Raw genomic sequence first — 121,896 nt, forward strand, 5'->3', positions numbered from 1 at the left:
AGGCATGATTTTTCCTGCGCTTTTTCTCACATGTAGGGCATTTCTTTATCAGGGACTCATATTGCAATCCAAAATACCTGACTCAGCCTTGGCTGTATGCTTCCTGTCCTGCCTTGAATCTATGCTCTACTGCAAGCATTTCATTATATTGGTAATCTAGCATTTATAGCACTGGTCTGGACAATTCTGCAGTTCTACATGGTGAAATACTCTTAATTCTATCATGTATTAATGATTCACTCAGGCTAGACTCTCAAATTCCACAAATGGTTTGATCTCTGATAAGCAAGTCCTTGACGCCTGCAGCAACACACACAAGATGTTGGAGAAACTCAGCAGGTCAAGCAGATCTATGGAGAAGGATAAACAGTCGATGTTCTGGACCGAGATCCTTCATCAGTACTGGACCGGATGAAGCACTGACTGTTCATTCCTCTCCATAGATGCTGCTTGACCGGCTGAATTCCTCCAGCATTTTGTGTGTCTTGCTGCAGATTTCCAGCATCTTGAGTTCTTACCATCAGCAATTAAGTGTAAATAAATTTCCTGCACATAAAAAAAACCTTAACATTTCCAGGCATTGAGGTTAAAGTGATTCTATTACATTCTCCATGGTCTATTTTAAAGGCTCCAGAGTAAGATACAATTTCTTTCCTTTAAGACCAATGAAATACAATAATAATTTCTGTCTGTTCTGGTTTATTTGCTATAGCCAGTTTAATATAGAGTACAATCTTTACTCTTCATTATCCCTATTCTTTAGACAGATTATTTGCTTTGGATTGTAGCAGTTCAGGTTTATATGCTCCATTGTATTTAGCATCAATTGAATCACACAGCTCGCTTATTCGGCACAGAAACATGTGTTATCTCAAGTGGAAGGATCATGCTTGACATTCAGTATTCAAATTCAGTGGTTGGAAAATAATCAGTTACGTTCCCCAGTGGGGAGATCCATCACTACAGCATTCATAATTTGCGAGACTAGACAGAAGAGCACGAGAAAACCCACAAAAGTGTGTGGCAAGAAAATAATGAGTTGCTCTTAAAAGTGAAGCATTAATAAAGTATCAATTTTGAAAATTACTACTTAACTTTGTTACAACAAATCAAATCCTGGCAGAAGATTAAAACATCAAATAATGCTCATAAAAAAGACAAGGAATGGAACAAAAGGTTCTGAACTTAAAGAGGGGTAACTTTGAAGGTATGAGTCGTGAATTAGCTAAGATAGTCTGGCAAATGACACTTAAAGGGTTGACGGTGGATATGCAATGGCAAGCATTTAAAGATTGCATGGATGAACTACAACAATTGTTCATCCCAGTTCGGCAAAAGAATAAATCAAGGAAGGTAGTGCACCCGTGGCTGACAAGAGAAATTAGGGATAGTATCAATTCCAAAGAAGAAGCATACAAATTAGCCAGAAAAAGTGGCTCACCTAAGGACTGGGAGAAATTCAGAGTTCAGCAGAGGAGGACAAAGGGCTTAATTAGGAAGGGGAAAAAAGATTATGAGAGAAAACTGGCAGGGAACATAAAAACTGACTGTAAAAGCTTTTATAGATATGTAAAAAGGAAAAGACTGGTAAAGACAAATGTAGGTCCCCTACAGACAGAAACAGGTGAATTGATTATGGGGAGCAAGGACATGGCTGACCAATTGAGTAATTACTTTGGTTCTGTCTTCACTAAGGAGGACATAAATAATCTTCCAGAAATAGTAGGGGACAGAGGGTCCAGTGAGATGGAGGAACTGAGCGAAATACATGTTAGTAGGGAAGTGGTGTTAGGTAAATTGAAGGGATTAAAGGCAGATAAATCCCCAGGGCCAGATGGTCTGCATCTCAGAGTGCTTAAGGAAGTAGCCCAAGAAATAGTGGATGCATTAGTGATAATTTTTCAAAACTTGTTAGATTCTGGACTAGTTCCTGAGGATTAGAGGGTGGCTAATGTAACCCCACTCTTTAAAAAAGGAGGGAGAGAGAAACCGGGGAATTATAGACCGGTTAGCCTGACGTCGGTGGTGGGGAAACTGCTGGAGTCAGTTATCAAAGATGTGAAATCATCGGACAAAGTCAGCATGGATCTGTGAAAGGAAAATCATGTCTGACGAATCTCATAGAATTTTTTGAGGATGTAACTAGTAGAGTGGATAGGGGAGAACCAGTGGATGTGGTATATTTGGATTTTCAAAAGGCTTTTGACAAGGTCCCACACAGGAGATTAGTGTGCAAACTTAAAGCACATGGTATTGGGGATAAGGTATTGATGTGGATAGAGAATTGGTTAGCAGACAGGAAGCAAAGAGTGGGAATAAACGGGACCTTTTCAGAATGGCAGGCAGTGACTAGTGGGGTACCGCAAGGCTCAGTGCTGGGACCCCAGTTGTTTACAATATATATTAATGACTTGGATGAGGGAATTAAATGCAGCATCTCCAAGTCTGCTGATGACACGAAGCTGGGTGGCAGTGTTAGCTGTGAGGAGGATGCTAAGAGGATGCAGGGTGACTTGGATAGGTTGGGTGAGTGGGCAAATTCATGGCAGATGCTAATGTGGATAAATGTGAAGTTATCCACTTTGGTGGCAAAAATAGGAAAACAGATTATTATCTGAATGGTGGCCGATTAGGAAAAGGGGAGGTGCAACGAGACCTGGGTGTAATTATACACCAGTCATTGAAAGTGGGCATGCAGGTACAGCAGGCGGTGAAAAAGGCGAATGGTATGCTGGCATTTATAGCGAGAGGATTCGAGTACAGGAGCAGTGAGGTACTACTGCAGTTGTACAAGGCCTTGGTGAGACGACACCTGGAGTATTGTGTGCAGTTTTGGTCCCCTAATCTGAGGAAAGACATCCTTGCCATAGAGGGAGTACAAAGAAGGTTCACCAGATTGATTCCTGGGATGGCAGGACTTTCATATGAAGAAAGACTGGATGAACTGGGCTTGTACTCGTTGGAATTTAGAAGGTTGAGGGGGGATCTGATTGAAACGTATAAAATCCTAAAGGGATTGGACAGGCTAGATGCAGGAAGATTGTTCCCGATGTTGGGGAAATCCAGAACGAGGGGTCACAGTTTGAAGATAAGGGGGAAGCCTTTTAGGACTGAGATTAGGAAAAACTTCTTCACACAGAGAGTGGTGAATCTGTGGAATTCTCTGCCACAGGAAACAGTTGAGGCCGGTTCATTGGCTATATTTAAGAGGGAGTTAGATATGGCCCTTGTGGCTACGGGGATCAGGGGGTATGGAGGGAAGGCTGGTGCAGGGTTCTGAGTTGGATGATCAGCCATGATCATAATAAATGGCAGTGTAGGCTCGAAGGGCCGAATGGCCTACTCCTGCACCTATTTTCTATGTTTCTGTGTTTCTATGAAAAGTATTGAACACATGGAAAGCAAACTGTAAAGGGCAGTGATAATAACAGAAGACTTGCATTTTGCTAAATGTATTCATGTCATAAATCAAAAGGGTGAGAAGACAAACATTAACAACAGGTCTTTTGTTCTATTGTTAAAATTGCTGCTATTGCTAATATTCATTAATCCAAGACCATATACACTTGAAGACCAGAACTGTTTCGAATTATGTAAAATATCAGTTAAAAAGTTAGAAACCAATGAAACATATACCTTACAATTTCCTGGATGTATAATGTATATACTTCATAATGTTTCTACATTTGTTTGACTTAGAGAGGAAGGAGTAGAGATTTAGGAAGAGAATTCCAGAGGGTGTAGCAGTGGAAAAATATCGGATTGTTCATTCCTCCCAGAAACCTGGCAACAGACCCTCCACCATTATTTTGATCAACTGATTTGTAACCAGGTTACACCAGGTTGGGAGTGATAACAGTGTTAAATTGACTGGAACATTTGATCTGAAACAACAGATGGCTCCTTGCACTCATCAATTCCACTGCATCACTTTCTTCTCCACAGCTCCTACTCCCAAGGGTATTCTCAGCCATGAAAGCATCACTCCATACCAAAGAATCTGAAACAATTATCCTTCTCTTGGGTGATTTACCTGGTATGCCAATCAAGTCAAAGTAGCTTTCCCGCTTTCAATTGGTTTTCCTAGGATTTACATCTGTTCACCCCACAGATGGTATACATTACTGTGGTCGGAGGTGGCACTGGGCTCCCTGGCATAGAGGTTTCCCTGGGCTATCTCTATCAATCTGCCACACAGGAAAACACAAAATCATTTTGTTTTACACAATAACCTTTCTGTATTGAAGGTGGGCTGCCTTCAAGAGAGTGAATGCGTGGAAAGCATCCGGTCTGGTCAGAGTATCTGGCCAAGTACTGAAGAACTGTGCTGGCGGACTAGCTGGTGAATTCACAGATATCTTCAACCCCTTGCTCCAGCAGTGTGTGTGTTTCAAGCAGGCTTCAATCGTATCAGTGCCCAAGAAGAGCATGGTAACTTGTGGAAATGACTATCGCCCAGTGGCACTTACATCTACAGTGATGAAGTGTTTTGAGAAGTTGGTGATGGAAGCACATCAGCTCTTGTCTGAATTGCAACTTAGGTCCGCTCCAATTCGCCTACTGAAGCAACAGGTCTGCAATCTCCTTGATTCTTCACACAACCCTGGAACACCTGGACAGCAAAGGTGCATACACCAGGATGCTCTTTATTGATTACAGCTTGGCATTTAACACCATTATCCCCTCAAAACTAATCAGTAAACTCCAAGACCTGGGCCTCAATACCACCTTGTGAAACTGGATCCTCACTTGTAGACCCCAGTCGGTTCAGATTGGCAGAAGCATCTCCTCCACAATCTCCATCAGCACAGGTGCACCACAGGGATGTGTGCTTAGCCCCCTGCTCTACTCACTTTACACCTACGACTGTGTGGCTAAGTACAGCTCCAACACCACATACAAATTTGCTTATATGATGAATCAGCATACAGGAAGGAGATTGAAAACTTGTCTGAGTGGTGTAATAACAACAACCATTTGCACAATATCAATAAGACCAAGGAACTGATTGTCAACTTCAAGAGAGGGAAACCAAGGGTCCTTGAGCCAGTTATCATTGGTCAGAGGTGGAGAGGGTCAGAAACTTTAAATTCCTGGATGTCACGAGAAATATTATTGCGAAGAAAGCATGACAGTGCCTCTATTTCCTCAGGAGTCTGCAGAGGTTCAGCACTTCATCGAAAGCCTTGGCATATTTCTATAGACGTGTGGTGGAAAGCGTGCTGATTTGCTGCATTGCAGCCTGGTAAGGGAACACCAATGCCTTTGAGCAGAAATTCCTACAAAAGGTAGTGGATTTGGCCTAGTACATCATGGGTAAAACCCTCCCAACTATTGAGCTCATCTACACGAAACGTTATTTTAGAAAAGCAGCATCCATCATCAAATATCCTCACCACCCAACCATGCCCTTTTCTTGCTGTTGCCATCAGGTCGAAGGTACAGGGTGGCTCAGGGCTCACACCACCAGGTTCCAGAACGGTTACTACCATCAGGCTCTTGAACAAAAGGGGATAGCTACACTTATTTCATGACTCTGTCCTTAGTTCGCCTTCGGAGTTTCGGGATTTCATGGCTCCGGAGGCAGGCAGACCGAAGGTCAGTGTCCCGCCAGGAGATCGGCGTGTTGTGGGAGTCAGAAGATCTCTGGTTGTGTGCCCAGAGACCTGAGGTCTTTGGGCACAGAGCTCGGAAAAGCGACGCAAAGGACTTTTAACATCATAAACCAGCGGGTTGTTTGTTATGCAAACAACAGGAATTCTGCAGATGCTGGAAATTCAAGCAACACACATCAAAGTTGCTGGTGAACGCAGCAGGCCAGGCAGCACCTCTAGGAAGAGGTACAGTCGACGTTTCAGGCCGAGACCCTTCGCCAGGTCCTGACGAAGGGTCTCGGCCTGAAACGTCGACTGTACCTCTTCCTAGAGATGCTGCCTGGCCTGCTGCGTTCACCAGCAATTTTGATGTGTGTGGGTTGTTTGTTATGTCTCCCCTCTGGCTGTGAAATGGAGACACCCCTTTCTCCCTTGTTAGGGAGAGAGAGAGCCTGTGGTATGTCAGATACCGGGTAAACAAGTAGTCTTTGGGGTACTGCAAGTCTGTGTCTTTTCTGATGCTTTGCTGCACACTTGAGTGCTCTGTGGTGGAAGGTGATTTTTTTTGCTGGTGAGGGAGGGGGGATTGTGCTTGCTGCCACTTACGCATGGTAGGGAGGGGAGCGGGGGGTACTTTGGGGTTCTAACATTTAACTGTCATTCATTCTTTGGGACACTCCTCTGTTTTCATGGATGGTTGCGAAGAAAAAGCATTTCAGGATGTATATTGTATACATTTCTCTGATGTCAAACGTAGCTTTGAAACCTTTGAAATCTTTGTTATATTTGTTATTTCATGCTCATTATTTATGGCTATCTGCATTTGCACAGTTTATTTACAGTTACAGTTTAAAGGTTTGCTAAGTATGATTGCAGAAAAAGAATCTCAGGGTTGTATGTGGTGACATGTATGTACTCTGATAATAAATTTTAGTTTGAACTTTGATTACTTTCAGAATCGAAATTCAGTGATACGTAGGAATCCGTGCAGATGCACCTAAGTTTCAATTGTCCCTCCCATAGCCACTATTTAGGCTAGCCACTGTCTGACAGTGAACATGATGACAGCCTCAACGAGTCTACATTAGATTCCCACCAAACCTTTAAAACTATCTATCCTAGTCCTTCAGCTAGTATAATGCTTTGCTTCAAAATCTTGATGGTCCTATTTCAAACCTTACTATCAACAGGCAATTCCATGTGCATATGTATTAGGACTCAGTGCAAATAGCAACAATCTATTTCTTTCCCTTTCTTCAGATCCAGTCAGTAGTGCCACCTACTCAATCTCTAGAAAGTGGCCGATAGAATATGCCTTCATTTCTTACTTTGGCAGAGTTGTTAATTCAATTGTGTTGAATGGGGGTACAGCCTCATAACTGAACACATCCTGAGCTCCCTCAGGTGCACAGAATGAAAATCAATTACTGAAGGCAGCAAAACTTGAGAAAGATTCTCCAAAGTCTATCCAAGTGACAGAATTGAAGGTTTTTAGTTAGATAAATGCCACACGTGGTGGTTGATGATGCTCCCTACGTTTTTTTCTGTGGTTATCTTGAAAGTGTTCTTTGTACCTCCAGACATATGAAATCAGAAACAAGTTAACCAATAAAAAGAGGCACTTGAGGACCCTTATTCTGACTTTCCAGATCAGAGGGATCCCAATCAGATAATTCTTTTCTTTTCTCTTCTCTTTCTCTCTCCTTGAAGATAATGATGAAGTTCCCTGATGAGTGAATTTGTGTCAAAAGTCTGTTTTAGAAAATGGATACCATGTGCTTCAGAAGCTTTGCTTTTCAGATGACATTTGACTTTTTCCGACATCAGTATACAGCAACTGCAAGGCTGCATCATGTAGTATGTTGCAGAACAGAACTAAGGACATTTCTGTCAAGGACATCATCTCAAAGTTCTTTGAAATGCTCCTACTGGAGTACTGACGACCTCGCTGTCCCTGATAAGCATTCTCTGTTCTTGGCTCTTACCTGGATGGCCTTGCAATCATTGAAATGTCCATGCATGTTGTGCTTATCAACTAGTTGCTGAAGCATTTACAGCTTTGTGAAGTCTGTAATTAAGTGTTATTGAAAAATCTGTCCCATTTAACTCTTCTGAATGAAGGGACAAAGGGCAGGAAAGTGGAAAAAATAGTAAGGCAAGAATAGAACGGTCAAATAACTCTGAGATCAGCAGCACTGACTAGCAAATTAACAAAAATATCTACAGTACATATGCATTGTTAATTACATGCCTATCCTCTGGAAGGGCATGACAATGAATCCATGTGCATAGCTCCCTACTTTCAGCCCAAAATGTTGTACATACTTTCTTCCATAGATGCTGCCTGGCCTGCTGAGTTCCTCCAGCATTTTGTGCGTGTTACTTGGATTTCCAGCATCTGCAGATTTTCTCATGTTTGCGATTCCTCGTTATATTTTCTCTTTCTTGCTTTCTTTTCCTACTATTTATTTAATTTATTTTTAAGATATATTTCTTATTGTAATTTATAATTTTTATATTATTGTCTATTGCACTATACTGCTGCTGTAAAACAATGCATTTCACAGCTTATGCCAGTGAAATTAAACCAGATTCTGTTTCTCATAAATGTATTTCCCTCTTTGTGCAAAACACTCAGGTATAAACCAATCTGGGAATACATTCCTTTTATTGCAGAAAATGTACGAATTGTGACGATTTGTGTCTTTATGAGTTGATAATAAGTTACCCACCCCAACTGCACCTTCCAGTACTAAGGTCATAGCCTGTAGTCATGGCTCTAAAGGTACATATCTAACCAGTCCTAAGTGATCCAACCATTGTAGTTTAAGTAGAAGGTGAGCTGTGTTGCTTGGATTGCTGCTGTGATGCCCAAAACCCCATTGGCTGATGTACTTTTGCTTTTCGATTCCATGAACTGAGAACAAGCAGATTCTGACACAGGCCAGAGGTTAAAACATAGATTCTTGTCTTTCTGCACTTCCATGCAGATAGTTAGCTGCTGTGCTCTTTGCCTTTGGTCACCAGGATCCAGGGGACTGAGTCTGAGGTAGTCATCAAATGGAGCAGCATTCATTCTGCAGAATTTCCTTAGATAGCAAACAAGGAAGTACAAAGTATAACTTTTACTCAGTTTAATGGTGTTAAACCTAAAGATGTACAAAAGTCTGTTGAAACCTAATATTTTAAACATTTTTAAAAAGCAAGCAAATTTGCAGTAATTCTGACTTAGAATTAATCTTTTTTGTTGACACTTAGTACAAAAAAGCACAAAGTTTATGTTATATTGGAGAAAGCAATTGGCAATCGCCTCTGATCTGGGCTGACATTTACATGCCGGGTGGCACTTAATTAATTAGCATGTTTATTTCGACTTTTTTCTTAAAGATGTGCTGTGTGCCTCCCAGCTACCGCTGTACCCCTGCATGCTTCGCGGATCGGTATCGGTTCGCTGCCCGGAGGGTGGGGACCACTGCACCACCCCAGCCTCCGACAACTCAGTCTAACGCACCAGCATCAGTGTGCTCGGCGCTGACTTCCCAATTCCCGTAAGTGATACTACACTGTACATACACTTTTTGTACTTTATATAGGCTGTGTATTTTTGCGTGTTATTTGGTACGATTTGGCAGCTTCATAACTTATAGTTTACTGGAGAGAGTGTTTTTGCCAACAGCGCTTGCGCTGTGTTTCTGCCGAGAGCGCTTGCGTGAGATTTTCGTTACGGTGGACAGTGCAGGCAATGATTGTGGAAAAGTATTTCTACTTTATATAAGCTGTGTATTTATCATATCATTCCTGCTTTTACAATATGTTACTGTTATTTTAGGTTTTATGTGTTATTTGGCATGATTTGGTAGGTTATTTTTGGGTCTGCAAACGCTCACAAAATTTTCCCATATAAATAAACGGTAATTGCTTCTTCGCTTTACGACATTCCAGCTTATGAACCATTTCATAGGAACGCTCTACCTTCGGATGGCGGGGGAAACCTGTAGTTCTGAATCACTGAACTAGAATGCCACAGATCTAGCCCTCAGCAGACTGCGAATCCTCTAGTTCATCCACTGATTTTGGTTTGGGTATGCCCGGGATGTTCTCAAAGGCACTCTCTCTTCCACACAGGTCTTGATGAAGTCGACGGCAACTGCAGCTTATTCATTCAGATTTGAAGATGAATATCGTCCAGTCCGCTGACTCAAGGCAGTACTGTCAGCACTCCTCCACCTCCCTCGACTGTTCTTTCTTAGTCTTCAGTCTCTACCTGTACGCTGAGAGCAGAAGGACAGCCAGGTGATCGGGTTTTCCAAAGCATGCATGTAGGATGACACGGTAGGCACTCTTGGTGGTGGTATAACAGTGGTCCAGTGTGTTGACTCCTCTGGTTCCGCAGGAGATATATAGATGGTAGTTGTTCAGAGCCATCAACAAGCTGGCCTGGTTGAAATCCACCCCCCCCCAGTGATAGGACAGGCATTGGGATGTGCAATTTGGTGTCAGCTGATCACGGTGATAAGCTCTTCCAGTGCCTGCTTAGCCGGGGTGGAATGTACACCGCTACCAGGATGACGTCAGAAACTCCCTCGGCAGATAAAATGGAAGATATTTGACTGTTGATGTTCCAGGTTGGGTGAGCAGCATTGAGACAGAACTGCCACGTCTGTGCACCACAATGAGTGAATTATAAAGCATACTCCACCTCTTCTACCTTTAGAAGACTCAAAAGTACCTGTCTTTTCAGTGGGTGGTGAAGCCTTCAGGCTGTGGTGCTGCATCTGAAAGTTCTTTACATTCATGTCAAATAATTGTTTTCACCTCTATGATCTTGAATGCAACTTTTAAGGTGTAGGGAGACAATGAACTAACTATGCAACAGAAATTACAGAAAGCAATGTAGTGGTGGTTGCAACTATATGTTTGGAAGAAGGCTGAAGGCATAAACCCACACCTTGCACTTCCCATTTTTACCTCCTACCCAAGATCCACAAACCTGCCTGTCCTGGCAGACCTATTGTCTCAGCTTGCTCCTGCCCCACCGAACTTGTTTCTGCATACCTCGACACGGTTTGATCCCCCTCGTTCAATCCCTTCCCTCCTATGACACTTCTCACGCTCTTAAACTTTTCGATGATTTTAAGTTCCCTGGCCCCCACCGCTTTATTTTCACCATGGATGTCCAGTCCTTATATACTTCCATCCCCCATCAGGAAGGTCTCAAAGCTCTACACTTCTTTTTGGATTCCAGACCTAATCAGTTCCCCTCTACCACCACTCTGCTCCGTCTAGCGGAATTCGTCCTTACTCTTAATAATATCTCCTTTGGCTCCTCCCACTTCCTCCAAACTAAAGGTGTAGCTATGGGCACCCGTATGGGTCCTAGCTATGCCTGCCTTTTTGTTGGCTTTGTGGAACAATCTATGTTCCGTGCCTATTCTGGTATCTGTCCCCCACTTTTCCTTCGCTACATCGACGACTGCATTGGCGCTGCTTCCTGCACGCATGCAGAACTCGTTGACTTTATTAACTTTGCCTCCAACTTTCACCCTGCCCTCAAGTTTACCTGGTCCATTTCCGACACCTCCCTCCCCTTTCTAGATCTTTCTGTCTCTGTCTCTGGAGACAGCTTATCCACTGATGTCTACTATAAGCCTACTGACTCTCACAGCTATCTGGACTATTCCTCTTCTCACCCTGTCTCTTGCAAAAACGCCATCCCCTCCTCGCAATTCCTCCGTCTCCGCCGCATCTGCTCTCAGGATGAGGCTTTTCATTCTAGGACGAGGGAGATGTCTTCCTTTTTTAAAGAAAGGGGCTTCCCTTCCTCCACTATCAACTCTGCTCTTAAACACATCTCCCCCATTTCACGTACATCTGCTCTCACTCCATCCTCCCGCCACCCCACTAGGAATAGGGTTCCCCTGGTCCTCACCTACCACCCCACCAGCCTCCGGGTCCAACATATTATTCTCCGTAACTTCCGCCACCTCCAACGGGATCCCACCACTAAGCACATCTTTCCCTCCCCCCCTCTCTCTGCATTCCGCAGGGATCGCTCCCTACGCAACTCCCTTGTCCATTCATCCCCCCCCATCCCTCCCCACTGATCTCCCTCCTGGCACTTATCCGTGTAAGCGGAACAAGTGCTACACATGCCCTTACACTTCCTCCCTTACCACCATTCAGGGCCCCAAACAGTCCTTCCAGGTGAGGCAGCACTTCACCTGTGAGTCGACTGGGGTGATATACTGCGTCCGGTGCTCCTGATGTGGCCTTTTATATATTGGTGAGACCCGACGCAGACTGGGAGACCGCTTTGCTGAACATCTACGCTCTGTCCACCAGAGAAAGCAGGATCTCCCAGTGGCCACACATTTTAATTCCACATCCCATTCCCATTCTGAAATGTCTATCCATGGCCTCCTCTACTGTAAAGATGAAGCCACACTCAGGTTGGAGGAACAACACTTTATATTCTGTCTGGGTAGCCTCCAACCTGATGGCATGAACATCGACTTCTCTAACTTCCGCTAAGGCCCCACCTCCCCCTCGTACCCCATCTGTTACTTATTTTTATGCACACATTCTTTCTCTCACTCTCCTTTTTCTCCCTCTGTCCCTCTGAATATACCTCTTGCCCATCCTCTGGGTCCCCCCCCCCCTTGTCTTTCTTCCTAGACCTCCTGTCCCATGATCCTCTCATATCCCCTTTTGCCTATCACCTGTCCAGCTCTTGGCTCTATCCCTCCCCCTCCTGTCTTCTTCTATCATTTTGGATCTCCCCCTCCCCCTCCCACTTTCAAATCCCTTACTCACTCTTCCTTCAGTTAGTTCTGACGAAGGGTCTCGGCCTGAAACGTCGACTGCACCTCTTCCTACAGATGCTGCCTGGCCTGCTGCGTTCACCAGCAACTTTGATGTGTGTTGCTTGAATTTCCAGCATCTGCAGAATTCCTGTTGAAGGCATAAGCTGTTGTTTCATTGATCAGAGCATTCAAAATTCAGGATTGTTTGTCATTCGTCAGCACACAAGTATAAAGGAGAATGGAATAATTGTTACTTAGATCCAATGTAGCATAAAAAGCACAAAGAACACATTAAAAACGCAATAAATATAAATACACAAGATTGGCTGACATACATAGACTGATAGTTTGTACATAAAGCGATGCTAGGTACGGGAGTATCTGTATGTAACGTGTCTTTGAAAGGAAATGATGAAGCATTGTGGTAGGGAGTGAGGTGGGGTGGGTAACGGATGGAGATGTTGATGGCTTGGGATTGGGGGAGTACCTGTTTTTGAGCCTGCTGGTCCTGGCACTTCTCTGTTTGTGGGACAAACAGTCTGGGGTGAGTGAGATCCTTCAGAATATTTTTACAGCATCTTACTCTATAAACGTACACCCTTGAGGGTGGAGCCAGGGATGTGTTGGCAGGTTTGACTACCCATTGCTGAGCCTTCCTGTCCAACACAGTGTTGTTTTCTGTGCCACACAGTGATGCAGCTTGTTAGCATGCTCTCAACTGTGCATCTGTAGAAGGTTGTGAGTATGGATGTGCACGGTCCAGCTCTCTTCAGCCTCCTCGTAGAGGAGCTTTCTTGATGTGGAGGATGTGTTCTGGGACCATGAGAGATTGTTCAAGATATGTGCTCCCAGGAGTTTAAAACTGTTCACGGTTTCCACTGCTGTGCCACTGATATAAAGATGGTGTGAGTGGCGGGGATTTTTTGAAGTCGACAACCATCTCCTTTGTCTTGTTGACATTGAGGAAGAGGTTATTTGCCCGGCACCAGGCCTCGAGCTCTTCTACCTCCTCTCTGTAGGCCGTCTCACTGCTGTTGGTGATGAGCCCCACCTCTGACACGTAATTGACGAACTGAACAATGTGATTTTTTGCGGTTGTGTGTGAGCAGAGTGTGTAGCAGTGGGCTCAAGGCACAGCCCTCGGGGGCATCCATGTTGAGGAGGATCGGGAGGGGGGAGTAGCTGTGCATCTTGACTATCTGAGGTCAGTTGGTTAGAAAGTCACAGTGATGTATTTGGACTGAGGAGTTCATCAGGGTTTGTGGGATGGTACTGTTGCTTGCTGAACTGAAATCCAGAAACAGCACTCTGACATAAGTGTCCTCACTTTCTTGGTGTGTCAGGGCGAGTGCATGACAGACGCCATGGCATATGCTGTAAGGTGGTTCTGTCAGTAAGCATATTGGTGAGTGTGCAGTGTGGCAGGAATGGAGTTTGTGATCAGTGCCATTGTTTAGTAGAGTCCTTTGATACAGGGATGATGGTGGCTGATTTGAAGCAAGTGGGGATGGCAGCCAGATGTGAACAGTCTCTGAGTATTCAGCCTGGGATGTCGCCTGTGTCAGCTGCCTTCTGGGGTTTGACTCTCTGCAGAGTGCGCATGTCTGCTGCTGTTACAGACAGCGGCTCACTTGGTAGGGGGGTGGGGTAGCTTTAGTGGTGGCATTGTGTCGCGCGTCTCGGAGCCTGCACAGCAGTTGTTTCGAGTATCGGGGCGCTCTAAGCACCATACACCAATGTTACACCTCTGCACCCACCCCCTCCTCCTGCAAATTATCAGAAAAGTCAGACTTTTCTTTTGTGTGCCTAGTCTGTGCAGTTCCACCTAATTTTCCAGGGCATAGTAAATTATATCTGTCTGATGGCAGTGGATACGGAAAATGCTGTGGAACTGAGCGATGTACCGAGCTGTGGCATTGAAAACCTGTGCTTGGGAACAAGCTACAAGTAGAGCAATATACCTGCAACAGTGGGGTCGATACAACACTGTGGACAAGTGACTGACCACGTCCAGTTTACGAGAAGCGGGGCAAGTCGAACATATTTATGTATCACTTTGCTCTCAATCACTAGGTGAGTGTTGATAGGACCTTCAAGTGGCACTAACTCACCATTAGCCTGAGTGCCAGAGTGGGTGTGAATAAGTCTCCGGATCACATCACAGCCCTTGACTAAACACGGATCAGAGTTGAATTGCAGGGAAGATGTGGGAGTGCCTTCCTTTAACATTAAGGCAGCAACTAAACTAGTGTGGCATTGAGCCCTGATAAAACAGTCAATAGGTATTAAGGAGAAAGACCTCTCATGGCTGGATATCAACTCCCAACCATGATGGTTGCAGTTCTTGGTGTTTCATCACCCATTCCCTGAGAGTTCACTATAGGAGTTCCTCAGAGCAACTTCTTGCTTCGTTAATGTCATTCCCTCCATCATAAGGTCCCTAAGGGGATGCCTGTTTATGACTGCAGTTCTATTTAACACTTTTAGCAAATGAACCAGACTATGAGTGTGTGCTGCAATGCCAAGACAGCATTCAGGCATGGGCTGGTAAGTGACAAGTAACATTTGTGCCACAAAAGTACCAATCAATGACCGTTATCAACTACTAGAGCAAGTCTAGCTACCAGTTCGGAATAATCAAGAGATTTACCATCACTCATTCTCTGTCATCAATATTCTTGGGGTCACCAGTAGCCAAAAACTCAGGCTACTGACGTAATTGAGAGGCTGGGTATCTTGCGGCAAGAGACGTCCTGTTACCCACGGCTTCTCTGTCACCTTTAAAGGCACAAGTCAACAGCAGGATAGAAATCTTGACACTTGCATTGATGTGTGGCATTCCAGTCACACCATCCAGAACAAAGCAGCTTGTGTGACTGGCACCACACCCACTACTAGCACAACAGCGGACAGATGGACCATGTAAGCAAATGCACATGGTTATTCTTACTGGATTCTCTGCTGATCTTTATCAATAACGGAACCAGGTTGGCGATGTATTTTTAACTAATTGCCTGTTGTGCTACTGTTGACTTGACCATTTCAAAACACAAATTTTCTTCTTTTTAAGCCATTCTGTCGTTGATTTATTTTTGTCTTTCGGATCATGGTCTTGTTGCATTATCCAACTTCTATTAAGCTGATGGACTGCTACCCTGACATTCTCCTGTAAAGTATCTTGATACAATCTGAGTTCATTGTTCCCTCAACGATTCCAAGCTGTCCAGGCCCTGAGGCAGCAAAACAGCCCCAAACCAAGAAATCAGCATTGTACGTTGTGTTCTTGGCGTGATCTTTGCAGGATGCCCACTCCCAGGGAGAGTAGCAACAGTACTGAGTTTCCTCCATTTGTAGACAATTTCTCTTCCTGTGGGCTGATGAACACTCAGGTCTTTAGAAATGCTTTGGTAGCCTTTTCCAGCTGCATGCATCTCTACAATTCTTCCAAGGTCCTCTGAAAGATGCTTGGGTTGAGGCATGGTGCACATAAACAGATCTTTCTTGAGAAAAGCAGGCCCTGTCATTAACCTGACTTTGTGTGTCTTCCTTGTAGGGCAGGGCACCTATGCAACCCACAGCACCAATCTCATCTCATAGATAGGAACACCCGACTCCAAATAGTTTTTGTAGAAGGCACTACCCCAGAGGTTCACATACTTTTTCCAACAAGTACATGCAGTAATGGATCATTTTTCTCAATAAATAAATGAACAAGTATAATGTTTTTGTGTTACTTAATTGGGTTCTCTTTATCTAGTTTTAGGACCTACATGAAGATCTGATCACATTTTTAGTTATAGTTATGCAGAAATAAAGAAAATCTATAGGGTTCACAAACTTTCTAGCACCACTGTAGAAACCCTTGAGAGTGTGTTTCACCTTGCTCCCAGAGCAAACTCCTGTCCACCTTTGGCCTTCCTGATTTCTTTCTTAAGTGTTCTCTTGGATTTGTTCTACTCCTCAAACACTTCATATATCTTAATTGCATATGCTGGATATGTGCCTCCTTTTTCATTACCAGGGCCTCAACATCTCTTGATAACCAAGGTTCCCTAAATCTGTTAGCCTTGTCTTTTATGCAGATATCCAGTACTCTCAGTGCACCTCAACAGCCCATCTCAGTCCATGTCTGCCAGATCCCTCCTGATGCCATCAAAATTGGCCTTTCTCCTATTGAGAATCTCAATCTGAGAATTAGTCCTATCCTTCTCTATAATTATCTTGAAATACTAGATCCAGTGTTCCCCCACACACACTTCTGTCAACTGCTCTGTCTTGTTCCCTAAGAGGAGATTCAGTATTTCTGTCTACTTTCCCCACAACCACTTCACTGGCTGTCCTGCTATTTTGGTTCCCATCCCCCTATAACTCTAGTTTAAAACCCCTCCGAGCAGCACTAGCAAACCTGCCAGCAGGGTTATTGACTCCCCCCTCCTGCTTAAGTGCAAACTTCCATTTCTACCGGTCCCACCTACCCTGCAAGAGAGCCTAATGATCCAAAACTCTAAAGCCCTCCCTTATGTGCCCTCTGCTTCGCCACATGTTAGACTGCACTATCTTCCTAGTTCTTGTCTCACTAGTACATGGCACAGGTAGCAATCCTGAGATCACCACCATGGAGGTCCTGTCTTTTAACTTAGCACCTAACTCCCTGAACTCACTTTGCAAGACCTCAACACTTTCCCTATGTCATTGGTACTGATGTTGACCATGACCTCTGATTGCACACCCTCCCCCTTAAGAATGCTGTGGACTCAAACTAAAATTTCTCTCATCCTGGCACCTGGGAGTCTTGTTCTCATCCATAGAACCTCCTGTCTGTTTCCCTAACCAATTAATGTTCCATCACTACCGCTTGCCTCTTGTCCACCCCAAATCTCAGTCATAGAATCAGAGAACTGACCACTGTGGCTTTCCTCTGTTATGTCCATAAGCCCATAACATATAGGAGCAGAAGTAGGCCAATCAGCCCATCAAGTCTGCTCCGGCATTCAATCATGGGCTGATCCAATTCTTACAGTCATCCCCACTCCCCTGCCTTTTCCCCATACCCTTTGATGCCCTGGCTCATCAAGAACCTATCTATCTCTGCTTTAAATGCACCCAATGTCTTGGCCTCCACAGCCACTCATGGCAACAAATTCCACAGATTTACCACCCTCTGAATAAAGTAATTTCTCCTTATCTCAGTTCTAAATGGATGTTCTTCAATCCTGAAGCTGTGACCTCTTGTCCTAAACTCCCCTACCACGGGAAATGACTTTGCCGTATCTAAACTGTTTAGGCCTTTTAACATTCAGAATGTTTCTATGAGATCCCCTCTCATTCTCCTGAACTCTAGGGAATCCAAGAGCTGTCAGACGTTCCTCATACAGTAGCCCTTTCATTCCTGGAATCATTCTCGTGAATCTTCTCTGAACCCTCTCCAATGTCAGTAAATCCTTTCTAAAATAAGGAGCCCAAAACTGCACACAATACTCCAAGTGTGGCCTCATGAGTGCCTTATAGAGCCTCAATATCACATCCCTGCTCTTATAGTCTATACCTCTAGAAATGAATGCCAACATTGCATTTGCCTTCTTCACCATCGGCTCATCCTGGAGGTTAACCTTTAGGGTATCCTGCACAAAAACTCCCAAGTCCCTTTGCGTCTCTGCATTTTGAATTCTCTCCCGATCTAAGTAATAGTCTGCCCATTTATTTCTTCCACCAAAGTGCATGACCGTACACTTGCCAACATTGCATCTCATTTGCCACTTTGCCCATTTCCCTAAACTATCCAAGTCTCTCTGCAGGCTCTCTGTTTCCTCAACACTATCTGCTCCTCCACCTATCATTGTTTCATTGGCAAATTTAGCCATAAATCCATTAATCCCAGTCCAAATCATTTACATACATCATAAAAAGCAGCAGTCCCAACACCGAGCCCTGTGGAAGTCCACTGGTAACCGGCAGCCAGCCAAAATAGGATCCCTTTATTCCCACTCTCTGTTTTCTGCCGATCAGCTAATGCTCCACCTATGCTGGTAACTTCCCTCTAATTCATGGGCTCTTATCTTGCTAAGCAGCCTCATGTGTGACAACTTGTCAAAAGCCTTCTGAAAATCCAAGTACACCACATCTACTGCATCCCCTTTGTCTACCCTGCTTGTATTTTCCTCAAAAAATTGCAGTAAGTTTGTCAGGCAGGATTTTTCTTTCAGGAAACCATGCTGGCTTTGACCTATCTTGTCATGTGCCTCCAGGTTCTCTGTAATCTCATCCCTAACAATCGATTCCAACAACTTCCCAGCTACTGGTGTTAGGTTAACAGGCCTATAGTTTCCTTTCTGCTGCCTCCCACCCTTCTTAAATAGTGGAGTAACATTTGCAATTTTTCCAGTCATCTGGTACAATGCCAGAATCTATTGATTCTTGAAAGATCAATGTTAATGCCTTCGCAATCTCTCCAGCTACTTCAGAACCCAAGGGTGCATTCCACCAGGTCCAGGAGAATTATCCACTCTCAGACCATTAAGCTTCCTGAGCACCTTTTCAGTTGTAATTATCACTGCACATACTTCTTCCCTGACACTGCTGATGTCTTCCACTGTGAGGACTGCAGCAAAATACACATTCAGTTGCTCTGCCATCTCTGCATCTCTCATACAATTTCCTATTGGTTCTAAATCTACCCTCGACTTTCTTTTACCCTTAAAAAAGCTTTTAGTATCTTCTTTGATATTAGTCACTGGCTTCCTTTTATAATTCATCTTTGCCTTCCTAATGACCTTTTTAGCTTACTTCTGCAAGTTTTTAAAAGCTTCCCAATCCTCTATCTTCCCACAACCTTTGGCTTCCTTGTATGCCCTCTCTTTTGCTTTTACTTTAGCTCTCACTTCACTTGTCAGCCACAGTAATGTTCTTCTTCCATTCGAAAATTTTTCTTATTTGGAATATATCTGTCTTGCACTTCCTCATTTTTCGCAGAAACTCCAGCCATTGCTGCTCAGCTGTCCTTCCTGCTAGCGCCCCTTTCCAATCAACTTTGGCCATTTCCTCTCTTATGCCATTGTAATTTCCTTTATTCCACTGAAATACCGACACATTGGGGTTTAGTTTCTCCTTCTCAAATTTCAAAGTGAACTCGATCATATTGTGATCACTGTTCCCTAACCTTAACCTTAAGCTCTCATCACCTCTGGATCATTGCACAACACCCAATCCAGCACAGCCGATCCCCTAGTGGGTTCAACAACAAGCTGTATGAAACAACCATCCCTTAGACATTCTACAAATTCTCTCTCTTGAGGTCCAGTACTGACCTGGTTTTTCCCAATCCACTTTCATGTTAAAATCCCCAAAGACTATCATGACATTGCCCTTCTGGCATGCTTTTTCTATTTCCTCCTTTAATTTGTAATCCACATCCTGGCTACTGTTTGGAGGCCTGTATAACAACTGTATACAAGGTCCTTTTATCCTTGCTATTTCTTAACTGAACCACAGAAACTCTACACCTTTTGATCCTATATCATCCCTTTCTAATAATATTATTTCTTATACACATGGCCACACCAACCCCTCTGCCTGCTAACCTTTCTGATACATCGTATATCCTTGGATGTTCAGCTCCCAATAGCAGGTATTCTTTAGCCAAATTTCAGAGATGGTCGCAACGCCATACTTGCCAAGCTGTAGCTGAATTTCAGGATCATCCATTTTATTTCTTATGCTGCATGTATTCAAATATAACACTATCAGTCCAGTATTTGTTGCTTTCTGTTTTAACAGCAACATACCTTTATTGCCACTGGCTGTGATTATGCCTCATCTCCTCTTTGGTGACATACCAAATCTCCTCAAATCCCTAATGAAATATAGTCGCTGTCTTGCCTTCTTGGTAGCTGCATCGATATGTTGGGCCCAGGATAGATCCTCAGAGATAATGACACCATTCTTTCCACTTCTGATCCCTCTGTGAGGACTGGTGTGTGTTCCCTTGTTTTACCCTTCATCCCCAAACCAGTAGCCCAAGTCTGCTTGGAGAAATCAGTGGGTTTGTGAGTGTTAACTTTTGCAGTATGAAAGAATCAGGAAAAATTAACCTGCTTGGGTATCTTGCGGTGCTTAAGAGTTGCTGACTAGTTGCACATGAGTGCAATCCTTTCCTATTTATGAATACGTCTTGCTGTTCTGGCCAGTTTTGATTGCTATAACGAATGGAGTCTAGCATCTCCTGCTCTGTGGGAATGCAGCCAGTACTGTAAATCCAGCTGTCACTGGTGTCTGATTACATAGCAACTTTTGTAAATAAGGCATCAGTTATCTGCCTTATGTTTGTATGCAGCCATGTGCAAATCTTCACTTTATTTCTGAGAGATTCCTGGAGTAATCCAGCAGCGCAGAAGCTACTCTGCAGCTGCAGGAAGTGGGGCTTACTTAAGGAGGCCACACAGACCTAATTATTAGCAGCATGCTGCTCATGATCATAAGTCAGTGTACATCCTCCTTTCTCCTCTAGCTCTCATTATATTGCTGCATGAATAAGTTTTGGTGAAGGCAGTGGGCAAGTATAAAAATGAAAACATTAGACAACTTGGTATTGATGGTTAAATTTATTGAGGAATCAATTGTCAGCTTTTAAGGCGTCATCAAATGTTCTTCTGCTAACACCAGGATTTCTGTACAGCTTGGGAAATCATGTGTTCTGAACGAAGTACAAAAATTACATTCAAACAACTGACGTATTTAAATTACCAAGCCTGCTTCTCTAGAGCTATCAAGGCCTGATCACAAACAGTCAACATAGTTTTGTCCGTCAGAGGTCTTACCTGATGAATCTTTTGGAGTTTTTTTTTTGAAGAGTTAACTGAGGGGATAGATGAAGGTCAGGCAGTGGATGTTGTCCATATGGACTTTGACAAGATTTGCATGATAAGCTGGTCTGGAAGGTTAGGTTGCATGTAATTCAACAGAAGCTCACAAGGTTAGTTGACTTGATGATAAGAAACAGTGTGATGTTTGAAGGTCAATTCTCAAACTGGAGATCTGTGACTGGTAGGGTGCCCCAGGTGGTTAGGGTTGGGATCTGTTGTTCATTACTTCTGTACTGATTTGGATATGAATGTACATGGCATGATTAGCAAGTTTGTTGATAATACTAAATTAGAGGGTCTTGTTGATAGTGAAGCAGGTTGCAATAAATTGTAAGGAGATATTGATCAGTTAGTGAGATAGGCTGAGTAAAGATTAACAAATTTCAACTTAGATAAATGTGAGGTGATGCATTTTAGGCAAACTGGAGAAATACTTACACAGTGAATGTGATAACTTATACACAGTTCCTGAAAGAAGGTCAGTAAGTAGACAGGATGGTGAAGGTGACATCTGGCATGCTGGTCTTTAATCAATCAGGGTATTGAGTTTAAGAGAGGGACATTATGTTGCAGTTATACAATTCATGGGTGAGGCTGCACTTGGGAGTATTGTGTACAGTTTCAGTCACTCTGTTATAGGAAAGATATTGTCAAGCTGGAGAGGATGCAGTAGAGATTTACAAGGATGTTACCTGGGCTAGAGGGCCTGAGTTATAGGGAGAGGCTGGCCACACTGGATCATTATACTCTGGAGCACAGGAGAATGAGCAGTGGCCTCATAGAAGCTTATACAATCATGAGGGGTATGGAAAAGGTGGACTGTAATGGACTTTTGGTCTTTTCCCCACGGATTAAGGAATTCAAAACTAGAAGGTTCAGATACAAGATAAAGGGGGAGAGATTTAGAAGTCCTGAGAGGTAACTTCTTTACCCTAAGCTGACAGAGGAAGTGGTTGAGGCAAGTCCAACTGCAACATTTAACAGGCATTCAGCCAGGTACATAAAGTGGAGTGTTTTGTAAGGTTATGGGCCAAATGCAGGCAACTGGGACTAGCAGGGAGTACGCTCTAGTTGGCATGCACCAGTTGGACTGAAGGGCCTGTTTCTGCACTGTGTTATTCTATGAATTCTAAAGGCATTTCCCAATTAAACCTTGAAGTTGTCAGGTTTCCATCACATTTCTGATATACTGTTAACACAGAAGTTAAGATTGTTGCAAATCTAATTTTCCTAAAGTATTTAAATCTGCACCAACATTTTCTTTTTGCTCTTTCAACATTTGATTCATTAACTATATGCTAATAGACATGCTTCAGTTTATACAGTTCATTCTGCTCCATTTGCTTAAAGTGATTTAGAGCATAAGATTCTTGTGCTACATTCTTCAATCCTACCGACCATGTATACCTTTATTTATGCTTGGATTCAATGTACAAGTGACCATTTATGTGGAAATGGCTTTTAGATCACAGAAATGAAATCTAGGAAGTGTATTTCAGTCTTAAGCAACCAATATGCTTTTTAAAAATTTCTTTGCTTTAACTTCCGTAGTACTAAGAAGTTATTTTGCATTTACTGCATAGTATTGCTTTCAGGCTTGTCAGAAATACACCTGCAAATGAATAAATTTGATAGTGAGAGATAATTTTTATTTTCATTTTATATCACAGTTGGTGAAGAGGGGCGACCTTTCCTTTGGAGTTAAGAATTGATGGAACTATTTATTTAGATGTAAAACATTAAAAGCAACATAATCATGGTAAACAGTGGATTGTTAAAAATACTAAAACTAATACCTCTGGTGTAATACAATCTTCTGTAAAAATTACAGCAAAGACAACATATTCAATCTGCTTGAAATTAGCTTTAAAACCTTGTGTAGGAAAATATAAAGTAACTACAATTAAATAAACAATAAATTCTGTTTTTTAAATTAACCATGTTTCAGTCCTCATTAAATTCTGACCATCACACATTATCATAAAAAGTCTTTGCCATTGCCTGTGCCACCTTCAAAGTCTTTTTCTCTTTGGCATTTTGGCCCATATTATCCTTGGCAAGCTTAATCCAGTAAGTCTCCGTGCGTGACAAATATTCTGAATAAGATTCCTGTGGCTGCACCGCAGGATGGTCATCTTCTGATAAAGAAAAACAAAAGGTTAATGACTTCTTGTAATCTCAAACACAAAGCCTTTTACATTCTTAAAATGTTCCTGGCCATTTTCTTAAAATACTACTGGACATTCCTATATATATATATATATATATGTTCCAATAGCATTAAGCATTGGTGTACAAAAGCATCCTGAGGTGCTGATTCATGAAAGGCAGAAGCTAGCAATTATAGAGGTATATCATTTATTGATTATAATACAAAGAATTGTACTGCAAAATAATTAATGTATCTGGCCAGAAAAGTGCCCAATTTAGGTTCTCATACATAAAAGCCGTCTTTTCATTGCAACCTAGATTCAATCAATGAATCTTGGATTGAGAGGAGAAACAAGAGACTGAAGAGCTTCTTGAAAAGGTAAATGTTCACTCCCCCCAATCAATACTGTTTGATCTGCTGAGTTCTTCCAGCTCTGTGTTGCCCTGGAATGATGGGCTAAACCTATGAATGATTCAGTAAGACTCATGCACTCACTGGAGTTTAGAGAACTGAAAGGTAATTTCATTCTCACAGAATTATGCCAAGAGGTTGCTTCTTACAGATGGGACATTGCATTTAGTCATAGGTTGACATTTAGAACTGAAACAGAGAGAAGCATATTGATGGTGAGGATAGTAGGCAACTGGAATTCTTTATCTGTTGATGTTTGAGTATCAGTAACTGAGATTGAGAGAATTTTGGATACAGGTGGAAAATTGAAGAATATAGGATTAAGGCAAGAAACCAAACATGAGCTAAAAGATCAACCATGATCTTACTGAATTATGCAGCAAACACTATGGTTTCCTCCTGTTTCTGCTTATGAACTATTGGAAATATTTTTAATGAAAATTAATGCCATTTGGAAATGTTCTCTTCCTAACATTTACTATGTTGTGGACTCGTAGGTCAATTGTAAGTATTAAAGAAAGGATCTTTGTGCTGCTCTGCTTTTAGTAACATCATGACCGATCTTTACCTCTGCAATAATTTCCTGCAGTAATTCCATGACCCCAATTTCAAGGAAATCTAGAAGTCTATATATAATAAAGATTGATGTTCAGTGAATCACAGGTTTTGGGCAAAAACTTCAAAGATTCACCTCCCACAATTTGAAGAAATTTCTCATTTCAATAGTGAATAGCCAACCCCCAAGCTTGAGAATGTGGCATTGCACCTTCCCCTTCTCCCACCCCCCTGCCACACAGAGACCATTTAGATACTCCATCCAGGGAAAACAAACTCCACAGCCAACCTATCAAACGCTGTAGAATTTTGTACATATAGATTACTTCTCATTCTGGGATCAGGTCTGCTTAACCTCTCCTTACAGCTGACTAGAAGTTCACAACAAGAATGTCAAACACACTGTCCTAAACAATCAACAATCAGTCTGGTGAACTCCCTCTATTGAATCCCGGTGAGGGGGAAGGTAGGTAGGTGGGGGGGGGGGAGGGAAGGAGTGTGAAAAGCTAGGAGGTGATAGATGGAAGAGGTAAAGGATTGAAGGAAAAATCTGATAGGTGATGGCAGAAGACCATGAAATAAAGGGGAGGAAGTGGGTAATCAAAATGAGGTGATGAGCAGGTCACAAGGGTGGGACAGGGGAAGAGAAGGGGTAAGAATACTACCTGAATGAGGGAAAACCCAAGTTGGGGGTGGGGTGGGGAAGAGAAACAGAAGGAAGTAGTTACCAAAAATTACAGACTTTGATGTTCATGCCATTAGATTGAAGTTTACCAAGACAGAATCTAAGTTGTTGCTTCTCCAACTTGCATTTGACTTTATCGTGTCAGTGGAGGAGGCCGTGGAAAGACATGTTAGTATGAAATTGAGAAATGGAAATGAAATAGAAGGCCACCGGAAGATCTGTTTAAGTAACTGATTTACTTCCTTCAAAGTCAGCAAAGATTAAATATGATCTGTATATGTGGAAGATCCATTCTAGAGGATAGTAAAGACAAAACAAAATTATGTGCATGTTGGTGTCTGAAATAAAATACAAAGGCTGGTATTATTCTGGTTAAGCCCTGTGGAGAGGATAATAAAGTAAATTTTCAGCTTAATGTACAATTAGCAGACCTAGAAAAAGTCAGATGTAACAGACAAGAGAAAATCTGCAGATGGTGGAAATCAAAGTAATACACACAAAATGCTGAAGGAACTCAGCAGGCCCGGCAGCATCTATGGAGAAGAGTAAACACTCAACGTTTCGAACCGAGACCTTTAATCATGACTGATGAAGTTCTGATGAAGGGTTTCAGCCCCAAACATCAACTGTTTACTCTTTTCATAGAAAATGAGTTTCTCCAACATTTTAGATGTAACAGATTAAGCAAGCAAAGGGACAGGAAAAGGGGTGCAGAGACAAAAGAACAAAAAAGGCCCATGATGGTTTGGAGGACAGAAAAAATAAATAATAAGGGAATGAATGAAAGGATAAATTAAGAAACAAAAAATTGTTCAAAATGTGGTGGGAGTGGAAATAGCAGAATCGTTACCAACTTCTATAAATAAGAGTAACAGTAAATATGATTCCAACTTAAGTGCTTGATTCAAAAACCTCAAGTACATAACTGAAAAATGAAGTGTTTTGCTCAGGAAGGTCCTGTGGGCAGGTGATGTGGAGATTACAAAACAGAGCACAGAAGGTAAGAGGCCTTGGAATCTGAAATGGTGCGAGATGTTGGTATTACACTGGAAATGAAGAAAATGGCTCCAAATAAAAAAAGAGCTACTTTCAGAAAATGTATGAGTTTTTTTATGGCTGCATTTTTTTTTTTAAGGACATTTGTTTCGGTCCAATGCTGATCCAGATTGCTTTTTGACCCTTTTCTGTGACTGCATTAGGCCATGTTCCCAACCAAAATCCAATTTCCGCCAGTCAATTCATCACTCTATGGCATTTCTGCCACATCCAATTTGATGCTATTACTAAGTATCTTTTTTTTCCTTTGAGCTTTCTGAAAGGATTATAGTTCTACAACACTGGTGTATCCTCAGCTTATTCACTGCAAGCAAAAAAACTGCCACACTTCTCTTATTTCTGCCCATTCATGACATAAACACTCATTTTAGATGAAACAGCACCTTAAGGCAATAACAAGATTTTATCTCCTTATAAATGCTATGCAATCTCTTGAGCATTTCCCCAGTTTTTTTTTCACAAATGTACATAAGGAACAGGAGTAGGCCACAAAGGTCCCTTGTATTTGCCTCATCATTTAATATTTTAGCTCTTGCAATCCATTTCCTTGATAATTCCCCACATCTCTGAACTCTTTAAAAAACAAAATTGTGAATATATTGCAGTCTGATGTCAGGGGTCAAGAATTCCATAAATTTATCCAACACAGAGGGAAAAAAATTCTCCTCACATCAGTAACAGAGCAATCTCTTGTTCTGAAATTATGCCCTCTGTACCTGCACAAAGGAAAATATCCAATTTATCAAGCCACCTCAATCTTAATTCTTTTGATAAAATCATCTCTCATTTTTCTACGGATATCAGCTCCAACTGTTTAAGCTTCTCTAACAAGACAACCTATTCATTCCAGGAATCAACCAGGTACATGTTTTCTGAACTGCAACTAACACAAGTACAAACGTTGTATATCATCCTGGCTAAAACAGAACACAGTACTCCAGGTGTGATCTTCATTGTGGTACTGAGTGTTACTACTTTTATACTCCATCTCTAAGTTGATGTTTCTTGTGGAGGACAAATATCTAGACCAAAATTCCTACAGTGAAAACAAATACCATATGGCAGTTTTACTTTATGAAGAATAACACCCAAGGCCACACCTTTGGAAAATACTGAAAACACTCAGCAGATCAGGAAGCATCAGTGGAAAGAAAAGCAGAGTTAATGTTTCAGGTGAAAGACTTTTTCTGAGAAAGGAAAGGAGAGAAAACAAGTTTAGTATCAATATTCAACTTCCTTCTTGCATTTTAAGCCTATGACATTAAATAAACCGTACAGAGAGCCTTTCAATTCAGCCAATTAGGTAAAATACACATTAACTATAATGCAGATTTATGAAAAATAATTGCCTTCTTCACTGCTGTCATCATCCTCTTCCTCATCTTCTTCATCTTCCCCTCCTGCAGCTCCTTCACACTCTTCCTCATCCTCTGACTCTTCTTCATCCAGCCATTCCTGAGTCTCTACAGAAGTGTGAAGGCATAGGAAACAAAAAGACATAATTTAAAAAATCTAAGTCAATAATGATGTATTTTAGATCAAAGAAGTTTGTTTAGTGCTCTCACAATGAGATACAGACTGTGCCTTCTGACTTTATTTGTAACACTAGTCCAGACATTATCCTAACATGCGGTTTCTGCATTGTTGATGGCTGCTTGTCCATTATTTTAATATTTTTTAAACAAATGCTATTCTTGGACAATGGCAGGTATTCTAGGCCACTGGTGCTTTTTAGCTGCACCCAAAATAAAAGGAACTTGCAATCCAAGACCTGACTGAATGTCCCAAAACACAAGTTCTAAGACCAGACTTAAGTTTGCAAGGAATTTCTTTCAGCAAGGGATAAGATATTACAGTGGATTTGGTTAACTGGAACCACATTGGGACCAGTACATTTTGGCCCTATTAAGCAGCTGCCCCAATTAGCCGAACTTTCAAGGGAATAGTTAAAAAGGTATATAAAAAAAGACACACTACTGTTTAAATTAGTAACAAATTAAGTATTTAAATTAAAACAGAACAAATTAGAACTCTACCAATGTTACAATACTAGAAACTGTATATTAGTTGCTAATAGTTATCAATGAAGGAACTCATCCAGCATACGCTGCTGTGTATGGGATGTCCAGGGAGGGGTGGCACCTCTGGTGAAGGGGTTTATCGTGTCCACTCTGGGGCAGCTCACTGACCGTTGGTCCCCACTGGACCCTCAGCTCTCACCTGTGGCTCCAAGCAAATATTTGGATGCGACAGCAGTCATAACCTGGTACACCGCTTTGACAGGTGGGTTAAACCAGGTGAGGGTAGCCGGTGGGCCTCATACCCCAGTGAAATAGGGACATGCCTATTTCAGCTCTGGCAGACAGTGAGATCCAATGGCTAAGAAGGCAGTTCTGAAATACTCCATGGATAGCGGAGAGCATGATAAACCACAGAAATAGTCATGATTATCCACTGCAACCAAGGAAGACCACAGTGCAACAACTTTTCCACTTTAAAAATTCTCCCACACAGGTTTCACTGTCATCATCGGATATGATAGACAACCAACACGTTGTCTATTTTCTTTTGATTGACTGTAAATAAAACAAAATAAGCACAGACACCTAGTGCGGATAATAGACTGCCTTCATACTATGTTTTCGATGATTGCATCCATCAAATCTTCATTTTCATTCCAACATTCGAGATGATGTCAATATCCTCAAATCCTCTGTAGTTCCTAACTTCTTGAAATAGTTGAATTTGTTTGCATAGTAAGAACAGTAGGGGTGCCAGGTAAGATAGCTGAGTGTTCTTGTGGGATGTGGGAAGGAAGAGAGACCTCCAGTATCCCTGACAACTTCACCCGCAATAAGTGCATCCATTTGCAGCTTCTAACACTCTGCGTTAAAGGGTTGGAGCTGCAGCTGAAACTGGATGAACTCCAGATCATTCAGGAGACTGAAGGGGTGATAGGACACTTAAAGATAGTTATACCCAAGGTGTAGGACACAGGAGACTGGGTGACTGTCAGGAAGAGGAAAGGGGTTAAAGAGCCAGTGCAGAGAACCCCTGTCAGGGGTTTTAAACTAGAATTGCAGGAGGATGGGAACCAGAGTGCCAGAACAGATAGTGGAGAAGTTGTGGAGACATGCTGTTAAGACCTCAAAGTTAGGAATCAAAAGATTGAGCATGTTGTGATTAATGTCTTGAGCTGTGTATATTATATTTCAATGCAAGAAGCATCGTATGAAAGGCAGTTGAGCTCAGGGCATGGATCAACACATGGAATTATTATATTTTAGCCATTAGTGAGACTTGGTTGCAGGAGCGGCAGGACTGGCAGCTCAATATTCCAGGGTTCTGCTGTTTTAGATGCAACAGATTGGGAGTGTTTAAAGGGGGATGGGTGGCATTAATAAAAGGTAAAGATAACAGGTTTAGGGAACCTTGGCTTTCCAGAGATATTGAGGCCCTGGTTAAGAAAAAAGCAAAGAAGCTGCATAGCAGGTTTAGGCAGGTAGGAACAAATGACATACTTGTGGAGTATAAGAAATGCAAGAGAACACTTAAGAAAGAAATCTTGAGGGCTAAAAGAAGGCATGAATTTTTCCCAGCAGATAAGGGACGGAGAATCCAAAGGAATTCTACACTTATGTTAAGAGCAAAGGAATTGCAAGGGACAAAACTGGTCCTCTGGAGATCAGAATGGTAATCTATGTGTGGAGCCAAAAGAGATTGGAGGGGTGTGGGGAGATCTTAAATGTATTTTTGGCATCTGTATTTACTTGGAAGACGGAGTCAGTCTATAGAATGAGGCAAAGCGGCAGTGAGTTCATGAACTCCATACAGATTACAGAGAAGAAGGTGTTTGCTGTCTTGAGGCAAATTAAGGTGGATAAATCCCCAGGGCCCGACAAAGAGTTCTCTTGGACCATGAAGAAGAAAAGTACAGAAATTGCAGAGGCCCAAGTAGAGATACTTAAATCACCTTTGTGACAGGTGAGGTACTGGAGGATTGGAGGAGAGCCAATGTTGTTCTGCTGTTTAAGAACAGTTTTAAAAATAAACCAGGAAATTATAGGCCTCTGAGCCTGAAATCAGTAGTATGAAAGTTATTGGAAGGTATTCTAAAGGATCAGATATATGAGTATTTGGATAGACATGGACTGATTAGGGATAGTCAGCATGGCTCTATGCGTAGAAGGTCGTGTATAACTAATCTTATAGTTTTTCGAGGAAATTACCAGGAAAGTTGATGAAGGCAAGGCAGTGGACTTTAGTAAGGCATGTGACATGGTCAAAAAGGTTCAGTTGCTCAGAATTCAAGATGAAGTAACAAACTGGTTTAGACAGGGGCTTTGTGGGAGAAGCTAGAGAGTGGTAGGAGATGGTTGCCTCTCTGACTGGAGGCCTGTGACTAGTGGAATGTCGCAGAGATCAGTGCTGGGTTGTTTGTCATCTATATCAATAATCTGGATGATAATATGGTTAACTGGATCAGCAAATTTGCAAATGACACCAAAATTGGGGGTGTAGGACAATTATCAGAGATTGCAGCAGGATCTGGTCAAGCTGGAAAGATGGGCTGTAAAATGGCAGCTGGAATTTAATGCAGACAAGTGCAAGGTGTTGCACTTTGGTAGGACCAATCCTGACCAATCGGGATAGGTCTTACACAGTGATTATTAGGGTACTGAGAACTGCGGTAGAACAAAGGTATCTGGGAAGACAGTCCATAATTCATTGAAAGTGGCATCACAGGTAGATAGGGTTATAAAGACAGAATTAGCAGAATAGCTTTCAAAAATCAAAGTGCTGAGTACAGGAGATGGGATGTTATGTTGAAGTTGTATAAGGTGTTGGTGAGGCCTAATTTGGAGAATTTTCCACAGTTTTGGTTACCTACCTACATGAAAGATGTAAATAATGAAAGAGTACAGAGAAAATTTACAAAGATATTGCCAGAACTACAGGACCTCAGTTAAAAGAGAGGATTGATTAGATTCCTTGGAATAGAGAAGATTGAGGGGTGATTTGATAGAGGTATACAAAATTATGACGAGCATAGATAGGGTAAATGCAAGCAGACTTTTTCAACTAAGGTTAGGTGGGACTACAATTAGAGGTCATGAGTTAAGGCTAAAAGGTACAAACTTTAAGGGGAACACGAGGGGAAACTTCTTCACTCAGAGGGTCGTGAGAGTGTGGAACGAGCTGCCAGTGCAAGTGATGCGTGCAAGCTTGATTTCAATGTTTAAGAGAAGTTTGGATAGGGACATGGATGGTGGAGGTTTGTAGGGCTATGGCCCCGACACAGGTCAATAGAGTAAGCAGTTTAAATGGTTCGGCATAGACTAGATGGGCCAAAGGGCCTGTTTCTATGCTGTGTTTTTCTATGACTAGTGAAATCATTTCATTTTCACTCTCGGCCGTTTCTGACATTTCCTCGTCTGAATGCTTGAAACTGCAGTGAACAATTCTAAATTGTCTTATTGCTTACTTCTTGACAACTATCAGTGACAAAAATCACTGCTTTTTAAAGACACGCACACAACTGAGGCTATTTAAAAACTGTTTGCTCTAAGCAGAGTATATCTAATGGCCACAGAAGTTCACATGACTGCTACTATTCAGAAACTACTCAGCAAGTCTCCTGACCCAAATAAGCATCTGCTCCAATTAAATGACGGATTAAATAACCAGAATCTTTTGTATTTTCCATACTATTTCTAAATGTGCACGTACTGTGGACGTATAACCACTTTCAGTACCTAGAGTAACACTGAATATACTGGGGAAAAGATCTAGTATAACGAATTTTCAGCACCTTCCCCTCTTCAGTGTCCAAAGTATTACTTGGTCATGAAGTAAATAAAAACAGAACTTAATATGAAATTTAAATCCCTAAAAGTATACTATACTCACTCTATAAAATCAAAGCATTATTCCTTGGAATAACATTCTTCCTTTCAGAAACAATATTTATTTATTTATTACGACATTATTATTTTCAACATCATCTTTCATGAAAAACAGATGGCAGATAATGATGCCTGACAGTGTTGACATTATGAACACCTGAAAACTTAAGCAGATGGATGTATCTGCTAGTATCTATTAAAATCCACATAGATTTAAAAATTACTGATATTATAAGTTTATTTACTAATTTCAAAAATATCTTCAGTCATTAAAAAAAAACTTTTGCTTTGAAAATCTGATTTATTCAAGATCAACAAAATTGAATTTCAAAATCGGGGGACTGTGACTTAGTTCATGAAGCTTAGAACATATTTCTATTCAAATACTTTCATTTTCCTTGAAGCATTCAACATTATCTGCAATTAAATCACCCCCAAAAATACTGGAGCTTAATTCATCTTAACCTGCAATACATAGAAGTCCCTCTGAATTGCTGTCTCATGCATAAAAATCACTTAGCTTGCATTTCAGGACAGCCAGATGATTAAACATGTACAATAATGTACCTAAATTTAGTTTTTATTACCCTAAAAATTTGTTACATGAATGTTTTTAGAATTTAGATATGTCTATAGTTATGCAGTATCTAAATACGATTTTGTGTGTGTTTCATTTGTGTTTTTGATGGGATGGTGCTCAGTAGTTGTGTTGCTCTTCAGGTTAATAGTGATTGAGAATGTGGCTCCAGAGTCACATTATTGAGTACAAGTGGGCCCTGCTTTTCAAACGTTCGCTTTACAAAACCTCACTGTTACGAAAGACCTAAATTAGTACCCTATTTTCGCTTTCAGAAGGTGTTTTCACTGTTACAGAAAAAAAATTCAGTGCGCGATAAAAAATTCAGCGCGCGGTAAAAGGCAGCACACCCCGAGCAGCCGCTGTCCTCCGGATTCTCGCTGGCATTGCTTAAACACAAGCCTGTAAGCAGCCATTTGCAAGATGAGTTCTATGGTATCGGGAAAAGCCTGAAAGAGCTCGTAAGGGTGTTACACTTATGGTAAAACTAGACATAGTTAAGCGTTTTGATCGTGGGGAATGAAATAAGGACAACGTGAGTTTGGCTTGTGGAAGCTGACGAAGATGATGTTGAAGAGGTTTAGCATCCCATCACCAAGAACTGACAGATGAAGAGCTGATGCAATTGGAAGAAAAAAGGATAACAATCAAAACCGAATGAGTAGTGATAAAGTACGACTTTAATTTTGAAAGGGTACGTCGGTTTAGGGGATATTTGCAGGATGGTTTGAGTCCTTATTAAAGAACTGTGTGATAGAAAAATACGCGAGGCTCAGCAGTCAAGCAAGCCTTTCACATCAGCCACAGCAGACGACGAACCTCGACCTTTGACATCGAGGCAGACAGAGATAGAAGAAGATGAGCTGTCTGCTCTAATGGAAACAGGCGACGAGATGACACCCCAGTGTCCCACCACCCCAACCCCCAGGCCACGGACAGATACCCGATTCGCGGAGAATGCAAAGGTAGCCGGGAGGCACACAGAACATCTTTAAGAAAAAAAGCCGAAATAAACATGCTAATTAATTAGGTGCCGCTGACACGTAATTGTCGGCCCAGATCAGAGACGACGCAATCGGAAATCGGCACTGATCTGGGCCGACAATTACGGGCGGCACCTAATTAATTAGCATGTTTGTTTCGGCTTTTTTCTTAAAGCTGTGCTGTGTACCTCTCGGCTACCGCTGGACTCCTGTGTTCCTTGCGGCAGTGTATCGCTCAGCGGTCTGGAGGGTGGGGGGGCCACTGCACCACCCAAACTCCGACGACTCAGTCTAACACACCATCATCAGTGTGCTCGGCGCTGTCCCGATTCCCGTAAGTGATACTACACTGTACGTACATTATTTCTACTTTATATCGGCTGTGTATTTTTACGTGTTATTTGGTACGATTCGGCAGCTTCATAGCTTAAAGGTTACAGGACAGCGCTTGTGCGTGTTTTTGCCAACAGCGCTTGTGTGAGATTTTCTGCCGACGGCGTTTGCATGAGATTTTCGCTCCGGAGATCTGTGCCGGCAATGATTGTGGAAAAGTAGTTCTACTTTATACAGGCTGTGTATTTATCATATCATTCCTGCTTTTACTATATGTTATTGTTATTTTAGGTTTTATGTGTTATTTGGCATGATTTGGTAGGTTATTTTTGGGTCTGTGAACGCTCACAAAATTTTCCCATATAAATAAATGGTAATTGTTTCTTTGCTTTACGACATTTCGGCTTACGGACCGTTACATAGGAACGCTCTACCTTCGGACGTCGGGGGAAACCTGTATACTAAACAATCCACTTTTATCTAGTGTCTAAAACTCTAATGTAAAACAGATTGTGAACAGAAAAGGAATGAAATAAAGTAGGAAATGCTGGGAGTTCTCAATCAACATCAATGGAGAAAAAAAAACTGTTCCAGATTAATGATCTTTCATTAAAATAAACAATTATTCTTCTGCTCTTATGATAGTGCCTACGAGAATCTCTTAGAACATACTGGATTTATGAAGAAGAAAATCAGTCATTAGGTAGCAGCACCTTAAGAGGTAGAAGTGAAAGATAGAGCAGTAGACATCCTGAATTTCTTTACAAGTGCCTGAGTAACCAGTGTTCTGAACTGTACCTCACAAATATATTTTAACTGGTGTTTATTTACTCCTCCCTTGGAGGGTCAGTCACCCTGAGCCGGTAGGCTGGTCCTGGACTTATTTCATAATTTACCGGCATAATTTACATACTATTTAACTATTTATGGTTCTATTAATATTATTTATGGTGCAACTGTAACGAAAACCAATTTCCCCCGGGATCAATAAAGTATGACTATGACTATTTTCCATTTGTATGAAATGCTTTATAATTTTAGTACTTGCTTCTGTGGTTTCCCTACGGTAGTTCTATAAAAATAGTGATAAATCAAAGCATAAACACGAGATTCTGCAGATGCTGGCAATCTTAAGCTACGCACACAAAATGTGGGAGGAACTCAGCAAGTCAGGGAGCATCAATGGAAGGGAATAAGTAATTGACATTTCCAGCTGAGGCCTTTCATTAGGACAGGAAAGGAAGGGGGCAGAAGTCAGAATGAGATGGGGGAGGAGGGGATTACAAGCTGATAAGTGATAGGTGAGACCAGGTGAGGGTGAAGGTGGGTGGAAGGGGAAAGGGGTTGAAGTGAGAAGCTGGAGTTGATAACTGGAAGGGGTAAAGGGCTAAAGAAGGAGGAATCTAATTGGACAGGACAACAGACCATGGAAGAAAGGGAAGATGGAGAGGAACCAGAGGGAGATGATGAGCAGGTGAGAATAAGAGAAGGGATAAAAGTAATCTTTCAATGAATCTGTATATTTTTACTGCTTTAAAGCAGTCCTATTCTTTATAAATAATTTGAGCATCAATAGAACTCTATCTGCTGTGAATCCTGTACTAATGGTCCTGAAAAATATTCTGAATATGTGGTCTTATTTGACATGTTATTATTTATATAATAAGGCTATCACTTATTAGCCACCTCCAACTGAAGGGAAAGATAGGGAAAAGAGAGTTGGAGGAATAAAAAGAGAAGTTAGAAATACCTGCCCAGCATCTCTGAAAGAGTTAAGGTAGTTAAGGTGCTGACTTTCATCACAAGCTGAAACACAAGCTGGTTATTCCTTTTCCATAGAAGCTACCTCACCAGCTAAGTATTTGTTACATTCTCTCTTTCCATTTTCAGATTTTCAACACCCACAGTTTCTTTTTGGTTGACATTTAATTTAATAGAACATGTTAATGATTCATTTAGACAGAGTAAAAATATGAGAAGTTGTTCACATTTCTGGATTGTTATATATCAAGATTATAGATTTCAAATTTTGGTCAAAAATACAAGGGAGATTAGAGGAAAACCACTTTAAAAAAGGGCTGTCAGTAGTTATGATCTGGAACTCACTGTCTTCATGATGGTGAGACTGTAGAAAGGAACTACTTGTAGAAAAGCAATTTTCAGGATGACGGAGAAAAGGCACGGTAACAGGATTGGCAGAACTTCCCTTATAGAAGCTAGTGAGGTCTGACCAAAGCCAATGGACGCTTTCTGTGATATTACAATTGTAGGGAAGCACAGTAGCAATTAATACTGTGAGGGTGGTGTCAGGAGCAGACTACCAGCTCCAGAGACCCATGTTTAATTCTGGGCTTTGCTGCTGTTTGTGTTGACTTTCTACCTTTTCTCCACAACTGTGCAGATCTCCCAGGTGTTCTGGTTTCATCAAAGATGTACTGGTTGGTAGATTAAGTGGCTACTGTATATTACTCCTACCATAGTGGGAAACAGGTTGCAGAGAAATAACAGGGAGAATGGGATTGCTTGGAGAGGTGGACTGATCGCCCTCCTGTGCTGCATGGCAACACATAACATTGTGTTTCAAATAATTGTTCAAATGAAAATAATACTTTTGCCTTAAACAAGCTAAGATCAAACTTACTTGGATCAGTTTCTACCAAAACTTTCCATTCATCCATCTTGTGTAGATCAATGGAGTAAAGGTCATTTAAAGTAAACTGTCTGTCTCCTACTTCAAACATTCCACCGTAGATATACAATACACCGTGTTTAATAGCTGCCATGGCACTGGATCGAGGACATGGTTCATTGAATGGACTTGTTTCAGAATCTTTGTCCTCTTCCTCCTCCTCCTCTTCCAGGTCACTTTCTGTGACTGGTTTGCTATTAGAGTTGTTTATCACCTGTTTTATAGTCATGACAGTACCATCTTCAGTTACAACTTCCTTCACAATTTCTGTTGAACTCCTGGACTCGGGACTTTCACTTTTCACTTTGACACCTTCTTCCTCTTTTGTTCCACGCCTTCGTTTTCTTTTCTCTCCTTTGCGTTCCTTTAACTTCCCAGCAAACCAGCGATTCTTTACCATATCATATAAATAAATGTCATTAAAAAACTCTCCTTGAATGTCTTCTTCCTCCTCTTCATCATGCACGCCACCAAAAAGAACAATGCGATTGTTTGGGGCAACAACCACAGAGGATCCTGATCGTAGTGAAGGCTTCACACCTGTTGGGTTCAAGCGAACCCAGGTCCATTTCTCTGAAGGAAAAGGGATAAAAACATTGAGCTTTCAAAATCTGCAGAACAATTTCACATGAAACTTTACTGTATGAGTTATAATGGATAATTCTTTTTTATCCAAACCAAAACTTATTTCAATGGAACAAAGGTCTTCCATCTGAAAATTCTAATGAAGCAATGCAGAGTTTCAATTGGCATTTGTTTAAATCTCCACTATCCTGCCATTGCCCTTTATCTCTTGAAGGCTGGATTATACTGTTCCGGAACAACAGTTCCTAAAACTTACAGGCACTTTTACCCTCATTGTTATTCTTTACAAATTTCTCTTAAGAGGAAACGTGTAGTAATGCCATTATGGTTGTCTTAATTTCCACAAGGGGTTGGGATTAGGGTTAGTAGAGCACTGAGAACTTTAAATCTCAATATTATACTCTTGAGGAAGCCCAGCAAAAGTGGCAGAAAATATGTACCACCTTGCACCAGCTCTATCAGACACTTTCTACCACAGCTGTAGTAAAGCCTGCGGATCGCACATTCATCTCAGAGCCCACAGAACTGGAATAAAGACTAGTCAGCCTCTTTCCTGAGGCTCTGCCGAAGGGAGAAAAGTGTTGCTGACATGGATTATTCTTTTTCATTACTCTTTTTCAAAATCCGAATAAACTTTAAGGATTGGCATACAATTAGTAAACATTTAAATAAAAGATAAAACATTTATGTAAACACACTATGGTGAATGAATGTCTCATTGGAGCAAATGAACGGAGTGATCATGGGTATGAGTGTACAAGATATAAGTAATAGCATATATTAACATAAAAGATGGGAACAGGAGTAGAACAGCTAGCTTGTCAAGCCGTCTCTGCTTCAATAAGATCATGGCTGATATGGCTGTGGACTCAGCTCCACCTACTTGCCTTTTCCCCATAACCCTCAATTCCCCTGCTATTAAAAAATCTATCTAAATGTGTCTTAAATATATTTTATGAGGTATCATTACTAAAAAATTATTAGCATTTGGAAAATCAAGTACTGTAAGATTCCATTGGCAAAAATACGTAGAACTGAAAAGCAGAACAAATGACGTGAACTAGGCTCACTGAGTTCCATCTTCAAGTTTCAGTAATATTCTGAGATTGTGGTAAGTCCATGAGAATATAACAGAAGTACATATTAGCAGAATTAGAAGGAAGATGATGGAAGGAAGTCCAATGAAACATAAACATCGAGGTGGGTGGTTACATGGCTCATTCTTGTGCTTTAAATCCTTTGTATTCCTGATCCTAGAATAAGACTACATTGTACATACTAATCCACATGTACATACCTTCACCTTCTTTCCCCTCATTCTTCAGGAGAAACATATCGGTATAAACAATGCCTTTTTCTACATCTTTCTTCACCCGCTACAGGAAAAGAAAATATGAAATATACATCATTTACAAAGTTGAAAAAACTGCAAAAAGCATTTCAATAAAAACTAAGTATTTATTGATTTGTGAAGGAACAAATACCCTAATGCAAAAGGAGGATAAAACTGCTCTTACTAGTCAGCTAGTAGCTTGACAACGATACTTCAAACTATCTTATTAAACACTTGTGTATGTAATTGTGTATACATCCTCTAATATAACACAACTTACTGTGAAATCAGCATGGAATTGAATCAGGGTTCTGAGTGGGCTGATTTCAAGATGCTAAAGGAGGTAACAGGTAGATTACGATTACTTCTTGTATAACTCACTTACACGCTTCTGCTGACTTCAATTCCATTCACAACTTCTTGGAAAATAGAAATAAAAAATTCTGCAGACGTTGGAAATTTGAAATAGCAAAATAAACTGATGAGGATACATAAGTCAGGCAATATTTGTGGAAGCAAAACATGAAACAGTTTGAAGACTCTTCATCAGATCTGTCTCCTTAACCTGAAACATTACTTTCTTTTCATTTCTATATATGCTGCTTATCTGTTGAGTATTTACTGCTTTCCTCAAAAAGTGAATTAGCCCACACATGCAGACAGCAAAGTCAGTCAACATTCAGACAACAGTAGACAGCATTCAAACCCCACAATTATCAATGAACAACCATATCAGCCAAGATAGTTATCAACCTACCTTTAACATTCAAAGACATTGCCATGATGAAGTTTCATAATATCATCATACTGAGGATCAACTTTGACAAGAAACCCAACTGAACCAGTAGAATAAACACAGTGATTATAAAACTAAGTCAGATGCTCGGTGTTCACACTCATCTCCAAACTCCCCAAATCCTTTCTAGCCATTGACTTGGAAGTCTGGATATATTTACCACCTGCCTGGATTGCTACAATTTTCACAACCATATCATCACCATCCAGTTCAAGGCAACCTGCTTAACTGGCATCCCATCCACTTTCGTAAGTAAGTAAAGTCAGTCAGTCTCTCTCTCTCTCTCTCTCTCTCTTCTCCCCCCCCCGCCCAACATTGCAAGTGTGCTTTGTAATTATTCACCAAGCCTACTCCAAAGGCATCTCCTAACCCATGACTTTCAACTGGATGGGGATACTTGGAAGTATGATGGCCTACTGTTAACCTCCAATACAAAAATAACCTTGACATGGAAATATATTGGCTTTCCTTCATTTAGCATGCATTTTTTTCAATCAATCTATATCTGGGAACTTCCCACTCAACAGTACCTAGGAACACTTTAACCACAAACACTCCCAATTCAAAATAGCAACTCAACTTTTTCTCAAAAATAATTAGAGTTGTGCAATGAACACTGGTCTTGTTAGCAAAGCACACATTCTGTAAATTATTATACTGTCTTATAAATGGCACATCAACCACTAATAATCCTTAAGTTGCTAAATTCACAAATTAACTTCTTCACGATTTATTTTAAGACTGCCTTCATTCACTGTATTTTTTGCTGGCACCAACATAAAACATTCTAGAAATGAAATTAACAATGATTAAAAAAAGCACTGAATTGTCCAATCAGCTGGACATTTACTAGAATAGTTGTAAATTCATTACTCGTCGTGCTAGAATTTTATATCAAGGAATATTCAGATTCCACAGAACGTGTCCATTTCAATTCCATGTTTTGTCCTTTCCTTAGGCACTTATCCCAGCTCACAGTACTGACTGTAATCACAGAATCTTGTATAACTACTGTGCTATTATTATACAAGGATCCTCATGGAAATTCAGTTTTCTATTTAATTGATGGAGCTGTTAAAATTCTGTTTTCATTTTAATACATGTTCTTGTGGTATTCTCAATTAATTTCTCACCAAACATTAAATTAAAAATGCCAGACACGTTGCTTTTTTGTGACTAACATGTGATTTTTCCAACCACTCGCTGAATACTAATGAAAGTAACACAGCTTAGCTATAACGGACAGCTTTTTTTTCCAATTCTGGCCTATCACAATGCCTCAAAAATTACTATCAGGTTTATTGATATAATTTAGAGCATATCCCTATTTAATTTTAAAAAATAATTACAGATGAACATGAACACTATTTCTTATCTGTAATGGAGAAGTGCAAACGTTATCTCCTCCGCAGTTTAAGTCATTGTTAAAGAGTTCCTGAAGGTCAAGACTGATTTATTCCACTCTGGTTTTATTGGTATGAAGTATTTCATGAGACTATTGTGTGAGGTGCTGATTCGTCCATAGATGCAGTAGAAAGCATGTGATACAACAATTTATGCTGAGATGCTGTGTGCTCCCAACACAAGATCTTAAGGTTCTCACTACCTGAAATGCTACATCTCTACCTTGAGTGGATATAGGCCACGGAAAGCCCGGAGTCAGCAGGGAGATTTTCAAGGAAGTTTTCAGAATATTCTTCTATTTTTTTCCTTCAGTCTACCTGGTATTCTTTTCATTTGACAGAAGTCAGAATAGTGTGCTTCTTTCTAGAATCTGTTTGGGGCACGCAAGCACTTTAACCTGGCCTATTAAATGTAACTTGAGCCTCAATGCTGGGGAAATTGGCCTTAGAGGGGATACTGACATTCCAGTGATTAAATATACCTGGAAATCGATTGTAGGAAACAGATGAAGGAAGTAGGAATTAGAAAGGAGATTAATAGAAAGTGTGAGGAAGTAGAAAGCAAAACATGAGAATCTTACACATATGTACTAGCATGGGCAGGCACCAAAAGGTAGATGGCCCAAAATTCAATGTAAATACAGCCAACTGGGAACCTGCACTCTGTGATTTATTTCCTTTCCCCTCAGAATTTATCAAGGTCTCGCTCAAAATGCCTCTGAGACTGACAATTGATCACCCATGTAAGTAGCTCTAGGCATAACACAAGGGATTATGCAGATGCTGGAAAAAACATAGAAAATAGGTGCAGGAGTAGGCCATTCGGCCCTTCGAGCCTGCACCGCCATTTATTATGATCATGGCTGATCATCCAACTCAGAACCCTGCACCAGCCTTCCCTCCATACCCCCTGATCCCCGTAGCCACAAGGGCCATATCTAACTCCCTCTTAAATATAGCCAATGAACCAGCCTCAACTGTTTCCCGCGGCAGAGAATTCCACAGATTCACCACTCTCTGTGTGAAGAAGTTTTTCCTAATCTCAGTCCTAAAAGGCTTCCCCCTTATCCTCAAACTGTGACCCCTCGTTCTGGACTTCCCCAACATCGGGAACAATCTTCCTGCATCTAGCCTGTCCAATCCCTTTAGGATTTTATATGTTTCAATCAGATCCCCCCTCAATCTTCTAAATTCCAACGAGTACAAGCCCAGTTCATCCAGTCTTTCTTCATATGAAAGTCCTGCCATCCCAGGAATCAATCTGGTGAACCTTCTTTGTACTCCCTCTATGGCAAGGAAGTCTTTCCTCAGATTAGGGGACCAAAACTGCACACAATACTCCAGGTGTGGTCTCACCAAGGCCTTGTACAACTGCAGTAGTACCTCCCTGCTCCTGTACTCGAATCCTCTCGCTATAAATGCCAGCATACCATTCGCCTTTTTCACCGCCTGCTGTACCTGCATGCCCACTTTCAATGACTGGTGTATAATGACACCCAGGTCTCGTTGCACCTCCCCTTTTCCTAATCGGCCACCATTCAGATAATAATCTGTTTTCCTATTTTTGCCACCAAAGTGGATAACTTCACATTTATCCACATTAAATTGCATCTGCCATGAATTTGCCCACTCACCCAACCTATCCAAGTCACCCTGCATCCTCTTAGCATCCTCCTCACAGCTAACACTGCCGCCCAGCTTTGTGTCATCCGCAAACTTGGAGATGCTGCATTTAATTCCCTCATCCAAGTCATTAATATATATTGTAAACAACTGGGGTCCCAGCACTGAGCCTTGCGGTACCCCACTAGTCACTGCCTGCCATTCTGAAAAGGTCCCGTTTATTCCCACTCTTTGCTTCCCGTCTGCTAACCAATTCTCTATCCACATCAATACCTTACCTCCAATACCGTGTGCTTTAAGTTTGCACACTAATCTCCTGTGTGGGACCTTGTCAAAAGCCTTTTGAAAATCCAAATACACCACATCCACTGGTTCTCCCCTATCCACTCTACTAGTTACATCCTCAAAAAATTCTATGAGATGCGTCAGACATGATTTTCCTTTCACAAATCCATGCTGACTTTGTCCGATGATTTCACTGCTTTCCAAATGTGCTGTTATCACGTCTTTGATAACTGACTCCAGCAGTTTCCCCACTACCGACGTCAGGCTAACCGGTCTATAATTCCCCGGTTTCTCTCTCCCTCCTTTTTTAAAAAGTGGGGTTACATTAGCCACCCTCCAATCCTCAGGAACTAGTCCAGAATCTAACGAGTTTTGAAAAATTATCACTAATGCATCCACTATTTCTTGGGCTATTTCCTTAAGCACTCTGGGGTGCAGACCATCTGGCCCTGGGGATTTATCTGCCTTTAATCCCTTCAATTTACCTAACACCACTTCCCTACTAACATGTATTTCGCTCAGTTCCTCCAGTTCACTGGACCCTCTGTCCCCTACTATTTCTGGAAGATTATTTATGTCCTCCTTCCTACTATTTCTGGAAGATTATTTATGTCCTCCTTAATCTAGTGTAACACACACAAAACGCTAGACAAACTCAGCAAGTCAGGCAGCCTCTATGGAGGGGAATAAACATTCAACTTTTCAATCTTGACGAAGAGTCTCAGCTTGAAACATCGACTATTTATTCCCTTCTGTAATGCTACCTGACTTACTGACTTCCTCCAGTATTTTATCCGAGTGTAGCTCTTGGGACACCACCAATTTTAATACCTAGTTACACAAACTTTTCAAGTACCCAATGTTTCAATGAGGAGAAGCTTTGATAAAAATGCATGACAGAGACTAAAATCTGCAGCTTTAATGAGGAGCTTGAGATCTCCTGCACTTATAGCTTCACATACAGTGTGAGCAAATTAAAAATATTTTTATTTTTGTTCATTGAAAGCCTTAAGAATTTCCTTATACACAACCAACTTAGTTGATCTTCCAGACATTGTACAAAACAATAGGGAACTAAATTCACAATGGACCTGAGGAAATGTTACCTCCTATAGTATTTGTAATGGGCCTCAAAGTCATTTTCACAGACATCTTGTAGGTTATGTGCCTTGAAAGATCATTTAGATCATTGGCACTGTTTCTCTGGGAGGACACATGCAATGTTATGCATTGTTGAAAGTATCTGGTTTAGAGAAGACAACATACACTATAAATTTTATGAGCCCTTTCAGGAGATTCTCAGAGCTGTGGAAAAATGACATTAGAATAGATTGTCAATAGATCGAACCAAGTGGCAAAAAGAATCAGGTGAACCACGTTGAACTGATATAAACTTTCCAAGAGAAAAGTTGTAGCATTGTCTATAAATAGCAGCCCATAAACAGATGACAAACTATGAGATTTTAAGTCATTAAAGCATCACATGAATAATTATGCAGCATATTGTTCTTAGAATAATATTTCATCACATTAATAATTATAACACATTCTGATATATTTAAGAACAGCAAATCACTGAAAAGAGACTACATGTTAGTTACAAATAAAGAAACATAAGATCCATAAGATATAGGAGAAGAAGTAGGCCATTCAGCCCATCGAGTCTGCTCCGATATTCAATCATGCTTTGGAAAAAAAAATTACAAACTATTTCTGTATAATTTCTGAGCAATTTATTTTATAATTTGTCTAGTTTGTATTACTGAGTATTCAAGCTTTATAATAAAGTATTATACTACAGGCAGAAGTTCCCACTTGCTTCAAAGGCAACAATTATACCAGTGCCAAAGAAGAATAATGTTGGCTGCCTTAATGACTATCGCACAGTAGCACTCACATTGACAGTGATGGAATGCTTTGAGAGATTGGTCATGACTAGAAACTCCTGCTTCAGCAAGGACCTGGACCCACTGCAATTTGCCTATCGCCACAATAGGGCAACAGCAGATGCAATCTCAATGGCTCTACACACGGCTTTAGACAACCTCGACAACATAAACACCTGCGTCAGGATGCTGATCATCGACTATAGCTCAGCATTTAATACTACCATTCCTACAATCCTGATCGGCTCGACTTCCTAATGGAAAGACTAGAGTCTGGGCGGATTGGTGATAACATATCCTCCTCGCTGACGATCAACACTGGCGCACCTCAGGGGTATGTGCTTACTACATTGCTCTACTCTCTATGTACACATGACTGTGGGGCTAGGACCAGCTCAATATAAATTTGCTGACGATACAACCATTGTTGGTAGAATCTCAGGTGACGACGAGGGGGTATACAGGAGTGAGATATGCCAACTAGTGGAATGGTGCCGCAGAAACAACGTGGCACTCAACGTCAATAAGATGAAAGAGCTGATTGTGGACTTCAGGAAGGGCGAGACAAAGGAACACATACCAATCCTCATAGAGGGATCAGAAGTGGAGAGAGTGAGCAGCTTCAAGTTCCTGGGTGTCAAGATCTCTGAGGATCTAACCTGGTCCCAACATATTGATGTAGTTTTAAAGAAGGTAAGAGAGTAACTTTATTAGGAGTCTGAAGAGATTTGGCATGTCAACAAATACACTCAAAAACTACTATAATTGTACCATGGAGAGCATTCTGACAGGCTGCATCACTATCTGGTATGGAGGGGCTGCAGAAGTCTGTAAATCTAGTCATCTCCATCTTGGGCACTAGCTTACAAAGTACCCAGGACATCTTGAGGGAGCAGTGTCTCAGAAAGGCAGTGTCCATTATTAAGGACCTCCAGCACCCAGGGCATACCCTTTTCTCATTGTTACCATCAGGTACTGGGTACAGAAGCCTGAAAGCACACACTCGGCGATTCAAGAACAGCTTCTTCTCCTCTGCCATCCGATTTCTAAATGGATATTGAAGCTTTGGACACTACCTCACTTTTTTTTAATACAGGTATACAGCATTTGTTTTTGCACATGTTTTAAATCTATTCAATATACATAAATGATTTACTTGTTTATTATTATATTTTATTATTTTTTTCCTCTCTGCTAAATTATGTATTGCATTGAACTGCTGCTGCTAAGTTAACAAATTTCATGTCACATGCCAGTGATAATAAACCTGATTCTGATTAATCTTTCAACATATCGTTTGCAATTAAATACCATGTTGTAATTTTGCTTTGAAGATAATTTTGTTTAATATATTAGTTATAGATGCATCACTTTAATATTTATAGATAAAAGGATTATATATTGTATGTACAATAAAGTACACATCATCTATTTTAAGACATCAGGTCAATACTCAGATATTTTAAAATTAATTAGCTAATCAGATAACAGTACACAAGGGAACAATACCAAATGATAAATGTCAGCTGTGTTTTGCAGTCACAGCAGAAAGGAAACATTCTCACAAAAATGAACTAATCCTTGAACGAACATTGCCACTAGTGTACAAGATACAGAATCTGTTTGCTTTACTAAGCTGAGATCAACCAAATAGGTCTAAAGTAAATGTGACTAGAAGAAGCTTTTTGTAGCCTGTAGCAAGAAATATTAAACTACTATAGCTAGATTGTACAGTTCCTTTAAAAAAATGGACACACTTGCTTTATAAATATTTGTCATCCCTGGTTCGTTTTATATGGTTCACCTACTCACTGAAAGATATCCCTTTCACAAGCTGACATTACCCTGATGTGGCCCCTTTGGGTACCTTACTCACCTGTACAGATTCTTTGCTAATCTACTACAGTGTTTCATTCAAGCTAATGTCCATGGGCCTTCCTAGTTTGGAGAAGGGCAAATACAGGTGTCTCCCGCTTTTCGAACGTTTGCTTTACGAAACCTCACTGTTACGAAAGACCTACATTAGTACCCTGTTTTCACTTTCTGAAGGCGTTTTCACTGTTACGAAAAAATAATCAGCGCGCGGTAAAAGGCAGCGCTCCCTGAGCAGCCGCTCTCCTCTGGATTCTCGCCGGCATTGCTTAAACACATGCCTGTGAGCAGCCGTTTGTAAGATGAGTTCTATGGTATCGGAAAAGCCTAAAAGAGCTCGTAAGGGTGTTACACTTAGCGTAAAACTAGACATAATTAAGTGTTTTGAGCGTGGTGAACGAAGTAAGGACAACGCGAGTTTGGCTTGTGGAAGCTGACAAACATGATGTTGAAGAGGTTTTGGCATCCCATGACCAAGAACTGACAGATGAAGGGCTGATGCAATTGTAAGAAAAGAGGAAAACAATCGAAACCAAATGAGTAATGATAAAGTACGACTTCAATTTTGAAAGGGTACATCGGTTTAGGGGATATTTGCAGGATGGTTTGAGTCCTTACAAAGAACTGTGTGATAGAAAAATGCGCGAGGCTCAGCAGTCAAGCAAGCCTTCCACATCAGCCACAGCAGACGACAAACCTCGACCTTCGACATCGAGGTGTGCAGAGATAGAAGATGACCTGCCTGCCCTAATGGAAACAGACTATGACGAGATGACACCCCAGTGTCCCACTACCCCAACCCCCAGGCCACGGACAGATACCGATTCGCAGAGAATGCAACGGTAGCCGGGAGGCACACAGCACATCTTTAAGAAAAAAGCCGAAACAAACATGCTAATTAATTAGGTGCCGCCCGGCAAGTAATTGTCGGTCCAGATCAGTGCCGATTTCCGATTGCATTGTCTCTGATCTGGGCCGACAATTACGTGTTGGCGGCACCTAATTAATTAGCATGTTTGTTTCGGCTTTTTTCTTAAAGATGTGCTGTGTGCCTCCCGGCTACCGCTGCACCCCTGCATGCTTCACGGCAATGTATCGCTCGGCGGCCTGGAGGGTGGGGGCCACTGCACCACTCAAACTCTGACTCAGCCTAACACACCATCATCAGCGTGCTCGGCGCTGTCTTCCAGATTCCAGTAAGTGATACTACACTGTACATACATTATTTCTACTTTATATAGGCTGTGTATTTTTACGTGTTATTTGGTACGATTTGGCAGCTTCATAGCTTAAAGGTTACTGGAGAGCGCTTGTGCCGTGTTTTAGCCAACAGCGCTTGTGTGAGATTTTCTGCCGACGGCGCTTGCGTGAGATTTTCGCTCCGGAGGACAGTTCAGTAATGATTGTGGAAAAGCATTTCTACTTTATATAGGCTGTGTATTTATCATATCATTCCTGCTTTTACTATATGTTACTGTTATTTTAGGTTGTGTTATTTGGCATGATTTGGTAGGTTATTTTTGGGTCTGCGAACGCTCACAAAATTTTCCCATATAAATAAATGGTAATTGCTTCTTCGCTTTACGACATTTCCGCTTACGAACCGTTTCATAGGAATGCTCTACCTTTGGGTGGCAGGGGAAACCTGTATACATTTTCTTCTATGCACATCACTACATGTTCAGGCCATCTTAGAACATAAATGCTTATCATCCTAAACTGTACCTCAATAAAAAATATTAGTATATCTTAGAACCTTTCTTCTTAACCCAGAAGAATAATTACCTACAAAGCTGTCAAGCTATGTAGACTTGTTATAAATTTCACTTATTTCTCTATGTCCACTCATATGAAGCAAACCATTTGATACAAATGTTTCAAAAATATTTCCAAGAAAACTATCAAATTGTAGAAATTTTTACTATCACCTTATAGCTCCAATAAATAAATCTGATCAGTTTTCAATTGCGCACTTTCTTTGTTGTTGCTGCTTTATTCTAAATGCAGCCTTTACCTTTCGCTTATGATCAGCCACTTCAGTAGTCAGCCACCTTGGCTGCCAGTTGCTGAACAGCAATACTATGTAATCAACTAATGTCAAGGAATGATGGGAATTAAATCAGAGGTAATATCTAAAATTCCTTGCTATTTTATAAAGTGCATTGATAAGGAAGTATACATAAATTATCATAGAACCCTGTCACTTAAACAAATTGAATTTGATTATCAACATTGGTTAATAGTGAATCTACAGACAAAATGTCAATAGCCTGGCAGTGAGGACAAATTTGTACATGAGTGGAATCAAATTGCAAGTGGCTGAGATAATTGTGGAAGGACCACATATCATCTAGCAAAAACACTTTCATTCTGTGCGTCAATAGAAGGCAAACTAAATAGGAAAAGAACATAAGCACAAGGAAATCTGCAGATGCTGTAAATTCAAGCAACACACACAAAATGCTGATGGAACACAGCAGGCCAGGCAGCATCTATAGGAAGAGGTACAGTCGACGTTTCAGGCCGAGACCCTTCATCAGGACTAATTGAAAGAAGAGCTAGTAAGAGATTTGAAAGTGGGAGGGTGAGGGGGAGATCCGAAATGATAGGAGAAGACAGGAGGAGGAGGGATGGAGCCAAGGGCTGGAAAGTTGATTGGCAAAAGGGATACAAGGCTGGAGAAGGGAGAGGATCATGGGATGGGAGGCCTAGGGAGAAAAAGGGGGAGGGGAGCACCAGAGGAAGATATAGTGAGAGGGACAGGGGGAGGAAAAAAGGGGGAAATAAATAAATAAATAAATAAGGGATGGGGTAAGAAGGGGAGGGGGGGCATTAATGGAAGTTAGAGAAATCAATGTTCATGCCATCAGGTTGGAGGCTACCCAGACGGAATATAAGGTGTTGTTCCTCCAACCTGAGCGTGGCTTCATCTTGACAGCAGAGGCAGCCATGGATGGACATATCAGAATGGGAATGGGACGTGGAATTAGAATGTGTGGCCACTGAGAGATCCTGCTTTCTCTGGCGGACAGAGCATAGGTGTTCAGCGAAACGGTCTCCCAGCCTGCGTCAGGTCTCGCCTATATATAGAAGGCTGCACTGGGAGCACTGGACGCAGTATATCACCCCAGCCGACTCACAGGTGAAGTGTCGCTTCACCTGGAAGAACATAACCTAAATCAATAAATGTAAAATAACTTAGCTCAGGTTTGTGGTAAAACAGAGGGATCTGGGAATATAGATCCATAATTCCTTTAAAGTGGCGATACAGGGAGATAGAAACTGTTGTGTGTTTAATATTTTAGCAACATTTGCGTAATCTTGTAAGGATATTGTTTGATTAAGCATTTCTTCAATAACTCATTAGAGGTTATATGTATAAAAACGTGAATTGCATACGTCATCACACTACTACATGATACTTGTGCACCTTGCTTAAAGGATGGAGTAAAACGCACATTCCCAGATCTCGTTTTTCCTTTGAATTTGTTTAATGTTTTGAAGATACAAAACATAACAGTGGCGGCAAGGTAGTTTTAAAATGAACCCAAGATGGCTACCGACTTGTTGAAACACAGCGAGATGTTTGAACTTTTAAAAAAGCACAGTGAAGAACAATTGAGTTAAAAATAAAGCAGCACAGCATGTGCTTCTTCAGAAGGGAGGACATAACAGAATTTCAAAAAGGCAGAAAATGGAAGAATTCACGGATTATAAACAGTGAGTACCACGTGATAATAGTCATTAAAAAAAAAGGAGCAGCAATGGGCTGGCTGCATCGGAAAGTTACACGATCGATTGCTCAACAGATAACTGGGTCATACATGCTGAGTTAACTGATAGTATTTTGAAACAAATGAAATAGCCAATTAGAAACCATTACCAATTTTGCTGAGTGTGTTGGGTTTAAAGGCATACAGAGGTTGAGAAAAGTAATTCAGTGGAAGAATTCTCTGGAGAATTGGTTGAAGAAGTCACTGCATGTGAAAATCTGAAATTTCACCCCTTTTTTGGTGCACTAAATGGATGTTGTGCAATTACAAACTGGATCCTCACCAAAGAAAAAGCATGCAATTATAATTACATGTATGCTCAGTGTCAGTTTTCTGCTCGTTTACTCTCTGTGGATCTGAGTTCGCGCCAGTTTTTTCCAAAGGCACAACTGGTTTTTTTCAGTTGTATCTTTAAGCATGTACACATTGAGTAACCAGTCATTGTAAGTATAAATACTGTGATAAATTTCTAGTTCCCTGCTGTGCACTGTTCTATTATACAGCCGTCTTTCTTTCCACATCTGTACCTTGTGACTTCAAACCATTCCAAGTTTCTAATCTTTTAATTAAAGTAGTGTGTTGCATAGTATTTCCCTTCAGGTATTTAAGAGTATTAGGGCTTACAGAACCCTGTAAGTTATACAACCAGTAGATGTTTATATGAGGAATGTAGTGGGTGGAAAAGGAGTAAGGTGGCTTGCATCTCTTTGTCATCCACAGAAAATCTATGCCCCATTATTCACAGGTAATTAAAGTTTGATGCAAAGAAATTGCTATCATGATTTTTTTCCCTTTTTGAAATAGGGGTTTCTTGCTGAGCTCTCCACAGTGCCTTGTAGGATGCACGTCAGTACAGTTAACGTGCTCTTTCTACTGCACTCAATTGCCCTACAACTAATGAAAGACTGGGGTCTGCAAGTGAGGATCCTCAATGTCCTCATTTGCAGAGCCCAGTCAGCTTGGATTGGCAACCATATCTCCTCCACAATCCATCAGCACAGGAGTAGCACAAGGCTGTGTGCTTAGCCCTCTGCCCTACTCATTTTACACCTATGACTATGTGGCTAAGCACCACTCCAATGCCATATTTAAGTTTACTAATAGCACCAGTCACAGGCCGAATCAAAGGTGGTGACGGATCAGCATAAAGGAGGGAGATTGAAAGTCTGGCTGAGTGATCCCACAACAACAACCTCTTACTCAATGTCAGCAAGACCAAGGAGCTGATGATCAACTTCAGGAAGGGGAAACCAGAGGTCTGTGAGTCAGTCCGCATCGAAGGATCAGAGGTGGAGAGGGTCAACAACTTTAAATTCCTTGATTATCATTTCAGCATGTCCAGGGCCCAGCACACAAGTGTAATTAGGAAGAGAGCATGGCAGCTCCTCTACTTCCTGCAGAGTTGGCGAAGATTTGGCATGACAGCTAAAACTTTGACAAACTTCTATAGATGTGTGATAGAGAGTGTATTGACTGGCTACATCACAGCCTAGAATGCAAAATCCTACAAAAATTAGTGGATCCAACCCAGTCCATCATGGGTAAAGCATCTTTACCCATCATTGAGCACATCCACACGGAGTGCAGTCACAGGAAAGCAGCATCCATTGTCAGGGAACCCCACCACCTGGATAATGATCTCTTCTTGCTACTGCCATCAGGAAGGTGGTACAGGAGCCTCAGGACTCATGCCACCAGATTCAGGAACAGGTTATTACCCCTCAACCATTAGGCTCTTGAATCCAAGGGGCTAACTTGACTCAATTTCACTTGCCCCACAACTGAAGTGTTTCCACAATCTATGGGCTCACTTTCAAGGACGCTTTATTTCATGTTCGTGTTTGTTATCATTTATTTATTATTATTATTTCTTGTCTTTTTATACTTGGAGTTTGTTGTCTTTTGCACATTGGTTGAACATCCAGCTGGTGTGGTCTTCCATTCATTCTATTATGGTTATTGTTCTGATATGCATTTATTGGAATAGAAATACAAATCTCAGGGTTGTATATGGTGATATACAAGTACTTTGAGAATAAATTCACTTTGAAAGACCAACTGGTTCAAAGCTGCCTATGTCTTTTGTCTTTTCTTAAAAAGTGGAACTAAATTTGCTGTCCTCTAATCTGTAAGAACCACCATTATAGAATTGATGCAATTTCGAAAGATGACAATCAGTACCTCATCAGCCAGCTCTTTCAAAACAAAATGTGCAGGTCATCAGATAATGAGAATTTACTGATTTGTTCCCATTAATTCCTCCAAAATGAATTTCTTTTTCCTATTTTATCTGTGTTCTTCATTCACCCAGATCTGTATTTTTTCCAATTTTTAAACAGGTGAAACCTGTATTTTTTTTTTACTTTCTAGACTGTCACAAAATATGTTTTATTTATTTATCCCTATTATAATTTCTCCCATCTTAGTCTGCAAGGAGAGTTTAATTATGCATTTTCTCAGTAGACTATTCCCATACTTTTATCAATGCCTTGGTTATATATGGAATTCTGAAGTTTAACTAATTTTCAAGCTCGCTGCATTTTTGGCAGAATTATACTTTTCCTTTGGACTAACATTATCAATAACTCTGCTTGATGGCCACAGCTGGACTATTTTTCCTGTTAGGTTTATTAGCCTTAAAGAAGATTTATTAACCAAGTATAAGTTCTTACACGTTAGCCATTGCTTGTTTAAGGTCATACTTTTAAAAGGTTTTCCCAATCTATCACAACCTCTCAATTTTGCCTTCAAATTAAGCCTTATTCAGACTTAAGAGTTTTCATAATAGGAAATACTAGATTGTTTCCATCCTTTTTGCATTTGCTCATATTAATCCCAGCTGGTAGACTTCATTTTTAAGACTAGTTCCATTATGAATTTTCTTGTTGCTTGCATCAGATATCATCAGATTATTTGATTCTAGATTTTTTTTTAATCCTGTTTCAACAAAGTTACAGGGAGCAGGAAGGAAAATGGGGTTGGGAAGAATAATAAATCAGCTATGATTGAATTGCAGAGCAAACTCAATGGGACAAATGGCCTAATTCTGCACCTACGCCTTATGGTCTTAAGAGCCTTGTTTCAAATTGAACTACATCATTTTCAATTTTTACAGTGGTGCTAATAAGTTTGTGAACCCTGCAGAATTTTATCTATTTTTGCATAAATATGACCTGAAATGCAATCAAGATCTTCACATAAATCCTAAAACTAGATAAAGGGAACCCAATTAAATAAGTAACACGAAAAATATACTTACTCATTTATTTATTGAGAAAAATTATCCAGTATGTTATGTATCTGTTAGAAAACGTACGTGAACCTCGGGGGGGGGGGGGGGGAATGCCTTCTACAAAAGCCATTTGGAGTCAGGTGTTGCAAGCAATGAGATGAGATTAAAGGTGTGTGTGGTAGAGGTGCCCTGCACATGAAGTCAGGTTAGTGACAGAGCCAGCCCTTCTTAAGAAAGATCTGTTGATGCGCACCATGCCTCGATCAAAACAACTTTCAGAAGACCTTAGAAGAAGAATAGTAGAGATGCATGAAGCTGCTAAAGGCTACAAAAACATTTCTAAAGACCTGAAAGTTCATGAGTCCACTGTAAGAGAAATTGTCTACAAATGGAGGAAACTCGGTACTCCCTAGGAATGGGCATCCTGCAAAGATCACACCAAAAACACAATGTGCAATGCTAAAGGAGGTGAAAAAGAGCCCAAGGGGAACAGCAAAAACCTCTCGAACTTGCTAACGTCTTTGTTCATGTGTCCACTCTAGGAAAACACTGAACAAGAATGGTGTCCATGGAAGAACACCACAGAGGAAACCACTACTTTCCAAAAAACAAACATTACTGTACATCTCAGGATTGCAAAAAAACCACCTGGATGTTCTACAACAATTCTGGGACAATGTTCTGTGGACAGATGAGAAAAAAGATGAACTTTCTGGCAGAAATGCATATTGATATATTAGGAAGAAAAAGGGGACTGCACGCCAACACCAAAAGTTCACCCCAATTGTGAAGCATGGTGGAAGGAGCATCACGGTTTGGGGCTGCTTTGCTGCCTCGGGGCCTGGAAAGCTGGCAATCATTGAGGGAACAATGAATTAAAAATTGTATCAAGACATTTTACAGGAGAATGTCAGGGTAGCAGTCCATCATCTGAAGTTTCATAGAAGTTGGTTAATGCAACAAGACAATGATCCAAAAGACATGAAAATTTGTGTTTTGGAATGGCTGAGTCAAAGTTCTGACCTTAATCTAAAGGAAATGTTGTGGAAGGATCTGAAGCAAGCAGTTCAGGCAAGGAAGCCCACAAACTGCCCAGAGTTGAAACAAATTTGTAAGGAGGTATTGCCTAAAATTCTTCCAAGCCAATGTGCAGGACTGATCAACAGCTACCAGAAATGTTTGGTTGAAGTTATTCCTGTATAAGAGGGTCATACCAATTACTGAAAGCAAAGGTTCACATACTCTTTCCAACAAATACATGTAATATTAGATCATTTTTCTTAATAAATAAATGCACAAGTACAATGTTTTTTGTTTATTTTTTAATTGGGTTCTCTTTATTTAGTTTTAGACCTCTATTTCATTTTAGATCACGTTTTAGATCACATTTTAGGTCATATTTATACAGAAATAGAGACATTCTACAGGGTTCACAAACTTTCTAGCACCACTGTATATAGAATTCAAGAATTCAACCATATTGTAATAGCTGTCTCCTACAGGCCCTTTAATAATACAGATTAAGCAGCCCTTCCTTATTCCACAGCACTAGATCTAGAAGAGCACGATTCCTTGACAAACTGATCTGGAAAACCATTCTTTAAGCACTTCACAAATCCATCATTCATACTGTTACTGCAAAATTGGTTTGCTCAGTCCCCGCCAAAATAATGGCAGCATAGCAGTTAGCACGACACCATTACAGCTCAGTGGGCTGGATTCGAGTTCAATTCCAGCATCTTCTGTTAGCAAATTTGTCTATTCCTTCCAATGGGTTTCTTCCGGGTTCTCCATCTCCTGTGATTAAGCTAGGGTTAAATCCATCGGCTCCTGGGTGGCACAGCCCGAAGGGCCTGAAGCACCTGTTCACGCTGTTTATCTAAATAAATGAAGTACTACCACCTATCCCCAATCATTATATTAAATGCACTTTGTTTCCCCAGTTACATTTTTGTCTTACATGAATATTATATTTTGAGAACTTGATACAAGTCTCCAAACTCATTCTACTTATTGATTTCTAAACCATGATCCTTCTTCTCTGCTGTGTCCGTCTTGTACCAAGGGTATCCACCTTCCATATTGTCCATCTATTCTGAAAGTATCTGGGTACATTTAATTCTCAACCCCGATCACTAGGCAACCATGTGACTATTAGACTGTACCAACTATTTTTGTGTGTGCCACTTATTCATCTATCTTGTTACAAACGCTGTGTGTATTTCTCTGACTGGAAGTCTACAACCAGAGAGCACAATTCCTGAATAAAGGACTGGTTATTTAGGCCTGATATGAGGAGAAATGGTGATAGAACTTATGGGATTCTTTAATGGAGAGCAGTAGCAAATGAGTCAATCAGTTTATTCAAAACTGTGGTCAAGAAATTTCTGAACATTAAGTAAATCAAAAGATATGGAGATGGTGCTGGTAAATAGCGTGGGTTAAAGATCAGACATGATCATGATGAATAATGAAGCAGGCTCAATAGGCACACAACTTCCGGTTTAAGATGGCGCTGCTGAAATTCAGCGACTACTTGCTGGTGGCCAATGAAACAGAAAGCAACTAAATACTTTGTTATTCACACTTCTTCTGGTAAACGATCACTGCAAACAGTGGTCTGTGGCTTCCCCGTCAAAGTTGAACTGAATCGCCTGTATGACCTGGCATTTTTGTTGTGTGGGATGGGGTCTTGGGGAGGCAGGGCAATTGTCTGGGTCAGAGTTACTGGAGCAGACTCGGAAGTGACTTGATGCAGCTGGCCCGAGGTAAGGAGAAGTCAAGAAAAGATTCGAGGTTTGATTGATTTAAGAGCCAAGCTGAAACTAGAAAGGTTGGGTACTGGCTGAATTAAGGTGGTGGCAGAGCCTGAGACCAAGGGCATATCAAAGTGGCAGAGAGCGAGAAACAACCCGAGGTTTGGACAATCTAAGGGCCAGACAGAAATGGTCAGGGCAACACACACAAAATGCTGGAGGAACTCAGCAGGCCAGGCAGCATCTATGGAAAGGAGTACAGTTGATGTTTCAGGCTGACATCCTTCAGCAGGACTGGTGAAAAAAGATGAGCAGTAGAGTTAAAAGGTGGGGGGAAGAGAGGGAGAGACACAAGGCAATAGGTGAAATCCAGAGTGGGTGGGGTGAAGTAAAGAGCTGGTAAGTTGACTGGTGAAAGAGATACAGGGTGGGGGTGGGGGGCTGATGGGGAGGACAGAAGGCCATGGAAGAAAGAAAAGGGGTGAGGAGCAACAGAGGGAGGCGATGGACAGATAAGGAGATAAGGTGAGAGAGGGAAAAGGGGATGGGGAATAGTGAAGGTGGGGGGATGGGTGGAGGCTACCCAGATGGAATATAACCTGAGTGTGGCCTCATCACGACAGTGGAGGAGGCCATGGAAAGACATATCAGAATGGAAATGGGAAGTGGAATTAAAATGGGTGGCCACTGGGAGATCCCGCTTTTTCTGGCGGACAGAGCGTAGTTACTTGGCAATCAACTTTCAACACCCAACTTTCCAGCTCTTTACTTCACCTTTGCCTCCCAGTTTCACCTATCACCTTGTGTTTCTCCCTCCCCTCACAACTTTCATCCCCCCCCCCCACCCCATCGCCACAGTCCTGCAGTAGGGTCTCAGTCTGAAATGTCGACTGTACTATTTTCCATAGATGCTGCCTGGCCTACTGAGTTCCTCCAGCATTTTGTGTGTGTTGCTTGAATTTCCAGCATCTGCAGATTTTCTCTTGAGTGTATTTGGAAATGGTCAGGGTGTCTGAGTGGGAGGAGAGGGACAATCCAGCTTTTAGCTCGCTGCTCCACATGGTTTGTTCATCTCTGTGCTCAACTGAGGCTGTAGCCTGCAACTAATGGACTTCTGTATCAGCAGCAGTGATGCCTGGGTTTGTGAATGCTTTTTACTTGTTTTTATTGTTTGTATGATTTATTTCCTTTCTCTCTGCACACTAGGTGTTTGACTCTCTTGTTATGTTTTTAATGGGTCCTATTGGGTTTTATTGTTTCATGACTGCCTGTAAGGAGATGAATCTCAAGGTTGTATAAAGTATACATACTTCAACAATACATGTACTTTGAATTTTACTTTTTATATCATCTTACTTGAAAGGCAATGTGGATTTTTTGAAGGCAAAATATGTTTAATCCAGTTAAAGGTCACAGAGATGGTAAATAAGGGGTAAAAACAATTCATCTGGTACAGAAGTAATCCAAAATGCAGAGCCACATAATAGTCTTGTCATTAAGATCAGAGGCCATGGAATAAATCATGGATGTCTGGAAAATTGGTTAAAGGGAAACAGCAGCAGTGCAAATTTCTTTTGGTTTAGATGAAAGAACATGTTCTCCAGGGGTTGATACTAGGAACAGGCACAAGTAACCAAATCTGTATTGTCACAGAGTGTGGAGGGATAATGAATGGTGAGGAACAGATGAACATATGGATAGGGTGTGGAATGGGGAGATGCTGTAGATGGCAGGGTAAATTTAATGCTGAAAAATGTGAAATGTTACATTTTAATACAAAAATTAAATAAAATGGCTAACATAAACTGGAGGTCTTTATAGAGATATCTAGGATACATATGCATCACTGAAACTGGCAAGGCAGTTGAGAAAATTGGTTTGTGAAAAACAAAAGCACATAGAATCCTAGATTTTATACACAGTAACATAACAATATATGAAATACGTGTCCAGTTGTGGACATCACACTTCAGAAAAGGTGCAAAATTTTAGCAGAAGGCGCAGATGAGATTTACCAAGATGATCTCCAAAAAGAAGGACTTTGGTTATGGCGGATACACTGTGAACGGTGGGTTTATTCTCTTTGGAAAAGAACTGCTTCCAGAATACTTAAATAGTGAAAGGTATAAACAGTAGTTACAAAGAAATTAATCTTATTGGCAAAAGGAGTCAAGAACAATACAGCATCGAAAGAAGTTTATTGGCAAAAGAACCAAATAGGCCATGGGAATTCTTTCCTACCCATCCATCTCATCACTCACACTCTGAGTAGTTATGGCCTGGGGCTGTAGGTAGGACAGTAGTCAAAGCAGAAGGGAGCTAGGTAAGCTTTAGAAAGGATAGAATATGTAAGGTTTCAGGGAGTGGGCAGCTGAGTTGTATCAGCAGAACTGCTTTTATTAGGGAGGCTCTGTTCATATGGCAGGAGGATAGAAATGTCTTCCTTCCTTGTTATTAGTGATTCCATAATTCTGTAAAACAAAGGTCTTTATTTCTGTACATGACTGGCTCCTGTCAGGAAGTTTGACACCGTTCAGGATAAAGCAGTACATGTAATTAGAACTCCACTCTTATGATTAATTTTTTTTTATTTCCTTCATTCCCTCTACCATTGGTATATTTTTGCTTTTGCGTGTACAAGAAGCATTGCAGTTACTTTTACATGTTAACTTAAAACCATGTTGCCTAGTTATAGATATTGTTGCTCTCTATAGCAGAGGCATAAACTGGTGAGGATAGGTTTAAGATAAGTGGTAGGAGATTTATTCCAAGTCCATTCTACTTACTTAGTTCGGGTCTTTCATCGTTTTCTACAATTCATAGATTTTCTTCCTACTAAACATTTCCACCCTAAGCAGACTCTCATGGCTCTTATCTTTAAGGAACAATTCCAAGTCCACATATACTGAGGGTGAGAATTAATCTTTTTCACAGTTAGCCTACAATACATTCAGTAACAGGCCATATATTCTGCTGGGTCCTGCTTTACCTAATCATAGAAGTAGAACAGCTAACTCAAAAATGACAAAAGGTTTAAGGGTGGATACATAACTAAAAGATTAGTGACAGAGTTCTGGAGTCAAAGTAGAAATATCAGAAGATTCTACAACTGAGTCATTATTAAGATGTACAATCATTTAAACCAACTATTACCTTCCATCAGTTTCTGATTTGTAACTAGTGCAGATATTTTACCTGCAGATTCTAACTGTGACCTACATAGCAATGATTTAAATAAACAAACATATACAGATAAGGATTTTCATCCACTCATTTCACGGGGTAATAAAATATAAAAAACAAATCTGGCTGAATAACATCCACTCTATCAAGGTCTTTCACCATTTGATAGGTTTCAATGAGGTCACCCCTCATTCTTCTGAATTCTAGTGAATATAGGCCCAGAGCCATCAGACGCTCTTCATATGACAAGCCATTCAATCCTGGAATCATTTTTATGAACCTCCAGTTTCAGCACAACCTTTCAAAGATAAGGGGCCCAAAACTGCTTGCAATACTCCAAGTGAGGCCTCACCAGTGCTTTATAAAGTCTCAACATTACATCCTTGCTTTTATATTCTAGTCCTCTTGAAATGAATGCTAACATTGCATTTGCCTTCCTCAACCTGCAAATTAACCTTTAGGTTAACCCTGCACAAGGACTCCCAAGACCCTTTGCATTTCAGTTTTTTGTATTTTCTCTCCATTTAGAAAATAGTCAAGCCTTTCATTTCTTCTACCAAAGTGCATGACCATACACTTCCCAACACTGCGTTCCATCTGCCATTTCTTTGTCCATTCTCCTAATCTAAGTCCTTCTGTAACCTCTCTACTTCCTCAAAACTGCCTGCTCCTCCAGCTATCTTCTGATCATCTGCAAATTTTGCAACAAAGCCATCAATCCCATCATCTAAATTATTGACATATAACATAAAAAGAATCAGTCCCAACATAGACCCTTGCAGAACACCACTAGTCACCAGCAGCCAGTCAGAAAAGGCTCACTTTATTCCCACTCTTTGCCTCCTGCCAATCAGCCACTGCTTTATCCATGCTAGAATCTTTCCTGTAATACCATGGGCTTGTAGCTTGTTAAGCAGCCTCATGTGTGGCACCTTGTCAAAGGTCTTCTGAAAATCCAAGTACACACCACCAACCAATTCTCCTTTGTCTATCATGCTTGTTACTTTTTCAAAGAATTCCAACAAATTTGTCAGGCAAGATTTTCTCCTTGAGGAAACCATGCTGATTACTGCTATTTTATCATGTGCCTCCAAGTAGCATGAGACCTCATCCTTAATAATCGACTCCAACATCTTCCCAATCACTGAGCTCAGATTAACTTGCCAATAGTTTCCTTTCTTCAGCCTCTCTTCCTTCTTGAAGAGTGGAATGATATTTGCAATTTTCTAGTCTACTGGAACCATTCCAGAATCTAGTGATTTTTGAAATATCATTACTAATGCCTCCACAATCTCTTCAGCCACCTCTTTTAGAACTCTGGGGTGTACACCATCTGGTCCAGGTGACTTACCTACCTTCAGACCTTTGAGATTCCCAAGAACCTTTGCTCTATTTATGGTAACTTCACACATTGTCATTTAATGTGTATATTTATAAGTTGTTTGCACCTTGACAGGGTAAAAAGAAAGCGGTATAGAAATCATATAGTATCGCCGGCTTCATAAATAGAACTGTATAGAAGCAAAATTTATGTTGAACCTTCAGAAAACACTATGACATCACCAAATTTCAAGGAGTACGCAAAGCAGAGAGAGCGGAAGAGATTTACCTGATTTCTGGGATGGGAGGGTAAAGGCAAAATATATGAAAAACAGCTGTTCAAAATAGATGAGCTTAGAACAAATTGAGAAAAAAGTATCCCACTTAGCCTGAACCAGAGGCCAATAGATTTAAAAATTGATATGTAAGAAGATCTTGCCTCTAAAATCAGTACCTGACCTGTTGACCTTAACTACATTTTTTGATTCTATTACACATTTGAAGTCTTTTTTTTCCTACTTTTTGACATATGATTTATGGTCATTAGCAAATTAACCAAAGGTGACATGAGAAAAAGCTTTATGAAGCGGGTATTAGTTTCTGAAGTACTGCTTGACTAGGAGGCAGATTTAAGTCAAATGGCAGGGCTACAAGGCAAAAGCTGGGAAATGTCACTAACAGCATTTCTCTTGTGGAGAGCAGAATGAACTTAAGATGCTTTTGTATGAGCTGTTGTCGTTCTATATTTCAGTCCTTTTACTGACAATTGGAAGGATATTAATAGGTTTACAATACATTTTTCCCATCTCTTATACTGTCAAAAGGATTCCAGAATGACTTGACTTCGGGATGAGCTACTTTGAATTTTAGTATCACATTAATCTTATTTAATTCCTATACCCACCCAATCAAAGACTTTCCTTTTGTCCACTTATCACTCCCCAACTTGTTTATTAATACCAGTATTTTATTCCCTCAATTCTGATGAAGGATCTTTTATCCTAACTGTTAACTGTTTCTCTTTGCACAAATATTGCCTTATCTGCTGAAAAATTTTCAATATTTCTGTTTTGCTTTCAAATTTGCAGCATTTACCATCTTTTTACACTTTCCTTTTTATCTTCTTCATCATCTCTGTACAAGGCAAGAAAGAATAAGGCCAACTGCATATATCCTAACATTTTCCTATTTCTAATTTGCTGTGAGTTGATGTTTTAACCAAACTGTGAGTCCAACAGGAGTGCTAGACAAATATTACCATTACTCAGGTGTCATCTGTCAAATTACACATGTCTAGTAACAAAAATGCATAAATTCTAACTAGGAAATGCCTATTATTCCACAGTATCCATCAATTCCCATCTTAATGCCATATTCACAATCCCCAACACTTACAAGACTTTCTTTACCCAATGATATCAGTAATTTCTCAAAGCACTTATCAAATCACTCTAAATATTGTGAAAATATTGAAAATGTGGCAACTTTAAAATTTGTTAAGTTTAAGAAGGCAAGAATTCCAACATAAGTAGCATTAATATCCTAAGAACAATAAATTCCATCTGCAATAAGTTTGGCAATCAGTTGTGTTGACATCCTTTGTACTATTTTCATGTGAAATTGAACAAAAGGATGAGACTCGAAAGGGAATTAAGTTACCTGCTTTGAATAACCTCCATAAATGACTACATTGCCATCAGGTGTGGAAGCTATTGAACAGCCTGAACGAGGGCAGGGACCAGTTCCAGATGGCAACAGCTTTGTCCATGTAAATGAATCCAGGTTAAAGGAGTAGACATCATTATAGTAAATAAAATCCCTAAAACAAACAAAAAAGGTTGTTATAGTGTTTCTGCCTAAATAAGAGCAGCTTTCTGAATGGACGACAAACCCATGAACACAACCAAACACATACATACACACATCATACACAGTTCTTAAGGTAATTTATAGTTTTTATTACGTTTTGCAATGTACTGCTGCCACAAAATATCAAATTTCATGACGTATGCCAGTTATATTAAACCCGATTCTGAAACAGTGAGCAGATAATCATTTTATTGTAAGTATTATATCACACTGGTTATTTAAATTGCAGTAAAATGAAGTGTGAATTCTACCTTTAATAGACAAAGCTTTATAAGTGATTTGACAATAACAATGTGATTGAAAACAACCAATGGCGATGTCAATAGAAAAAAATATTTTGAAAATACTTTCATAAGTTAGAAATGAAACTGTTCAATGAGTCAACAGTAGCACAGTCTGATGAACTTTAACTCAAATTACATTCCAATTGCTATATACTGTAAACCATTAAATTTAATTCAAATGAAAGTAGAATTCTGCCATACTTTTGTGATACAGAAACTGTTTCATAACTTTAGTAATTTCACACTTGCTAATGACTATGATGACCTATGTTAATACCAGTGTAGAATGTTGAGCAATTTGATTCATGCTGTACAATATTAATAACCCCCACACCTCTCAATTATCTAGATATAATAAGAATATGCACAAATTTTCCATCTTTCTCTATGTGATATTATGCTTCACCTCCAACAAGCTTCCTACTGGAGGGGAACTAAACTTCAAATGGGAAACATTGAACCCATATTGCCTCAACATGATATAAAAATAGGCGGTGGTGTATCTGGTTTAGAAAGTGGATCTTGATCTGCAGGTTATGTGGGCTGAGGATCCAATTCAATCCAGATAAATGTGAGATATTGCATTTTAGGAGAAGAACTTACACAGTGAATGGTCGGGACTTGGGCAGTGCTATGGAACAGAGGGACCTGGGAATACAAGTGGCTAGTTCACTGAGAGCAGCATCACAGGTGGCAAAGGCATTTGGCATGTTGGCTTTCATCAGTCTGGACACTGAGTAGAGGAGTTGAGAAGTTTAGTTGCAGTTATACAAGATGTTGGTGATGTGGCACATGGGAGTACTGAGCACACATTTAGTTGCCCTGTTATAGGAAAGATGCTATTGAACTAGAAAAAGTGCAGGAAAGATGTACCAGGATGTTGCCTGGACTTAGGGGCCTGAGTTACAAGGAGAAGCTGCTTTGACTGGGACTTTATTCCCTGGCACATAGAAGATTGAGGAGTGACTTGATAGAGGCATACAAGATCACTGAGGATGTAGACAAGATGAAAGCAATCTTTTTACCTCCGGAGGGGTTGCTAAAAACAAGAGTGCATGGGTTTAATGATCAGAGGCAAGAGATAGAAAGGGGTTAGAATAGACAAGCTTTTTTTTTTTTTACAAAAGATTGTATGTATTTGGAATGAACTGCCAGAAAAAACAGCTGAGGGCGGGCACATTAGCAATATTTAAAAGCTATCTAGATAAGTAGATAGATAAGAGAAGTTGGGAGGGCTATGGACCTGGCTGGGTAACACCATTGGCATGGATGATTTGGATTGAAGAGCTGGTTTCCATGCTGTATAATTCTTTGACTCTACAATAAAGTACTCCAGAAACTAGGCCACTCTAACTGCAGTCATCAAGCTACGGAAGGCAGCCACAGTTTGTGTATGTGCACATTTAAATGCAGAGCCCCGTCATCTTCAGGCTGCTTAATGATGTGTTTTTCTTTTGACTCATGGGAATGCCATTACTACTCAAAATGAAGGTGCATTTAGATGACACCAAGAGCCTTGAATCTCTGTCAGGAACATGGAGAAGCAGAGCAAAAATGGCAGAGGCAGCACATCACTTCCCTCCACAAACAAGAGAAAATCTGCAGATGCTGTTAATTCAAGCAACACACACAAAATGTTGGAGGAACTCAGCAGGCCAGCCAGCATCTATGGAAAACAGTCCATGTTGCGGGCCAAGACTCTTCAACAGGACTGGAGAAAATAGATGAGAAATCAGAGTAAGAAGGTGGGGGGAGAGGAGGAAGAAGTGCAAGGTAGTAGGTGATAGGTGAAACTGGGAGAGGGGGAGGGGTGAAGTAAAGAGCTGGGAAGTCGATTGATGAAAGAGATAAAGGGCTGGAGAAGAGGGGAACCTGCTAGGAGAGGAGAGAAGAAAGGGAAGGGGAGGAGCTCCAGAGGGAGGTGATGGGTAGTATGGAGGTAAGGTAAGAAAGGGAAATGGGAATGGAGAATGGTGAAGGATTGGCGGGGGGGGGGGGGGGGGGGGATTACCAGAAGTTCGAGAAATCGATGTTCTTGCCATCAGTTTGGGACCTATGAAGGCAGAAAATAAGGTGTTGCGCCTGCAACCTGAGTGCGACCTCATCACGACAGTACAGGGTGCCATGGACTGACATGTCGGAATGGGAATGGAAAGTAGAATTAAAATGGGTGACCACTGGGAGATGCCGCTTTTTCTGGCGGGTGGAGCAGAGGTGCACATTCCAGAAATAAGGAAGATATCCTCTTTCTTCAAAGAAAGGAGCTTCCCTTCCATCACCATCAACACTGCCCTCAACCACATCTTTTCCATTTCGTGCACATCTGCCCTCACCCCATCCTCCCGCCATTCCACCAGGGATAGGGCTCCTCTTGTCCTCACCTACCACCCACCAGCCTCTGCATCCAGCACATAATTCTCTGTCACTTCTGCCTTCTCCAGCAGGATCCCCCCACCAAGCACAACTTTCCCTCTCACCCATTTTCTGCTTTCTTCAGGGATCACTCCCTATGTGACTCCCTCCCCACTGATCTCCCTCCTGGCACATCCTTGCAAGCAGAACAAGTGCTACACCTGCCCCTACACCTCCCCCCTCACTACTATTTAGGGCCCTAACAGTCCTTCCAGGTGAAGCGACACTTCACCTGTGAGTCTGCTGGGGTCATCTACTGTATCCAGTGCTCTGAGCGTGGTCTCCTGTGGGTTGGTGAGATCAGATGTAGATTGGGAGACCGCTTCGCCGAGCATCTACACTCCATCTGCCAGAAAAAAGCGGGATCTCCCATCTTTAATTCTACTTCCCATCCCGTTCCGTAATGTCAGTCCATGGGTTCCTCTACTGCTCCGATGAGGCCATACACAGGTTGGAGGAACACCACCTTATATTCTGACTGTGTAGCCCCCAACCTGATGGCATGAACATCGATTTTTTTAACTTCTGGTAATGGACCCCCCCCCCCCCCCACCTTCACCATTCCCCTCTCTCACCTTATCTCTTTACCTGCCCACCACCCTCTCTCTTGTGCTTCTCCCCCCTCCATGGCCCTTGGTCGTCTCCCATCAGATTCCCCCTTCTCCAGCCCTTTATCTCTTTCATCAATTGACCTCCCAGCTCTTTAATTCACCCCACCCCGCCCCCTGGTTTCACCTATTACTTACACCTTGTATTTCTTCCTTCCCTCCCCCCACCTTCTTACCCTAACCTCTTTTTTCTCCAGTCCTGATGAAGGATCTTGGCCCGCAATGTCGTCTTTTAGTCTCTTCTATAGAGACTACCTGGCCTGCTGAGTTCCCCTAGCATTTTGTGTGTGTTACATCACTTCCCCTCTGGCTTTTACTTCACACGTGTGGTACAGAATTAAGATTATGAAACCGATCACAAAAAAATCCCTGATAATTCAGAAACTATGAAAAACCTTGATGAATTCTTCAGTTTAATTCTGAAAGGGTGAGTATTGAAGGTCTTACTTACCTTGCACTTTCATGGAATCCACCAAATACTAAGATCTGTCTCTTACAAACAGCCATCCGATGTCCACTTCTACCTGATGGTCCACCCGTCACTCTTTTAATAACCAGAAATGTGAAAAATCAACTGGACAATCAGAAAACATTGTAAAACCAACAGATCCTTAACAGATCTAATAGGAAGTCATACAACACACAAACAGGCCCTTCAGCCAACAATGTTTCTGCTGACCAACATGCCAATTTAATAATAACTTCACTTGCCTGTATGAATTCCATATCACTTTATGCCTTACTCATTCAAGAACCTCTCCAAAAGCCTCTTAAAGTTACTGTTTCTGCCTCTTTCAGCATTTGTGGTAGCTCACAAATGACGGAGGATCTCAGCAGGTCATGCAGCAACCATGGAGGGAAATGAATAACTGACATTTCAGGTCGAGACCCTCCACCAGAACTGGAAAGGAAGAGGACAGAAGCCGGAATAAAATTGTAGGGGGAGGAGAAGGAGCACAAGCAGACAGGTAGTAGGTGAGTCCAGGTGAGAGGTGAAAGTTGGTAGTTGGGGGAGGTGGGGAATCTAAGGAAATTATGTGAAAGGCTCAGAGGTGATATGTGGAAGAGGCAAAGGGCTGAAGAAGGAATCTGCAGGGTGAGGACAGCCAATCATGGAATAAAGGGAAGGAGGTGGAGAACCAGCAGGTGGTGACGGACAGGTCTTGAGGCTAGGGGAGTGTAAGAAGAGGGCGTGAGGCAGGCTCAGGGAGTGAAGGAAAACAAAATGGGGGGGGGGGTGAACAAAGGAAAAACAGAGGATGGTGGTAACTGGGAGTTACAGCAATTGATGTTCATGCTGTTAGATTGGAGATTACCAAGACAGAATATGAGGTGATGCTCTTCCAACCTGGATCTACCCTCAGGACAGCAGCGGAGGTGGCCATGGACAGATATGTCAGTGTGGGAATGAAAAGTGGAATTTAAGAGGTGGCTACTGGGGAAATCCCAGCTGTTGTGGCTGATGGAGCAATCCCCTGGTCTCATCAATGTAGAGGAGGCTGCAATGGGAGCACCAGATGGAATAAATGACACTGACAGATTCGCAAGTGAATTGCTCCTCACCTGCAAGGACTGCTTAGAGCACTGTTCAGTTCAAAATTGCATCTTAAAAGGAGGCTGCAAATATAATTTCAGATTACATTTGCTTAACAGAATAGGAATTATCAGCAGCATCACCATACCAACTCAACTACACAATAATATTACTTTGTATAAGGTGATGCCCACTCTTCAGGCTGTTGTATATATCTTCAGTATAGACGCCGTGTACAATAAAGCTGGTGTATCCTACTAGTGCTTCTACAACACAACTGAAAAGGAAAATGTAGCAACAATACCAAAATAAAGTGTTAAACTATTCATAATGTGAGCTAAATAATATGGTTACTATTTAAAGTTGTGAAGAAATCCTCTCAAGTGTAATGTGAAAAAAGTCCCTGCACGATATTCACAAACTTCACTGTGTACGTTTCACTGTGAATCTCCTTCAAAATCATTCATGCAAATTTAGTAAGTGTTTAGCTACAATACTATCTATAACATTGCAATTGCAATGGCTTATTGGAAAAAAAATATTCACCCTAGTGCAAAGAATTCCTTTTGGAAAGTATGATGCCACCAAGGGGGATGATTTCCACTTCTGGATATTTATAGCATGAATGTGAATGATGTTTCTGTTTACAAAGTTATTGACAATTTTGCTCTAAATAAGAAATAGCTTGAATCCTTTATACTCGTTAATACATTTAAGAATACTATTACTTATCTGAATGTAAAATATTATACATTGTGGAAGGCTTGTCTGAACAGTTAGTATTACCAAATCTACACTACTCCAAAATACCAGCTTCTTTGGAATCTAAATCAACTGTTCTGCAGGCATTTGCCAACAAATTCAACTTGGTTTTAAAAAATGCAATCAAGTTAACCCAGATTAAGGTAGTGGTTGCGATCATTTCTGGATGAAATAGCATCAGTCAGAACACTGCAGCAGCCACTTCCAGGTGTAAACCACATGACTATGCCAAACATTTTCTTGATGTCAAGTGTGCTTGTAATGACATCACAATTTGCTCAGTGTGTATTTTGACCTTCAGCTATCTATATTGCAACAGAAAGCAGCAACCTATAACTTTCACAAAAGTTGAAAAAAAGATCAATGACTAGTGAGATCATCAAATAAACACAAATTAAAAAGTCCCTATCTAACTTCAAGGTATTAGCCACACCACTGATCAGCCTCATTCTGTACACTCATGACAGCTGACAACTCACTGACGAAAATCCTGGAACCCCTTTCCAATAGCAGTACGAATACTTCTTCACCATAACTAAAGTGCTTCAATGCACTGCTCAAAACTACCATTTCATTGGTGGCCTTGCCAGCATTGGCCAAATTCTTCAGAACAACTAAATATAAATAAAACTATTTTTAGTGCAGTTTCTACTAAGAACTGCACAAATCCTATTTTAGTGTATCCTTCACCCTAATGTTATTTTAAGTAGGTTTTTGCCCAACTCTGAATATTTTCTTTGCTGATTACCACGTTGGACATCTAGTGCCAGTTCTTTGAATGGTTAAAATGATGCTTCTAAACAATCGTGCCTTCCTTTTCTCAGTGAAAATGCAAAATTAAGTTACATATATTTTAATTACAATGATCTATAGATGTACTTGAACAATAAATTTCAGTGATTACAATGCAAATACACATTTCTCAAAACTTCTGTAACATTATGAACCACCTACTTCACTATAGCTCGGCAAGAACAAGACCAGTGAAGAACAAACCCAAACACTAAAGTAAAATCATAAATATAGCAATAATCTAGGAAAACCGGAAAAAGCTCTAAGTACTCAGAGTCAGGTAGCATTAGTGGAATTGGAACACAGGAACAGGCCCTTTGGCCCACAATACCTGTGCCAAACATGATGGCAAATTAAGCTAAATCTCTTCTGTCTGCACATGACCCATATCCCTCAATTCCTTGTAGCCTTTTAAACATCACTATTGTACCTGTGTCCGCCACTATGCTTAGCTGCCCTTTGGTGTTTAAAAATAAACTTGCTCAATGCATCACCTTTGATTTTCCTCCCTCTTGCTTTAAATTGATTGTCTCTAGTATCTGACATCAGGAAATGGATTATACTAGGGTATGGGGGCAGATAGCTGGGGAAAGTGGAAAGCCCTTGAGAAAGATGGCAAGTTACAAAGGATAGTTATCAGTTGAATTCCAAGTTGAATTTCGGCCTGTGAGTTTGACATCAGTGGTGGGTAAATTGATGGAAAGTATTCTTAAAGATGGTATATATAATTATCTGGATAGACAGGGTCTAATTAGGAACAGTCAACATGGATTTGTGCATGGAAAGTCATGTTTGACAAATCTTATTGAATTTTTTGAAGAGGTTACTAGGAAAGTTGACGAGGGTAAAGCGGTGGATGTTGTCTATATGGACTTCAGTAAGGCCTTTGACAAGGTTCCACACGGAAGGTTAGTTAGGAAAGTTCAATCGTTAGGTATTAATATTGAAGTAGTAAAATGGATTCAGCAGTGGCTGGATGGGAGATGCCAGAGAGTACTGGTGGATAACTGTTTGTCAGATTGGAGGCCGGTGACTAGTGGTGTGCCTCAGGGATCTGTACTGGGTCCAATGTTGTTTGACATATATATTAATTATCTGGATGATGGGGTAGTAAATTGGATTAGTAAGTATGCAGATGATACTAAGGTGGAGTTGTGGATAATAAAGTAGGTTTTCAAAGCTTGCAGAGAAATTTAGGCCAGTTAGAAGAGTGGGCTGAAAGATGGCAGATGGAGTTTAATGCTGATAAATATGAGGTGCTACATTTCGGTAGGACTAATCAAAATAGGACATACATGGTAAATGGTAGGGCATTGAAGAATGCAGTAGAACAGAGGGATCTAGGAATAATGGTGCATAAGTTCCCTGAAGGTGAAATCTCATGTGGGTAGGGTGGTGAAGAAAGCTTTTGGTATGCTGGCCTTTATAAATCAGAGCATTGAGTATAGGAGTTAGGATGTAATGCTGAAATTGTATAAGGCATTGGTAAGGCCAAATTTGGAGTATTGTGTACAGTTCTGGTCACCGAATTATAGGAAGGATGTCAACAAAATTGAGAGAGTACAGAGAAGATTTACTAGAATGTTACCTGGGTTTCATCTCCTAAGTTACAGAGAAAGGTTGAACCAGTTGGGTCTTTAGTCTTTGGAGTGTAGAAGGTTGAGGGGGGACTTGATAGGGGTATTTAAAATTATGAGGGAGAATAGACAGAGTTGACGTGGATAGGCTTTTTCCATTGAGAGCAGGGGAGATTCAAACAAGAGGACATGAGTTGAGAGTGTGACGAAAGAGGGTTACAAAAGTACACATAGACTAAGATGTTAACTGTCCTGTGCTAGCACCAATGGGATCAACAGTTGATCTGCCACCTGTCTTCAGGAGAGAGAGCTAACTGAGACAATGGAGCAGCATTTGGAAATGTTAATGAAGAGACAAGAGAGTTTAACGGAAGGAGACACCGGTCTGAGTATTGTCAAGACCAGCTCCTTTTGAACCCTGAACTGTTTGAAGTGTGATGGACAGGCGATACCCCAGCAGGGGGATAAAAAGGGGCAGGTTCGCTAAGACACCGACACACGACACCACAAGGTAACGAGACCCTGGAAGCGGTGCGCCCCCACAAGTCGGTGGGAGTTTTGGAGGTCTGGTCGCGGGACCAGCCATAGACGCACAGGGTGGAAAGATACGGTCGGCGGGAACCTGCTGTGTGTCCGCTCTTCCTGGGTGCCGGGTTCACCGCTGAAGAACGATCGTGTCTGGAATGGAGGGGTCACAGTCGGTGACCTCAGAAGACATTACAAAGGGCTCGCCCGAAAGCTAACTGCGAGAAATATCGAAGGTCTGTTTGGAATCCGATTTGCATATTCATTCGTTCTCTCTCTCTCTCCAAAGGCACGACAGCGATCACTGCAAACTGAACTAATCTGAACTCTGTCACTTGTGAATGATCATCTTACCCCTAGACTGCGATAGAGCTTGATTGACCCTATTATCCTAGTTCTGTGTACATGTGTGTTTATTCATTGCTAACCTGTTGCATTTATATCCTTACTATTAGAGTACTGTGTGGCTTATTTCTTTAATAAAACTTTCTTAGTTCCAGTAATCCAGACTCCAACTGAGTAGTCCATTTCTGCTGGTTTGGCAACCCAGTTATGGGGTACGTAACAAGAGTTAAAGGGCAAAAGTTTAGGGGTAACATAAGGGGGAACTTCTATACTCAGAGAGTGGTAGCTGTGTGGAATGAGTTTCTAGCAGAAGCGGTTGAGGCCGGTTCAATGTTGTAATTTAAAGTTAAATTGGATAGCTATATGGACAGAAAAGGAATGGAGGGTTATGGGCCGAGTGCAGGTCAGTGGGACTAGGTGAGAGTAAGAGTTCGGCATGGACTAGAAGGGCCGAGATGGCCTGTTTCCGTGCTGTAATTGTTATATGGTTATAAGTGCTGGTAGGTTCCAGACTCTACTGTGGAACGATGAAAGCCTGATGGCTTCAGGAATGACAAGGAGTGCTTTATGGGATATGATACCATCACATGTGTAACTCATCTGCAAATTGGTCCTTTGAAGCTTGAGTAAATGAGAATCTGAAGTATCCTGTTAAATTCCCCGCGAAGATTAAACCACCCTGAAAATGGTGATATCTAAATTTCACTTGGAAATGAAACAATTTTCCAGTGCATACTGCTGAAAAAGGAGTTTAAATTTATAGGTCATAATTTTAATTGGCAGAAAAAAGGAGTGTACAATAAAAGGAAATATCTATAATTGATTCGATCAATCAAAACATTGTACAGCAATAGATGGTAAAGCAAAAGGCAAAAGTAAAAACAAAAGATTATTCATGATGCAGTAAACAAGAGAAATTAGTAAACTAAAATATTAAAATAGACTTAAATTTGGAAATCTGCAGTAAGAACCTGAAAATCATATCTGAAATTATTGAGTTAACTGCAGAGTCCATGAGGTTGCTTTGAATTTATTCAAAAGTTGCTTAAACTCAAGGCAAACCATTAAACATAAAATCAAAAACAACAGATTTGCCAAGTTATTTTTTAATATAGTTTCAGAAGATGATAAAGTACAGTTTCACCTTATTTAGTCATTTGCAAAATGCAGCCATTGCTGGAAAGACCAGTATTTACTTCCCATAAATAAATACTAATCCAGATGATATCAAATCATCTCAAACTATGGCATTGAATCAGAAATTTTTTCCACAATTCTGGAAGTCTTAAAAATATACAAGAAATGTTGAAAATACTCATTAGGTTAAGCAACATCTATTTCAGTTTGATGGCCCTTCATAAGAACCAGGAAATTTCTGAAATCAAGTTTATACAATGGGGTACCTGGCAGGGTACTGAAAACATGTTCCAACCAACTGGCTGGAGTATTCAAGGATATCGTCAATCGCTCATTACTGCTGTTGGAGATTCCCATCTGCTTTAAAAGGGCAGCAATCATACTGGCGCCCAAGAAGAGCAGGGTGAGCTATCTCAGAGACTATCGTCTGGAACTCTATCACAGTAGATGTGATGGAGTGCAATAAAAGGTTGGTCATGGCCAGAATTAACTCTGGCATGAGCAAGGACCCGAACCCATTATAACTTGCCTACTGCCACAAAAGGTCTACAGCAGATACAATCTCACTGCTCTCCACTCAACCCTGGAGCACCTGAACAACAGCAAATCATATCAGGCTGCTGCTTATCAATTACACCTCAGCATTCAACATCAACATCCCCTCAGTACGAATCAACAAGCTTAAAAATTTTGGCCTCTTTGCTTCCCTCCGTATTTGGATCCTCAACACCATCATCGAGAGACCACAGCCAGTGCAGATCAGCAATAACATCTCCTCCGTGCAACTATGTGGCCCAAGGATATCAGCTAAGCCCACTACTCTACTTTCACTTCACTCATGATTGTGTCGCTAAGCACAGCTCAAGCAACATTTATAAATTTGCAGTTGACACCACTGTTGTTGGCAGAATCTCAGATGGCAACAAGGCTGGCATAAAGGAGTGAGACAGATTGGCTGGTTGAGTGCGCTCAACCTCAGCAAGATCAATTAATTGATTGTGAACTTCGGGAAGTGGAAGTCAAGAGAATATACACCAGTTATCATTGAGGGTTCTGTGGTGGAAAAGATAAGCAGCTTCAAGTCCTTGCCATCAAAATCTCAAAGGATCTATCATAGGATCAATGCATTAATGCAGTCACAAAGAAAGTAGAAAGTATTCTGCATGGAGGCTTCAATATGCAGGATTGAAAGAGGCTGCAAAAGTTTGTAGACTTGGCCCTCTCCACCATGGGCACAACCCTCCCCACCACTGAGGACATCTTCAAAGGTCGGTGCCTCAAGGAGGCGTCATCTATCATTAAGGACCCTCACCATCCGGGTCATGCCTTCTTCTCATTACAACCATCAAGGAGGAGATACAGAAGCCTGTTTTAAGGAACAGTTTCTTCCCCTCTACCATTTGATTTCTAAGCAGTCCTTGAACAGAACCTTGCAGTTCCCTACTTTTGCACTTTTTTTGTACTGTACTACTGCCACCAAACAACAAATCTCACAACATATATCAATGACAGTAATCCTGATTCTATTTTGAGTTGCAGAGAAGAGAGATAGGGAGAATAAGGGAAACGTCAAAGAGAAAATTAATGGCACCATTTGGTGTTGGTTGAGAGAGGGTGAAGGAGGCTTGTAAACTACTATTCTGTTGGGACTGAGAGGAGAGATAAGAAAGAAACAAACTAAGAAATTTGTGTTATGGAAAAGAAGTTTACCAGGAAACATAAATTAAGGAGAATTTTGGAGAAGCTCATCAGGACAGCTGGCATTAGTGGCGAGAGAGAAACCAAGTTAATGCCTTATATCAGAATTGGGCAAGATCACTGGATGTCTGAAAGAAAAATATAAAATATTGGAAACATATAGCAAGCCATACTGCACCCATGTCATGACTCCCACACATCAAAAGGTCCCTGAAATATCATCACTGTTTCTCTCTTTTCAGAGGTGGCTCTTGGCCTGTTGAGCACCTTTAGCCATCTCAATTTTTGTATCAGAACTGGACAATTCCAGATACACACCCAAAAGGTAGATTATTTAAAGTCGTTGAACTTAACATCAAGTCCATAAGTGCTGTAGCCTGTCCAGGTGAAAGACTGGATGCTCTTTGCTGAGTTTATGCCAGACTTCACCAGAATAGAATAAGGGGCCAAAGACAGAGGTACAATTGAAAGTGGGATAATGAATTAAACTGAGTGGGTTATCCTTACAGAGTAAATGGAGGTATTCCAAAGAGTCACATTTGCTTTCTCCAATGTGGAGCACACTATATACGAACACCGAATACTGTAGAATAAACTGGAGGAAATGCAAACAAATCACTTCTTCGCCTGGAAGAAATGTTTAGATTGCTGGTCAGTGGAAAGGTGCTAGAAGGACACTAAGTATGGGCAGAGAAGTAAAATCTACACATGGAGGAAACAGTACCTCCAACATGCTGAAAGGTAAGTTATAATTTTGGCTTCTCAATGAAGGTGGTGCAATTATGGAGGATGAGAGTCAAAGGCTGCTGAAGTGAAAGAATGTCGAGGGAAATCATATCCTTGCTCTGGATGGGAGGAGGGGTAGAAAGCAGAACAGCAGCTAATAGATTGACGTGGTTGAGAGTGTCAATTGTTGGGGAAGGAAGCAGCCGAAGCAGGCCACAGTCTCAGCTCAGTACATTGCGGAGCCTGCAGACACGAAGCCTGGAGCAGGCCATAGTCTCAGTGCAGTGAAGAGCACGGTAAACCTTGCAGACTAACGCGCAGAATCAGTCCAACCTTTGCCTCTGGTCCTGACACCCTGCCTTTTCAATCCATCTGGTCCAACGTTTAAATCATCCAAACATCAAGTCATTCCTCATTCTAAGACCCGGGCCCTGTCACATCGATACACTCAGGGCCTGGACACTGCCGCCACATCTCAGCTTGTACCGACCTTTCCAAACTGGCCCAGTGCTTAGATTGATCAAACTTCATCCTCAATTTAGGTGAACAGGCCCTGAACCTGTCTCTCCTCTGCTCTGTTTGCCTCAACTTAAGACTCACAACCACATGCTTTGACCTTCAACTCAGCCTCGCCTTCGGTTACCTTTACATCATTTGTGGTGATCGTTTACCATAATTTTTTTTTTAAACTAAAAAAGTGTGATTAACAAAGTATTTAGTTGTATTTCTTGTTTTGTTAACTGCTGGTAAGTTGTCGCTTGCCTTCAGCAGTGCCATCTTTAACTGGAAGCAGTTTCTTTCAACCCTTTACAAGGATTCTTTACACCCTTATTAACATTCTTCTAAATTGAATCGTTTTAAAGGTCAAAATATCTTGCAATGTTGATAAGGCAATGGATTACAAAGAGGAGGAAGTTTTGCCTTATTCACAAAGAGATCATATCTCACTTTGAGAGTGCATTCACTTTGTGTATCACAACTTAGGAAAGATACTTTAGCCTTGGAAAGGATACAACAAAGATTCACTAGACTGATCCTAGGGATTAAAGGATCTAGTTACTTGGGACAGAGCAAATCTAATTTTACACGAGTTAACTCAAGAGGGTACCTTTAGAGGTCATTATCTCCAATGGGGAATTACAGAACAGAGGTACAGCACTAAAATTAGAGCTTGCCCATTTTAGACATGAAATCAGAAAGCATTTATTCCCTTGTATGTTAGACATTGTAATTCTGGAATTATAATCCCAAAGAAAAATTTCTGGAAGGTCATTTAAGATTTTCAAGACAGAAGCTGATGTTTTTTCAGCTATCAGTATAAAGGAATAGTAACAAAAAAATAATGAATGGATTTGAGGTCATATTTAGCCATGATCTAATTGTACAGCTGCCTGGTTTACTCCTGGATATCATATGGCATAAACAACTCAACAGGCTCCACTCCGAAGTCTAGTCAAATCTAGAGATCTTAGCGACGTGTATACTGGAGAGGGAGAGAGAGATGGGCAAGAATAAGATCACATATCATGGAGAGGTCAAAAATAAGACCAACCAAATGAGGGTGTGCGTGCAGAGACTGTTAAGAGGGATACAGGAGGAGAGGGAAAAGACAAATAGAAAGAAAAAAAGTGTGCAATGACAGAGGTAAATGAGGTGACTTTTGATCATTTCAACAGCCTTCCTTTCATTCTTTCCTCTTTTTTTTAATCTACAGGTGTCCCCTGCTTTTCGAACGTTCGCTTTACGAAAGACCTACATTAGTTACTTGTTTTCGCTAATAGAAGTTGTTTTCATTGTTACGAAAAAAAGGCAGTGCGCGCCCCGAGCAGTCAAGCTCCTCTCCCGGAACTGCATTCTAGCCGTCCTTGCTTAAACATGTGCCTGTGAGCAGCCATTAGCAAGATGAGTTTTAAGGTATCGGAAAGGCCTAAAAGAGCTCGTAAGGGTGTTACACTTAGCATAAAACTAGACATAATTAAGGCTTCGATCGTGGTGAACGAAGTGATACTACACTGTACATACACTATTTCTACTTTGTATAGGCTGTGTATTTTTATGTGTTATTTGGTATGATTTGGAAGCTTCATAGCTTAAAAGTTACTGGAGAGTGTTTCTGCCACGAGCGCTCGTGCTGTGTTTCTGCCCAGAGCGCTTGCGTGAGATTTTCACTACGGAGAGTAGTGCGACAATGATTGTAGAAAAGTATTTCTACTTTATATAGGCTGTGTATTTATCATATCATTCCTACTTTTACTATATGTTACTGTTATTTTAGGTTTTGTGTGTTATTTAGCATGATTTGGTAGGTTATTTTTTGGGTCTGTGAATGCTCACAAATTTTTTCCATATAAATAAATGGTAATTGCTTCTTCACTTTACGACATTCCGGCTTACGAACCATTTCATAAGAACGCTCTACCTTCGGATGGCGGGGGAAACCTGTATTTTCTTACCATCTATTTAGATATTTTTCCTAAAAAAATTCAACACACTAATCTGCCCAAATGAATCCTTTGAACCATTCTGTAGGCTTTTGATATGAACACCAAGGACAGCGTGAGACATTTCCTGTGAAAATATCTCACTGCTCTTGGTTTGTAGAAACATTACGCACTGCTTTGACAGTGTAGCGGTGTGCTACACACAGCGCTAGAATAACCACACGGAGTTGGTGAGTTAGAGTTGCGATGAAAGAGATTTATTCAAACTTCGCGGCCTGCTTTAAAGCCTTCCCATTCCCGCCCTCCCTGGGGCGGGATTGCTGTGGGGAATGCATATTCCCAGACCCTTTCCGTGCGCGGGATTTCCCCCTGCTGGTGAAGATGGCCTGGCGCCCTTTTTGGGGCCGGCCCTCTGCCTGCGCACACTGTTGTGAGCCGGTTCGTGTGTGCCAGAAAGTGGGTCGCCACATAACCCCCCCCCCCCCGCAGAACCAGCGATATCTCCCCCAATGTCTACAGTCTGGATCGGCCTCTGTTTGGGAGGTCCACCCCTGCGCCGTGGTGCCTGAGCCTGGACCGGCTGCGCCAAGTCCACATGGGCCGGTTTGAGTCGGTCCACCGTGAAAACCTCCTCTCTCCCCCCATGTCCAGCACGAACGTGGACCCATTGTTCCTGGTCACCTTAAACTGCCCTTCGTAGGGCCGCTGTAGTGGTGCCCGGTGTCCGCCCCGTCGTACAAAAAGAAACTTACAGTTCTGCAGGTCTTCGGGTACGCAGGTTGGGCTCTGTCCGTGCTGTGAAGTGGGGATGGGGGCCAGGTTACCGAGCATCTCCCGTAGTCTGTCCAGGACTGCTGTGGGTTCTTCCTCTTGCCCCCTTGGGGCTGGTATGAACTCTCCTGGGACTACCAGGGGTGCGCCGTACACCAACTCGGCCAACGAGGTGTGCAGATCCTCTTTGGGCGCCGTGTGGATTCCGAGCAGGACCCAGGGAAACTCGTCCACCCAGTTAGGCCCCTCCAGGCGGGCCATGAGAGCCGATTTCAGGTGACAGTGGAAGCACTCCACTAGTCCGTTCGACTGTGGGTGGTAGGCAGCTGTGTGGTGTAGCTGAGATCCTAAAAGGTTGGCCATACCTGACCACAGACTGGAGGTGAACTGGGCGCCCCTGTCGGAGGTAATGTGGGCCGGTACCCCGAAGCGGGCTACCCAGGTTGCAATCAGTGCTCGGGCACAGGATTCGGAGGTGGTGTCGGTGAGCGGGACTGCCTCTGGCCATCTGGTGAACCGGTCTATCATAGTTAGAAGGTACCGCACTCCTCGTGACACTGGCAGGGGCCCCACGATAGCCACATGGATGTGATCGAACCTCCGGCGGGTGGGTTTGAACTGCTGCGGCGGAGCCTTGGTATGCCGCTGCACCTTGGCCGTTTGGCACTGCATGCACGTTTTGGCCCATTCACTGACCTGTTTACGCAGTCCATGCCACACGAACCTGTTGGCGACCAGCCGGACGGCTGTCCTGATGGAGGGGTGCGCTAAGTTGTGAATGGACTTAAAAACCCGCCGGCGCCAGACTGCTGGGACGACGGGGCGGGGTTGGCCGGTAGCTATGTCACATAGTAGGGTCCTCTCACCTGGGCCTACGGGGAGGTCTTGGAGCTGCAAACCGGAGACTGCAGTCCTGTAACTGGGGATCTCAGCGTCTGCCTGCTGTGCCTCTGCCAGCGCTGCATAGTCCACCCCCTGGGACAGGGCCTGTATGGTAGGTCCGGATAGTGCGTCTGCCACGACGCTGTCCTTTCCAGAGACATGCCGGATGTCCGTCGTGTACTCGGAGATGTAGGACAGATGTCGCTGCTGGTGGGACGACCAGGGGTCGGACACCTTCATGAACGCAAAGGTAAGCGGTTTGTGGTCTGTGAACGCGGTGAAGGGGCTACCTTCTAAGAAGTACCTGAAATGCCGGACTGCCAGGTATAGTGCCAATAGCTCCCGGTCGAAAGCACTGTATTTGAGTTCAGGTGGTCGTAGGTGTTTGCTGAAGAACGCCAGGAGTTGCCAGTGACCCTCGATGAGTTGTTCCAGCACTCCACCGACCGCTGTGTTGGATGCGTCCACCGTGAGGGCAGTAGGAACGTCCGTTCTGGGGTGCGCTAGCATCGCGGCGTTTGCCAAGGCTTCTTTGGTTTTAACGAAAGCGGTTACAGCCTCTTCGTCCCAGGTAATGTCCTTGCCCTTACCCGACATCAGGGTGAACAGGGGGCGCATGGTTCGGGCTGCTGAGGGGAGGAAACGGTGGTAGAAATTCACCACACCCACGAATTTCTGCAGGCCTTTGATTGTGTTTCGTCGGGGGAAGTTGCGGACCGCGTCTACCTTGGTGGGCAGCGGGGTTGCCCCGTCTTTAGTAATCCTGTGGCCCAGGAAGTCAATGGTGTCGAGTCCGAACTGGCATTTGGCTGGGTTGATTGTAAGGCCGAATTCGCTCAGGCGGGAGTAGAGCTGGTGGAGGTGGGACAGATGTTCCTGCTGACTACCGCTGGCTATGAGGATGTCGTCCAAATAGATGAATGCAAAGTCCAGGTCGCGTCCCAACGCGTCCATTAGCCGCTGGAAAGTCTGTGCGGCATTCTTTAGACCAAACGGCATTCGGAGGAATTCGAAAAGTCCGAACGGGTTGATAAGTGCTGTTTTGGGGATGTCGTCCGGATGTACAGGGATTTGATGGTATCCCCGGATGAGGTCTACCTTGGAAAAGATCCTTGCGCCGTGTAGGTTTGCTGCGAAGTCTTGAATGTGCGGCACAGGGTAGCGGTCTGGCGTTGTAGCCTCGTTCAGTCTGCGGTAGTCACCGCATGGTCTCCAGCCCACCGTTGCCTTGGGCACCATGTGAAGGGGGGAGGCCCATGGGCTGTCGGACCGTCGTATGATCCCCAATTCCTCCAACTTCTTGAACTCCTCCTTCGCCAGTCGGAGCTTGTCCAGGGGAAGCCTTCGAGCACGGGCGTGGAGGGGTGGTCCCTGGGTCGGGACGTGGTGCTGTACTCCGTGTCTGGGCATGGTTGCCGTGAACTGCGGTGTCAGTACTGATGGGAAATCCGCCAGGACCTTGCTGAATTCGTCGTCAGACAGTGTGATGGAGTCCAGGTGTGGGGCTGGCAACTGTGCTTCACCTAGGGAGAACGTTTGAAAAGTCTTGGCGTGGACTAATCGCTTCCCTTGCAGGTCAACCAGCAGGCTGTGGGCTCGTAGAAAATCCACCCCCAGGAGTGGTTGGGCCACGGCGGCCAGTGTGAAGTCCCACGTGAACCGGCTGGAGCTGAACTGTAGCCGCACTGTGCGGGTGCCATAGGTTCGTATTGTGCTGCCATTTGTGGCCCTCAGGGTGGGTCCCGGTTCTCTGTTGCGGGTATCGTAACTCATTGGAGGTAAGACGCTGATCTCTGCTCCGGTGTCGACCAAAAAACGGCGGCCTGACTGCTTGTTCCAGATGTACAGGAGGCTGTCCTGATGGCCAGCTGCCGTAGCCATCAGCGGCGGCTGGCCCTGGCGTTTCCCGGGAATTTGCAGGGTGGTCTGCAGCAGCATGCCTCTGTGCCCCACTGCTAGTGGTAGAAACACCATTGTTCGTTGGGCTCCTCACTCCCGTCGCCGGGTTTTGTAGGCTCTGCTGCCGGGCCTGGTCTGGTCTGTCGTTGGGCATGCGGCTTGGTGATCTGTGCAACGGGCACCCCTCTCTCTTTCCTGGCATTCCACAGCACATCTGCTCGGGCCGCCACCTCCCGGGGGTTGCTGAAATCTGCGTCGGACAGCAGCAGGCGTATGTCCTTGGGCAGTTGCTCTAGGAACGCCTGCTCAAACATGAGGCAGGGTTTGTGTCCTTCAGCCAGGGCCAGCATCTCGTTCATTAATGCTGACGGCGGCCTGTCTCCCAAACCATCCAGGTGCATTAAGCGGCGTGCTCGTTGGCGCCGTGAGAGTCCGAAAGTCCTTATGAGCAGGGCTTTGAATGCTGTGTACTTGCCGTCCTCCGGGGGCAACTGTATAAACTCCTCAACTTGTGCAGCTGTCTCCTGGTCGAGGGAGCTCAGCACGTAGTAGTAGCGAGTGGACCCTGAGGTTATCTGCCGAATGTGGAATTGAGCTTCTGCTTGTTCGAACCATAAATGGGGTCGCAGCGTCCAGAAGCTTGGCAGTTTTAACGAAACTGCGTGAACAGATACGGCGTCGGTCATCTCTGGTCCAAATATCGTTTGGGCCCTCGGGGTCACCAATTGTAGCGGTGTGCTACACACAGCGCTAGAATAACCACACGGAGTCGGTGAGTTAAAGTTGCGATGAAAGAGATTTATTCAAACTTCGCAGCCTGCTTTAAAGCCTTCCCGTTCCCGCCCTCCCTGGGGCGGGATTGTTGTGGGGAATGCATATTCCCAGACCCTTTCCGCGCGCGGGATTTTCCCCCTGCTGGTGAAGATGGCCTGGCGCCCTTTTTGGGGCCGGCCCTCTGCCTGCGCGCGCTGTTGTGAGCCGGTTCGTGTGTGCTAGAAAGTGGGTCGCCACAACAGTACATATAATCACTTAGTATTTTTTTTTTTACTATGGGTGGGGCTTAAAGAATCAAGGGGCTCCAATGCATACCATGTGCCGACAAAATTTTTGAGTGCCATGGGTTCAACACCTGTAAGTTTATATCTCGCACTGTACTGCTTCCACAAAACATGACAGTTGTCAGTAATAATAAACCTGAGTCCAATGATGATAGCGAGTAGCATCTTTTCAATTTTTCTCAAACTTCCTCCCTTAGCTGTTAATTCTGCAAGATTGTGGCTTACAGATACTTTTCTGAGGCACCTGTCTCAGCTTCTTATACATTTCTTTCATTCATCTAGCTGTTTAATATGTTAAATGATTGGATGACAGGCATTTTAAAGAACATCAACAATAATTTACAAACTCATTGAACTGTATTGTGGATCCCTGAGATGATGATTACATAATTAAGCAACATTCACAGGAAACAGCTTGGAGTCTCTCAGTTGATCACCAGTGACATCATCATTTCATGCTCCAAAGTAATGCTGAGAACACTGAATAAGGTTGAGAACACTGCAGAGGTGACTAAGGAAGTACTAAAGGTTGAATCATCAGTCAGACCATTATTTGAGCTTCATTATATTCCACAACATTTTCATTCCAAGAGATACAAACAAGTCTTGTGCACAGACTTAATAGAAGCCATGGGAAGAAATGCTGATTTGCACAACAGAAATTCCTCAGTAATATATCTTTGTTTACTTTATGCTCCAAATTCTTAAGAGGGTAAGTAACACAACATACTTATATTAGTTTGGCTTAGGCTTCCTGTTACTATTCCTATTTCCGAATCCTTAGGCTATTTCTCCTGTCCATTACCTTACACAGGACACAGTCCTTCCAGCAAACTACAAATAAATACCCTGCTCGAGCTACTCATCTCCACCCTTGCCCATGTCACTTCCATTATGGAAAGAATGCATTACTTGCTAGACCCTCTTCCTCAATGATCTTTATTTCTGGACGCAGGTCTCTGTCTTAAATAGCCTTTTCTTATCCTTCCTTATGTAATACATTCTCTGCTTAAACTTGTTTTTAGCACTTTAATGTAAGAAGCATTTTAAATAGAAAATACACAGGTTTTCTAAGTTTTTTTTTTAAGTTCAGGAAGAAGGAATAGGGTGAAGCACCAAGGGAGATAGTGATGGAAATTTTACAGCGGAGCTCAGAAATTTGGACAAAATGAGCTACGATATGATTCACTGTTGGGGCTACATCAGAAAGCAGATATTCACAGCAGGGTCCTGGCATGTAGCATCAGGGAGGGCTGGGGTTAACAGCAAGTGCCTAGTATGGCAGCAGAAACAGATGTCTAGTGTTTTTTTTAATATATAATGGTATGTTCCTTTCAAAGTTTTGACTGCAATGAATCAGTCTACAAGTCTCTTAATATTAATTGTTTTCATGCCAAAATGTCATATAATAATTGCTACAATTGCTTATGTGTCTTACCACAATTTGAAGAGTCATCCTGATACAATCAATTAGTGGAACCTCAAGATTGTCAGTCTGCAGGGATAGCCAGTCTGAACTGAGCCAAATGAAACAACGAACCAGATTAGCAGATTGCAAGACTCAAGGTTAGTGCTTTTGGCTGCAACTCCCCCACATTTAAAATTCTTCTCACTGGTTCAATTGCTTCAACCCTGGTTTAGCTGAATGACAACTTCATTAGCGCTCTAACAGTTTGTTTTTTCTTCTGATTATGATTATAGAATACAATATTTAAATTATGCTGCTGGAATGATTAATTATTTGAAATGTTTATTTTTCCATAGAGGTAATCCAGTATTTCATGCTTTCAGAACATCATAGCTTGCAATTAGTGTAGCATTGTCAAGCAGCTGAGGGATACAGAAACAAATTTCAATAGCCAACAGGAAAGCATTTTGAAGCATAGCAAATTACAGGCTGTTTTATGTTATTTCCAACCAAACAAGTCTTCAAGGCTGGCAAACACCCACACATCTCCTGGAGAATTGAACATGTTCCAATGGAAGGCAATCCCACCAATTTAACTGACTGAGAAAGAACAGTAATTCAGATATTTTGCTTCAAATGAAGGATATTAACCCAAAAGTGAGTTGAAGTGCCTTCTATACTAGATTGGCTAGGATATTGGGAAATTTGTAAAGATCCATAACTGTAATTTTGATTCTGTAACCTATTTACCTTAAAGAATGTACGAAAATATTTACTTATTTTATTCATATATAGCAAATCTGGCAATGAAGTAGGACTTTAACAACCTTTCAGGGCTCATAAAATATTAGGCATGGATTCAATTGTTACATTATTTAGAAGCTGCAGAACAGGCCTTTCAGTCCTCCAAAGCCATATTAGCAAACACTATCATATCAGATTCTATTGGGTAAAGTGATTTCACAATGTTATCAGCAACAAATATCGAAAAGATTTACTATATTTATGACAGATATATCTTAAAACTTAAACATGGTATTTAATATATGTATACCATCTTTCTTAATACCAAATATATAAAACAACTCTTACTTGATTTGTTCCCACATCCTATTGGCAAGATGTAGCACCCAAAGATCTTTATAATGGTAAAACTGTTCACCATTTGGAGATGCAAATTCTCCTCCAAATACCCAAAGTTGTCCACCTGCTTGAGGAACCACCACAGCCTATTTGGAAAACCAAACAGATATTGTAGTTTGCTGTGAGAAATATTTTACTTCAAATACTGTAAGTTATTAGAAACATGTTAACATGATACATTACATTTACAGATCATGATGAAAAGAATGCCAATTTTTCTTCTTGTATTATACAGGTAGTTCTACTATAACATGCTTTCATGCTGCACATTAGTGAACTTGGGAACACTATTTGTATTAGTGTTGTGCAATGAACCGGATTTGATCAGGGACCTCGAGGTAAAGGAGCCATTAGGAGGTAGTGACCATAATATGATAAGTTTTAATCTACAATTTGAGAGGGAGAAGGGAAACTCAGAAGTGTCAGTATTACAGTTGAACAAAGGGAACTATGGTGTTATGAGGGAGGAGCTGGCCAAAGTTCAATGGAACAATACCCTAGCAGGGATGACAGTGAAACAGCAATGGCAAGTGTTTCTGGGAATAATGCAGAAGGTGCAAGATCAGTTCATTCCAAAGAGGAAGAATGATCCTGGGGGGAGTAAAGGGAGGCCGTAGCTGACAAGGGAAGTAATGGACGGTATAAAAATAAAAGAGAAGTATAACACAGCAAAAATGAGTGGGAAGCTGGAGGATTGGGAAACTTTCAAAGAGCAACAGAAGGTAACTAAAAAGGCAATACGCAGAGAAAAAATGAGGTACGAAGGTAAACTAGCCAAGAATATAAAGGAGGATAGTAAAAGCTTCTTTAGGTATGTGAAAAGGAAAAAAAAATAGTTAAGACCAAAACTGGGCCCTTGAAGACAGAAGCAGATGAATTTATTATGGGGAACAAGGAAATGGCAGACGAGTTGAACAGGTACTTTGGATCTGTCTTCACTAGGGAAGACACAAACAATCTCCCAGATGTAATAGTGGCCAAAGGACCTAGGGTAATGGATAAATTGAAGGAAATTTATATTAGGCAGGAAATGGTGTTGGAGAGGCTGTTGGGTCTGAAGGCTGATAAGTCCCCGGGACCTGATGGTCTGCATCCCAGGGTACTTAAGGAGGTGGCTTTAGAAATCGTGGATGCATTGGTAATCATTTTCCAATATTCTATAGATTCAGGATCAGTTCCTGTGGATTGGAGGGTGGCTAATGTTGTCCCTCTCTTTAAGAAGGGAGGAAGAGAGAAAACAGGGAATTATAGACCAGTTAGCCTGACATCGGTGGTGGAAAAGATGCTGGAGTCAATTATAAGAGATGAAATTACGACACATCTGGATAGTAGTAACAGGATTGGTCCGAGTCAGCATGGATTTACGAAGGGGAAATCATGCTTGACTAATCTTCTGGAATTTTTTGAGGATGTAATTATGAAAATGGACAAGGGAGAGCCAGTGGATGTAGTGTACCTGGACTTTCAGAAAGCCTTTGATAAAGTCCCACATAGGAGATTAGTGGGCAAAATCAGGGCACATGGTATCGGGGGCAGAGTACTGACATGGATTGAAAATTGGCTGGCTGACAGAAAACAAAGAGTAGCGATTAACGGGTCCCTTTCGGAATGGCAGGCGGTGACCAGTGGGGTTCAGTGCTGGGACTGGAGCTGTTTACAATATATTTTAATGATTTAGATGAGAGAATTAAAAGTAACATTAGCAAATTTGCCGATGACACAAAGCTGGGTGGCAGTGTAAAATGTGAGGAGGATGTTATGAGAATGCAAGGTGACTTGGACAGGCTGGGTGAGTGGGCAGATGCATGGCAGATGCAGTTTAATGTGGATAAATGTAAGGTTATCCACTTTGGTGGTAAGAACGGGAAGGCAGATTATTATCTAAATGGAGTCAAGTTAGGAAAAGGGGAAGCACAATGAGATCTAGGTGTGCTTGTACATCAGTCACTGAAAGCAAGCATGCAAGTACAGCAGGCAGTGAAGAAAGCTAATGGCATGCTGGCCTTCATAACAAGGGAAATTGAGTATAAGAGCAAAGAGGTCCTTCTGCAGCTGTACAGGGCCCTGGTGAGACCACACCTGGAGTACTGTGTGCAGTTTAGGTCTCCAAATTTGAGGAAGGACATTCTTGCTATTGAGGGAGTGCAGCGGAGGTTCACAAGGTTAATTCCTGGGATGGCGGGACTGTCATATGTCGAAAGATTGGAGCGACTGGGTTTGTATACTCTGGAATTTAGAAGGCTGAGAGGGGATCTTATTGAAACATATAAAATTATTAAGGGACTGGACAGGCTGGAGGGAGGAAGCATGTTCCCACTAATGGGTGAGTCCAGAACCAGAGGCCACAGTTTAAGAATTAGGGGTAGGCCATTTAGAACAGAGCTGAGGAAAAACTTTTTCACCCAGAGAGTGGTGGATATAAGGAATGCTCTGCCCCAGAAGGCTGTGGAGGCCAAGTCTCTGGATGCTTTCAATAAAGAGATGGATAGAGCTCTTAAAGATAGCGGAATCGAAGGTTATGGAGATAAGGCAGGAACTGGATACTGATTGTGGATGACCAGCCATGATCACAGTGAATGACAGTGTTGGCTCGAAGGGCCGAACGGCCTACTCCTGCACCTATTGTCTGTTGTCTATTGTCTGTTATGCAGACTACATTGGTTACAATGCAATGACGATCATGAAAACCTGTTTAAACCTCTGAAGGTGACTACAGCCTGTTCTGCTATAACACAACTAACCAAAAGACAAAGGTTCTAAGGAATGTGACTATCATGTTAAGGAACTAAATTTGTTTATTGTCATCACATGTATCCAGGTACAGTGAAAATCTCGGCCTGCGTATCATTCATACAGATCAATATGTTACAGCAGTGCATTGTTTTACCTTGTAAAATCTCAATAACAGAGAAAGTACAATGCAGGTAGAGAATAAGGTGCAAGGTCATAATGTGGAAGATTGCAAGGTGAAGAGTTTATGTTATTGTACTAGGAACCATTCAAGTTTTATAATAGTGGGATAGAAGCTGTCTGAGACTGGTGGTACTTGTTTTCAGGGTTTGGTATCTTCCTCCCAATAGAAGGAGGAGGAAGAAGAGGAGAGAATTACCAGGCTGGTGGGGTCAATGATTATGCTGGTTGCTTTGCTGAGGCAGTGAATGAGTAGATAGTCCATGGCAGGGAGGCTGGTTTCCACGATGCGCCGAGCTGCAGTCACAGGCAGAGCAGTTGCCATACCAAGTCATGATGTATCCAGATAGGATGCTTTCTACGGTGCATTGATAAAAGTTGGTGAAGGTCAAAGGCAATAGGCCAAATTTCTTTAGCCTTCTGAGGAAGTAGAGGTGTTGATGAGCTTTCCTAGCCATTGTGTCTATGTGGTTGGACCACAACAGCCAATTAATGATGTACTTAAAACTCTCAACTCTCTCAATCTCATGACTGTTGACATAAACAAGAGCATGTGCCCACCTTCCTGAAGTCAATAACGCGCTTTTCTGTTTTGCTAAGATTGAGGAAAAGGTTGTTGTCATGAGGCTCCTCACCTCCTTCCTGTACTCTGATTCACTGCTATTTAAAATACAGCCCACCACAGTGGCATCATCTGCAAAACTGTGGATGGAGTTAGAGCAGAATCTGGCCACATAGTCATGAATGTACAGGGAGTGGAGTACGGGCTGAAGATGCAGTCTTGTGGGGCTCCAATATTGATCACTGTGGCAGAACTGTTACTGTTTATCCTTATTGATTGCAATCTGTTGGTCAGGAAGTCAAAGATCCAATTGCAAAGGAAGGTGTTGAGTCCCAAATCTAGGAGTTTGGAGATGCATTTGCTTGGACTTAAAGCTATAGTCAATAAACAATAGTCCAATATAAGTGTCTTTTCTGTCCAGATGCTCGAGAGATAAGCGTAAAGTCAGGGAGATGGCATCTACCATAGATCTCTTTCAGCAATAGGCGAATTGCAGAGGGTTGAGATTATCTGGAGGATAGAGTTAATGCACGCCATGACCAGCCTCTCACAGTACTTCAAGATAGTGGATGCCAGAGCCACTGAGCAGTATTCATTAACACATGAAACATTGTTTTACTTTGGCACTGGGATGATAGTGGTATTCTTAAAGCAAGTGGGAACCATAGACTGAAGCAGGGAGAGGTTAAACATTTCTGCAAATTACCCTGGCCAGCTGATCTGCACAGGATCCAAGAACACAGACAGAACACCATTTGGGTCTAATGCTTTCAATGGGTTCTCTCTCTCAAACATTGATCTTACGTTCACAATGGTGACTGTGGGTTCATGTGTATTGGAGGCTGTTGGGTTGGGTGGTGATACTCCAGTTCTCTAGTGTTTCAAGCTTGCAGAGCACGCGTTAACCTCATCAGGAAGAGGTGCGTGTTGTCTGTGGTGCTGTCTGACTTTGCTTTGTTGCCCTTTATGCCATGCAAGCCCTGCCAAAACAGAGCTGGCCTGGGACTCTTTTTGATTGCTGTTGTCTCTTGGCATCCCAAAGAGCTTTATGGTGGTCATATCTTGATTTCTTGTCAAGGTCTGGGTTACGTGATTTGAATACCACAGCTGTACACTTCAGTAGGAAGTGATTCATCAAAGCTTTTCAGTGTGGGAACACCCGGATTGCCCTATTTCATACAAACACTTGCTGATAAAGTCCATGCCAGTGGTGACACACTCATCTGGGCTAGCTGATGGTTCTTTGAATATGGATAAGCCCACCAACTCAAAGCAGTCACCTTGTAAAGCAGTTGCATAATAAACCTACTGTACTTTCTAAAATAACCTATCTCAGGATTTTCTTCCAAACCTTTAGACTTCCGAAATGCTGGTTTCATCATATGCAGAGAAATACAAAATTGAAGATTTCTTCACTGGCATGGTTGAATTTTAATTTCATGCTGTAAGCTGTGATTTACTGGAACATATTGACAAAAGCTAACTTTTCTTTAGTTGGGCTGGGTATTGAACAAGGCAGTTAAAATGTTACGCATGACCAGCTGCTGACATGTATTGGACATACAAATCTTTAAAGATGAAATTTTACAAAATGTTCCTCTCTTCTTCACCAAACTAAGTTTTACCTGATGGGCAGAGCGTGGTGCTGGTGGATTTGGGATTTCAAGTTTTGTCCATGCATTCCTCTTTATGTTGTATAAGTATACCTCATTGTAGAGAAAAGTCTGTAATGGAAGGAAAAAGGTTAACAGATCCATTATGAATATATTAAAAATATTTCTTCATTCCATTCCTTTTATATGCTTTACTCAACTGAAGGATTTAAAAGCCATGTTTTTAAAAAGTGACACCCCAAGACAGTTCTAAGGAATTTGTTTGTCTACTTTTTTCTCAGTCTTGGTAAACAGCTTGGTGTAATTTTAATGTAATCAGGTGGTTATATTCAGTCCAGCAGTTTTATATTCCACTAAACTTCAGTGAAAAGTGAAATTAGCCAATATCAGAAACAGATGGCGGAAACAATACAATCATTCTCCTGCCAAGCACACATTCTTTTACAAAACCAATCAAAACTACAAAATAGGATACATAGTTTATCTAGTTGCTTTAAGAATTATTTTAAATTACATTTTTATATTAATCACTTGGATTTCCCCGCCAGTCCCAGAAATGTTTATTTCTTGTGAAAAAAGATAATTCCACAGATTTAGTCACAAAGGGCCTGATGATGTGACATACAGGATGGATGTATTTCCTGTTTTGCATCATTTAAATAAATATAACAGCACTATCCACCAGTGATAACAAGAATCAAAACTTGAATACGGTCAGATCTATTAATTAAAGTTTAGCTTATGTATATAGATAAGCAAAAACTGGTCCATTAAGTGGTGTCTGCCATGTGAAACACAAGCAATCTAAGGTGCCTAGTATGTCTCAACTTCTACTGCTCAAGCGGTGCAGGTACTTATAAATCTCATACTATGAGACAACAAAAAGAACAGGATAAAAATTGACTTATTGTAAGCCAATTGGCAGCTCTCTGTGATATTTAATAAACACAACGCAATGTTTTAAGATATCAAGCACATACCACATAGATGGCATTTCACAACCAATACTGACAATTCATAAACACAATATACAAGTTACATGGGCATCAATTTTACATTCTCAGAAGTCTGAACTTAAAATCTTTTGGGTGAAACAATATACACGTTTCATCTGCCCTCTGAAGAGGATGCAAAAAATTGCAAGGCAATATTCCAAAATAACATGGAGAATTCTCCCTGTACATAGCCCAATTTTTATCTCTCAACCATTATCACTACACTGAAGTTATTTGGTTATTAACATACTGCTTTCTTTAAGCATTTGCTGTATGCAAAGAAGCTACTGTATTTTCTATACTATGTTAATAACTGCACTTCAAAAATGCTTCAATGGCCATTAAGCTCCAAGGTTATGCAAACCCTAAGTAAAGGCAAGCTTCTTATTTTAAAAATCAATATTAGATATTACATTTACTTTTACAGTTAATAAGATCAAATGAACATTACATTAAAATATAAAACCCCTAAATAGTCTTCTTTCTGCCCGAAGAAGGGTCTCAGCCTGAAACGTCAACTGTTTACTCTTTAGCCTAAGGGTAAAGATGCTGCCTGGCCTGCTGAGTTCCTCCAGCATTCTGTGTGCGTTGCTTCTCTCTTCCAACATCAGCTGCACAAAGTTCTTGGACTAATGTGAAGATTACTTGCAATACCCCAGAGGTCTGCATATCTTTTTGAACCTATACTATGATTGTTTAAAAGGTGTGCTCAGTATTGAAGTAGTACTATTTGTGTGTTATTAGTTTAGATCATAAAACCATAAGACATTAGAGCAGAATTAGGCTATGTGGCCCATCGAGTCTGCTCCGCCATCATAGCTGATCCTTTTTTTCTCCTCTTCAACCCCAGTTCTCAGCCTTCTCCCTGTAACCTTTGATGCCATGTCCAATCTATCTCTGCCTTAAATACACCCAACGACCTGGCCTCCACAGCTGCCTGTGGCAACAAAATTCCACAACTTCACTATCCTTAGGCTAAAGAAGTTTCTCCACATCTCTGTTTTGAAAGGGTGCCCCTCTATTCTGATGCTGTGTCCTCTTGTCCTGGACTCTTCTACCATGGGAAACATCCTTTCACATCTACTCTGTCTAGGCCTTTCAACATTAAAAAGGTTTCAATAAGATCTCCCCTCATCCTTCTGAATTCCAGTGAGTACAGACCCAGAGCCATCAAATGTTCCTCGTATGATAACCCTTTCATTCCTAGAATCATCCTTGTGAACCTCCTCTGGACCCTCTCCAATGCCATCGCAACTTTTCTTAGATGAGGGGCCCAAAACCGTTCACAATATTCAAGGAGAGGCCTCATCATGCTTATAAAGCCTCAGCTTCGCAGACTTGCTCTTGTATTCTAGACCTCTTGAAATGAATGAAGGCATTTGCCTTCCTCCCCACCGACTTAACCTGCAAGTTAACCTTTAGAATGTTCTGCACAAGGACTCCAAAGTCCCTTTGCATCTCAGATTTTTGGATTTTCTCCCCATTTAGAAAATAGTCTGCACATTTATTTCTATTTCTACTACCAAAGTGCATGATGATGCATTTTCCAACACTGTATTTCATTTGCCACTTTCTTCTCCATTCTCCTAATCAAAGTCCTTCTGCTTCCTACCTATTTCCTCAACACTACCTGCCTCTCCATCAACTTGGCAACAAAGCCATCCATTCCATCATCTAAATCACTGATATACAGCATAAAAAGCGGTCCCATCACTAACCTCAGTGGAACGCCACTAGTCACTGGCAGCCAACCAGAAAAGGATCCTTTTATTTCCACTCGCTGCCTCCTATCAATCAGCCAATATTCTATCCATGTTAGTAAATTTCCTGTAATACCATGGGCTCTTAACTTGGTAAGCAGCCTCATGTCTGGTACTTTATCAAAGGCCTTCTGAAAGTCCAAATAAACAACATCCACTGCAACCCCTTTGTCCATCCTACTTGTAATCTCCTCAAAGAATTCCAATAGGTTCGTCAGGCAGGATTTTCCCTGAAGGAAACCATGCTGACTTTGTACTATCTTGTCCTGTGTCACCAAGTACTCGATCACCTCAACCTTAACATCTTCCTAACCACTAAGATTAGGCTAACTGATCTATAATTTCCTTTCTGCTGTCTTCCTCCTTTCTTAGAGTGGAGTGACGCTTGCAATTTTCCAGTCCTCTGGCATCATGTCAGACTCCAATGATTTTTGAAAGATAATTTCTAATGCCACTACAATTTCTAACACTACCTGTTTCAGAACACTAGGGTGCAGTAGATCTTGTCGGGTGACTTATGCACCTTTAGGTCTTTCAGCTTTTTGAGCACATTCTCTCTGGTAATAGCAACCACACCCACTTCTCCTCCTTCACACACTACATCAGGCATACTGCTAGTGTCTTCCACAGTGAAGACTGATGCAAAATACTCATGTAGTTCATCAGCCATCTCTGTCCCCCGTTATTATTTCTCCTACCTCATTTTCTAACGGTCCTACATCCATTCTCATTTCTCTTTTATTTTTAACATACTTGGAAAAAACTTTTACTGTGCACTTTGATATTATTTGCTAGCTTGCTTTCATATTTCATCTTTTCCCTTATAATGATTTTTTTAGTTGCTCTCTGTAGGTTTTTAAAAACTTGCCAATCCTCTATCTTCCCACTAATTTTTGCTTTGTTGCATGCCCTTTCTTTTGCTTTTACAATAGCTTTGACTTCCCTTGTCAGCCACGGTTGTACTATTTTACCATTTTTCATTTTTGGAATCTATATGCCCTGCACCTTCCTCTTTTTTCCCCAGAAACGCACACCATTGCTGCTCTGCTGACATCCCTGCCAGTAGCTCCTTCTAACTTACTATGGCCAGCTCCTCTCTCATACCATTGTAATTTCCGCTACTCAATTGAAATACTGCTTCATCAGACTTTACTTTCTCCCTATCAAATTTCAAGTTGAACTCAACCATATTGTGATCACTGGCTCCTAAGGGTTCTTTTACCTTAAGCTCCCTAATCACCTCCGGTTCACTATATAACACCTAATCCAGTATAGCTGATCCCTTAGTAGGCTCAATGACAAACTGCTCTAAAAAGCCATCTCTTAGGCATTCAACAACCTCACTCTCTTGAGATCCATTACCAAACTGATTTTCCCCAATTTACCTGCATGTTAAAATCTCCCATGACTACCATAACATTGCCCTTTTGACACGCCTTTTCTATTTCCTGCTGTAATTTGTGGTCCGCCTCCCAGTTATTGTTGGGAGGCCTGTATATAACTGCTATCAACATCCTTTTACCCTTGCAGTTTCTTAATCCAAGCCATAGAACATTACAGCACAGAAACAGGCCTTTTGGGCTTTCTTGGCTGTGCCGAACCATTTTTCTGCCTTGTTCCACTGACCTGCACCTGGACAAAGATTCAACATCTTCCGATCCTATGTCACATCTTTCTACTGATTTGATGGCATTCTTTACCAGAAGAGGCACACCATCCCCTCTGCCTACCTTCCCATCCCTCCGATATAATGTGTAACCTTGGACATTCAGCTCCCAACTACAACCATCCTTCAGCCATGATTCAGAGATGGCTACATCATACCTGGCAATCTGTAATAGTGCAACAAGACCATCCACCTTATTTCTTATACTAGGTCAACACCTTGTGTACCGTATTCGCCATCCTTTCTGATTCTGCATCCCTAATGTTTTGATACTCACCCTGTTGGCTGCAACTAGGTCCCATCACCTGCCTGCCCTTCCTGACTGCACGCTATATTTACTTTTTTTACCGTCGTCGTATCCTGAGTCCCTGCACTCCGGTTCCCACCCCCTGTCAAATTAGTTTAAACCCTCCCCAAAAGCTCTATCAAACCTGCCTGCAAGAACATTGGTCTCCTTTGGGTTCAGGTGCAACCCGTCACTTTTGAACAGGTCGTACCTCCCCCAGAAGAGATCCCAATGATCCAAGGACCTGAAGCCCTGCCCCCTGCACCAGCTTCTCAGCCAGGCATCTATCTGCCAAGTCATCCTGTTTCTACCCTCACTGGTGTGGGGCACAGGCAGCAATCCGGAAATTACTACCCGGGAGGTTCTGCTTCTTAGATTTCCAAATTTTCTTTTCAAGACCTCTTTGCTTTTCCTTCCTACATCATTGATACCAATTTGTACAAAGTCATCTGGCTGCTGTCACTCCTTCTCTAAAATGTCGTGGACGCGATCTGAGACGGCCCGGACCCTGGCACCTGGGAGGCAACATACCATCCGGGAGTCCCACTCAAGTTTACAGAATCTCCTGTCTGTTCCCCTCACTATTGAGTTCCCTATCACTACAGCTCCCTCTTCACTCTGGCTGAAAAAATTGCTCATTACCTCTGTTCTAAAAGGTTGCCACTCAATTTTGAGGCTGTGCCCTCTGGTTCTGAATATCCCCAGCATAGGAAACATCCTTTTCCACATCCACCCTATCTAGTCCTTTCAACATGTGGTAGGTTTCAATGAGATCCCCCTATATTCTTGTAAATTCCAGTGAGTACAAGCCCAAAGCTGCCAAACACTCCTCATATGTTAACCCCTTCATTCCTGGAATCATCCTCATGAACCTCTACTGGACTCTCTCTAATAATAACACACATCCTTTCTGAGATATGGGGCTCAAAACTCAATACTTGAAGTGTGGCCTGACTGGTGTCTTATAAAGCCTCAGCATGATCTCCTTGCTTTTATATTCTATTTCACTTGAAATAAATGCCAACATTGCATTTGCCTTCTTTACCACAAACTCAACCTGTAAATTAACCTTCTGGGAGTCTTGTATGAGGACTCCGAAGTCCCTCCTGATGTTCGAATTTTCTCCCCATTTAGATAACAGTCTGCACTATTGTTCCTTTTGCCAAAATGCATTATCATACATTTCACAACACTGCATTCCATCTGCCACTTTTTTGCCAATTCTTCCAATTTGTCCAAGTCCTGCTACAATTGTATTGCTTCCTCGGCACTACCTACACCTCCACCTATCATCGTATCATCAGCGAATTTTGCCACAAAGCCATCAATTCTAACATCCAAATCATTGACAAACAATGTGAAAAAGTAGCGGTCCTAATACTGACTCCTGAGGAACACCACTAGTCACTGGCAGTCAACCAGAAAAGTCCCCCTTTATTCCCACTTGCTGCCTCCTGTCTGTCAGCATTCCTCTATCCATGCCAGTATCTTTCCTGTAACGCCATAGGATTTTATCTTAAGCAGCTTTATGTGCAGCACTTCATCAATGCCTTCTGAAAATCCAAGTAAATAACATCCACTGCCTTCCCTTTGTCCACTCTGCTGGTTACTTCCTCAAAGAGCTCTAACAGATTTGTCAGGCAAGATTTCCCTTCACAGAAACCATGCTGACTTTGACTTATTTTATCATTAGTCTCCAAGTACCCCAACAATAGACTCCAACAGTTTCCCAACCACTGAGGTTAGATTAACTGGCCTATAATTTCCTTTCTTTTGTCTTCTTCCCTTCTTAAAGAGCGGAGTGACATTTGCAGCCTTCCAGTTCTCCAGGACCATGCCACAATCATGTGATTCTTGAAAGATCATGAACAATGCATCCATTATCTCTTTAGAAACTTCTCCCAAGACTCTGGGATCTAGTCCATCTGGTCCAGGTGACTTATCCACCTTAAGATCTTTCAGCTTGTCTAGCACTTTTTCCCTTTGTAATAGCAATAGCACTTACTCCTGCTCCCTGACACTCACTGACCTCTAGCACACTGCTAGTGTCTTCCATGGTGAAGACTGATGCAAAGTACCCATTAAGTTTATCTGCCACCAACATCAAAGAGCTGACAACAACACACTGCATCGATGGAGACCTGGAAAGATGCACTACTTACCAAGGAAGCGTGGGAAAAGAGCTGGGCTGCTGGTCAGATTGAAGCTGAGGGGCTTCAGGGTCCCTATGCCCACCATCCTTCTAGCTAATGTGCAAGCCATAGAGAACAAGGTGGATGATCTTGCAGGGAGACTCATCTACTGCAGGGAGATGCAGAACTGCTGTGTATTCTGTTTCACCGAAACCTGGCTCTCCCCGCCACCCCCTACTGTGCCATCCGACCGAAGCGATTTTCGATCCATCGGATGGACCGCACAGCGTCTGCGGGCAAGACAAGGGGAAGTGGTGTCTCCCTACTGATCAACACTGGGTGGTGCTCGGACACTGTGGCACTGACAAGCTCCTTCAGCCTGGACCTGGAACACCTGTCGCTGAAGTGTCGTCCCTACTATCTGCCACTGAAGTTCACCTCGGTCATACTGACAGCAGTCTACATTCCCCACAGGCGGACGTGGAGTGTGCTCAGAACATACTGTATGCCAACATCAATGAACTTGAGACCAGGTATCTGGAGGCTTTGCTCATTACAGCCGGAGACTTTAACCAGGCCAACCTTAGAGAGGCGCTGCCAAAGTTATACCAACATGTCTCCTGCCCCACTAGAGGCCTGAATATACTTGACCACTGCTACACAGCAGTCAAGGATGCCTACCATTCCGTCCCACAACCTCACTTCGGAAAATCGGACCAACAGGCCGTACTCCTCCTCCCGGCTTACTAACAGAAACAGAAGTGGGAGATCACAGTGTCAAAAGTAGTGTCGCGTTGGATGGAGGAAATGGATGAGGTCCTCCGTGACTGCTTTGAATTGGTGGACTGGTTAGTATACAAGGACACAGCAGCTAACGTCGATGAGTATGCCTCAGCTGTCACGGACTTTATTTGGAAATGCATGGAGGACTGTGTGTCTCGCAAGACGATCCGGGTATTCCCTAATCGGAAACCTTGGATGAATTATGAGGTCAAGTCCCCTTTAAAGGCTAGAGCTGCGGCTTTTAGGTCCGGGGATACCAGTCGCTACACAGAATCCAGGCGTGAACTCTGGAAAGCCATTAAGGGCGCCAAGAGGCAATATCGAGCCAAGTTGGAAGCCCAGGCTAACCAGAGGGATGCCAGTAGACTATGGCAAGGTCTAAATGAGATCACTGGGCGCAAAGAAAAGACTGGGAATATCAATAACTGTGGTGCTTCTCTTCCTGACGAACTTAACGTATTCTACACAAGATTCGAACAGAAAAGGAGTGTCCTGCTCCCTCTGGATGAACCGGACCTGGTGGCATCGAGATCCATCGTCACCAAGGAGGATGTTAGAAGGGTGTTCCTGAAGGGAAATCCAAGGAAGGCGATGGGCCCAGATGGCGTCCCGGGACAAGTTCCCTGGGCCTGTGCAAGCGAGTTAGCTGGAGTGTTTGCTGACATCAACTGCTCCTTGCTTCAGTCTAAGATCCCCTCATGTTTTAAAAAGGCAACGATAATCCCAGTGCCGAAGAAGAGCAAGGTGGCATGCCTGAATGACTATCGACCTGTGGCTCTGACATTAATTGCTGTGAAGTGCTTCGAGCGATTGGTTATGGCACACATCAACCACAGCCCACCGGTCAACCTCGACGCTTTGCAATTCGCCTACCGGAGCAACAGATCAATGGCAGATGCCATCTCTCTGGCCCTACATTCCTCCTTAGAACACCTAGAGAATAAAGGCGCATATGTAAGGCTCCTTTTCATTGACTACAACTCTGCCTTTAATACCATCATTCCCAATAAACTGATCCCTAAGCTCCAGAACCTGGGCCTTGAGCACTCAGATCTGCAGCTGGATCTTCAACTTCCTCACAGACAGGACCCAGGCTGTAAAAATAGGGGACAAGCTCTCCTCTACAATCACTCTGAGCACCGGTGCCCACAAGGCTGTGTACTCAGCCCCCTGCTATACTCACTGTACACCCATGATTGTGTAGCAAGTTTCCATCGAACTCAATATATAAGTTTGCTGATGACACAGCAATTGTAGGCCGTATCTCGGGTAATGATGAGTTTTGAGTACAGACAGGAAATTAAGAACCTGGTGGCATGGTGCGAAGACAATAACCTATCTCTCAACGTCAGCAAGACGAAGGAATTGATTGTTGACTTCAGAAGGAGTAGTGGACTGCACGACCCAATTTACATCGGTGGTGCGCAAGTGGAACAGGTCAAAAGCTTTAAGTTCCTCGGCGTCAATATCACAAATGACCTGACTTGGTTCAACCAAGCACAGTTTACTGCCAAGAAGGCCCACCAGCGCCTTTACTTCCTGAGAAAACTAAAGAAATTTGGCCTGTCCCCTAAAACCCTCACTAATTTTTTATAGATGCACCGTAGAAAGCATTCTTCTAGGGTGCATCACAACCTGGTATGGAAGTTGGCCTGTCCAAGACCGAAAGAAGCTGCAGAAGATCGTGAACACGGCGCAGCACATCACACAAACCAATCTTCCGTCTGTGGACTCACTTTACACCGCACGCTGTCGAAGCAGTGCTGCCAGGATAATCAAGGACATGACCCACCCAGCCAACAGGCTTTTCGTCCCTCTTCCCTCCGGGAGAAGGTCCAGGAGCTTGAAGACTCGTACGGCCAGATTTGGGAACAGCTTCTTTCCAACTGTGATAAGACTGCTGAACGGATCCTGACCCGGATCTGGGCCGTACCCTCCAAATATCCGGGCCTGCCTCTCAGTTTTTTTGCACTAACTTATTTCCCATTTTTCTATTTTCTATTTATGATTTATAATTTAAATTTTTAATATTTACTAATTTTAACTATTTTAAATATTTATAATATTTAATATTTGTAATCCAGGGAGTGTGAAGCACAGAATCAAATATCGCTGTGACGATTATACATTTTAGTACCAATTGTTTGGCGACAATAAAGTATATTATTGGCTAGCTTGTCCTCATATTTCAGCTTTTCCCTTCTTATGTCTTTTTAGTTGTCTTTTGTTGGATTTTAAAAGCTTCTCAATCATCCAACTTACCACCCACTTTTATTACCTGTATGCAACAAACCCATTGTGGTTTGTTGGTTTTTGTATTTCACTGTTAAAGGTCATTCCCACAGGAGTTATAGCTACAGGCTTCAGTTTAATATCTTTGATATGCCATTCAAAGCTCATTTTGTGGAATGACTGAAACAGTGGAATCAGTGTTCAATTCCATTTTAATTAATTTGCCACTCACTTCTGGTGTAAACCACATTGATAATCTATTGCTAGCTTTCAGATTGTATATCTCCAGGCTATCCAGTCCTGTGTCACTTTCTTCATTATCAGATTTTTTTCCATCAACAGCAGGCAGATTAGTGCTCTTTTTGAAACTGCAACTTGACTTTGTAAGTTTTTATTCTTCCCTGTGCAATCCATTTATTTTTGTCCGCCTGACATGCTCTTTATATGTGCCCTACTTTGTTGCATTTTCTGCATTGCCTATGTGAGCTCCTGGCACAATGGTAACAAAATTTGTTTGGCCAGGCCAGTATCTGCTTAGATACTGTAATTGTTCATGCTCACTTTCATTCCTGACTGCAACTCAATTTTTTAAAATTTTATTTTATTAAGATACAGTACACCATAGGCACCTCTAGCCCTTCAGCTACACTGCTCAGCAATCCCCCGATTTAATCCTAGCCGAATTACAGGACAATTTACAATGGCCAATTAACCTACTAACCAGTACGTCTTTGCACAGTGGGAGGAAACTGGAGCACCAATGCTGTCAAGGGGAGAACGTACAAACACCTTACAGGCAGCAGCAGGAATTCTGTCTCTGTCTGCTGTTTCCACTGATACTGCAATTCAACTGGTCTTTTAAATGTGAGTTGTGCTTCAGTTACAAGCCATTTTTGAGTGCTTTCTTGTAAGATTCCACAAAGCAAACTATTTCTCAGTGCATCATTAATCACATTACTAAACTGGCAAAGCTTGGACAATTTCTTCAATTCAGCCACGTAAGCAGAAATGGACCTTTCTTCCTTTTGATTCTGCTTATGAAACCTAAAGCACTCTGCAATCAACAATGGTTTCGGTTCTAAATGTTCCGGCATTACATTCACTATTTCAGCAAAGCTTATTTTGGCTGCAGCAGTCAAGCTTCTAAGCAAACTGTATGCTCTTCCACCAATTACACTCAGCAAAACTGGCACTCGTTTCTCATCAGCTATTCCACTTGTTTTAAAATACTGATCAATTTGTTCAGTATACATCACTCAGTTATCTTTTGTGCAATCGAATGCGTCTATCTTTCCAATATCGCCAGCCATTTCTGCCTTTTATTTATTTATTATCACCCAGTACGCAACTGTTTCTGAACCCATGAATTTTGTCCATTTTCTGTCATCCTTTCCTGAAGAGACATGTACTGCGCTTTTTGAAACTCGAACATCTCTCTCCTCTTGCAAAGAAATGGGTTGTACTTTTTTTTACTTGACCATTTCTCACCTCATGAAGTAAGCATGCTGCACTTTTTTTAAAAACTCAAACATCTTACTGCATTTTAACAGGTAGGTAGTTGTCTCAGGTTAGTTTCAAAGCTTACTTGCTGCCACTGTTAAGTTTTCTAATTCCAAAACATAAAACTAATCGAAAGAAAAACATGAGTCCAGGGATAACTCATGTACATTCTTCATTTCACTTTAGTGAAGCGCGTGCTTACGATGTGGTGGTGTAATGACGTATGCCATTCATGTTCTTTTACACGCAACTGGTAATTAACTACGTAAACAACAAAGAATGCTTAATCAAAGAATAAATTTACAATATTACTCAAATATTTCTGAAATAGTAAACACAATAATTACCATCCAGCTGTTTGTAATAATCAAAGTAAATGTATAAAGTTTACAGGGGATCACTAGCCCGAAAACAAAGTGATTATTTACCAGCCCCCCCTTTTTCGTTACGTGGCCAAAACTGACTGTGCTTGGTAGAAGAAAAGCTGTAACATTATTTTCTTTTGCAACTAGAGTTCAGCAATTATGTGATTTCACAATCTGTGGTGTATAAATAAATTGGTTCATTTACTTATCATTGTCATTCAGGGACAACTTTAACACATATTACATTAGATCACATATTACATTATTTGCATAGACTGGGGATGGAAGGTAAATTATTTGTCTCCTTTAATTGGAGGGGCAAAATGTCCAATCAAATTTAGAGAATTTGGCAGGAGAGTTGTGAAGAAGAGAAATAAATGTAAGTTGTGCTTGACTAATATTTAATTGCTATAAATTACTTGTTCAGTAGTCTAGTCTGGGATGGCACAGTGGTGTAGCTAAGTACAGTGTCTGCATCACGACATGAGGGACCTGGGTTCAACCCTGACCTCAGGGCTGCCTGTGTGGATACTACATGATTTCTACGTGACCGCACAAATTTCCTCCAGAATATTATTTCCTTCAATATCTCATGGACGTGCAGATTAGTTGATCAATTGGCCACTGGAATTAATGTAGGATTAGGATAAAGAGGTAGTTGACATAGATTTGGCAGATTTCTGCATGATTATAACACTGTTATAAAATGATATACTTTACTTTTTGACCGTTGAAATATTCACCCCCAAAGAGAATCAATTCATCCTTCTCGGGGCAAGATGACAATGATGCATTCAACCTGTCAAAAAAATAGAAAAGGGGAAGAAAAAGATAAATTTATAAATAATGTGGCCTTCAAAATGAAATGATTCAGTGTTGATAAGGAGGGCCCCAACGTGGGCACCAATCAAGGGTAATCACCCAATCACAGTACACATCATAGTTTAGATTATATGAACATCTTCAAAGTCGAAATATTCATTTAACTTAAAAGTGTCATTTAAGAAATCAAATTATTTGCAAATCTGAAAATTTGCAGTTGCAGTTTAAGTAATGTCCCTATTAGAACAATTTTTGGGTTTAGCACATTTACATTTAGTGGATGACTTTGGCTACCGGTCTTCTCATCTGAATATGTATTGTGGATTTCATTTGGAGTGCAGCTCGAAACAATGGGTATCTAAAACCTGTGAATCTCAGACCACAAACAACAGGAATTCTGCAGATGCTGGAAATTCAAGCAACACACATCAAAGTTACTGGTGAATGCAGCAGGCCAGGCAGCATCTCTAGGAAGAGGTATAGTCGACGTTTCAGGCCGAGACCCTTCGTCAGGACTAACTGAAGGAAGAGTTAGTAAGAGATTTGAAAGTTGGAGGGGGAGAGGGAGATCCAAAATGATAGGAGAAGACAGGAGGGGGAAGGATGGAGCCAAGAGCTGGACAGGTGATTGGCGAAAGGGATACGAGAGGATCATGGGACAGGAGGTCTGGGAAGAAAGACAAGGTGGGGGAGGGGAACCCAGAGGATGGGCAAGGGGTATATTCAGAGAGACAGAGGGAGAAAAAGGAGAGTGAGAGAAAGAATGTGTGTATAAAAATAACAGATGGGGTACAAGGGGAAGGTGGGGCATTAGCGGAAGTTAGAGAAGTTGATGTTCATGCCATCAGGTTGGAGGCTACCCAGACGGAATATAAGGTGTTGTTCCTCCAACCTGAGTGTGGCTTCATCTTTACAGTAGAGGAGGCCGTGGATAGACATGTCAGAATGGGAATGGGATGTGGAATTAAAATGTGTGGCCACTGGGAGATCCTGCTTTCTCTGGCGGACAGAGCATAGGTGTTCAGCAAAGTGGTCTCCCAGTCTGTGTCGGGTCTCGCTACCTTGCCGAGGCACAGCGACAACTCGCGGATACCTCCTCTTATCTACCCCTCGATCGTGACCCCACTAAGGAGCACCAGGCCATTGTCTCCCACACCATCACCGACTTTATCCGCTCAGGGGATCTCCCATCCACTGCTACCAACCTTATAGTTCCCACACCTCACACTTCCCGTTTCTACCTCCTACCCAAGATTCACAAACCTGCCTGTCCTGGCCGACCTATTGTCTCAGCTTGCTCCTGCCCCACCGAACTCGTTTCTGCATACCTCGACATGGTTTTATCCCCCCTTGTTCAATCCCTTCCTACCTATGTTCATGATACTTCTCACGCTCTTAAACTTTTCGATGATTTTAAGTTCCCTGGCCCCCACCGCTTTATTTTCACCATGGATGTCCAGTCCTTATATACTTCCATCCCCCATCAGGAAGGTCTCAAAGCTCTACGCTTCTTTTTGGATTCCAGACCTAATCAGTTCCCCTCCACCACCACTCTGCTCCGTCTAGCGGAATTAGTCCTTACTCTTAATAATTTCTCCTTTGGCTCCTCCCACTTCCTCCAAACTAAAGGTGTAGCTATGGGCACCCGTATGGGTCCTAGCTATGCCTGCCTTTTTGTTGGCTTTGTGGAACAATCTATGTTCCGTGCCTATTCTGGTATCTGTCCCCCACTTTTCCTTCGCTACATCGACGACTGCATTGGCGCTGCTTCCTGCACGCATGCAGAACTCGTTGACTTTATTAACTTTGCCTCCAACTTTCACCCTGCCCTCAAGTTTACCTGGTCCATTTCCGACACCTCCCTCCCCTTTCTAGATCTTTCTGTCTCTGTCTCTGGAGACAGCTTATTCACTGATGTCTACTATAAGCCTACTGACTCTCACAGCTAACTGGACTATTCCTCTTCTCACCTTGTCTCTTGCAAAAACGCCATCCCGTTCTCGCAATTCCTCCGTCTCCGCCGCATCTGCTCTCAGGATGAGGCTTTTCATTCTAGGACGAGGGAGATGTTCTCCTTTTTTAAAGAAAGGGGCTTCCCTTCCTCCACTATCAACTCTGCTCTTAAACGCATCTCTCCCATTTCACGTACATCTGCTCTCACTCCATCCTCCCGCCCACCCCACTAGGAATAGGGTTCCCCTGGTCCTCAACTACCACCCCACCAGCCTCCGGGTCCAACATATTATTCTCCGTAACTTCCGCCATCTCCAACGGGATCCCACCACTAAGCACATCTTTCCCTCCCCCCCCCCCCCGCTTTCCGCAGGGATCGCTCCCTATGCGACTCCCTTGTCCATTCGTCCCCCCCATCCCTCCCCACTGATCTCCCTTCTGGCACTTATCCATGTAAGCGGAACAAGTGCTACACATGCCCTTACACTTCCTCCCTTACCACCATTCAGGGCCCCAAACAGTCCTTCCAGGTGAGGTGACACTTCACCTGTGAGTCGGCTGGGGTGATATACTGCGTCCGGTGCTCCCGATGTGGCCTTTTATATATTGGCGAGACCCGACGCAGACTGGGAGACCGCTTTGCTGAACACCTACGCTCTGTCCGCCAGAGAAAGCAGGATCTCCCAGTGGCCACACATTTTAATTCCACATCACATTCCCATTCTGACATGTCTATCCACGGCCTCCTCTACTGTAAAGATGAAGCCACACTCAGGTTGGAGGAACAACACCTTATATTCCGTCTGGGTAGCCTCCAACCTGATGGCATGAACATCGACTTCTCTAACTTCCGCTAATGCCCCACCTCCCCCTCGTACCCCATCTGTTATTTATTTTTATACACACATTCTTTCTCTCACTCTCCTTTTTCTCCCTCTGTCCCTCTGAATATACCCCTTGCCCATCCTCTGGGTTCCCCCCCCCACCTTGTCTTTCTTCCCGGACCTCCTGTCCCATGATCCTCTCGTATCCCCTTTTGCCTATCACCTGTCCAGCTCTTGGCTCCATCCCTCCCCCTCCTGTCTTCTCCTATCATTTTGGATCTCCCCCTCCCCCTCCAACTTTCAAATCTCTCACTCAATCTTCCTTCAGTTAGTCCTGACGAAGGGTCTCGGCCTGAAACGTCGACTGTACCTCTTCCTAGAGATGCTGCCTGGCCTGAATTTCAGACCACACAATGCAGATTAAAATTCACTTGATGTCTATGGTGTGCGTACGAATAGGGAGGTGTGAAGTTTGTATGCAGTTTCAAAGAAAGCATTGCCCAAACTTTGTAACTATGGAAATGTCCTTTGATGTTTAGCACATAGAATATCGAGCCCCACATTGGGCCAGCGAGACCTTTCAACCGAAAGCATCTCCATATGATGCCTGCTGTACCTTGTTTTATCGAATAAAGAAGCTGCTTTGTATCTACCGGTACTTTTCACCACTGACTTCATTCACACAACAACATCCCTATCAGGACACAAAGCACTTTCGCCTAAGAAATACCTTGGAAATGTAATCACTGTTATAATGCAGGAAACACTGCATTTTTTTTTTTACACAGACAGCTTCCGCAAACAGTCAATCAGTTTCAGTAATATTGAACAAGCAAAAACTATGGATAGAACACAGAAAACTGCTCTTGATCTTCTTCAAAAAGATGTCATGAGAGTTTTCACATCCCAATAGCAGCCAGAACCTTCATCCCTCTCTAATTACCTTTGGAGGATCCCAGGCATCAAGACAAAATACTCTCCCCACTTCTCAATAATCTGTTCCTCCATAGTGCTGATCATGCTTTAGACTTCAACTTAATCTCAACCTCATCCTGCTCCCACTTCTCCTCCAACCACACATGCCCCACAAAGGCAAGGTACCCTTGAAGATAAATAATCTTCCTCTGAACCGAGATCATTACTTGATCCATCCTCTGGATACCAACAAAATCCCCTTATCCCAACTCCCATTGATGACTAGCTGGTAATGGGCTTTAGTTTATAAACTTGCTGCTTTTGCTTGCTGGTCAAACAGTTATTCCAAACAGCTGGGCAGGATTCTGGGAAGACCTAGTTGAGCTAATCTTGCAGCCTGTAGTCAGCTGCTCTGAAATACGACAGCTGACACTTAAAACTTAACTTCAGTAAATTTTACATTAAACAGACTTTAGGGTGTGGGTTATAATTACTCATTGCAATCCTGAACCTATTTTTAAGGGCTATTGTATTTATTCCCATTCACGTTTGAAGCTCTCCACCTTAATATATAAGCAAGGATTTTCTGTTCAGATGGCTGGGATGAGTGAAAAGCAACAACAGCTGCAATAGCTTTCCACTGTCAACAATACTGAAACAAAAATCTTTGGCCAGCACTATTCAAAAGATTTTCAGCTTCACCATCATTAAGTTGGGAAATTACCACAGAAAACAAACAGGTGGAAAATGCATAAAATGGTAACAGCTCTGACACCACTATTTCTTCCCAGCACCACCTCTTCATCATTCCTTTCCCACATTCCACACACGATCAGACAGCTGTTATCCAATAGTTAAGCTACGAGACACAATACAGAGCTACTTATTCTTAAATGATTGAGATTTGAGCACATTACCTGGACAAAATTTAGTGCAGTATCAAGTTAGTACTATACTTTTCTTTCTTTGTTAAATCTGTTTTTTATGATTCATTCAAATCCAAGAATATCGGATACTGCAGGGCTACTCCATCAGTGAACTGCTCGTCGATCAGAGTAGCTGGACTGGTGGCGGCAGCGGAGCCAGCCAAGGTATCGAAGTGTCATAGCCAGTTTGGGTACAGAGGAGCCGGTCAGGATAGCAAGAAAGGAGCCTGTCGGGATATCTGAAGAGCCTTCCAATGTGTCGATGAAGTGGTTTGGGTACAGAGAAGCTGACCTGGCAGCAGACTGTGTTGCTGTCTACTACTCGGAAGCTTCGGAGTTGGTGCAATATAACCCTGGGATTTTGTCTTGGACATTTCCCTTGCGATCACAAGACTCTGTTGGACAGTGATAACATAAGTTGCTGCAGGCCTGTTAGCCTTGCCTGGTGGAGGGACAGTCAAGATGGGAGTTGTGTAGCCTCAGTTGCAGCGAGAACTAGGCCTCAAGCCTCAGGCTTGCTTGTTGCTGCAGACCAGATGAGAGACGCAGAAGTGCTACAGCGTGGTTGAGATCAGCTGAGGCCTTACTTCACCCAACGGTGTTGCCTTCCCGTGTTCGATGGGTGAAATGACAAGCTGGATTGTGTGCATTTGTAACCGCCGGGAGACTGTACCACTGATCGCTGGACACTGTCGTTCAGGGTCTTGGACCACATATGTTTATTTTTTTCAAATGAATATACTCTTTGTTCGATATTTTGAATTATGTTACTCGTTATTTCTGAACGTTTGCTTGCTATTTGAATGTTTTGCACCTTGGCCCCAGTGAAATGCTGTCTCATTCAGCTGTATCTATGTATGATTTGAACTTCAACGGATCCTAATATACAGCTATGAGGATTCCTGCAGCATCTGATGACCTTATGATCTCTATTTCAGAGGCTGATGTCAGGTCACTTCGAGGTTGAACTCTCACAAGGTAGCAGGGCCTGATGGAGTACCTGGTAAGGCTCTGAAAATCTGTGCCAACCAACTGGTAGGAGTATTTAAAATCTCTCAGTGCTACAGTCAGAAGTTCCCACCTGCTTCAAAAGCGCAACAATTATACCAGTGCCCATGAAGAGTAGCATGAGCTGCCTCAACGACTATCATCCAGTAGCACTCACATCTATGGTGATGAAATGCTTTGAGGGGCTGGTCATGGCTAGAATCAATACCAGTCTCAGGAAGGACCTGGACTCACTGCAATTTGCCTATTGCCACAATAGGTCTACAGCGGACACAATCACAATGGCTCTCCACGCAGCCTTGGATCACCTGGACAATGCAAGTACCCATGTCAGGATGCTGTTCACTGACTATAGCTCAGCATTTAATACCATCATTTCTACAGTCCTGATCAAAAAACTACAGGACCTAGGCCCCTGTACCTCCCTCTGCAAATGGATCCTCAACTTCCAAACCGGAAGACCGCAATCTGTGTGGATTGGAAATAACATCTGCATCTCACTGACAATTAAAACTGCGCTCCAGATGGTGCCGGAAGGGCACAAAGGAGTGAGATACACCGGTTAATTGAATGGTGCCGCAGCAACAACTTTGTACTCAACATCAGCAAAACCAAAGAGCTGATTGTGGACTTCATGTACGGTAAGACAAGGGAACACAAACCAATCCTCATAGAGGGATCAGAAACGGAGAAGGGGGCGCCAGTGCACATGCGTATGGATTAGACGTGTTTGGTCAGTGCTCCTCTCCGAGGCCTTGATAAAATTACTATTATACCATGTTTTATTCATTCATAGACCAACAGTGTATGTCTAAACTAAGTGTCCGGAAAAGTTTGACAATGCTGAAGGCAACTAAAGCCAAGACCACCGACTGCCAAGCTACCGAAGTTAGTGTTAACCACAGGTCTGTAAAGAACTTCTCCGCGTCTGAGATACCGCCGGATAAAACTTACGTCATGTGCAAGGAATTAGGTCAGGAGATTTCTGAGTCTGTTATGTACAGCATTAATGACCGCTTTGATATTTTTGAGACCAAGTTTCAGGCGCTTATGGCCTCACAGGCTGACTTACAAGCCCGTGTGGCTAATCAAGAACTAACCGCTAGCAACCTTGAAGCACACGTGCAAGAGCTTGAAGCTAAGTATTCAGAGCTAATGAGACAAAATAGCCAGCTCCAAGCTAAAGTACATGACTTAGAGGCTCGTTCCCGAAGACATAACACTAAGATTGTTGGCATACAAGAGGGCGAGGAGGATGGTAAACCTACTGAATTTGTTTCCAGACTAATTCCCAAGTTGCTCGGGAAAGACCATTTCCCGTACCCGGTTAAAGTCGATCGTGCACATTGCTCTCTCCAGCCAAAGCCGGCTGCTGGCGTTAAGCTACGCACCATCTTGGCACGTATCCATCACTTTCAAGTGAAAGAGCTGATCCTGTGCTGCAGCAGACTTCAACCCATGGAGTACAAGGGAAACAAGGTCTTGATTTTCCCAGACTATACTAATGAGGTGATGACTCAACGTCCTGCCTTTCGTGATGTACTGCAAACTCTGCATGATGGAGGAATCAAGCACACCCTGCAGTATCCGGCTCGGCTCTATATTTATCATCAAGATGGAAGAGCGCCTAAAGTATACGACGACCCGATAGAAGCAGCACAATTCTTGGAAAGGAATAACGCACGCAAAAGGGAGTAGATATATTGACACTGCTTATTCAGCTTATATTTGTGCCAGTTTCCATGTTGGGATAAGGGGAAGGACCTGCTTGTTATATGTAGTTTTACAATGCTGTATGCCGCACTGGAATATAATTACAGAGAATGTTTTAATATATTTCTGTTACTATAAGGGTTAAATCTGGGTTGGTGTCATGAATGTTCAGCTTCAGGTGTGGACATTGGATAACTCTCCCCAGCCCCAACAGCATTTGTTTAACTGAATTATATAGTTTGTGTTATAAATTTACTCGGAGAGGGGGCCTGTGATAATTCTGTAATGTTAGTTACCTGCCCAGCAGCTCTTTTTGGGATGGAAATTGGGAACTATGTGTCTGGTTGTAGGAAGACATGAAGAGGGATGGGTTAGGGTGTGTGTTGTTCTTGCTCATGCTCAGACATTTTTTTTTTGCGTATGTTGTGCTCTTATGAGGCTGCCAGCTATTTTGCATTGTTTGCTATGTTTGTGCTCAACTCTAATAATCTCTTTTTTATTCTCATATGCAGAGGCCTTGCGGTAGAACGCAGCTGGGGGGGTAAAGAGATTACAATAGTCTCGTGGCCTTGGTCATGTTGCTAAGAGGGATAAAGTTTTTAGACACCTCAAATCTCTATCTGCAGATGTGATTTTTCTACAGGAAACCCGTATCAAAGTAACTGAGCAACGCAGGTTGAGATCCAGCTGGATAGCGCAGGTTTACCAGTTACCATTTACTTCTCATGCCAGTGGTGTGGCTATCCTCTTTAGGAAAAATATTCCATTTCAACTCACTTCCATGACCACAGATCCTCTCGGCAGGTTTATTATGATCTCTGGCATAATTTCCACTAACCTTCCTTAATATTTATGGTCCAAACACAGATGTGCCAAATTTTCTTAGGAAAGTTTTTTTTTTTGATTTACTTCCAGATGCCAGTAATTCAAATTTAATAATCGGCAGTGACTTGAATTGCTACCTAGATCCATATTTAGATAGATTGTCCTCCCGCTCGCCCTCAAATATTGTGTCAGTGCAGGTCCTAAATAATTTGATTAAATCTAGGAATTCAGTAGATATTTGGCAAGTTCAACATTCCACCGACAAGGACTATTCTTATTATTCTCATGTTCACAAAGCTTGTTGTAGAATAGACTATTTTTTGGCTGACTCTCATTTAATATCTCGTGTTACCAATACAAAATATCATAATAGATTAATTTCTGACCATAGTCCCTTGACAACGTCCCTAAATCTCTTCCTTTCCAAATGAATCTATTCCTGGCGTTTTAACCCCTCCCTACTCGCCGATAAGAAACTTATAGAAAATATCACCACTAGATTAAAAGATTTTATAGAAATTAACGATAATGGCAAGGTGTCAGATTCCACACTCTGGGAGACATTAAAAGCTGTCATCTGTGGGTATATAATTTCATATGAATCTGCTGCTAAGAGGGAGAGAGATGGGCGATTACTAGAGATTGAGAATACTCTCCCAACCCTCGAAGCGACACCAGAAATAAGGCAACACTTAGGGGCATTTCCCAGTACATATTTAGACTGTGTTAATCATTGATGCAAATGGCACATTTTACTGTATGTTTCCATCTACACTTGACAAATAAAGCTAATCTTTAAAAAATTGAAATTTCTTTCACAATTTACCGAATAGTTGTCAGGCTACAATTACAGTCTGTCAAAATAGAATTACGCTCTTTCCTTGTCCTTGCAAAAGCAGTGGCATTAGTTTGGTATTACCTCCCCACTTTCATCCAATATAGGGCAGAGAAATAAATCACTCAGCCTATCATGCTGATGCCATCTCCTTAAAAAGGCATCTAAGTAACTCCATTCTTTGACTTTTATCCCCGCATTTCTAATTTTCTTTAGAAGGTGACCACTAATTCCACTTCTAATATATTTACACACTGATTATAGATTATTAAAAATTACTGTCTCAATATTTCTAATCTCCTTACTTGAATTTTTTGGCGATTTCTTAAATTGGTGTGTATTTTGAGAACGAACATCTTGCCATTGGAAACAATTTCTCCATAACTGATCTTTCAAACCTCCATATAACTTAACATGTTTAATAAAATTACCCCTCAACTATCTTTGGAAGACAATCTTCTCAAATCTCTCGAGCTATAAAATTTTGTTACCATGCTAGTTATTCCATTGCATTCATCTCCTATTTCCCCATAGCCCCATTTAACCTAAAACCACATCTGGTCCTGAGTTTTAATGTAGCTACATGGTAAAGGAAATAATTTATAAACATTATAATTGACAAAGCCACATTGTAATCTTCATACCCCCTCCCATAATCTATTATGCATTGAACATATTTCAATATGTAAAAGGTTTCAGAACAATATATTAATATACAATTTATATATATATAATTTCCTAACAAACATACTTACACAGTATGTAGCAGGCTAATTTTGATACAGCAAGATCACACCCACAACAAATAACAACAGCAGACATACAATTAGTTCATCTATCTTACTTGTACTTATGGATGAATGTTAACCAAAATTATAGTATCGTTAATTACTTAAGGCTAATTAAACTACCTTAAAGGTCTTGGTTTAGGTTATCCAAGTTATGCTTTTTTCAGTGCTGCACTGAAGTTTAAAAATAAATTGTATTCAATTTGAAGCAATCATTCTGTTTCATAGGGTAAAGTACTAAACATTTAAAAGGAACTAATTTTCCTTGAATGCACCTATAACAAAATTCCTTCTCTTCCTCAAGAATTTAAGTCAGTGTGATTTCTCTTCATGTTTAATTATACTCATGTTTTGATGCAATTTTAATCACTCTGATCATCATAAATTACTATTGACTTTATGTCATTTACTCTGTTCAAAGGAAGGTTATACCAACTGTTAAATATGCCTTTCAACAAGGACTAGCAGATGATCAAAATTGAAAGTAAAAACAGAATACTGGGAGTGCTTGGCAGGTCAAACAGCAGTGAGGAAAGAAACAGTCAATATTTCAGCTCAAGAATCCTACATCCCAACTGGAAGAATGAGAAAACAAAGAATGTTAAAAAAAAAGACAAAATCTGCAGATGCTAGAAATCTGCGCAACACACACAAAATGCTGGAGGAACTCAGCAGGTCAGGCAGCATCTATGGATCAGAACACTTTGGCTCAATACATTTTTATAAAACCCATTCCTAACTGATAACTGTTCTGTTGGGGCAATTTAGTAATTTAGGATGATTTAGCTCCACATTACCATAAATGATTAAGTTCTACATCCAACTCTATCCATGGAACATTCAGTCACTCAAACAACTGTAATATTTCTGCAGTTAACAAATATATTCCAATATATTTATCAAATGGCCTCGACATACATACTAACTAGCCCTGCCTTGTGTAGCTGGATCCTAGACTTCTTGTCAGATCGCCGGCAGGTGGTAAGAGTGGGATCCCTCACCTCTGCCCCTCAAGACAGGTGCCCCTCAGGGCAGTGTCCTAAGCCCCCTCTTTCAACCTCTGTATACCCCTGACTGTGTTGCCATCCACAGCTCCAATCTGCTAATTAAATTTGCTGACGATAGTACATTGACTGGCCTAAATCTCAAATAATAATGAAGCAGCCTAAAGAGAAACAGTAATCATCCTGACACAGTGGTGTCAAGAAAACAACCTCTCCCTCAATGTTGAAAAAGCAAAGAAGCTGGTTGTGGACTAAAGGAGGAATGGAGACAGGATAACCCCTATTGACATCAATGGATTTGGGGTTGAGAAGTTGAACACCTTTAAGTTCCTCGGTATACACATCACCAAGGATCTTACATGGTCCTTACGGGCTATGTGGTGGAAAAGGCACAACAGCGCCTCTTTTACCTCAGATGGTTGAAGAAGTTTGGTATGGGCCCCCAAATCCTAAGAACTTTCTACAGGGGCACAATTGAGAGCATCCTGACTGGCTGCATCACCGCCTGGTATGGGAACGGTACTTCCCTTAATCACAGGACTCTGCAGAGAGTGGTGCAGACAGCCCAGCACATCTGTAGATGTGAACTTCCCACTATTCAGGACATTTACACAGACAGATGTGTAAAAAGAGCCCGAAGGATCATTGGGGACCTGAGTCACCCCAACCACAAACTGTTCCAGCTGCTACCGTCCGCAAAACAATACCACAGCATAAAAGCCAGGACCAACAAGCACTGGTACAACTTCTTCCACCAGTGCATTAGACTGATTAATTCATGCTGATACAATTGTATTTCTATGTTATATTGACTGTCCTGTTGTATATACTATTTATTACAAATTACTGTAAATTGCACATTGTACTTTTAGACAGATGTAAAGATTTTTACTACTTATGTATATGAAGGATATAAATCAATTCAATTTAAAAGTCAGTATGGCATTTTAATTATTCCCTTCCACTAGAACTGGTTGGTTTCTTCATACTTATATGTCATATTTATTACACCTTTGCCAATATTTCACTTTCCTGAGTTTCATAAATTTCAGCATCAGCTTTACCACTATGATGCTTTAAAAAAAAATATTGAACTTGATTTTCAACCAACCAGGCCAAGATTTTCCCAAAGTAACGTTGAGGTCTGTTGATCTTTGTCTCAACAACCAGATCACAAGTGGTACACTAAAAGTCAATGCACAAGTTGCCCAATGTTACAAAGCACTTGCAACTTGTGGACTTTTCCCATCTCACTTTTCTTTAAATGGGTTTAATTGCTGAGCCATTCCAAAATAAACTCTTTCCAAAATATATGCTAGCCTTGATTGAGAGAGCTTGAAGAACAAGAGCTAAATCCTTCCAACTCCTTTTTTTCTAATATTGTTCCTTTTTCAGTTTTGAACATCTCACTATGGGAAAGATGTCAACAATTTTCAGAAGGAGATTAAGTTGACAGGATGGAACTCACTAGCAAGGATCAAGTAGCTAGGGCTCTTTTGTCTGGAAACAAAATAGAAGGGAAAAGAAACAACACATAAGCCTTTAAAACAGTGAAAGTATTTGGAAATGTAAAGTTCTATTTGGTAAAGTTTGTTACAGTAAAATGGATAGTGATTGACATGATTAAATCGAAAAGGACAAAGCTGTTTACAAATAAAGTATGAAGATGTTGAAACACTATTATAGGGAGTAACTATAACATATTACAGTAGATGCATTTAACAAGAGGCATGATATCTATTGCAAGGACAGAAGATACAAGAATTTTGATAGAAAAATAACATGAGACTGCACAGTTTAAACATCAGCAGAGATCAGTCAGGCCAAATGGTGCATTTCATTTCTTTACATTTTTTGCACTCTTCAATAGTTTTGAATAATTTGGTATAGTTACTATACTCACTCTTCAATGACTTACCATGTAGGAGCATAAATTGAAAATTATATGGAACAGAAGAATAAATTACATAAACATTTATTTGGCCATGAGATTCTGTACATTAGCAGAATGTAAGACCATTATATTTTGTTAAAGGAGATCTTTAAAATTAATAAAGTGTTGATGAATCCCGAGGAAGAATGGAACAAAGTAAATGTCTTTTCAGAAAATCAGAGCAAACAAAATGAGTCAAATAGTCTACTCCTATGTTCAAAAGATTTTATGACCTTATATTTCTCAACATGAATGTAAATGCATTGTAAGCATTTCTCAGTGCTAGTCTTCCCCTATAATAGTCACAGCAAGTTCTGAAACAAGACCAGCTTTTTTGTCATTATTTTCAGAACGGTCACAAAGGTGAAATCAAAGAATGGACAATCAAAAAGCAATAACTTGCCTATTTGCTTTACCTACCGTGGTGAAGGAAAAGAACATGCCACCTCTGTTACTTGAGTCTTCTTTGCATCAAGTTGCTTGAATTCAGCTATTAATGTTTCTAAATCCTCCTAAGTATGAGAAACAGAATTTATTTAACAAAACCATTTTAAAGGCCTTCAAACATAACTGGCAATATGATTAAATACAAAAAAAGCATAAAAACAAAGAAGCAATAAAGTTAAATACATACATAGTTAACTTAGAGTTCCTTTTTACTAAGGCAGTCTAGCACTATTTATTATTTTGCTTCTAGGCCTCCATAGTACCTTCACCAAGAGATAGCACTGTCAACCTATCAGAAATTATAGAATTCTTAGATTCCCAAGTCAGAAACTTATGAGTTCAAATACCACTACAAGATTAAGTTATATTGGTAGCCTGCATATCTGACTGAGATGAGCCATAGTAAATCCAGATCCCACCTGTTCTTTCAGGCAGCAATTCCCTGGCATCCTAGCTCATGAACACCACTCAAGCAATGTCATTTAAGCAAATTTTAAAATAACTGTCTCTGTTGTTATCAACTGAACTCCACTGTGATTAAAATGCAGAATATAAGCAATACACTAATTTTAATCAAACTGGAAATCAAAAGCAACAAAAACTGTTTTATACCATGCGTGCTGCATTTTATATGCTGGAAATACTTAACAGGTCAAACAGCACATGAAGAGAGAATCATTAGTTTTGATAAGTAGAGAGGAATGACAAATGATAAGGGAAAAAAGAAAAGTCTATGATAGAATGGAATGCAAGTGAGACTAAATAATGAAGGGACAATGAAGCAAAGCATTCGTTTAACTGTCAATAACAGAATCATTACTAACACCTTCTTCCTGATAAATAAGGGGCCAATGCATATAACAGTTAAATTCAATGTTCCATCTGGAAGTAGTGAAGTCTCTCATTGAAAGGTGAGCAGGGGTCACAGATATGTTCAAACTATCCAGTATTAAAGTCATTGCTGTCACTACACCCTGAAAACTATGCCTAATGTCATGCATGCTCCTAATCTCTCTCTCAAAGCTGTCTTGCTCCAAAGTTCCATCAAGACCTTTTCTTTATTCTCACTGCAATTTGTGTCTTTTTTAAAGACTGCCAACTCCAACAGTTCATGAATTCCAATATCCCTCATGAACTCTCCCACAAATTCATTTTCAATTTCCCCAGTTCCAGCATACCATATTTTCACAGATTCTTCCAACTTCTCCTCCCTCTTCTCAATGACTCATCAGCAGAAGCATCAGTCTCATGCCCATACATCCTCATCTGAATGAATTAAATGAAACTAGACTCTTCTTTTGCAGCCTCTATGCTCTTTACCTTGGCAAAGAATCTTTACCCAGAGTGCAGACTTATCCTTGTATCTCCAGTATTCCTGATCTGCACAGACCGCTACTTATGACCTCTCAACTTCTCTGGATCTATTCACTGGTTATTGACAATGGGACATTGATTGCATTTATTTTTCCACTCACTCACTCTACCCTACTGCCTTCTGAACCTACAGCACTCAGCTCACTAAAACCAATCGCTGACAAACATGGTATGGTCGTAGTCTAGAGAAATGACGTCTATCTCACAGAAGCCAAATCAGCTCTAAGACACATCTCTAACCACCTTATATTCCAGTCATTATATAATGATTATTCCCTCCAACACATCATTGTCCACAACGTCTGCCATCTTCAACGGGACCCTACCACTAAACACGTCTTTACCGCCTGCCTACTCTCTGCTTTCCACAGGGATCGGCCTCTCTGTGATTCCCTTGTCCATTTGTCCCTCCCCCCTATTCTCGCTTCTCGCACTTATCCCTGCGAGCAGTAGAAATGTTACACCTGCCCATTCACCTCCTCGCTCACCTCCATTCAGTGCCCTAAACAGTTCTTCCAGGTGAGGCAACACCTAATCTGCAAATTGGTTAGGTCATATCCTGTATTTGATGCTCCTGATGCGGCCTCCTCTACATCGTGGGACTGCTTTGTCCAGCATCTCCGCTCTGTCTGCAAAAAGCAGGATTTCCCCAATAGCCTATCATTTTAATTCATATCCCAAATTCCCATTCTGATCTATTGATCCATGGCTTCCTCTTCTGGCACAATGAGGCCACTCTCAGGTTGGACGAGCAACACCTCATATTCCATTTTGGTATCCTCCCACCTGATGGCATGAATATCAATTTCTCCAACCTCCAGTAACATTTCCTCACATCTCCTCTTCTTCAATTCCCCAATCTGGTTTCTTATCCTCACCAGCCTGTCACCTTCCCCAGTGCCTCTCCTTCCCTTTCCCCCATGGTCTACTCTCCTCTCTTATCAGACTGCTTCTCCTCCACCCCTTTACTTTTTCCACCCATCACCTCTCAGCTTCTTACTTCTTCACCTTCCCCTACCCACCTAAAACCTTCCAACTTGTCCTCCTTCCCCTCCTTCCACCTTTTTATTTTGACATCTTCCTTTCCAGTTCTGATGAAGGGCCTCATCCTGAAACATCTGACTGTTTATTCATCTCCATAGATGCTCCTGACCTGCTGGGTTCCTCCAGCATTTTGTGCATGATGCCCTGGATTTCCAGCATCTACAGAATCTTGTGGAGACTTTCCATCCATAGCCTCTATCTCTGTCGTGTACCCGTCTCCATGGCTTATTTTTATCTCTATGCAAAATATACTAGCAGGATTGGCCAGGCAGGCAGACACATCTCAGCCTTTTCTTGCTCCACTTGATTTGCTTCAATCATCCTACCTACTCTCTCCTTTCTCTCATGGTTCAGTCCCTTTCCACTAACATCTGTGATCATTCAGAAGCCTTGTTACCAGTTCCTTGGTCTCAACCAACTCATCTTTAAAACGGCTACACAATCCTTCTGCTTCCATCCACATCAAGGTCTGAGGGCTCTCCTTAAACAGACCCCACCTGAACTTCTTTCAATTCTCTTTCTGCACCCATCTTGACTTCTACAACTTATCCCAATGGTAACCCTAGCCTTGCCACATCACAGACATACCTTTTTCACTATACATGCTCATCAAGTTAAAACTAAATTGTTTTCCCTCTTTCGCAGTTCTGAAGATGTTTCTCTTTCCAGTGATACAGCCCGTTTCTTGGCACTTTGTTTTTATTTCAGAAACTACCACAGAGTTTCACTGAAGTACTGCAGATCAAAGACAAGGAGCCTGTCTGTATGTATACAAATGTACACATTCAGTTTTCCTGCCTGGGAAATTACAGTGCATTTTACAACACCAAAGGAGGTTGCAGACTTATAGAATTCACAGAAACAAATCCATTTCTTCCTTTTGAGAATTATACTGGAGAGTTGGACTCCTCTATAATTTATCAAAAATCACTTAACTCTAACAAGAGTTGTTGAGGGAGATGAGGGAGGGGGGAGTGGGGTGAGGAGCAATATTGTAATATTGTTCCTAAGTGATCATTTGCATGAGGATTTGCTTAAACATACAGTTTAAAGAGGATCTAAATGATAAGTATAATTTAAATGATGGACCTTCCAATAATTTAACTTACTTGAGGTGAAAAACACAAGAATAGCAGGTCATGAGAGGAGAGATACAAGGCATTTTCTTCACATTGTCACTCCAATAGTTTCCATATCCCATAAAAGCATTACTCTTGATTTTGAGATGCTCACCACACAAAGCACTACTTGCCAAGTTTCTGATTATTAAAATTCTTACTGAGTACCACTGCAGCATTGAGAACTACCTTCAGCTTGCAACAGCTTAATAATTTCTGACAAACATATTCAATTATAATTACAAAATACAATAATTTGTTCCCTTGTGACTGTTCCACCATCAAGTATGATCATGGCTGACATTTTACAAGCATGTCACTTTGCTCTCTGATTCCAGAATGCTGCAGGCTTTCAACTAGATTGCCTATCCTTGTAAAACTGAGAGAAAAGGCTCAATCTGTTTAATCTCTCATCCTACGACAAGTTCACCAACTCAGGGATCAATCTGGGGAAACTTTGCTACCATCCCATTTATCATGAGTTCATCGTTTTAACAGACGTTTAAGAGAAGTTTGGATAGGTACATGGATGGTAGGGGTAAGGAGAGCTATGGTCCCAGTACAGGTTGGTGGGAGAAGGCAGTTTAAATGGTTCAGCATAGACTAGATGGGCCAAAGACCCTGTTTCTGTGCTGTACTTTTCTATGAGTCTTTTCTTCCGAGTGGGGAGAACAGACCTGAACACGGTATATCCCAGATGCAGTCTCACCTGAGCTATTAAGAGTAAGATGTTGATATTCTTGCACTTGCATCATCTTTGAGAAATGGCTGAGATCATATTACCTGCATTCCTAGAAGTCCAATCTGCAGGAACAGCTCAAAAAAATATGGAATTATGCTTAATCTGGCCATGTTACTTACTGAAAATTGTCATCCATGAAGACAGACAACCTATTTGTTCCATTTCTCTACCATTTCTTTATTTCCGCAACAAAATGTTGACCACAATCTGTAACTTCAGTTAATCTTTTCCTTCATATACACCTACACAAGGTCTTAATGTGTTCGTCTCCTGTGAGCCTACTCTTATTATTTTACATCCCGTTACCTTTCTTTTCAAAATTTTCCCAATCCTGTGGCCTGCTGCTTTTTAAACTATATAATTATACAAGTTTTCCTTTAATCTAATAACTCTTACATTGTTAGCCACAGTTGATCACTTTTACTACTGTTTTCTTCGGTTCAAAAAGTGATACTTATTATTTGCAATTCCGATGGTAAAACAGCATACACAGGTAACAACCTACAATGACAAAGCCTCTTATCTTTCCCAAATATAGTTAAAGATTAAAGGATTCGCTTTATTTGTTACATATACATGGAAACATGAAAACATACAGTGAAATGTGTCATTTTCCATCAATGACCAACGCATTCTGAGGACTGTGCTGGGGGCAAGTGTCACCATTCTTCCAGTGCCAACATAGCAAACCCACAACTCACAATTGTACATTTTTGGAATGTGGGATGAAACCCACAGTCATGGAGAGAACTCGCAAGCTCCTTACAAACAGTAGCAGGATTCAAACACAAGACCATAAGACGTAGAAGCAGAATTAGGCTGTTCAGCCCATCGAGTCTGCTCTGCAAATTCCATCATGGCTGATCCTGGATCCCACTCAACACCATACAACTGCCTTTTCGCCGTAAACATTGATGCCCTAACTGATCAAGAAACATCAACTGGTGATCACTGCTGTTGTAAAGCCATTGCACCCATCCCAATGCTACTATGCTGTCCCCCTCCCTCCAGTAATTCCATTACAAAAGGTGCAATTTGAATGACAAATTAAATCTCTCCAAAAAAATCAAATTACGTCACTGGAAGAACTAACACCAAGTCAATCCCTAAAGAACTTATATAAGATATTCAATAACATTCAGTGTTTTCAATTGGTATTGAGGTCAACCCAGATTCAGTTCCATCAGACAAGTAGCACCGAAATGGATCTTTTAACCAGCCATGTTAATTCCAGCAAATGCCCATCTACCAGTCCATCGTTTTGCATGTCTTGGTTATCCAAGTGTTTACGTAAGTCTTATTAAGTCTTAAGTACCCGTCTCCACACCTTAAGTTAGTATTTTCCAAATTCTTACCGCCTTATAATTGGGGGGGGGGAGAACCCTCCTTAGAACGTCAATATATCTCTGACCCTTGGTCTCTAATTTTTTAAAGACACCTTGAGAACAGGAGGACGTTTCCTATTATCTACCCTATATGTGCCCCTTTTAATACTCTTTAGATATTGACCTCAGATTCTATGTGTAAACACTAGCATATTCCTTGGACATTCTTGATTCAAAGGCAGATTCGGCTGCACGGAAGGAAAACAGTAATGGCAATTTTCATCCATTTTTAAAATATATGAAAAAGACAGTACTAGAAATATATGCGAACATTCAAGTGCAAACTCCTTAAGACTATCCTCGCAGACCACTACACTAATTATGAAGAAATCTTATCGCCCACCAAAAAGGATCTGGAAACACAAACCATTCTCTTCTTTCATTGGAATCAGATCTCGAAGGGGGGAGGAAGAAAAAGAAAAAAAAATAACGTTCTTTGCAACTACAGCCCACCACAACTGAAGCCTCACAGTACGAGGCCTCCAACCAGGGATTGTATCTCTCTACAGTTATTTCTCGAGTTTCCCTCACCTCCTCTTTCTTCGTCCGTTTGGAGATCTTTTTCTCCATTTTAATCGCGTTTTTTTCAACTCCCTTTCCTTTCTTGTCCTTTTTACTTTTTTTGCCCATGGTCCCTTCCTTCCTAATCTATCCCTCAGTGCCAGCCGCTCACAACACACGTTGAAGCTCCCGCAATACACATACACATCCGGGTTAAACGTTATCACTACTGGCGACACCAAACAGTGCGCAGGTCAGAGAGCACATTGTAAAATGCAACCTCCCGCATCAGCTTGAATTTTCAATAAATCCGAGAACCGAGGAACATACCGGTCATGCGCACACATGCCCTGCTGCGGCTTCGGCCCGCGCTGCCTCGGCCGCCGCATTCTCCAGCAGCGCCACCCATCGACGG

At 41.7% G+C, this 121,896-nt stretch overlaps 1 protein-coding gene across 3 annotated transcripts; it reads right to left on the reverse strand.

The window, feature by feature from the left end:
- Positions 1-22,878: 22,878 nt before the first annotated feature.
- klhdc4 (kelch domain containing 4) lies at positions 22,879-121,679 on the reverse strand. Of its 3 annotated transcripts, none has more exons than XM_072279724.1 (11): positions 121,512-121,679; positions 115,291-115,382; positions 102,045-102,123; positions 89,618-89,716; positions 84,470-84,606; positions 66,274-66,366; positions 62,309-62,468; positions 38,485-38,563; positions 36,555-37,175; positions 27,464-27,577; positions 22,879-23,390 (listed from the first exon to the last, which is right to left on the reverse strand). In XM_072279724.1, the coding sequence occupies exons 1-11, from the start codon at positions 121,608-121,610 to the stop codon at positions 23,224-23,226; spliced, it is 1,740 nt and encodes a 579-aa protein (XP_072135825.1). In that variant the 5' UTR covers positions 121,611-121,679; the 3' UTR covers positions 22,879-23,223. The 3 variants fall into 3 exon arrangements, with proteins under 3 accessions (XP_072135825.1, XP_072135824.1, XP_072135826.1); XM_072279723.1 differs by having other exon boundaries at positions 22,879-23,393; XM_072279725.1 differs by lacking the exons at positions 84,470-84,606; positions 89,618-89,716; positions 102,045-102,123; positions 115,291-115,382; positions 121,512-121,679 and adding an exon at positions 78,112-78,292 and having other exon boundaries at positions 22,879-23,393.
- Between the last annotated feature and the right edge of the window lie 217 nt (positions 121,680-121,896).

The sequence above is a fragment of the Mobula birostris genome, chromosome 15 (assembly GCF_030028105.1).
Source record: "Mobula birostris isolate sMobBir1 chromosome 15, sMobBir1.hap1, whole genome shotgun sequence".
Lineage (NCBI taxonomy): Eukaryota > Metazoa > Chordata > Chondrichthyes > Myliobatiformes > Myliobatidae > Mobula > Mobula birostris.

Excerpts from the sequence above, each read along its gene's own strand:
- klhdc4 (XM_072279723.1), bottom strand. The coding sequence starts at position 121,610 with ATGGGCAAAAAAAGTAAAAAGGACAAGAAAGGAAAGGGAGTTGAAAAA. Across the intron at positions 84,607-89,617 it reads CACCACGCTCTGCCCATCAG|GCTGTGGTGGTTCCTCAAGC; the intron begins GTAAAACTTAGT and ends TTTTCCAAATAG. Across the intron at positions 62,469-66,273 it reads GGATTCCATGAAAGTGCAAG|GGATTTTATTTACTATAATG; the intron begins GTAAGTAAGACC and ends TGTTTGTTTTAG.